Raw genomic sequence first — 136,894 nt, forward strand, 5'->3', positions numbered from 1 at the left:
TCGTATGCATTTTTTAAGCATATTTGCAAACAATTTCCCCAAATGTAATGTTGTTTTGTGCACACTTTTTGGCTAAAGAAATACATCACAAAATCCAGGGAAGTGCAGGTTTCAAAGGATTGCTGTCTTCCGGTTTGCTTATTGGTTAAGGGAATGCAAATTAGATAGGGTTACATTAAAATGGGAATTGAGCAAATTCGACCCCTGCCCCCACCCCTACTCAGTTTGGGCATCTCTATTTTGAGAGCCCAGGAAAATTGTGCTTATTTCACTTATCCTTTTATTTGGCCTGTGGAAGCTGTTTCCTGGGGGAAACATCCCAGGGAACTGGAAGAAACTTGATTTGTTTCAGGAGGAATCTGATGTCCTTGTTTCTGTTGCTTATTGGTTTTTATCTTGTTTTCTGTTTTTGTTTGTTTGTTTGTTGAATGTATATGCTGTTCTGGGCCAGCTGTTCCATATCAGGAACGCCAAGGCTTCATTAGAGGAGCTGAACAAGAGCTCTGGGCCTGGGCTTGACAGCCTGGCAAGAGCCAGCTTCTCTTTTTAGCTGCCTCTCGCAGGCACGCCGTGATGCATGTGGGCGGCAGCAATTAGGAACGCTGACGAGCTCTTTCAGAGAAGACAAAATAATCTCAGGGTTTTGCAGAAGCAAAATGACAATTTTCTCCTACTGAGATGGAGCTGCTAGAGAGCCACCTGTTTGATCCAGAGGGGAAGTCTGGAGATGTGGGCAGCTGCTGACGTTTGCTTTGGGAACTGAGGATTTAAACATGGCTACGGGGAGCCTCATTGATGATATCCCAAGTATCGCCTGCTTCTCCATTAGGAACCTGCCCATGCTTCCATGATTTTCCTTGGTCCTTGGGACAGAGCCAGCCCTACCATTGGCATGGCCACAATGGACTTCATTGATGATAACTCATGTATCATCTGCTTCGGCCGTAAGAACTAGCCCATGCCTCAAAGACCTTTGTGGAGGCCTTGCACTGGGACCTTGAGCCAGCCCTACTGTTAGAGTTAGGCTCCTGCTCCTCAGGCAGCAGGTGCTGGGGAATGGGGAGCAGTGGCAAGGTGCTGAGGGGCACAACTGTGTCTATGCTCCATGCAGCCTCCCCTGAAAAACCATGCTGCCCATACAAAGAGAAATACTTTATTGTCACTTGTACAACTTTCATACAGTGAGATTACACGCGCACCCCCCACTCAGCTCTCTTAGTCTCAAGTCCCCTCGTTTACTGACACACACACACACACCAAACCCGAAAGTCGGTTGCCCTGTTGTTATCTTTTCATTCAGCAGCCTAATAGTCCATGGACAGAAGCTGTTCTTTACCCTGTTGGTGTGACTAGTCATGCTTCTACATCTTCTGCCTGAGGGCAGGAGATCAAGAAAATGCCGGCCAGGGGGTGAATCATCCCTGAGAATTTTCCTCACTCTCCTGAGCCAATGTTCTTCCGTGATGTCATCCAGCAGATTCACAGGACAGCCCATAATATCTTGTGCTGTATTCACCATCCTCTGTAGGCACTTCCTATCAGTTGATGTCAAACCAACTTACCACACTGTGATGCAGTATGAAAGGACACTTTCCATTGTTGACCGGTAGAAGGAGATCATCAAATGTTGATTGACATCGTTCTTCTGCAATACTCTGAGGAGATGGAGTCTCTGTTGGGCTTTCTTAACCACCCGGGTTGTATTTATTTTCCAAGTAAGGTCTTCACTGAGATAAACTCCTAGGAATTTAAATTTAATTTAAATTTAGATTGTGTGGAGGACACTGTCCTGTTGCCAGTCTTGAAGTAAGATCCAGCTGCTATCTGGTCAGTTTCCATCCATGAAATAAGGGTTGCATCTTGTCCATCTCAGGCAACAAATGTCCTTTGCCATCAGGAGTACTGGAACAGAGGCACCCAGACTGTGGAAGTTTCTCCTTTAGTTGTGGGATGGTTTAGCAGTGGTATCAAAGCTGAAGAGATGTCCTCCCTTGGTAGAAGTGTTTGTTCTGTTGCTTCTAGTTTTTAGGCAGTTGACTCCGGTGGTTCTGCTCCTTAAGAGAGATTTCCAATCCCTTGTTTGGGTCCTGCTTTTCTTTCCTTTCATTCCTCTGCTTTGCTGATTTATTGCATTATACCCAGGGCCAGAACCACCACTTGGTAGCCTCAGTCAGGGGCTAAAGTGCCCTGGCAGGAGAAACCACCTGTCCTGGTGAAACCAACTCACTGGGTGGCTGGTTCAATGAGTCACCCACCATTTCCCTTTCCCTCATGCCCCTCAAAGAGCATTGCACCTGAGAATTGCGGGAAAATAAAATGGCATAGTCAAGCTGAACAGCACTCATTTCAGTGCCACTGGGTAATAAAATCCTAGAAGGAATGAAAATGTGCATGGGGATTTAAAAACAAAACTAAAATACCTTGTAAACCCTTTACTCCAAAAGATAGAAGAAAAATAGTACAATAAATAGCGTTTAACAAAAAAGTGCAGTGAAATCTCTTTTTAAAAAATCATGGAGATATTTCTTCCTGATCTTCCTTCTCACATCATCATCTGTTATTTGTGTGCATTTGGGGGAGATTTGCATCTTTGTTATTATTTCTAGTAAATGTGCTTGCAGGATCTATATTTATGTCTTTACAGTGCTATCCTATGCTCCTCTACTCACAAGTCTCCTTGTTTTTAATGGCACTTACTCTAAGGTAAATATGCATAGGATGAAAGCCTTGATTGGTGTTTCCAACAGCAACCAGTGCTTTCAGACACCCAGCCACTTTAACGGGGGTGGTTTATATACACAGCAGTTTCTGGGGAAAGAGGTGTCAGGGCTCAAATCTTCTAGGAAACCTCCTCCCTCTAACTCTGAGCTGTTGGGACAAGGAGTGGGTGAATCTGTCAACTTCAGTTCCCCTCTGTTTCTCATTTTTTTCTAGTCTTAAGTTCAGTCCTCCACATTTCCACACCAGTTTGCATTTTTCTAACAAAAGTTCTCATAAAAATTCATCATGAGGATGTGAACTCACCATTGTCTTCAGTCTCAGAAGGCGGCTTCACCTCCAGCACATTCAACATCTTTTCCTTGCAGAAGCTCACAGGCACAAAATCATGCAGCCCCTCCAGGTAGGCAGGGCCAACTAGAGTACAGACCTTGTCAGCCTATAAAAAGCTTCAGCAGCCTTCAGTTCTCTACTGAAACAACATCCCTTTATAGTCATGGTTGGAGGACAAGCTCAAGTCATCTGGGCTTGCTAGGAGCTGTCTATGGTCCTGACTTCCCTGATCTCAGCTTCAAGAGACTTAACTACAACAGTTGACTTGGCCCACCCAGCCTCAGGAGAGACAGCTTGACCTTGCCCATTTTTTCTGTGATCTTCGAGGCCCGCAGAGCAGGATATATTGTGCTAACAACAGTCTCTGCACCATTTATGGAGGCTGTGGGGGAAGGCAACCATTCTGCCCATTGTTTTACCTTCCATCTGTTTCCTCAATTGTCAGTTCTGCCTCCTTATCCTTTCTCTTTACTCTCTTTACTCAGCCAGGCTGCCCCACAATGAATGCCTTCTAAAAAAAAAGTCCCCATCCAGGAGACCCAGAAGATGTTGTCGTTCCACCCTCTTTGAAGAATGCCCTCTATGGTTAGGGGTCTTGCCTCTCTAGCTTGTTCCATAAAGTGGGAGTCTGGAAATTGTGTCATTAGCAAGGTGACTTGCTGTGTGACTGATGGGGGCCACACACACACACCAGGTGATTGTGGCTGTGAGGCGCATACCATTTTAGTTATGCACAATGCCCTGAAGTGATTATCTGTTGGAGGAATTGTGGGTGATTAATGGTGGCTGAATAACTTGCAGCATCCATAGCAGATTGCTGGACTGCCATCTGCCAACTGTAAGCCAACCTGGTGTCACCAGTGTAGGAAGGAGACTACCAAAGACCACTTGGTTGTCCATAGCCATCCCTACACCTACCAAACTTTCTCATTAATCTGATACAAAACAGTTTGACTTCGGATAACTGTAGTTTGCATGAATGCCTACAACCAAATGCTATGAATGAGCTGTTCGCCATAATTGATTACCTGTGGAAAGGCTTGTGCCATCACCTCAGGGATCATCCCACATTCTCCCTCTCCCTGTCACTTCATAAAGTACATTATTCATCTTGTTAATCATGATTTATCTTGTTAAAAGCATGCCATTAAAAAAACCAACACCACTGCTACAGTATTTCTTTTTCCTATGTCTTTAATTCATCTTTCTCCACAACAAAGGAACAGGCTCAAGGTCATGAGTTGGGTGAAAGATCCCAGTGCTGCAGGGGGTTGGAGCTAGATGATAATCGTGATCCCTTCCAACTCTGTACTATCAGTCAGGTCTTTATTGGGGGAGACAAAGACCCCCCACAAAAGGGACCCTCTTAAATCAAGAAGAAGAGACTTCACCTTTCATCAGACGATGCACAGCGAGATCCTGCTTAGGGTTGGGTTTGAGTGCATGAGAAAGTTCCCTGCAAGTTTGACTTGAGGTGCAGCTATCAAGGAACAAGGAAACCCAGTGAGCTCTCCCTGCGCTCCTGCACTCCTTCGCCAGATCATCTCAGAGTTGCTGCTTCCTGAGAAATCCTCCAGGTGATTTTTTTAGGGCGAGGCAATGTACAAAAGAGTCAGACTGTCTAAAAATGCAAGAAGCGGAGACAGGGCGAGCTCCAACTTGCAGATCAGCAGTTTTGGGGGGGTGGAATTTATATTTGGGACGCAGAAGAAGGCATTGGTGGAGGAAATGCAAATATGAACCTGGCTACTTCTCAGGTAGGCGCTGTGGTCTAAACCATAGAGCCTAGGGCTTGCCAGTCAGAAGGTTGGTGGTTCGAATCCCCACGACGGGGTGAGCTCCTGTTGCTCGGTCCCTGCTCCTGCCAACCTAGCAGTTCGAAAGCACGTCAAAGTGCAAGTAAATAAATAAGTACCACTCTGGCGGGAAGGTAAACGGCGTTTCTGTGTGGTGCTCTGGTTCGCCAGAAGCGGCTTAGTCATGCTGGCCACATGACCCGGAAGCTGTACGCCGGCTCCCTCGGCCAGTAAAGCAAGATGAGCGCCGCAACCCCAGAGTCGTCCGCGACTGGACCTAATGGTCAGAGGTCCCTTTACCTTTACCTTACTTCTCAAGATAGAAAGCAAGGAAGATAAAGAGCAGCACATTGCTCAGCCATGGAATAAAGGGAGGACCAGCACAAACACATTATGAAAGAGTCATTAAAAACTCATGGGAAGATTTCAATTAATTTGAACTACAGACCAAATTGCACCCATCAGAACTTTTCTTAACTGATGATAGCCCAGTCTACTTACTTCTACTTGGCTCCTCCACTGCCAGGATTGAAGAGACCAGCTCAGAGTACCCATTGTACCCACGACAGCCCCTACATAGAGTTACAAACCAGTCACTATCTAGAAACATTGACACATCACCATGGCATGTGATTCTGCAGGGCTGACCCAAGACACTTTGCTGCCTGAGATGAAGGAGAGGATAGTGCCTCCTGCCCACTGATGTACAGAAGTTGACCAGAATGAGAACTGAATCTTACTTCAACTTTGGTGATGTGACAGCATTCCTCACCATAGCACAAGACAGCAGGCTAGCTTAGGGGTGCAGGGCAAGTGCTGTGGCAAACACAGGAGTGTCCTTGCCCCTGCCCCCCACCCACCACCACCTGCCACTTGAGCATCGGCCTCACTCTGGCCAATGGTAAGGGCGGCCCTGTAGCCTGGAGCTTCTAAGTATGTACTGTTTGCAGAGTTATTTATGGCCCACTATATAATTCCCATACCCAGATGTGACACACACACACACCTCAAGGAGGATGAATCATTCAGCTTGGGTTTCTCTGTTTCCCGTTTTTCAAAACTGAAATTCAGTTCACTTTACCACCTCAGTTGTTGTTCTTTTAATCTGCATGAAAAACTATCAGCATTTCTCCTAATATACACATTTTCTGTATGCAACATTGTCTAACGTACATACTTTTTGCAAGCACAATGCATTTTTTAAAAATAGATATGCCTCTTTATGCCCACTTCTGCCTAATATATGCCCTTTTGTACACACAACCCTTTTTGGCATGGCAAACTGCACCACAAAATTGGGGAAAATGTGAATTCTGAAGGACAGCTACAATTCATTTCAAGTGCAATTTTTGTGTATAGGAGAGGGGAGTTTCACCTTAAAAATGCAAACCAAGCTGAATTTGTCCCCGTCATCCCTTCCTTCAGGCCAAATATGTTGCCTGCCCCTTCAGTAAGATGGAAAGGAAAAGGTGACCCATTTTAACTGCCTTCTCCTTTTGGTTTGCTTTCTCCCCTTCTGAATGGAATCCCATTAGTTTGTCTGCTCTCCCCACAAAACAAACCCTGTCATGTTTCCCTTTCCCATTTTCCAGCTCAAAATAGCAGCTCCCGTCTGGCTGCTTTCAAGGCAAGAAGGCAGCATGTGGCATTGTGCAGCGCATGCCAACCGCCAGTGAGTCAAGGAGCTAGCTAGGCTGCAACAGCTAAAATAACAGAAAGGCTGCTTTGCATGGTTTGGGAGTTGGGAACAGCCGGGCAATGCCCACCATGGACCTTAAGAATGCAAGAAGATCCTGCTGGCCATTGGCACATCAAGTCCAACATCCTGTTCCCGCAGTGGCCAACCAGATGCCTATGGGAAGAGCCCATGTGCATGACATGAGCACAACAGCACTTTCCCCTCCTGCAGTTTCCAGCAAATGGTATTCAGAAGCATAAATGGTCTAGGGCAGCCTTTCTCAACCTGTGGGTCCCCAGGTGTTGTTGAACTACAACTCCCATCACCCCTAGCTAGCAAGGCCAGAGCTCAGGGATGATGGGAGTTGTAGTCCAACAATACCTGGTGACCCATAGGTTGAGAACCACTGGTCTAGGGGAAGCACATATCGTGGTGAGCTTGAAAACATGTGTACAACCAGGTCTTTTTTCCCCAGCGGGAACTCACTGGAATTCAGTTCTAGCACCTCTCAGGTGGGCGCCATTGCCATGATAAGAGAACAAGGGAGGTGTTCATGGTGAGTTCTGGCACCTCTTTTTCTAGAAAAACAGCACTGTTTACAATCCTTCCTTTTTCCTGTTGCTGTCTTCAGTGTTTTCAAGAGCTGAAAGCACAACCACAGAGAATTTCTTTCTTTCTTTCTTTCTTTCTTTCTTTCTTTCTTTCTTTCTTTCTTTCTTTCCAGCCAACACTGATGTCTGGGTCTGATTAAAAGCAGAAACCGCAGAAATGTGGCTGATTTTGGTTCTGTTCTCCAGGAATAAATAAAGGTGTGGCTGTTCCAGCTGCACACCTGACCAGAAGGCAAACAGCACGACACCAGAGGGTCACCAGTGGAGAACCACAGGCCCCTTCAGTCAGCACATTCCAAGGAGATGAATCAACATCCAGTGTAAGCTAATGACTGCTCTTCACCCTGGGGCAAAGAATGCAGCAAAGCAAAGGAAAGAGGTGCTGTTTGCTGATAATCTATGAATCTGCAGCTGAACAGAACAATTCTATCCCATACACCCTATATCAGGGGTGAGGAGCTGGAGCTCCAGGAGCAGAATGTGGCCCTCAAAGCCTATCTATTTGGCTCTTGAGATTCTCCCCAAGATGTACCTTCTTCACAGTTGCCACTATGGGATTGAATCCCACCCAACAATAGTGGCAGTCTTGATGATGGCTTGGACGCACTGACTGTGTAATGAAAGCTGCAATCCTAAGGACTAATGAATGTGAGATCCCCACAGACCTCTGCATGCCTTATTTCTGAGCAGACATGCTTAAAACCATAGGAATCCTATACAGATGCATTTGCAAGTTGTACTGAAATAAATGAAACTTTGCTTCCAAGTAAACGTGCTTAGCATAGGGATGCGAACCAAACATGCAATGCAGTAAAGGAAATGTACTTATAAAGAAAGTTACTACGTGTTTGTCTGGCTTTTCAAAGCCCAGCTTGAATTTAAAAGGTCATTGCAATTCTTCTGGAAAACTCTTGGCCTTTCTTGGGCACCACAGTTTCAGGGCAGCCCTGGAGAATGGTGTGCCCTTAGTGTGCAGTCTTAGGGCACAGACAGTGCAGTAACAAGGAAAGTTTTAGGTGGTCTTAAAGGATGGAGTACAACAGACCAAACTGCACATTCCCTTGTGCATCTATTTTCCCCCCATCACAATACGTGATAGGCAAATTGATCCATTTTGGTCTCTCTATTTTTCCACCCTTAAGTTCATTTCTCCACATTTCCAGTTTGCATTTTTTTTTAAAAAAAAAGTCCTCGTGAAAATTCAGCAGTGTTGTAGTGCAAATCTACCTCCACATGAAATTTTGCCTAATACATAGATTTTTACAAAACAATTTTCCCAAATACAATGCATTTTTAAATGCTGCTTTCACGAATATATGATTTTTTTCTGCACAAATTACCGTATTTTTCGCTCTATAAGACGTATCAGACCATAAGACACACCTAGCTTTTGGAGGAGGAAAACAAGAAAAAAAAAAATTCTGAATCCAGAAGCCAGAACAGCAAGAGGGATCGCTGTGCAGCAAAAACAGCAATCCCTCTTGCTGTTCTGGCTTCTGGGATAGCTGCGCAGCCTGCATTCGGGAAAAAGTGGGTTATAGAGAAAAAAATACGGTACCCAAGTTCAGGCATATTTGTACACATTACCTGGCTGGAGAATTGCATGTGCAAATTTTTATGGCTGGCCCTCTTTAGGTTCATATGTTGCTTCAAAAGGTGTGTACTAAGTCAGTTCACTTATGAATGCAAACCAAAACAAATCATAATAGGAGTCACAGGGAAGGGCAGGATAACAATCAGGTCTATGGGGATGTGGATATTAGTGTTTCAACCCTTTCATCCCATGCTGTAGAGTGGGCAATGCTAGGATGGCCAGACAAATAGCTTGACCTGGCAAAAGGCAGCTGCCCGGGAGCTTTATAGATGCAGTCTCAAATACTGGCTTGCACCAGGTTTGCTCTCAGTGCAATGTCTGTCAAAATTCCAGGGGTTACTACAGGTTGCACCGGTTTTGCCATCTTCCAGCATTTCCTTTGCCTTTCGGAGCTTGTGCAGACAACTCCTGGGATTAGTATGCAACACGGTCTTGTGGGGAATATTGTTCTGGATCCGCCCCATCTCCTCCCCTTGTTTTGTGTCTGGCAGAGGGTGCGGCGTAGGAGGGCTTGATGAGTATGTCCTCAAAAGCATCCCGTTCCCCAGTGTGGAAGGCAGAGGCTGCGAGGTTGTGTTTACAGTGCGCTTGTGCTAAAGGCAGACCCAAATGTTTGTGCATGTTGGGAATACTCTTGGCCATTATCCAGAATGTCTTATGAAAAGACAGGCTGCGGTTTCAGCATGACAAGAGCCATGGGTATTATGTAAGCGGAGATGAGAGAGTGTTGATGAGAGGCAGAAAGCAAAGAGGGCAGGAGGAATAGACTGAGAGGGTCTGGCAGAGAGAGATAGAAAGATGATCCCACCCACATTTGGCTCTGGCTCCACCCACATTTGACTTCAGCTCCTCCAGCCAACTATCAGGTCTGGCTCCATCCACGGTTGGCCCTAGGCCCCAAGATTTCTGTTTCCATGGGTCAATGGCCCTCCATGGAGAAAAGATTCCCTGCCCTGATCCTCTGCACGTTTGCTGAAACTGAAAGTCAGCCCTTCTGTGTGTTCTGGATGGGGGGGCGGGGAGATGAAGAAAGAAGGAAAGGCATTTTGCACATGCTCATAGACTTCCTTAATTATTCTTTCGTATGTTCCATGGCTGAGCCCCTCCAGAAACCAATTTCCAGGAATCAAATTCAGGCTCTCCATGGCTCAAATTCAGGAGGTTAGAAGACCCTTCCAGGTCCAGACCAAGGAATGCCCCATCTAGTGGTGCTGTGGGTTAAACCACAGAGCCTAGGGTTTGCCAATCAGAAGGTCGGCAGTTCGAATCCCCGCGGCGGGGTGAGCTCCCGTTGCTCAGTCCCTGCTCCTGCCCACCTAGCAGTTCGAAAGCACATCAAAGTGCAAGTAGATAAATAGGTACCCTTCCGGCGGGAAGGTAAATGGCGTTTCCATGTGGTGTTCTAGTTTGCTAGAAGCGGCTTAGTCATGCTGGCCACATGACCCGGAAGCTGTACGCCGGCTCCCTCAGCCAATAAAGCGAGATGAGGACCGCAACCCCAGAGTCGGCCACGACTGGACCTAATGGTCAGGGGTCCCTTTACCTTTACCTTTACTCACACCAAAGCTAGGCAGAAGCTCTCCTCCTCTACCACTCAGTGATGCAACCAGGGCAGGACTTCAGGACAGAAGCCAACCTAGCAGAATGAACAAGAGGGTTCACAAATGCAGGAATGCTGACCTGTCACATTTTGAAGTAGTACACACCAGGTTGCATCTAAGTAAGTTCTAAACAAAGTAGACTCATTGAAATTAATGAATCTAAATTAGATATGTCCATTAGGGCAGGCATAGGCAAACTCGGCCCTCCAGATGTTTTGAGACTACAATTCCCATCATCCCTGACCACTGGTCCTGTTAGCTAGGGATCATGGGAGTTGTAGTCCCAAAACGTCTGACGGGCAGAGTTTGCCTATGCCTGCATTAGGGTTTACTCTGAGGACAAACACGGATACCACACTTTTCATCCCAAATCTAAGATTACCCCAAACTGCACTTGCATTCAGAGAAAACAGGAAAGTTCTCTCAACATGAAAGTTGTATTTCGTGTTCACAGACAGGCGCCATGAAACTGCCTCATAGAGTCAGGGCATGGGTTCATCCAGGTCCCTATTGTCTACACTGGCTGGCAGAGGCTCGCCAAGATTTCAGGTAAAGCGTTTCTCCCAGTCCTGCCCAGAGACGCAGCAGATCGAACCTGGAACCTTTCTGCACGTAAAGGAGACTCTATATCGCTGAGCCCGGCCCCTTCCCCCAAACATAGGAAGCTGTCTTATCGACAGTCAGATCGCTCGCTCCACCGAGCTCAGCGCTGCCAACACGGCCAGGCAGCGGCTCTAGCTGCCCACTCGACGCCTCCTCTCCTCCTCATTTGCAGAACCCGAAACAAAACCAGCTTGGCGTCTGCCTTCCCCAAATTAAGGCGGAATCTAAAAGAACCATAATCACTCTGATCCTTGAAAGAAAGAAAAATCCACAAGATGACAAGAAACACACCTGCTATAACCTTGAATCGGGGACCCGCTGTACCTCTATAAAGCTTTGTATCACAACCCCCGCTACCCGCACCCCACCTCCCTTTCCCCCACTGAATGCAATGGGGGGGGGGGAGAGATGCGTTGGAGGGAAGGGGAGAGTTTGCAAGGTGGGAGAATGTTGTATTTTAATCTTGTTTTTTAAATTGCATTTTAATCAACTTGTTTTTATTATTGGTTGTTAGCTGCCCTGAGCCCGGTCTTGGCTGGGGAGGGCGGGGTATACATAAAATTTATTATTATTATTACTTGACAAACCTAGACAGCATCTTAAAAAGCAGAGACATCACCTTGCCAACAAAGGTCCGTATAGTAAAAGCTATGGTTTTCCCAGTAGTGATGTATGGAAGTGAGAGCTGGACCATCAAAAAGGCTGATCACTGAAGAATTGATGCTTTGGAATTATGGTACTGGAGGAGACTCTTGAGAGTCCCATGGACTGCAAGAAGATCAAACCGATCCATTCTGAAGGAAATCAGCCCTGAGTGCTCACTGGAAGGACAGATCCTGAAGCTGAGGCTCCAATACTTTGGCCACCTCATGAGAAGAGAAGACTCCCTGGAAAAGACCCTGGTGTTGGGAAAGATGGAGGGCACAAGCAGAAGGGGACGACAGAGGACGAGATGGTGGGACAGTGTTCTCGAAGCTACCAGCATGAGTTTGACCAAACTGCGGGAGGCAGTGGAAGACAGGAGTGCCTGGCGTGCTCTGGTCCATGGGGTCACGAAGAGTCGGACATGACTAAATGACTAAACAACAACAACATCCAGCAGGAGACGTGGTGCGTGCAAAGCTGGCTCAGCCTATCTCCTTCCCCGCCCTCCGTCTCTATCCCACATGGGACCCTATCCCTCCCTCCCTCCCTCCCTCCCTGCCAGCGAGGGCAGCCGGCACGTGCCGCCCCTTGGGGACTCCTCTGCTTGCCGGCCCTTCCTCCTCCCCCGCCCGCCCGCGCGCCCTTCCCCTGCTCTCCGTCACGCGCAGGGCAGCTGCCGGAGGCGCCCGAGGCGCGCCCGTCTCCCCTTCGCCGCGTGCCCAGAGTCGATGGAGCAGCCAATTAGCGCCGCGTATGCAAAAGCCGCACCGCCCTCCTCGCTCTCCCCCGCCCGCGCGCGCGCGGCGCCTCTCCCGCCTGGCCAATTCCGTGCAAGTGGCGGCGCGGCGCGAGAGGAGCAGCCCTGGCCGGGCCCGCGGCGAGAGGAGGAGGAGGAGGCGGCGGCGGCGGCGGCGCGATCGCCCGTGCTGGGCGCTCCGGAGGTGGCAGCAGGCTGCAGCGGAGAGGCAGCTTCAGGTGAGGGCGGCGCGCGGAGAAGCAGGACCCGAGCCCGGGGCGGGAGGAGGCTGGGACGCGGGGCGTGGGGTGGGATTAGCCCGGGCTGGGAAGCGCGTCTCGGTCGCGCATTAGGGACAAAACGGCGGGAGCTGCCTCGTAGGGAGTGCAGAGCATCTTTGCTCGCCAGGGTCCACGGTGTCCACGGCTCTGTTGCGGTCTCTTACCTGGAGACGCGCCGGGGATCGAACCCGGGACGTTTGTGCGCGCAAAAAGCAGGTGCGCTGCTACGCTCGCTCCAATTCGGGTGCTTTTGATTGCTGCTCCGACCGCCGTCTCCTGCGGGGCGGGGAAGGGGTATGTTGTGTAAACAGAAGCAGACAGACAAAACCAGACAGCATCCATCATGTGCCCCGTGCGCGCGCGCGCCACACATCACAGGGGTTTGGGTAGGTAGCAACGGTTTCCCAAGGTGGGTCCAATGAACAACTTAGCGCATGGACAGCTCTTGCAGGAACGAACCCACCCACCCACACCAGACATGGGCTGCCTGTGCCGGCACATTGGTATGCGCAAAAAAACAAGTCTGTGCCCGGTGTGCTGTTCTCACAGTTGGGAGAGCATTGTGTTTCCTGTGCCAGGAATGCAGACTGCTCAGGGCACAGGGGAGAAGTGCATGTCTTCAGAAATAACGCCTGGCGCACAAGTCGCGCCGAGCATCTGATAACGATACTCAGGGCTGTTCTAATAAGGTGGTGCTGGACATAGCCAGCATTTGTTGACGGCACTTGCACACAGTGTGTCTTCAATAGGCGGCATGATTTGGGGAGCATAGCTCAGTGCTGAGGGGGAGGGACCATACCTCAGTGACAGAGCACCTGCTTGGCATGCAGAAGGTCTCAGCTTTTGGTTGGGGTATTTCTAGGTAAAAGGGTTGTATAGCCAGGTGGTAGAGAAAACCCTGGAGAACTCCTGGCAGAGTAGATAAAAGGGATAATAGAGAATCTAGATAATAGGGGTAAGTGATGATAGGTAACATCAATAGGTTAAATTCAGTAGACTAAAAGGGAGAATAGATAATAAATGGACAAATTGTTTGAGCTGGTAGGGCAGCTTTCTTTCTTTATGGCACCAATTCTAGAAGAAGCTGTGTTTGGACCTCTAGACCAGTTGCAAAAGATAAGCTGTTGTGAGCCAGTTGCATGAATAGCTTACAGCAGTGGTTTTCAACCAGTGTGCTGTGGCACCCTGGGGTGCCTTGAATGATGGTCAGGGGTGCCATGTGGAACACTGGCCCCTGTCCTTCTTTTCTTCCCACCCTCCTCTGATGTCCTTGTGTGTCTCTGCCTCCCAAAGGCTTGCAGTTCTGGTTACAAGCTCCCAAGGCTGGCCAGGGGGCGCTTCCCAGCCCCCTGTGGGGCAGTGTGAGGAGGCACCTCTCTTTGGGACAGGGGGGGCAGCTCAGAGACCAGGGGCGGCAGCTGCGGCTGCCCAGAGGACTCCCAAGGAGAGAGGAGAGGAGGCTGAGGGAACACTCCACAAGGGAAGGTGTTCGAAAAAGGGCGAGAGGCTGCCAGGTCTGCAGGCAAGGGGTGATATAACTGAACTCCTGAGCCCCACAGAGGTGCCTCAGAAAGAATGTAGTTGGTCAAGGGAGCCATGGACCCAAAAAGGTTGAAAACCTCTGGCTTACAGTACAGTAAATGTGTTAGTCTTTTTGTCCCGCAAGACTGTGGCTCCTATTCCCTTCCCTATAATTCCCAGAGGGATTCATCAATTGATTGATCAAGCCCTCTTCCCAGGGAGCTCTGGGAATTCCAGTTCTGTGAGGGGACTCTCAGCACCCTTAAAAAACTTCAGTCCCCATAATTCTTTAAAGTGGTATGATACTACTTTAAATGTATAGCGGACATGGAACCTCTGTTGTTCTTGCTGCAACAGACAAACACGTCCGCTCCTCTGGAATTTGTCACCAATGCTGAAAGCAGCTGACCTGGAAGAAAGAGTGGATTTGCTCATGTTGGGAATATGATGAAGACCGTAGTTCTTGTTGATTTCCTCTCTTCCCACCCACAGTGTGCCTGTCCACCCACTCACCCCCATGCATACATAATGAAACTTGTTTGTGGCAGCATGCCAGGAGGTATAGCTCTAGATTGGTTGGTTGGTTTGGTGACATATTTTATGTTAGTGGAAGTGGACCCCTCTTAGATGGAATGCCATGCCTGTGATAAAAATCCCTTTGTGGTGAAATGTACCATGCCTAGGTTGTGATCATCTTGATGTGGTCGGTGCAGATTTGAACTGACTTTAAGACCCGCTGTTCTCTTTTGTTTTCAAGCGGGCTCACTTGCAATTAAGCATTCTTAGAACTGCCATCTGAGAAACTGGTGTGTTTTTGTGCAGAAAATACTCTGGCCATTCACAATGTAATGCCCAGGTCTTAGGAGACAACTGTCTGTGGTGTCCAGCAAAATGCTGCAGCATGCATTGTTCACAAAACAGTGCTCACCGTTAGCGAAGTCTCACCACGGCATTTGCATGTATTTCACCCAGAGTGAACAGATAATGGGCCATTCCAGATGTTCTCTTTTAATTGCAACAACAATCTGCGGGAAGCAGAGCTAACCTTCCCCCCTGCTGCCATCGGACCCCTTGTCATTTATTACAGACAGACAGGAGATCACAACTGCTGCTGCTGAATGTTTCACATCCTTCATGTTCAGAGTCTGAGGCTACTTAAGTTCATGACATGTATATTTATCTGATTTATTTTGTAAACTTGGAGTGGAGAGGGAAAGAGAGAGAGAGAGAGAGAGAGAGATGGTTTTAAAAAAATATTTATACCCCATAGAATTCCCAGTGCTTGAATACTCATCAGCACCATCATATTCTGCAATAAAGCAATTTTTGTTGTCTATCCACTAATTTTCGCATCAGGGAACCAGTGCGGCCATCCTAAGCCCATTTACCAGGGAATAAGCCTCATTAAACTGAATGAGATGTAGGATCATATCCAACCAACTTCTATCTGGAGTAATTCATTGGAATGAATGACTTTAATTTGGTCATGTTTCTTAATATCAGTGGGTCTACTCTGAGTAGGACTAGAATTTGATACAAGCCTGTACAAGGCATGTATGGATTTGCATTGTGAGAAGAAATGCTATACACATTGTAAAAGCAATGGAAGCTCTTTAATGTTAAATTTCGAAGTACAGTGCTGTCAGGGAATCAGGAGCAGGAGCACTGGGGAGAGAGGAATTGGAGAGCGAAGGGGAAGAATCCGAGGGCAGCGTAGGGGAGTATGACAGTGGCCCGAGAGATTCCATGAGCTTCTCCAGCGAATCAGAAGATTCCCAGAAGGGGGCGCCGATGGTCAGGGCAAGGGGGGTCCCAGGGGGGACGCACCAGAAACAAGGAGCCAGAGGGGAACCCCAAAGCAGCAGTGGAGGATCGGGACCAGTTTCCCCACCAGAGCGTAGTGGGGGGGAGGAGTCACATGTGTCAGGGGCAGTGTCTCCTCCAGAGAGGGAGTCAGGGCTGACCACGCCTCCAACGGAGGGGAGGTCAGTTGCAGCTAGCCCCCCCGAAGGGGGAAGCAGTAACAGCAGCAGTGGAACGGTCAGGAGGAAAGCTGCTGGCTGGGCGCGCGCGCCAAGTTCAAGTATGCAGGCGCGCGGAACAGCAGGAGACCCGGATGGGGAACCAGCTCCTAAAGCCCGCCGGAGGGAGGGAGAAGGCTCAGGGGAATCAGCGGGAGAAGAGGCTAGAAAGGGCGGAACCCCGGCGGGCAGGCGGACCCAGAGGAGGAAGGAGCAGCGGAGAAGGTGGAGCAAGGCTAGAATCTTAAATTGGTGTCAAGGGGGAGGAGACTCAGACGGAGCATCAGCGGTCTGACACTTGAGACGTGGAGCTGCGCGCTGCGGCTCTGGAAGTGAAACTGAACTTCAATAAAGACTTTTATACTTAACAACGAAGCAGCGTTGGTCCTTTGTGAGCTGGGACCTAGGGTAGCTCTGACAAGTGCTATGGAGAAAATCTGGTGGTAGTTGTTTTACACCATCTGGATAAGTCCTAAACAGAGAGAAAGTACACCAAGTCTACTTTGGTATTGTCCACACTGGCTGGCAGCAGCTCTCCAAGGCTTCCGTCTGGGAAGACTCCCATCCCATCAATGTGAGGGACTGAGCCTGGGACCTTCAGCATGGAAAGCACATGCTGTCCTACTCCTTTCCTTTTGCCTCTTCTTTGACCACCAAAAACTTTCCCATGGAGGAAATCCAAACTCCCAGCACTGGTGGGGTAAGATCATCATCTGGGAGGTACACTTCCCTTGCAATTGTGAAGTAGTGACTGGTACCCATTGTGATTGGCGGGGTTGGAGGCAGGGAACCCAAACAGTAGGTGGAAGCCAGAGCCAATGACAACAAATTCTAGTTTTGTCCCCATCTTCCTCTGGGCTGATTTCTACAAGGGAACCACTGAGACCTAGCAGGGCTGTAATGGACCAGCCCCCACCAGATGTAGCCCTACTGAGATGACACCCTATTCCTTCCACCTGGTGGCAAGATGGTTGCAGAGCCATAGTTTCTGCTTCATGACACAAGTTTTGCCTTTCGGACCTGAATCCATCCATTCCAGGCCTAGGCAAACTCGGCCCTCCAGATGTTTTGAGACTACAATTCCCATCATCCCTGACCACTGGTCCTGTTAGCTAGGGATGATGGGAGTTGTAGTCCCAAAACATCTGGAGGGCTGAGTTTGCCTATGCCTGATCCATTCCAATTGAGTTTAGACCCTGTAGTGATGGGCTTGGGGATCTGGCAGAGTCCTAGAGCCCTCCCACCTCCTACCCAAAGCTGGGAAAGTGCTAAGTAGGTTTTGGGAAGGAGATAGGAGGACCCTGTCAGACCCTCATGCCCCCTTCCCAAAGTCCAGCGCCTTGCTTATCAGGCTTTGCTCAGCTCAACGGCCAGTGCTTGCGCTGGACACACAGCTCTAAATCCACCCTGGCCCCTGTTGGTCATAGAAAGTTCTCTTTTCCCAGATCACACTATTCAGTCATCTAGCCTGCATTTTCTACCCTGACTGGCAGCAGCTTCCCAGGGTTTCAGCCGAAGAGCCTTTTCCCATCACCAGCTTCTATCTAATCCTTTTAACTTGGATCGGACCTGGAACTGTTTTCATGCAAAACATGCTCTCTTCCGCTGAGCTCCAGTTCTTGTTCACAAACATCAGGCTAGCTCCCATCATTCCTTGTTTTGCCTTGATCCATATTTTTTAAGGAGTGGGGGAAATAAAAGGGAAACTGAAAAGGGTTTTTAAGACTCAACTGCAAGCAGCCTTTGTGACTTAAGGCCTCTCCCTGGAGGTGGAGGGGGTGTGATCAGAGCCAAAGCAAGGACCTTGTGATCATTGTGTTTTTCAAATGCATTAGGAGGAGGGTGCAACATGATAGGTAGGAGTGAGCGCAGATGTGGTTTCCGTGGAGCGCACCACCTGGAACAAAAGTCCTAATGAGGCTGTGCTATCTAGAATTCCTGATAGATAGAACAGTGCCAGATGCGAGCTGAATACCTCACTTCATAATTATTGCTGGAGTGTGGTTTGCCAAGGTTTGCTTCAGGCACAGCAATTGAACCGGCCAGGCATTGTTTGCAAATGGTTTTGATTTTTGGCCGGCATTGGCAAGCAGCTCATGGGATGTCTCTGTGACCTCCTGTGCAAATGTCTCTGGAGCTCTGAGGACACAGTAATACCTTGTTTTGGAAATTGCTGTCTTTTGAAGAACAGCAGTTTTCCCCCCAGCTTCAGCTGGCTGCATAGAAACAGGCAGCAGTCTTCTTTGCATGCTTTTCCTGACATGCAGGGGCTGCGCTGGTTAGCTTTACCCCAGCGCAAACAGCATGAACTTCTGTAATCAGAGGTCCTTTCTGCACACAGCTGCATGCGCAATGCTTGCGCGTTGACTTGGAATCCTGATTGCGCAGGGTTCCAGGTTGCCTGGAGGAAACCTTTGCACATGCAACTGTCCACACAGAGACTTGCTCCCTGCAGGCATTTGTGCATGGATGACAGGGGACGGAGCTGGTTGGTGCAGGATGGCTAATCTCAAACACTGCTGAAATGAATGTATGGTAAAATGATAGATGGTGTGAAATCAGAGATCTGGTGAATTATGGGACAAGGAAAAGAAGTGGGGCATAAGCATGGTTTAAAACATGGATGGGAAACCTCAGGCCCAGGGAGCAAATGTGGCCCTCAGATCTCTCTGTTTGGCCCTTGAAACTCTCTCCAGTGGTCTTCCTAGGACACATTTCTGCTTTGCACCCTCCTTGGCTGCTAATACTGCTTCTTGCTTGCCTAGGTGGAGGTGGACAGAGAGGTGATGTAAGTATTTGCAGAAATGAGCCCATCATGCAATGGTAATGTTCTCATTCATTTTTGCCTCTGGACCCACCCACCACATGCATCCTGTGGCCCCTGGAAGGTTCTCAGGAAGGAATGTGGCCCTCAGGCTGCAAAGGGTTTAACATGAATGGCACGGTGCACCAGATGCAAAATGTTTCCCCTTTCTGTCTGGCGTGTGTGCAAAGCAACACTGGTTTTAGATGGAAGCACAGCTTCTAGCCTCAAAGTGGAAGCAGCTGGATAGCACTTGGTTGAGTGTGTGTGTGTGTAACCAGAACAGCACACTTGCACACTCTGTCCCCCCAAGTCTTGCGCATCCCAGCCGTGCTGTACTGTACCCTTCATCCTGGCAGCTCACTGGCTGCCGAAACCACCCAGTTCTCTGTTTGAGGCAGGCCCAGTCCCTGACAACACATCCTCTTCTTGGCACTGCAAGCTGCTAAAATTGGGTTTAGCTTGCTGTGCCACCACGTTAGTCACTGGCAGGCAGGGCTGAAACATGGTGGGAGGTTGGTGAACAGTAGTCTTCTGCTTGGAAACTAGCAGCTTTAAAGTTACCGGATTCGGGAGGGAAGAGAATGCTGTAAGCTGAACTTGGGCCCCAGCACGAGATGAAGCAAAGAAATTGTTTGACCTTGGTTGAATGTCCAAGCCCTAGTTTGCTTCTTCCACACTAGTCCTTTTTCTCTGACATCCTTTTATTTGCTTCCATTCTGTTGTTGTTTTTCCTGTGTCACTCTTTTGTTTATTTTGAGATCTGATTAGTAGAGTTTGCTTTTGTTGCTTGCAGAAATACAATTTCTGCTTTCCTTGCGCAGATAGGCACTTTGCTCTACCTCTCCATGCCATCAGAGGCTCACTTGACTGGGATATGGTCTTCTTGGTGGCGGCATCCAGGTTAGTGGAACGCAAACCCCAGGAGCAAGGACTGGGGAGAAATGAGATTCAGTTTGCATTTAAAGGCGAATCTACCAAATCCCTGCGTTCCAACACATGCACAAATGGAAATGCAGCCTTCCCTTGAAATTGACACTTCACCAAATTTTGCAATGCAATTCTCCTGCCAAATAATGTGAACTAAAATGCATATACTGAAGGTAAAGTATGCCTCAAAATGCATATATTACAGAAAATAGCATTAAAAAATGCATTAAGCAAGGAAACATTAAAGGGTAAAGGTAAAGGTACCCCTGCCCGTAAGGGCCAGTCGTGTCCGACTCTAGGGTTGGGCGCCCATCCCACTTAAGAGGCCGGGGGCCAGCGCTATCCAGAGACACTTCCGGGTCACGTGGCCAGCGTGACGAAACCGCTTCTGGCGAACCAGCGCAGCACACGGAAACGCCGTTTACCTTCCTGCTATAAAGCGGTACCTATTTATCTACTTGCACTTAAGAGTGCTTTTGAACTGCTAGGTGGGCAGGAGCTGGGACCGAAAGATGGGAGCTCACCCCGCCACGGGGATTCGAACCGCTGACCATACGATCGGCAAGTCCTAGGCACTGAGGTTTTACCCACAGCGCCACCCGCGTCCCTTGGAAGGAAACATTGCATTACAAAAATGTATGTATTAGGCAAAATGGCATAAAATATGTGTGTTTTAGGAGAGATTTGCATTAAACTGCTGGTCAATTTTCATGAGACTACTTAAAAAATGCAGACTGATGTGAAAATGTGTAGAACCGAACTTAAAATTGCAAAAATGATAAACAGAGAGAAACTGAAATTGGTAGATCAGCCCCTGCCCAGCAGGACAACCTCTCCTTATTGGCATTTCAACAGTCTGTGAAAACCATTTTCTATGTTTAAGGGTTTAATCTTCTTCCCCTCTCCCCAGGGTATATGGGGTGGGGGATGTGATTGTTTCAACATATCTTTCTATATCTTGGAAGTCCACCTGGGGAGCCAAAAGGTAAAAAAATAAATATTTAAACAACAAATACATTTTAAGAGCTTATGTGCCTTTAATGAAAACCAGGACCTGGCTTTCCAAATGTTGTTGGACTACAACTCCCATCATACCTGACAATTGGCCAGCTTGGCTGGAACTGAATGGAGTTGGAGTTCAACAGTATCTAGAGGGTCCCTCGGCCCATCATGTAGGCGGGACTTCCCTTTCTGGCAGTTGCTTTTCCAGGAGTGCAGATTTTGGTTGAACATTCAAAGTGCCTTGATGGTAAGAGCAGTTCAACAGCAAAGCCAATTACCCAGAGAGATGGTGAGCTCTTCCTTCCTGGAGATCCTCAGAAAAACACTGGGCAGCCATCTGTTGGGGATGCTAGAGCACTGAATTGCTTTCACTGAGCAGGAGACTGAACGAGGTGCCCTAAAGGCGCCCTCTAGCTCTGTGCTTCTGTGAGCCCCAGGTCTGCTTCTGGACTCGCTCCCGCCTCTCATCCTGTGCTGTTCTCTCTTTCCAAAATGGTAGCAAGCTGTAGTTTGCAGGAAATGATGGTTTGAGGTTGCCCGGAAAAGCATGGCTGCCAGCCATGGTTGAAATCCTGGTTGCAAAACCTTCCTGTGTCATGATGACCCCTGAATCCAGCAGCAGAGTCAGCAGCTGAGAAGCAAGATCAGGTTCAGGACTCTGAGGCAGCTCCTGAAGATCAGGGGACCATTGAGACTGAGGCTGGGGGACAGGATCCACCAGAGGAATCTGGTAGACCACCAAGGCCTTCTCCTGAGCCTCCCATCACACATCACCGGTCCGGTGGCACAAAGGATGCACCAGGAGGGAGGCTATGGAACAGAGGAGGACTGCCCATCTTCAGGCCGGGGGTTAACCCTTTCAGGCCCTGAAGTTCTCCATGTTACAGGTGGAGCTTGGAGGACATAGTTTGATGCCAGAGCCTTAGCTCCCAACCCTTGTTGGAGCAAGTTGGTCACTCAAAGTTGTCTGCAGTCCTGCATCTTCTGAGCAGCCCTACCTCCCCTCCCCTCCAGCCTACTAGCTCCCTTCTCCCTGGAATCTAGCATTGGACCAGGACACAGCATCCTCTCCATAGCCAATGGGAGGCCATCAGTGAGTGCATCTTTAAGGGCAGCCCCACGCAAAGCACATTGCAGCAGTCAATCCAAAATAAAGGATACATTTGCCATCTCTGCCAAGCTAAGCAGTTGGCTCCTTACCTCTCTCGCCCTAACCTAGCCACTGTGATCCACGCGACGGTCACCTCCAGACTTGATTATTGTAACTCACTCTACGTGGGGCTGCCCTTGAGACTGACCCAGAAACTCCAGCGGGTGCAGAATGCCGCGGCGAGACTCCTTACAGGGTCCTCGCTGCGGGATCACATTCACCCGGTGCTATACCAGCTGCACTGGCTCCCAGTGGAGTACAGGATCAGGTTTAAGGTGCTGGTTTTAACCTTTAAAGCCCTATACAGCCTAGGACCCTCATACCTATGGGACCGCCTCTCCTGGTATGGAGGACCTTACGGTCTTCAAACAAAAACATCTTGGAGATCCCGGGCCACAGGGAGGTTAGGCTGGCCTCAACCAGAGTCAGGGCTTTTTCGTCTGTGGCCCTGATCTGGTGGAACGCTCTGTCACAAGAGACTAGGGACCTGCAGGACTTGACATCTTTCCACAGGGCCTGCAAGACAGAGCTGTTCCACCAGGCCTTTGGCCAAGGCACAGTCTGACCCCCTCCTTTGATAATCTTCATAGAACTCTAGCCCAACGGTTGCCATTAATTTGATTCTGAATTGATTTTAGAATGAATTGATTTTAGAATGCTGTGTTACTTTTATTGTTGTTAGCCGCTCTGAGCCCGGCTTCGGCTGGGGAGGGCGGGATAGAAATAAATTATATTATTATTATTATTATTATTATCATCATCATCATCATCTTGACATAGGAGTGCTCAGAGTGAACCATTGGTTAATGGATGTATTATTTAACATGGGTAGCCTTCTCAGGCATTGTTCCATTCCATAGCAACAAGTTTCAAGGACCAGTTACGTGCCAGGCGAAACGTTTCTCCCCACCACCCACCTCCCATTACTTCATTTCTAAATTTGCTGCAGAAGGAATGTGTTCTTATGTGGGCTGGATGCTGCATTTAGGCAGGGAGACGCTGTGCCAGTGACGTGAAAGAGCACCCTGTTCCCTGGAGCAAAGATGGCAGTCTTGCTAGGGGAATGTTATGCTAGCCTGTGTGGAAGGTCAGAAGATAAAAAATAAGGCCGTAAGGCAAGGGAGATGGGACTTTGGGCCCAAGAGCTGAATATGGCCAGTGAGCTTTTCTATCTAGCCCTTGGAAGTCTCCCCAGCCTACAGTCCCTCTCCAGGTCCCTTCCATGGAAAGCTGAGAGTCTAGAAAAAACCTCTAGTATTTGTCTGGCTGGTCACATGCATCTTTCCACCACATTGGCTTCTGGCCTTGCTCACTTTTTGCCTCTGACGGAACCCACCACTGTGATGCAGCCCCCAGAAAATTGCCCATAAGGGATTGTGGCCCAAACAAATTAACCCACCCTTGTCATAAGATGAGCCCTTCTGGACCAAACCAAAGTTCTCTTTCATTCAGCAGTCTGCTTCCCTCAGTGCTGTGTCAGAAGTCTCCAGGAAGCCCCAAAGGCCCCTCTCCCAGCAAGTGGTATTCAGAGATGGATAGCCTCTGAACATGAAGGTTTACGATATCCTAGCCAAAAGCCATTGGCAGGCAAATTTATGGAGAATAGGGCTAGTCCCCTGTAAAGCTATCAGTGCCAGTGACCACCATCATATCTTGCAGCAGTGAAGCATATCAGTCTGCTAAGAGATACTTGTTTTGTCTGCTCTGAATTAACGACCAGTCAATTTCATTGGGTGACTCCAAGTTGTAATATAACTGGCAGGGAGTCAGGAAGTGTGAGGAGGAATTACCCATTATTTCTAAACCGGGGTGGCCAACTCCCAAGAGACTGCGATCTACTCACAGAGTTAAAAACTGGCAGTTGAGCTTTTTTTTTTTTAGGAAGGAAAGCCCTGTTTTTTATGGGTTCAGGTCAGAGTTGTTGAGCTTTTTGAGGGAGGAGAAAAGCCCCCGTTTTTGGGGGTGCAAGGCAAAGATGTTGAGCTCTTTTTAAGGGAGCCAAACTTGTTGAGCTTCATTGGGGGGAGCCAGTGATCTACCACAGATGTCCAGTGATCTACCGGTAGATCACGATTTACCTCTTGGACGTCCCTGTTCTAAACCATGCATACTTTTATTTGCATCAGGAAAGCTGATTTAATCCAGGCTGGGCCATTGCTGTTCTTGTGCTGTTTTTTTAAAAAAATAGTGTTATGAAATTGATACTTTTTAAAATTATATTTAATCAGCCATGTTTTGAGATATGTAGATGGATGGATTATAAGCCACTTTATGAAGACTCTTTCTTTAAAGACCAGTTATGAGTCTGTTAGCGAAACTGAATAAATAAATCTGGGAACAGGCACCGCCTCCTCTTCAGCATAGCAACCATATTTTAATTTATTCTGTGTGGGAAGGGGCATTGGCTACAGACACCTCTGGGTCTTTTTCACAGTCTTAAATATAGGCAGCGATGTAGGAAGACTATGGAGGTGCTTTACTTATCAGGCTCTTTCTCTGCAAGACAAATCTCTGATGAGCCCCTCTTCATCCCCATGAAATACTGCACAGCCCTTTGCCTGCAAGAGAATTTCTGAAAGGGGAATTGATTTGAGGTCTCACACGGATGCGTGATGGATGCGCTTGGCTGGCTGCCATATCTCATACGCAAGGAGATGGTGTTATAGGTCCTCTAATTGGGCGTGAAAATTGCAGAGCACATTTAGATGTTGTAATTGACATTTACAAGACGTTGGTGGTGGCTGCTGCTGCCTGGTCCAATAGACGTGCTTCTCTGCAATAAACCTGCTTGTACGATGTGCTGTGTTCCGTGTTTAACTATAACTACGGCTTACAAGGGTAAGAGTAAAATTAATAACTCTAGCAAATCTTTCAGTGTCAGTTTGCACTTCTGATAAAACTGTTGAACAGCTCTTACTGTCAGGAAGTTCTTCCTAATGTTCATTTACCTGTAATTGAAGAAAAAAGCACACATTCCATAATGGACTCAGCAAAAGAATAAAGTAATTCTTAAATCTAGCCATTGAGAGTGGGATCGACAACCCATGGAAAAATTGTTTTCTACCATCTGAAAATGGGCATTGCATTTGGGGATAATATGGGTTTGCAAGGGGAGACAAAGTTCAAGGGTATGGGAAGCTATTCAGTTAAGCTGCCACTGAGAGAACAGCAGAAATTGCTGGCAAATTTTGGAACCTGGATGCCGGTCTATATGGACTTGTGATCTGAGCCCGCAGGGTTCTTTGTTCAACTTGTTAAGATTGCAATCTTACAGGTTCTTACCAGAGAGTAAGTCCCATTAACACAGTGCTGCAAGACTCAGATTATTTTTAGGAATTGGACTGAACTGTTTCTAGATTTGCAGCTTCCCACCCCACAAAAACTCTTTTCCTTCTTTACAGCAATGCCCTCTCCCAGATTGTCCCTAGAACAATGTAACACCCTTGAGAGCTATGATGCTATCTGGCTCTTCTTCCCTTCCTGCACTTTTCCTCTGCCTCACTTGCCCCATCCTTCCTCTGCATGCATCTTCTTCCATTGCCAACCGTGCCTGTTCAGAAATCCCTGCAGTGGGCGTTAAGTGCCATGAAACAGAAAAGATATCTGCCAAGGAGGCTCAGATGTAGCCAAGAGCTTTCAGTTATGGACGTGTCAGACACTGTACTCCCACCGGGATTTAGGAATATTTCACACATGGCACTTAAGATACTTTTGTGCCTCTCCCAACCTGCTGTCTGTGAGCATGTGTGAAAGATAGAAATGCCATTTAAATACACAAGTATCAGGTTATTCAGCCTATTCATGGCCGTGCAGAAAGGTTCCACTGCAAGCAACCTGCATTTCTCACGTCCCCTGTGAACAGCTGCTAGTCTGCCTTGGGAAGATAATTGTTCTTGAAAAGCAGTTTAAAAATCCATTACACAGTTGAGAGAGAGAATAATTAAATAATGTATTCTCAGATGTGCATTGGAACCACATCTGAGAATCTTTTCCCACCCTGGAGAGTGTCTCTTTAATTACTACTAACAGCCACACACAGCTTTCTTATGAAGTGAGACCAGGGACAGGACCTTTTATGGGGTGGCACCAAATTTTTGGAATTACCTCTCCCAGGAAGTATGCCACTCCCCTTTGCTGGCCAAAGGCTTATTTAATCCAGTCTGCACTTGGTTGATTTTGTCATATTGCGCTTTTATCTGCTGCTGTTCTTATTTTTTCTATTAGTGGCTCAGGTCCTGAATATTGTTGATTGTGAGTTGTAGCCCGTGCTAGTCTTACTCATAATAGACCCTTTGCAATTATTAGGCATGTCTAACTTAGAACTCATTCATTTCAGTGAGTTTACTCTGAGTAGAAGTCAGTTGCATACAGCCCTGCATTTATGGGTTGTTAGTTAGTTAGCTTTTTACTCTTTGTTTTAGAGTACACTGTAATCTGTTTTTTGAAAACCAGGCTTAATAACTCCAATAAATAAATTAGCAACAATAACCATGTGATTCCTTCTTCTTTTCCATGACTGCTCCCCCTGTCTCCCCCCCCCCCCCCATCTTCAGTAGGGCTATTTCCTTCACTGTTCTCCCATCCCTTACCCCCAACCCCAGACATGCAGGTGAACTGTACAGCTCCATTGGCAGAGCTGGCTCAAGACATTTTGCTGCCTGAGAGGCAAGGACAAAGTGGTACCCTCTCCCCATTCCACATACAGAAGCCAACCAGAATGGCAGCTGAATCTTGCTTCAACACTAGTAATGGGTTAGCATCCTTCACTGCATCTTAGTGATGGGACAAGGGCAGGTCACGAGGCATGCAGAGTTCTGTTCTCCAGCAGAGGGGATTGGCTGATTGGCTGATAGGGTCAGCCCTAACCACTGATTCACAAAGGGTGTGTTCAGACGTGATTATGATGCCTGATTAGAATGCTAGTGCCTGTGTCCAATGACCCTTTCACACTGCTATACCTGCAGTATACCAGCTCAGTCGGTAGAGCATGAGACTCTTAATCTTTGGGCAAAAAATTGTGGCATTTCAGGGGGTTGGACTAGATGATCTTCGTGGTCCCTTCCAACCCTACAATTCTATGATTCTCTGTCACACTCTTTTCATTCACACCATGGTGTCTGGTGTGATACAACAACGTACAACATTGGGCAGTGCCACTGCTCCCTTTCTGCACATGCATGCTTCTGTTGCCCCACAATTCCCCCATGGAAACAGCAAGAAAGAACTCTGTGTTGGCGTGCCACCGCAAATTTCATCACTTTACTCCCACAATTTTGTGGATTAATGGGGTTGCAGATGGATTTCCTGGAAGCATTGACACAGAACTCAGCCCTAAACTTCCACTTGATTTCCAGAAGTGGGTTTTGTAGCTCAAATATAATGCAGAAATTAAAAATTAGGGGAACATTGGGGAAATGGAATACAGTGGTACCTCGGGTTACAGACGCTTCAGGTTGCAGACGCTTCACAAACTCCACTAACCCAGAAATAGTACCTTGGGTTAAGAACTTTGCTTCAGGGTGATAACAGAAATCGCGCAGCGGCAGCGGGAGGCCCCATTAGCTAAAGTGGCACCTAGGTTAAGAACAGTTTCAGGTTAAGAATGGACCTCACTGAGAGTGAGAGATGCGTGTTGAGCTGAACGGAGTTGAGAGATGTGCAACTCCTGGCAGATGTTATAAGAAGGGTTCAGTAGAGATTTCACATATGCCACAACCATTAGAACAACCTGGCCACTATAAGGAAATTCTGCCCTTGGTATGTTCATTTTCCACCTCTCCATTTTGATTCTCTGGCCCCATAGCTGCACAAACTTATTATCCCAAAATACAGACGTGCTTTTACACTTGTAAGACTGGATGTTTTGCCATCTGTGGTACTTGAGGGTCGATTCCAAAAGATCCCGCCTGAGAAATGTCTTTGCCCCGTGGAGATGGTAGCACCAAAACAGTGGCACACGTCCTGCTGTCTTGTACTGTCTACAAAGACCTGAGGAACGAGATCATCACCACACTCGTATTAACCATCCCAGGGTGCTCAACCACTGCCACAATGCCCTTTCTTCTATCAGATCAAAATGAGCAGATAACAGCAAAGGTTGCTAGGTTCATAGCTGAGGCAGTCAGAAAAGGGCCACTAACTGACTGCTGATTCAGGACTTTAAATTGTGCTCTTATATCAAATTTCCTTTTCTGCGTATACTGTAATGTTTTACTGTTGCTATGGCTATTAGCAAATGCAAATAAAGTTTTATCTATCTGTCTATGCCACGACCAAAGGAGTACAGGAGGACATGAGTCACTGACTCAAGCTTTCTGGAGTTGTAGGGGAACTTGTGCTTGTGGTTTGGGGTATTTGTGTATCTTCCCTCCAGGACTGATGAAGGAAGGACATTTAAACATGCCACCAGGAAGGCATACCCCAGCGTCTTCTCCTGCACTGTCTGCCAGGGATATCGTGAGTTTATAAAGTGGCAAGCAGCTTACCTTCCGAAAGGTGAAACTGTGTTAACAGAAGATTTCCCACATGATGGTGAAATTGCTCAAATGTGATTTTGAGCTCCAGTCCTATTTTCCCCCTGCGGGGAGGTTCGCTACCTAATTACTTAGAGGTGGGAAGGGAGAAATGGCAACCAATGCCTAGTTTCCATGGCAACCCCCGGGGCTCAGCTACTAACTTCTCCAATCTAAAATTAAACGGCTCTCCCCCCATCCGCCACTGCCACCCCTTCTTAATACTTAAAGCAGGTAATTTGCTGCAATGAGGACCCACGGGAGCACAGTCAGTGTCACCAACCAGATTGTTAGGTGTGAAGCTTAAGACGCTCTAAATGGTCTCGCTGGATGCTCCCTGCCACAAAGAGTCCATGTAAAATGGGGCCCCATGTTCTCCGCTTCTCTGAGAGGAGAGCTGCCCAACGCTTGGGCTACTCTACTTGGTTTCCTTTGGAACTGGAGAGTCGTTTGCATTTGTAATTATTATTTTTTATGAGCAATCGTACAAGCAGGACTTGTGGACAGAAGGCACTCTGATTCCCCCAGAAAGCAACTTCCTGGAGAAGAGAAGGACTCTATAGCTCAGTGGGGGATCACCTGCCTTGCATGCAGGAAGGTCTTGGGTTCAGCTCCCAACATCTCCAGGTAGAGCTGGGGAAATCTGCTGTTGGAAACCCTAAAGGGCTACTGCCTGCTATTGTAGACTGGACCAATGGTATGACTTTCAGTGTGTGGTTGTCTGACTCCAGCTAAAAGTTTCCATATCATCTTGCTAATGCTTTTTTTTTTTTAAAGTCTTCATGAAAATTGATCAGCATTTTAGTGCAAATTCCTCCAAATATGCACACTTTTAGTAAGCAATTTTGCATGAGAACGATGCATTTTTGTATGTTATTTTCACAAATACATGCATTTGTTTTCCCACACTCCCCTAGTGCACCCATTATTTGATTGAAGAACCGTGTCACAAAATTGGGAGAAGTGCAAATTTTGAATGCTAGCAGTGTTTTGGTTCTCTTATCATTTCAGGAAGTGCAAATTACTAAGTTACCAAGATTACAATAAACCAAAATTGAATTTCAACCCCCATCCCTACTGTCACACCCTTCTGGCATCTGACTAAATAAGCTGAATCAAGGGTCATGTCCTGTCTTGGCTAAAGGAGCTGCACTGGGCAATTGGTTGCTGCCCTCAGCAAGATAACCTTAAAGACTCCCTTATTGCCACAGAGGAAACACTTGAACAATGCAGAAACTTGGAATATGAAAGAGGGTGAGGCATGATGCAGACCTGTCAGTATACAAATGGAACCAAGGGGGAGCGGAACTTGATCTTTCCAACAACGAACCATAGTTTGGAACCAGTATGTATCCCCGTTTAGTTTGCCTTTATGTGGCTTGGCTGACTTGCTTTACACCTGGAACTTAGGGAACTGACTTACACCAGGCCAGCCTATTGATCTGTCTAGTTCAGTATAGTCTACTCTGACCTGAAGCAGCTCTTTGGGGTCTCAGAGGCAGAATGCCTTTCCCAATACTGGCTTCCCGGTCTGCTTTACAGGAGAAGCGAGGGATTGAACCTGAGGCATACTGCATGCTATGGAAATAGTTGCGTTTAAACATATTCCATCCAAAAGAGGGAGAAGCTTTACTTTAACTGATGAAAAGTAAAAGGTAAAGGTAAAAGGACCCCTGGGTGGTTAAGTCCAGTCAAAGGCGACTATCGGGTTGTGGTGCTCATCTTGTTTTCAGGCCAAGGGAGCTGGCGTTTGTCCATAGACAGCTTTCTGGGTCATGTGGCCAGCCGGACTAAACCGCTTCTGGCGCAATGGAACATCATGATGGAAACCAGAGTGCATGGAACCGCCGTTCATCTTCCTGCCACAGCGGTACCTATTTATCTGCTTGCACCAGTGTGCTTTTGAACTGCTAGGTTGGCAGAATCTGGGACAGAGCAACGGGAGCTCACCCCTTCACGGGGATTCAAACCGCTGACCTTCTGATCGGCAAGCCCAAGAGGCTCAGTGGTTTAGACCACAGCGCCACCTGCGTCCCATGAAAAGTAGCATTCTCAGGACGCCTGCCACTTCCTGTGAAGTAACCAAACATGGATTCCCAGGCCCCAAAGATCCAGCAAACCCTTAAGAGGAAACAAAAGAGGCACAATTAGCGACAGCTCAATTGCAGTATTAGTTGCACATCAGCTGGGGAAGTGAGAGGCTCCCTGTAATTAAATACACAGAAATCAACATCCTTCCCTGGCATATTTAGCTTATGGGGGTGTTCCCACTGTGCCACAAAGATGAAGGATGTTCCTGATGTGAGTGGGCCTAATGTTCTAGGGCTGAATCATTCTAGGGACTTAGATTTAGCATGCTGCAGTCTTTCTCATCTCTCTGATCGTGATGAAAGTTGTTGCTGCATCAGGGGAAACGGAGAAAATCGGGGTCAGCCAATGCAGTGCCCTGCTAATGTTGTTGGGTCATGACACCAATAACCCCCAACCCCTGCCATGCTAACAGGAGGGCTGGTGGGAGTTGTGGTTCAAAACATCTGGTGAGCAGCACCAGCTTGGGAAAGTCCGATATAAGTTGGCACGGCGCAGGTGGAGAATTGGGCTCAAACTTCAGAAGCAGTTACTGCATTAGTAATCATATCCTAAGGCTGCTCCCTCTAATGTGTTTATTACACATAGAATCATAGAACTGTAGAGTTGGAAGGGACCCCGAGGGTCATCTAGTCCAACCCCCTGCAATGCAAGAATCTCAGCTAAAGCATCCAGGGCAGGTGGCTATCCAACCTCTAGTTAAAAGCCTCCAAGTTCTTCCTGTAGTTGGAATCTTCTTTCTTGTAACTTAAAGCCATTGGTTCAAGTCCTGCCCTCCCAGGCAGGAGAAAACAAGCTTGCTCCATCGTCTATGTGACAGTCGTTGAGATATTTGAAGGTGACTATCATACCTCCTGTCCTAGGCTATGCTAAATGTTTATCACTGATTTATTTTAACATTGATTATTCATGTAGGTTTATATCCCTGCTATTCAAGGCAGAATACCTTCACAAAACAGCTCACGATATAGCAAATTGAGTATAAATACCTTTTAAAAACATTTTTTTAAAAAACAGTACATTTTTTTATTTAACAGAATTTATATATACTGTCCTGTTTAATCGTGAAAACATCTAAGTGGTTGTTTAGAAATAACAACAAATTATCTTCCAGTTCTGTAACTCGGCATGTGAACATATATGTTAGAGAAGTTTAGGTGAAGGGGGATCCTGATTCAGAGCAGATATTTGGACTGGACCGTCTTTAGAGATGTCTTGAAAGAGCTTCCCCATGGTCTGGTTTCGTCCCACTGCAATGGGAATGTGGCATCAGTCGCTGTTCCACAGTTGCAGTGGCCATCGTATGTGGACCAGGAGTTCTTGACAAGCCAGTTAAGCTCTCCTTGGAGAGCCCTGTAACCCATGCCAGGGCTGTGTGACCCAGTTCAGCTTTCTTATTTCTGTACTTGGGCTCCTAGCAGACCCTGTTGGCGTGGAAGGAAAAGGCTGTGGGGAGGAGGATGTCAGTGCTGACAGACACAGGACCAGGCTGGCTTACTCTTCAGTGAAACTGCGAGGATTGTATTCAAAAGCTAGTTTGACTCAGCATAGACCCATTGAAGTAAATAAATAGACATGACTGACTTTGGTTCAGTAATTTCAGTGGGTCTACTCTGAGTTAATCTTTAAGGCGGGGATGGGGAATCTCGGGCCTGGGGGCCAAATGCGACACTCTGGATCATAAGTAGGCAAACTAAGACCCAGGGGCCGGATCTGGCCCAATTGCCTTCTAAATCTGGTTTATTTGTGGGGCCTGTCTGGTGTTTTTACACAAGTAGAATGTGTGCTTTTATTTAAAATGCATCTCTGGGTTATTTGTGGGGCATAGGAATTCTTTCATTACCCCCGCCCCAAAAAATATAGTCCGGCCCCCCAGAAGGTCTGAGGGAAAGTGGACTGGCCCCCTGCTGAAAAAGTTTGCTGACCCCTGTCTAGATCTCTCGACCTTTCCTCAGGCCACATCCCGTACTGATTCTGCCCTAAATATTAGGATCTCGCTCTCAATCTCTCAATCTGTCTCTGTCTCAGCATAGACTGAGCCCTTCATTAAACTGGATGTTGGATGAAGCAGGATGCCGGAGTAAGGAAAACTCTGACTTCGTATTAAAGCCGTAATGTCTGCATTGGTCAGATATCCATGTCTGTTGTATAGTTTTAGGAGGGACATGGCTCTGGGTGCTGTAACTGAGGAGTGCCTGCACTTCATAATTGTTCCACTGAGTTTGTAAACTGTGTGTGCACATTGCCACAGGTGTCGTCTTCAAAACTGCATTCTCTCTTGCATGTGAGAGTGAGGAGGGAAAGTGTTTGCTAAAACGGTGCCTGCCATCTGTAGCCTTCATGAGATGCTTAGCTTGTGTACACACCATCCATTTAAAGCACATTACTCCCCCCCCCCAAAGAATCCTGGGGACTATGGTTACTGCTGCAAAACTACAGTTGCCAACACCTTTAACAAACTATAGTTTCTAGGATTCTTCGGTGGAAGTCATTGCTTTCAATGTTTGGTGTGTGCACAACCTTCTGTTAAAAATAACATACAATCTTTGGGGTGGGGGAATGCTGCCCAGTTAATTGGGGGTGCCTTTTGGTCTTGGATTTATTCTTTTAAACCCCATTTTTGTTTGCATATCCTACTATGAAGTCTTCTCATTGGAAATAAAATGCTGGTACTCTGCAGCAGTTGTGTCAATTCCTAGCTCTGATCCTCAATGTCAGATCCATTCCTTGCTTTGATAATGAGGCCGCCAGTGGGCGTGGATTCTCCCAAATGCTCTTCATTGAACTAACATGAAATACGATGAACTCCCAGCCTCTTTGAGCAGCTGTAAGATGCAATTCAGTCTGAAGTGTTCTCTCTCACTTAATGACAGATCGCGGTGGTGCGTGTGGGTGTTTGTGCGGGTGTGCTTTGTGAATTCTCAACTGAATGCCCTCGCTGCCCACAATCAAAATAATCCCAAGCGAATGTCAGCAAAATGAATGAGGCTGATGAATTAGAGTGAATGAGTGTCTTGTAATGGGGGCTCTTCATCCACTCTGAAAGACAATTAAGCACCCGCTCACTCAATGGGTGCCTGTTTAAATTCATTTCCCACAATACAAATGGAGGGCAGAGGAGAAGGGAGGATCTGCAATTCCCTCTATTGGGATGAGGGTCACTGGCATCTGTGGGATTGCCTGGGGTGCCCAAACTTTTTTCAAAGAGGGCTGGATTTGATGAAGTGAAAGGCGAAAGATTTGTACGATCTGAAGAGAAACCAGAGGGCCGACCAGAGTTGTTTGCCTTTTTTTTAGGATTGAAGTTGTTGAGCTTTTTTTGCGATTTTACCCCAAAGTTATGGAGCTTTTTTAAAGGTTGAAGCTGTTAAGTTTTTTTAGGATTTCCCCCCAGGAGATAGACTGCCACAGGGGCCAGATTAAACCGACCGGTGGGCCGGATTGGGCCCCGAAACAGACTTTGGACATGCCTGGACTCACTGAGACCATATAACACCAGTCTTGAAAGACCTACACTGGCTCCCAGTACGTTTCCGAGCACAATTCAAAATGTTGGTGCTGACCTTTAAAGCCCTAAACAGCCTCAGCCCAGTATAGCTGAAGGAGCGTCTCCACTTCCATCATTCTGCCCAGACACTGAGGTCCAGCTCCGAGGGCCTTCTGGCGGTTCCCTCACTATGAGAAGCCAAGTTACAGGGAACCAGGCAGAGGGCCTTCTCGGTAGTGGCACCCGCCCTGTGGAACGCCCTCCCACCAGATGTCAAAGAGAAAAATAACTACCAAACTTTTAGAAGACATCTGAAGGCAGCCCTGTTTAGGGAAGCTTTTAATGTTTAATAGGTTATTGTATTTTAGTGTTCTGTTGGAAGCCGCCCAGAGTGGCTGGGGAAACACAGCCAAATGGGCGGGGTATAAATAAATTATTATTATTATTATTATTATTATTATTATTATTATTATTATTATATTTCTTCTCCTGGAACAGGCATCTCATGGGTTGTAAACAAATGCAGTCCTAGAACTCAGGGCCGTTCAGTGAAGCTGAATGTTGGAAGATCCTGGGCAGAAAAAACAAAGCACTTCTTCACACAGGACATGGCTAAACTATGGAATTTGCCCCCGCAAGAATTCTTTCTTTAGTTATTTCTGAATGTTAAGAGGATTTACAAGCATATCACAAAACAGCTACAAATCTGTTTTAAAAGCAATGCAAAACAAAACAAAACCAGCTGAAGATAGGTGTTCACTTTGTATCATTTTTAAACCTAAGACATAGATATTATCATCCTGCTGGAAAAGATTGCCAAAACAAAGACATAATCAGTTCTTTCCATGAAGTACGACCACTGGTTGCCTGCTTTATCTCAGCGGAACAGGGGCGGCCATACCGAATAGTACTGTGAAGCAGGCTTCTGATATTTTGGGGACTTGAAGGAGAAACTCCAAGTTGTGTGGTGATACAAAGCAGTTTCCTCTAAAAATGCATTTTGTACATCCATTTCGCTATTTATATGCATTGTTATGCCTGCTTTACCCTAGTATGTCTACTTTAGAGTGTATCGCTTGGCTGTAGAACTGCGCTGCAAAATTCAGAGAAGTGTGAATGTTTCAGTCTGCATATTATTTCAGAGAGTGTGAGTTAGGCACATGCAAACCGAATTGAGTTTCCCCCTCCTCCCTAGAGGCAGCGTTCCGATATTTGTGCTTGAGCACAGAAATGAGCAGTGTGGCTTTCGGTGACCTTCTAACAAGCCCTGCATATGGCCTATTATCCTCCCCCTCCCCCTTTGCATTGATTAATTTCATTAACAGGCTCTTGAATATCCAGTTAAGGGTCATCCAGCTGGAGGCGAGTGCAGCTCCTGCCTCTCAGCATAGAGAATATGTTCCAGGCCCTGCCCCTTTTATTACAACCAGCTCTCTGCTCCCTAATATATATGCAAGGCCAGGTGCTCTTGGCTGCTAGGGACTCCATATGCTCACACCAGCACACTCTGTACCCACCAGGCTGGGCAGATAAAATCTCAGCGGTCTTCAAATCCCATTCTGGCACTTGCACACCGACACGTGTCCACACACCCCAATTTGCATCATAAAGGGTTAGCTCTTCGCGTGCTTCTTTCTCCTTCCCCGGGCCACTGTATCATAATGGGCTGTCAATACGGCAGGGCTGACGGCTGGGCAATCTCTTTGGCAGCTGGGACAAAGGCTTCTGTCATGCCCCAGCTGACAGGGAATAAGGAGAAGATAAGCCCGATCCCATTTTTATTTAATTGTCTTTAACCCTCCAAATCAGGCTAGGCTGGGGCAGACAATGAGACAACTTAGTTCTGCTGTCTTAGAAAAGGCAAGAGGCGGAGAACGATCTCCATCCAGGGCTGGGAAATATTTGATGGAAATAGCACGGTCTGTGGACCATGGGCATTGCTAGGTTTGTTTTCTTTTATTTAAAAGCATTTGCGGACTGCTAAGTATTTTAAAAATCTCTTTAAGAGGTATTGTAAATTTAAAGGGACCCCTGACCATTAGGTCCAGTTGTGGCCGACTCTGGGGTTGCGGCGCTCATCTCGCTTTATTGGCCGAGAGAGCCGGCGTACAGTTTCCGGGTCATGTGGCCAGCATGACTAAGCCGCTTCTGGCGAACCAGAGCAGCGCACGGAAACGCCGTTTACCTTCATGTCGGAGCGGTACCTATTTATCTACTTACACTTTGTCATGCTTTCGAACTGCTAGGTTGGCAGGAGCAGGGACTGGGAAACGGGAGTTCACCCTGTCGCGGGGATTCGAACCGCCGACCTTCTGATCGGCAAGTCCTAGGCTCTGTTGTTTAACCCACAGCGCCACCCATGTCCCTTCAAGCACATAAAAGAGATTGTTAAAAGACATAAGAGCCCTGCTGGAACATGCCAAAGGACCTTTCAGTCCAGGATCCTGTTCGCACAGCCAACCAGATGCTTCTAGGAAGCCCGCAAACTGAATCTGAGTGCAAAAGCATTCTCCCCAGTGTTAGAAATTAGCCAGGTGCTAGGTGCATTTTGCGAATGGCGCACGTCCTGTTGTGACCATGTGGAGATCTCTGGATGCCAGGCTGGTGACCGGCATCTCCACCTGACTGACTCCTCCAGCTTTCTTAAGCAGTAAGCAGAAGAGCTTGTTCACTGCATTTATTTTCCTCCAAGGAGTACGTGGTTCAACCCCACCAGTGGCGTAGCATGGGTTGTCAGCACCCGGGGCAAGGCAAGTAATTTGCGCCCCCTAATCCATGGATTTGCGCCCCCTAACCCTAACCCCCAGATGTTGCGCCCGGTGCGGCCGGCCCCCCCTGCACCCCCCACGCTACGCCACTGAACCCCCCCCCCAGTTAATCCCAACAGTGACCCTGTGAGGTAGGTTAGGAGGCTGCGACTGACTCCAAAGTCACCCAGTGAGCTTCAGGACTGATTGGGGATTTGAACCCTGATCTCCCAGCTCCTATTGTGGCGCTCTAACCACTACAGCATACTGGCTTCCTGGAGTACTTCCTCATGGGACAGCTCTATAAATTAAGTAAGTACTGTAAATACAGGGACGCAGGTGGCACTTTGGTCTAAACCACAGAGTCTTGGGCTTGCCGATTAGAAGGTCGGCAGTTCGAATCTCCATGACGGGGTGAGCTCCCATTGCTCGGTCCCTGCTCCTGCCAACCTAGCAGTTTGAAAGCACGTCAAAGTGGATGTAGATAAATAGGTACCGCTTTGGCGGGAAGATAAACGGCGTTTCCGTGCGCTTCTCTGGTTTGCCAGAAGCGGCTTAGTCATGCTGGCCGCATGACTCGGAAGCTGTACGCCGGCTCCCTCGGCCAATAAAGCGAGATGAGCACCGCAACCCCAGAGTCATTCACGACTGGACCTAATGGTTAGGGGTCCCTTTACCTTTACCTTTACTCTAAATACATATGGGGAATAAATATGGGGAAAGCAAAATGCTACTCAAAGAAGGACATTTTCCTTAAAGCTTGAATTTGTTTTATTCTGGATTGTTTTATTTGATTTAATGTGTTGCAAACCATTTTGAGATTTTTTTCCCATTGAAATATAAAGTGGTCTAGAAATGAATAATAAAAACAACAATGAATGTTACTGCAAAAAAAGGCACCTGGACATTCAGTTTTGACGACCATAACCTGGATTTAAGGTGCCGTTTGGCGATTAGCATAGATACCTGAGTTTCTAATGCAGGTACTCCCTGCCTGTGAGGAGCCAACAGGTATTCAGAGGCAAACATAGCCATTGCATCTAGTAGCCATTGGCAGCCACCACAGGGGGTGCATGTTTTCATGCTTGCATGCCTTGGGCGCAGTGATCCTTGGTGTGAGCGTGTCATCTGTCAAATGCTGGATCCAAAGTAAAGTCTACTAGAGCCAATGTCTTGATTAAGAATGACACATGGGAAATAGGCATCCTTGGGTACCTGCTGAGGCCACCTCCACTGCTGCCCTTGCTGTTGCTACTTTTTCACCTGCCCTCTACAAGGGCCCGTAGTGCCTTCCATCAGCTTCGGTTGGTGGCCCAACTATGCCCCTATGTGGACAGGGATAGCTTATCTTCTGTTGTCTATGCTCTGGTAACCTCAAGGTTAGATTACTGCAATGTGTGATATGTAGGTGTCAGGGAACTGCCATCGGAGCCAAGAGTGGAGGTAAGGCTCCCCAACGATGCAGGAGAAGGGACCAGCAGGGAGAGAGAGAACACTTCCTTTGGGGAAGGAAATCGGCGTGACACCAGGAAGAAAGGGGAGCAGGGAAGGACTTCGGAGACATGGCTCCAAGACTCTTCCACAGAGGCCAGCGGGGAGAGCCCAGGACCTCCGCTGGCCACGCCCACTCTGCGCAGAAGACTTCCACGCAGGGAGGCTAGGCAGAGACTTGGCGTCAAGCAGCTTTTATGTTGGAAGAAGTTCAGGAAACACCCACTGACGGATTCTGCCAGTGACTGACACAGCCACAGAGAAAAGGGCTGTCCAGCCAGGGAAAGGTTTAGCCAGACAACGTTGCCTAGAGCAGCAGCCCCCTTACGCACGAGCAACCCCAATTCCCTTTACAGTAGGGCTGAAGACGGTTCAGAAACTTCAGCTGATGCAGAATTCAGCAACCAGGTTGCTCACTGGAGCATGACAGTTTGAGCATATTACATCGATCCTTATCCAACTGCATTGGCTACCAATTAGTTTCCGGGCCCAATTCAAAGTGCTGGTTTTGACCTATAAAGTCTTAAACAGCTCAGGACCGCAGTACCTCAGGGACCACCTCTTCCCATATGAACCTCCCCAGACCCTGAAATAATCTTCTGAGCCCCCCTTCGTGTGCCTCCTCCTTGAGAGGTCTGGAGGGTGGCAAAACGAGAACGGGCCTTCTCTGCAGTGACTCCCCATCTGTGGAATGCTCTCCCCAGGGAAATTCACCTGGTGCCTTCATTATACATCTTTAGGCGCGAGGCAAAAACATTCCTCTTTAACCAGACCTTTGGTTGATCTGATTTACATCCTATTCCCTTTTAAAATGTGGGTGGTTTTTTTGGGGGGGGGGTTATGGGGTTGTTGTTTTTATTTTGATTATGTATTTTGTGGTTTTATATTTTTATTTTCTTCTGTGAACCACCCTGAGACCTCTGGGTATAGGCAGTATATAATTTCAAATAATAATAATAATGATGATGATGATGATGTAAGCAGCGAACTTCAATGTCTAAAATCCCTGGTAGAGGAGAAGGATTGTGAGATCACGTTAAGGGTAGCCAAATTCTGTGTGATTGCCATAAAACTTAGGGAACAAGCTGTGCTATCATAATGATTAAGGCCTTAAATGATAATGCTAGGTTAATATATTAGTGACTCAGTTTTAATTTATATATATTTTAACTGTTGCTAGGTGGCGCTGTGGGTTAAACCACAGAGCCTAGGACTTGCCGATCAGAAGGTCAGCGGTTCGAATCCCTGTGACGGTGTGAGCTCCCGTTGCATGGTCCCTGCTCCTGCCAACCTAGCAGTTCGAAAGCACATCAAAGTGCAAGTAGATAAATAGGAACCGCTCCGGCGGGAAGGTAAACGGAGTTTCCGTGCGCTGCTCTGGTTCGCCAGAAGCGGCTTAGTCATGCTGGCCACATGACCCGGAAGCTGTCTGCGGACAAATGCCGGCTCCCTCGGCCCATAGAGCGAGATGAGCGCCGCAACCCCAGAGTCGGTCACGACTGGACCTAATGGTCAGGGGTCCCTTTACCTTTATATCTGTATTGTCCCTGTTATACCTAATTGCAAATTCAAATGTATCTCTATCGTGTTTTATGACTTCCTTGATATTGTATGTGGGCTGGAACTAGTCGGTGACCAAAATAAAAATAAAAATAAAAATCAATAATTTAAGCAGTGAGGAGATGGACACCCCATCTTCTACTTTCTTTGTGCTCTGCCTACTTGGGTGGCTTGGACCCAGAGGGAAGAATATGAGTGGTGCCTTGGAGAGCCTTTTGGCACATCCACCAGAGTATTGTGTACACTGGCTGGCCATAGCGTCCCAGGATTTCAGGTAGAGAGCCTCTCCCCTTTCCCTAAAGAGGAAGCCCACCTAGGGACTTCTCAGAACCTGAAGCCATCACTGTCCATTCTAGTGAACGAATGTAGCTTTAAGGAAAGGGCTGCAGATCAGCAGTAGAGCATCTTCTTTTGCATGCAGGAGGTCCCAAGTTATGTCCTTGGCATGTGAAGGTAGCGCCTGCCTGAAATCTTGATGGTTTGTGTTGACCGGGGCCAACCTGCTGATTGCAGGACGAAAGTGCTGGGAAGGGCCACAGTTCAGTGGCAGAGCATCTGTCCCGCAAAGAGGAGGTCCTAGGTTCAATCCCTGCAGGTATCTCCAGCTGGGGTTGGGAAAGGCTCCTGCCTGCAATCCTGGAGAGCCACTGCCAGGCAGTGTAGTCTGACATAATGCAGCTTCCTTGCAGTGGTGGTTGGGCTTGATGGGAGTTTTGGTACATTAGCTACCCCTAGTGTAGAAGAAGAAAACTGAATTGGATGGACTGCCTATCTTGAGGCAGCCTCCCCTATTCCCCTGTGAACATGTTAAGAGACAGCTGTGAGGAGCAGAGAAGTGGGGAGGTGGCGAACAAAAAAATCTACGACCAGAACCAGGTCCAAAAGTGAGCAAGCAGGAGGGGTCTCTGTTCTGCAGTTTCCTCTTCCCGATGATATTTTTCTGCCATCAGTCACAGCTGCCCTTTCCAGCTTCCTCTGCAAACTTTATCCTCCCCACACAGACTTCTGCAGCTGCAACAGGCCTACAAGACCTGTAAATATTTGGGTGGGATGCTGGCAGCAGGGTGAGGGACAGTGGTGGAAGGAAAGGGGGGCGGATTTTCTTTTGTACTGCCATTTTGTCTACATTCCAAAGTTGTGTGTGGGGAGAGAGAAAGCAGAAACAAGGCTGAGTCCCTGCCAGGGTGACGAAGACAGCCTCCCTAACGCCCACAGTATGGAGAGCAGAAAAGCTTTTAGTGGTTTTTAGTGAGCAGCAGCGATTGGAGCAGCTTCCGTTCCATCTCCCTGCTGCAATGAATCAGCCTCCAAAACACACACCCCCTTTCCACCCCCTCCCCTTCTGCAACGCACCTGGATGGAGGTCATTTTGATCCTGTGCTGATTTTGACCCACCTGCAACTCTGCACCACCCTCCTTAACCTTTAGGTGTGACCAGGAAAGCATTTCCTTCTTTCCCTCACCAGCTGATGATCGAAGGCATACTGGGTCGATTGAGGGGCTTTAAAGCCCCAGGGAAAGGGGAAATATATAGGGTACCAGCACTGAGCTGTAATGACGGCAGTGACACACTGTGCCTTTGAGAATGGTATACAAGACATGAGTTGTAATTAAGAACAGCAGCACCATCCATGTTGGAGCAGATCAAAAAGTGCTGAATGTTGTAGGGGAAGCGCAGAGCAAGGGACTTATTTGGGAATAAAGTTGAAACTACTGTGGCTAAGCTTCACTCTAGAGCTTTGTTTATGAAGCTTTGATTCAGGGGGAGGGGAGTGGATCTCTACCAGCACCAGGCTGTTCATTGGAGTTTGTTGCCCAGAACGTGTGATGGGCAAATCTGTCAGTTTTGGTTCCTCTTAGTTTCTCATTTTTCGACTTCCGGGTTAGCGCAATCGCTGAATGGCGGATTTCTCCCGGAGCTCCGGGAGAGATCTGCTTCGCGGGTTCGGGTCTTGTTGCTCACGGCGGAGCAAGGACCCTTAAAAGTCACAGGCGCGTAGCCTGTGAACCGGAGACTCGGCGGGCACCTTTGCCCCCCTCCCGACGTCGTGAAATAGCCTTTTTAAAGGCTACAGATCAGCCGAGGGTGCGGGGAGCGGTGCTGAGAGTCGCTCACACCCAGCCTGCGAAGCGAAGCCGCGTCGCCAACAGCGGAGAGCGCTGACTTCTTCCGAAGATTTTGGATTAAAAAAGAGCAACTTTCCGTGAGTAGGATTGAGTTTGCATTATAAATTGGACGTTAAAATTTACGAATTCGGGCACCGAGACGGATAAGTACTAAAAAGGAAGTCTGCTTACCGTCCTGCAGCAAGATTAAAGCGGAAGACAGTGAAGCTGTAACTTTTGACAGGAGCTTTTTACGAGCTAAGAAACCCAACACCAAGTAAAGAACTCCCCCCCAAAAGGCAGGGGAGGGGGGGAAGAAGACTTTAAAGGGATTTCCTGCCTAAATTAAAGGAGATTGAACTGATTACCGCTGTTTATCTACCTGGGGGTCGGACTGCCAAAAAGAGGAAAGACACCGACTAAGGACGGCTGTTACAAATAAGGTTAAAAAGTAACTGATATATAAACTTTGGTTACTCTCAACTTGAAACATCGTATTTGGTTACATAGTAAGTCATTTGCAGGACATTTTCAATTTGGATCTTTTACAAAGTAAGGGACTTGGAGGGCTTTTGCTTTTTGGAAGTGTGGGAACAATTTAAAGTTCAGAAACTGATTTTGCGCCCTCTAGAGGATTTGGTTGTTTCAGCAACTAAGTGGAAGTTAAAACCTGAGAACTCTTTATTGTTGACAGCTTAAGAGTGTGGGAATGACCTTGAATGAAAGACTTTGTTATGGCAGATGGTAAACAGAGAGAAGATTCACAAGAAACAACTCTGAGATCTGGTAGACAATACAAAGTGGACTCTTCTTTGCAAAGAAGGGCCTCTGTATCAGGGGCCTTAGGAACTGCAGCTGCGACAAAGGCAAGAGTGAAAACAATGTCTTCAGAAGATGCGTTTACAAAGGCCTTGGGAAAAATAAGTGACTCTTTAGAGGAATTAAAGAAGCAAGGTGCGGAAACAAATAAGAAAATTGAAGAAATCTCTGGGAAAATTGATCTGAATACAAAAAGTATAACTGACCTTGGAAATAAAGTGAACTCTAATGCAGAAGCAATTGGGAAACTATTGGAAGACTCATCTACAACGCGAAAGATAGCTGAAGAAGCGAAGGAAATTGCTACGGCTGTGGAAGGGAAACTTCCACCGGTGTACAGGAAACTGGATGAGTATGAACTGACACTCTCGATGCAGGATATGCAACGTAAGGAGAAAAACCTAAGGATTAGACTTGTGCCGGAAAAAGAAGGAGACAACTTGGTGGATTATTTGACAAAAGAGTTTTCTGACTTTTGGAAGCAAGATTTGAAAGAAGAAGAATTTAAAATAGAGAGCGCATTCAGGTTGGGAACAAGGCAGAAGAAGAATAGACCCAGAGATTGCTTGATAACTCTAAGATCCAAAGAAGAGAGGGATAAAATATTGAACCTGCATTATCAAACAACCCTTCGGATTGAGGATTTTTATATTGAGATTTTTAAAGACATCCCTAAAAGCATCTTGGATGCAAGAGGCCCTTACAAGGATTTGGTGACACTACTGAAGAGGAACTACATACTATTCAGGTGGGAGTTTCCCCAAGGCTTGTCTTTTAAGTACAAAGGAAAGAAAAGAAGAATAAAAACAGTGAGTGATAAAGACAAGTTCTTGGGAGAACACGAGGAAGACCTACAGAAAGAGACCCATCCAGGAGAAGGACATCCTTCAAGATTAGATAAAGACACAGAACCATCGACAAAGGACGAACAACAATTGGGAGCTGTAGGAGGAATTAAATAACCCCATCATGGCTTTGCAACTTCTAACTTGGAATTGTAATGGTTTAAATAACCCTCGAAAAAGAAAAAATATATTTCATGCTTTAAAGAAAGATAATTTGGACTTGATTTGTTTACAAGAGACCCATGTGACAAGAGCACATAGAAAATTGCTAATAAACAAGAGACTGGGACAAGAATTTATATCTTCAGACAAAGTAAAAAAGAGAGGAGTGGTGATCTACGTAAAGGAAAATTTGCAGCCGAAACAAATCTTTAAAGATGACCAAGGAAGATATTTGGCAATTGAAATTCAATTTCAAGGAGAAAAATTTTTGATAGTTGGGATATATGCACCAAATGAAGGGAAAACAGAATTTTTTAAGAAGTTGCATGAGACTTTAACGGACTATATGGACTATAAATTGATTATGATGGGAGACATGAATGGAGTAGTTTCAACAAATATGGACAAAGCACAAAGACAGGTAGTCACAAAAGATGGAAGACTACCAAAAACCTTTTTTGAAATGACTGACAATATGGATTTGATTGACATTTGGAGAACAAAACACCCATTAGAGAGAGAGGGAACCTTCTTTTCTGAAGCCAAAATGACATGGACTAGGATTGACCAAATTTGGGTGACTAGCGGTGTGGCGTCGAATATAAAGAAAGTGGAAATCTGCCCAAAAACTCTCTCCGACCATAATGCAGTAAAGATGGTGATGAAGCAAACAACAACTGGCTCTTTTAGATGGAGAATGAATGACACTCTATTTAGAGACGAGGAGATCTGTAAAAAGGCCCAAAGAACTTTGAAAGATTATTTTGAAATTAACCTAAGGTCTAAAGTAGAAAAAAGAATAGTATGGGACGCAAGCAAAGCCGTGATGAGAGGGTTTTTGATACAACAAAATACATTAAAAAGAAGAAAGCAAAATGAGAGGAAAGAGAAAATCTTGGATAAGATAAAAGAAGGGGAAAGGAAATTAAGATTGAAGCCAAAGTCGCAAGAGATTCTAAGAGAAATCAAATTGTACCAAACACAATATACGGAACTGATGAATCAAGAAATAGAATGGAAAATTAAACAAATGAGACAAAAGACTTTTGAATCTGCAGATAAATGTGGCAAGTTATTGGCTTGGCAAATAAAGAAGAGACAAAAACTCAACACGGTAATAAACTTAGAAGTGGATGGAAAGAACATATGTAACCCAGTGGAAATTAGGAATTGTTTCCAGAGCTACTTTAGACAATTGTATACACAAGGGCCGCAGAATGAAACAGATATACAACAATTCCTCGAGAAAAATGGGCTGAAAAAGATTTCGCAGGAAAGCAAGACAATTTTGAATCAGGAGATATCAACACAGGAAATAGAAGATGCCATTCAAAACATGACGTTGGGCAAATCACCTGGACCAGATGGACTGACTTCCAAATATTACAAAGTCTTGAAGGAAGGGCTTATACAACCTTTGAAGGAAGTCTGCAACGAGATTATGAAGGGGAAAAGGGCACCCAATACGTGGAGAGAGGCTTACATTACACTTATACCAAAGACAGAGACTGAAAAGACCCAACTTAAGAACTACCGACCCATCTCCTTACTAAATGTGGATTACAAAATCTTTGCTGATGTTTTAGCAAAGAGACTGAAAAGAGTTTTGATGGAGGAGATTCATGGGGACCAAGCGGGCTTTCTCCCGAAAAGGCATTTGTCGGATAATGTAAGGAATATAATTGACATTTTGGAGAAGTTGGAAGTGAATATAAACACTAAGGCTGTTTTGATATTTGTGGATGCCGAGAAAGCCTTTGACAACATTTCTTGGAGTTTTATGTTGAAGAACCTCCGGGGGATGGGGGTAGGCCAAGGGTTTGAAAATGGTATAGGTGCAATATACTCTGAACAGAAAGCAAAATTAATTGTAAATAATGTGGTAACAGAAGAGTTCAAGATTGAAAAAGGGACACGACAGGGGTGCCCTATTTCCCCCTTACTTTTTATATCGGTCCTGGAGGTTTTGCTTAATATGATCAGGAGGGACCAGTTGGTTAAAGGGATTCAGGTCGGAGTTAAACAATACAAATTGAGAGCATTTGCAGATGACCTGGTACTTACATTACAGGAGCCAGAAGCTAGTACGAAAAGAGTTTTGGAAATAATCCAAGAGTTTGGTCAATTGGCAGGATTTAAATTGAATAAGTTAAAGACTAAGGTATTGGAGAAAAATTTAACACAGACTGAAAAAGAAAGGTTTCAGAATGAGACGGGGTTGACTGTGGTTAAAAAAGTGAAATATTTGGGTGTGAATATGACAGCCAAGAATGTGAATTTATTTAAAGACAATTATGAAAAAACTTGGACAGAAGTGAAAAAAGACCTAGAGACATGGTCAAACTTGAAGCTTTCCTTGTTAGGTCGAATTGCAGTTATAAAAATGAATGTATTGCCAAGAATGTTGTTTTTGTTTCAAGCATTGCAGATAATGGATAAAATGGACTGTTTCAAGAAGTGGCAGAAAGATATATCTAAATTTGTCTGGCAGGGCAAGAAGCCCAGAATAAAATTTAAGATATTAACGGATTCAAAGGAAAGAGGGGGGTTTGCCCTGCCAGACTTTAAATTGTACTATGAAGCGGCAGCTTTCTGCTGGCTTAAAGAATGGCTGCTTCTTGAAAACACAGACATTTTGGATTTGGAAGGATTTAATAACATTTTTGGGTGGCATGCATATTTGTGGTATGACAAGGTTAAAGCGCATAAAAGTTTCAAAAACCATATTGTCAGAAAAGCACTGCTGAATGTCTGGGTTAGATATAAGGACTTGTTGGAAAATAAGACTCCAAGATGGTTATCACCAATGGAAGCTAAGGCAGTGAAAAAGCTAAATATGGAGTCGAAATGGCCAAGATATTGGGAAATCTTGGAAAAGGAAGGGGATAAACTGAGATTGCAGAGTTTCGAAAAACTAAAAGAGAAGGTGAGAGATTGGTTACATTACCATCAAATAAATGAAGTGTTTAAATTAGACAGAAAAATAGGTTTCCAGGTGGAAAAGTCAAAACTAGAGACTGAACTGTTAGAATCCAGCACTAAGAACTTGTCAAAAATGTATAATCTGCTGCTGAAATGGAACACACAAGATGAAACGGTTAAATCAACTATGATTACATGGGCTCAGGACATTGGTCATAACATCATGTTTGTTGACTGGGAAAAGTTGTGGACCACTGGGTTGAAGTTTACGGCGTGTAACGCCTTAAGAGAAAACATAATGAAAATGATTTATAGGTGGTACATAACCCCAGTCAAACTTGCAAAGATCTACCATTTGCCTGATAATAAATGTTGGAAATGTAAGGAAAAGGAGGGCACATTCTTTCACCTCTGGTGGACATGCCCGAAGATTAAGGCATTCTGGGAAATGATTTATAATGAACTGAAAAAGGTATTTAAATATACTTTCCCCAAGAAACCAGAGGCCTTTCTCTTGGGTATTGTCGGCCAGGGGGTGCTAAGGACAGATACAACCTTCTTTATGTATGCTACAACAGCAGCTAGAATACTCATCGCAAAGTACTGGAAGACACAGGATCTACCCACACTGGAAGAATGGCAGATGAAGGTGATGGACTATATGAGCCTGGCAGAGATGACGAGCAGAATCCGAGACCAGGGAAGAGAAGCGGCGGAAGAAGAATGGAAAAAGTTTAAGGACTATTTAAAGAAATATTATAAAATTGGAGACAGTTAGAATGATGTTGGACTAAAATAAATGGTTACTATTAGTAATGATTATGACAAAGAGAATAAGGGTGATTAGCATAAATTTATAACAAAATAAGGTAAGATTTCGCTGAAAAACTGTAAGAATTTGGAATACAGAAACGGGAAGTAAGAGGAGGTCGAGGAAGAAAGGTTTAGAAATTGGGTTATGAAGTGGTACGTGTTTTTTGTTTTATTATTGTTGAATGTTTGTTTATGTATGTCTTGTTTCTGTTATATAAAAAATTGTTTAATAAAAATATCTTAAAAAAAAAAATAGTTTCTCATTTTTCAAGTCTTATGTTTTCGGTCCTAATATCCACTTTTTAATGCACCTTTGCCTAAGATACACACATTTTCAAAGCAATTTCCTCTAAAACCACATTTTTGTATGTTATTTTCACAAATATATGCATTTTTGTGCACATTGCCTGGTTGGAGAACTTTATTACAAAAATCAGAGAAAAATCAGTTTCTAAGGATGGCTGTGCTTTGGTTTGCATAACGCTTTTAAAAAAGGCAATGTTATGCCCTGCAGGTGCTGATGGACATTTCCCATCACCCCTGACTATCAAATATGTTGGCTAGAGGGCAAAAAAATTGGTTACTCCTTATATATCTTGACTTTACACAGTTTGTTTCAAATTCTGGCTGGCCTTTTCAGGACCATGGAGAGCTCCCAGTAAGTTGGCTGTTGCTCCCTGCGCATTCTAAATCACAAAGGGATGTTGCTTCAGCCAAGATCTCAAGTTATCAAAAGCAACGCCTGTTCTGCGATTGACAGCACCATACTGACAGAGCTGATGGTGGTCTTTGCCCAGTTCCACAACCACTGGCTTCGGTGTGGCAGGGAAGACACCACTGGGTATTCATACTCAGAGTCTGAGGAAGGCAAAGGGACCATGTTCCTGAGGTTGGGAGGAGACATTAAAGATTCCCTACTTTGTGGGGCACCCTGTATCTCTTCCTCATTGGCGTCTTTCCAACAGGAAGTGGGGTTCTGGGGTTTGCCACTCTCATTTATCAGTTGGGATGCCAAGTCTGAGATATGGTGACTTACCCAACACCATATGATGTGTCAATGACAGAGGTGGGACTTGGATTTAAGTTTCCTCCATATCCATTGTGACTGTTTTCTGAGCGGACTTATGTTAGGCATCTTGACCCATTCTCACCAATCCTCATTTCTTTCTCACCTTTTCTCAGGTTTATTGCTCCTTGGCACAGCAAGGCTTCTGCTATGACCACAACACCAGCCTTCTCTCCCGACAGTGAGGACATTCTCTTAGAAGACCCACCCAGGGTGCCCTCCCTTCTGTGCATGCCCTTCACCCAGGACCATCATGGGAAGTGTCAGTAGCCTCATCTCAGGCCACAGCTTCCATAGCAAGCACTGCCGGGCATCCCAGTACAAACTGCGGAAGTCTTCCCACCTGAAGAAGCTGAATAGATACTCAGACGGACTGTTGAAATTTGGCTTCTCTCAGGAAACTGTTCACAATAAGTCCAGCTCCAAGGGCAACAAGAATGAGGACTTTTTTTACATCAAGGTCAACCAGAAGGCTCACCGGACGGACTACACCCCGCTGTCTGGGGGGGAGCTGGGAGGCCAGGCTGGGAGGAGCAGCGTGGACTATGGCACCCCGACGCCACCCAAACTGAAGCCAGTCTCCAACCAGATAGAACTAGTGAGTTGCATGAAACCTGGCCAGTGTATACCAAAAGATCTCACTTGTGCTAACTGAAGAAGAATGCTGGTGGATCAGGCCAAAGGCCTGTTCCGCCCAGCATCGTGTTTTCCACAGTAGCCAACTAGATGTCTTGGGGAAGCCCACAAGTAGGACACAAGGGCAGTCGCTGTCTCCCACAGTTCTCCCCCAAGAACTGGTCATTTAGAGGGGCCCTGCCTCTGAACCAAGGCTCTGACACAGAGAAAGAAAAGATGTCCGTTACCCTGATGTCTTTCTTAGGGGCTTCTGGTTGGCTACTGTGGCAAAAGAGGAAGCTGGACTAAGTGAATTATTGGAGAGATCCGGCCAACCTTTTCTTACATCCTTGTGTAAAGATGTGGTCTGGTTGAGTCGTAGTACAATTTGTGCTTGCAAACATGCACAATCAACCTTCAGATAAGTAGGCCTCAATATGTTCAGATCCAGGACCCATCTTTAATTGCAAGATGCATTTTGGGGGGTGGGGAGTTACCCTATATTTATATGGTGGTGCTGCTGCTGCTGTTGGGACCCATGACCCAGTGCATTGGGGGCTGACCCACCCAGCTGACCCACCCAGCTGATCAGTGAATTAAGTTAACTAATGGTTGACGACAACACATGGTTGGTTTTATTTATTGATTCATCCTTACCTTTATGTACAGTGGTACCTCGGGTTACAGACACTTCAGGTTACAGACGCTTCAGGTTACAGACTCTGCTAACCCAGAAATAGTATCTTGGGTTAAGAACTTTGCTTCAGGATGAGAACAGAAATGATGTGCCAGCGGCGCAGTGGCAGTGGGAGGCCCCATTAGCTAAAGTGGTACCTCAGGTTAAGAACAGTTTCAGGTTAAGAACGGACCTCCAGAACGAATTAAGTTCTTAACCTCAGGTTCCACTGTCTTTCTTCTATTGTGGAATGCAAGGTAGCATAAATGTTCTTTCTAGGCTGCCACCCATCCTGCCATTGACCAGACCCAGACCTGCTTAGTTTCAGGAAAGTGTTGACCTTGTGGGCCTTAAATCTGTTTTTAGAAACAACCATCACCAAACGGAAGATTTAATCAACTGACATGGTGTCCCGCCATGCCTGCTGGTTTCTGTGCCAGGGCTAATGCCTGCAGTCAGCAACAAATGGCTATGTTCTGCCTCTTCTCTTAGAGACAGAATGCTAGGAATTGGTGGAAACAGCAAGTTAGTAGAGCCCTGTTGCCCTCAGGTCCTGCTTTGGGTTTTCCCAAAGGCAACTGGTTGGCCGCTGTAAGAACAAGGTGTTGGACTAGGTGGGCCTTTGGCCAGATCCAGCAGGACTCAAAACTATGTTCTTTTGTTCTTCTCTCTTAAAACACCACCCCCTCCGATCCCCATGCCTGCACTCTTTCCTTCCTCTGTACTGCCCTCTCTCCTTTGTATTGCGTCTTTGAGGCTTTCCATATTGGCTCATTCCTTACCACACTGTTGTAAGAACTTAGGCCAGTGGCTTATCTGGTCCAGTATCCTGTTCTCACAGCGGCCGACCAGATGCCTGTAGGAAATGTGCAAGCAGGATCTGAGCCCTCTCTCCTCCTGTAGCTTCCATCAACTGATATTCAAAAGCATTTCTGCCTCAAACAGCACCCCTTGCTCCCCCCCCCACCCTCCATTCTGCCTTTTGCTTAGGGGCTACCTCTCTCACCCCTTCTAGAACACTCCACATCTCTTCTCTCTTTTTTTTAAAAGATATTTATTGAAGTTTTACAGAAACATAAGTTTACAAAATGAAAAAAGGTCATACAAAAAGAAAAAGATACAAAAAAAAGAACATAGAAAAATACATGAAAAAGAATAAAAATACAAAATACAAAAGACTTTGAACTTTGTAACTTTGAACTCATTAGCTTATTTCCTTGGCTTCCTCATACCTCCCCTTTTTGTATTCCCATTTAAATAATCAAATCAGCAAATCCTTACCCTCTTTCGTTTATCTTAACTCTGTATCTTAACATATTATAACTCTATATTTTCATCCATTATCAATTCATTTTTGCATATTCTTATTAACTTTGTTGCTAATGCCACTTATTTTCAGTCCAACATCATTTTAACATTCATTAATTTTACAGTATTTCTGAAGATAGTCTTTAAATTTCTTCCAGTCTTCTTCCACCAACTCTTCTCCCAGGTCTCGGATTCTGCCAGTCATTTCCGCTCCACATCTCTTCTCTTAGTCCTCTCCTGTTCCTCTTCCTTTTTATTGGCTGCTCTTTTGTAGCTCCCCCTCTCCTTGCCCCTCCACTGTCTTTCATCCTGCAACTGAGGACTGGATCCACTCGCAGATCCCTGGTGCCCACAACAACACCAGCAGCAGGCAGGGCAGCTCACAGCCATTCCTTGCCAGCCTTGCAACTCCCTTCCGGGGAGAAGACAGCCAGACTGAGCCCCTCCTCCAGCTAACCCTGTGCCTTTAAAAGGTAAAGGGGACCCCTGACCATTAGGTCCAGTCGTGGCCGACTCTGAGGTTGTGGCGCTCATCTCGCTTTATTGGCCGAGGGAGCCGGCGTACAGCTTCCGGGTCATGTGGCTAGCATGACTAAGCCGCTTCTGGCGTACCAGAGCAGCGCACGGAAATGCCGTTTACCTTCCCGCCGGAGCCTAGGACTTATTTATCTACTTGCACTTTGACATGCTTTCAAACTGCTAGGTTGGCAGGAGCAGGGACCGAGCAATGGGAGCTCACCCCGCCGCGGGGATTCGAACCGCTGACCTTCTGATCGGCAAGTCCTAGGCTCTGTGGTTTAACCCACAGCGCCACCTGCATCCGTCCTGTGCCTTTAGTGTTTCCCTTAAGATCTGTACAGTGGAAGGGAACTGCAGGCTGTGGGGCTGTCATGCCTTTACAGTCATACCTCATGTTACGTCCGCTTCATGTTACGTTCTTTCACGTTACGTCCTGCGGCGACCCGGAAGTACTGGAAAGGGTTACTTCTGGGTTTCGCCGCTCGCACAGAAGCACAAAATGACGTCACACTCATGTTCACAAGTGGTGAATCTCAATCTGCGCGTGCGCATACGTGCCGCTGCGAGTTGCGCTCTTTTAATGTTGCAAACGGGCCTCCGGAACGGATCCAGATGTACCACTGTATTTATTTACAAGAATTCAGATCATTAGAGTTCCTAAGTAGAGCCTTGCAGTTGTTTGAATGTAGCATGTAGCATTCAAACAGGGCTGAGAAACCACAGGTCCAGGGGCCCTTCCACGCCTTTGGAATTCTTCTCAGGTCATGCACCTCAATGGGCCTGGTTTAACACCCCCCCCCAATGTTTTGGCCTATGTGGGATGTGCTCTTGAACTCTGATAATGCCTCTAGCTTGACTTGATGGAGAACAGAGAACAGAGAGGTGGGTGCGAGTGCCTGTAGAGACTAGTCTAGTACACAAAGGCAAAATTTCACCCACTACTGGCATGTGGCCCTTGGATCATTGCCCAGAAAGGAATGTGGACCTTGATCTGAAAACTATTTTCCACTCCTGATTAAAAGCAATCAAGCAATCCGTCGTGTCATACTGTGCACATTTTATCGAATTCTCCACTACTAAATATTTCGGTTTAACTTCTTTGAGCTATTAGAAAAATATTTCCTTTCCTCTTAATTCTCATATTTCATTGGAAATGTTTCAGTTAAACAAAATAAAGTGGAAAAAATAAAAAGGAAACAAGAAATGCACAAAAAAGAAGGAAAATATTTCAGATACACAGCAGAGAGAGAAAACCAACACACACAGTATATTCTTTTGAAAAGTTTCCCTTGCTAAATATGTCAAATAAACATGCCAAATCAGACCTCCATTGAGCAAATAGTTTTAAGGTGGTTGTCCCATCCCCGTCCCCCCGTGATGCCTTTTCTCTGGCATAGGTGAAAAAGGACCAAGTGTTGGAAACTCCTGTACCCCCTGTAAAAAAAATTTAATATGCTTTTTATTAGTTTTCTTACACACACACACACACACACACACACACACAATAAATTAACAAAAATGATAAAATAATAAAAACATACATCCATAAATCCATACGTTCTTTCAAAAGAACTTATGCCACATTATTCTTAATTCCCAATTCCTTATCTTCCCCAATAGGCTTTTGTCTTCCTCAAAGCAGGTCTGTCTTATCTGTTTAATAAACTGCTTCTTTAATCATTTTGCCCTTTCTTCTGTTATCTGAATACTATGCTTATAATCCATATTGTGGTTTGTGAAAATTAATCAAAGCATGTCCAGGTTTTAACTTGAGGGCACTTTATAAATTTCTCACTCCTTTTTTGAACTTTTGGTTTGGCTGTCTCTGTCACCTTTGCCAGTCCCAGTAATTACCCAGTTTCTTTTTCCCCGCAGGCCACTGACAAGAGTGCTACGAGGCCCACAGCCTTCAAGCCTGTTCTCCCTCGCTCCAGCACAGTCCTCCACTCTTCTCCAGAGCACGGCAACCATGTTCCCCAGAAGCTCCAATCGCAGGAGAAAGCCAAGGATCCGGAGGCTAAGCCTGCTCTGTGCTCCGGAGGACTGTCAGACTCAGGACGAAACTCCATGTCTAGCCTCCCCACGCACAGTACAGCCAGCAGCTACCAGTTGGACCCCCTTGTCGCTCCCGTGGGACCCATCAGCCGATTTGGGGGCTCTGCCCTGAACATCACTCAGTGTGCCATCCTGCAGGACAGTAACATGATGAGCCTGAAGGCCTTGTCCTTCTCGGATGGGGGCACCAAGATCCTGAACCCTGGCAAAATGTCTGCTGCTCCCCACCCGGGCGAGAAGAACTCCTGCGTCCGCTCGCCCATCTCCACGGAGGAGTCGGCCATCCAGGAGTTGGAGCAAAAGCTTCTGGAGAGGGAGGGGGAGCTTCAGGAGCTGCAGTGCAGCTTTGAGGAGAAGGAGATCACCTCCTGCCAAAGCTACGAGGAAAAGCAGAGGCGCTGCAGGGACGAGATGGAAGGGCTGAAGCAGAAATGCAACAGCAGGCTCAAGCAGGCGTCGCAGAAGAGCCACAGGGCCCAGCAGCTGCTGCAGCTGCAAGTGTTCCAGTTGCAGCAGGAGAAGCAGCAGCTCCGGGAGGAACTGGCCAACCTGATGAAGGAGCAGGACCTCCTGGAGGCCAAGCTGAGGTCCTATGAGAAGGAAAAGACCAACTTTGCCCCAGCGCTGGAGGAAACTCAGTGGGAGGTGAGGCCCAGCTCCATCCTAATAGGGAAAAGCTTGCGCCGCGATGGGGTGGGAATGTGTTGTACATGGGTACACAGAGGGAGTAAAGGATGTGTTGCCACCACAAGTCAGGCAAGCGTACTGTCAGATGTCAGTGGCGGTTGCTCGTGAGTAACCAGGCAGGACTCTGACCTGTCTTTAACAGGTTTTATTTTGGTGCAAAAACTATTTACAGTGCAGAACCATCAGTTCATGTCTGCCTCAATCGCTAGCAGAATCCGGGAGTGGCTCTTTCCAGGTCCTCCCTCAACATAAGAACTTAGTCACCCCCAGCCACTTCCTTCCTTCTTTGTGTTTTACTCCTCTGCGCAAGGTGGGCGATGGAAGAGGCGTGTTTCCCTCCTGGCTGGCTTGACCAGGAGTGGTGCTGAGGCTCCCCGCAGCATCCTCTAGCCCCTTCCCCTCCTTTACCCTGGAGGTGTGGCTTTCCCCATTGCAGGAAGAGGCTTCGCAAGATTTTCAGAAGCTCCCTGTATCCCAACGGCCCTTCTGCCTCCCTTCCCTGTTCCGATGGCAGTCCCCTGACACGTACGTACCAAAATGGTGCTCGCATAAGTTTCATCTAAATGGGCTGGCCTGAGCCAATGAAAGGACCTCTTCCTGTTATGCAGCTACACCCTTTGGTATGTTACAGTCATAAAAAGAATTGTAGGAAACATTGTCAGTTCTTTTGTTGATGTAATATTCATTATCATCATCACCATCACTTTCATTGGGTTGAAACCAACAGGAGTCATGGTTGACTCACTGAAATTTATGGACATGACTAACTTGGGTCCATTAACTTCAGTGGGTGTGCTGAAAGTTTGCTGGTTACTTTTTTGGAATGAAATATTTCTGTGTTTATACAGTCATTTAATTGCATTGGAACAAAAATCAGGAGAGCACTAGAGGTTCATAATTCAACGAAGAGCTAGTTGTTTAGCACTATCTCAATGCACAGTGCTTTACAGAGTTCAAGAGGGAAGGTCCCTGCCCCCAGGAGCTTACAAACTTCAACCTAGAAGAGGAGAGAAACAGAGGCAGAGGTTAACAGAGAAGCAACATGTGGCAGTGCCCCTTACACATGCTTACGCTGAGTTATAGCAAGACAGAGAACTAGGCAGTTGTGCTAAAGGTTTCACCAAAAAAGGTTGATTTTAAGGAGGGGTTGAATTAATTAATGTAGCTTCATGCTCTACAAATCCATGACATACCTCAAGAAGTCATATTCAGGCCATGTTGAAATGAACAAAGCAACTGCATTTTGCCTTCATGTTATAATGCATGAACATGAAACATATGCAGGATTAACTGTCTTTGCTTTCTGAAAAAGAACCGGAGAACTGCCTGCTATTCCCACATAATGAAACCGAACACATCATATCATAGTTTAGGAGGCCTTTTCCTTAAAGATCACTTTGTTCTTGAGCAGTCCTACTTGAGGTTAATGTTAGGATTGCTGCATCCAAGTTAAGTTACCCAAATACATTTTGTGCACTCATGCAAATTTCCCAAGGTGAGAGCTGTAAATGGCAAAGATCTGAAATGGGCGAGGGACCTCAGGCCTGGGGCTGCAGCCTTCCAGCCTTCCCTCTATTTGGCCCTCAGGCTTTTGCCTGGCTGGAATATGCCCCTGTATTGGGATAATATCTCTGCCTTGCCTGGAAGACAGATGGAGAGCTGTTGTCCGTGGGTGCGCACACTTCTAAAAGCACACTTTTCTTTAGAAACCTCCAACTTTTGATTCACTGTACAATAATTTGTCTATGCTCCATCTACTTTTCGCACAGTTGCTATGCAGCCCTCCAAGAAGGGAATATGGCCCTCGGGCTGAAAAACACCCAGTCTGAAGTTAAATTTCAGATCTCTTAAGATGCTTTTGTTGAATTGAGAATGCCGTGGTTGGAGGACTGAAAATGCAATGCTTTTAGAGGGTTAGGCTTCAGCTGGGAGGGTGGCCTTGGGTCAGTAGTTTTGTGAGGATAAAGGGAAAGGCACTGCAAATGCAGTCCTGAATTCTCTGACAGAAGGGTGGCATCAAAATGTAATAAACAAATGCTGTAGCATTTTGACAATTCCACACACCCCACGTCACCATCTTAAAAGGTCTAGACAGGACAGCATTCTGTATTGGCTATTCCAGTTATTGACTGCCTTTTACCAGGAGAGTTTAAAATCCAAAGAATATTTGAGTTTTATTTGGAAACGGAATAAACAGCTAATAGAATTAAAATGTGGTTTTTCTGCGTCGGTGTGATTTTACTTGTATTGTTTGTATCCTTCTACCCCAATTTTACTGATTCTGTTGGCTGAATCATCTCCAGATGATATTCCCAGAATAAAAAGGGGATTTCAAAAAACAAAAAACCATACCACAGAAAGCTACTGTGCAGCACTGTTGAAATTTTAACCATAGAAAGAACTATGCAGCACTGACTTCAGCTGCCACTTTAGGGGGGGGTGTGTTAAGTAGACTGGGAAAGTGCCTCATTTATCCATTTTCCGCTGCTCGAAATCGTATTAAAAAGCTTGGTGCTTTTTCGAAACGGAGTCTGTCAGCCTAACCTGCCTCACAGCATCGAGTTCAGTTAGATACACACTGGTGAGGGCCGGCCCTACCATTAGGTAGTTAGGTGCTAAGTCAGGGCAGGAAGCCTTACTCAACTGCAAGGGTCACATTTCCTTCTGGGCAACCTCCCAGCAGGGTGATGGTGGGCGGAGCCTCAGGCAAAAGTAGGCGGAGCAACATATGTAAATTTTACCTGTGTACAGGAGACTAGTTTCTACACCCATTCACACAAACTTCTCTCCTTCCCTCATCCAGGGTTGCAAGCAGCATTAGAAACTCAGGTACATAAGGCAATCGCCAAATGGCACCTTAAACCTTGGTTACGGTCACCACAAGAGTGTGTCTAGACACCTTTTTTCTCCAGTGAAATTTGCTCTTCTTCATTTCATTTCTACAACGCTTTATATACGTTTCCGAGCACAATTCAAAGAGTTGATCCTGACCTTTAAAGCCCTAAACGGCCTTGGCCCAGTATACCTGAAGGAGCGTCTCCACCCCCATTGTTCAGTCTGGACACTGAGGTCCAGCTCTGAGGGCCTTCTGGCGGTTCCCTCACTGCGAGAAATGAGGTTATGGAGAAACAGGCAGAGGGCCTTCTCGGTAGTGGTGCCCATCCTGTGGAACGCCCTCCCATCAGATGCCAAGGAAATAAACAACTATATGACATTTAGAAGACATCTGAAGGCAGCCGTGTTTAGGGAAGTTTTTAATGACTGATGTTTTAATGTATTTTTAATCTTTTGTTAGAAGCCGCCCAGAGTGGCTGGGGAAACCCAGCCAGATGGGCAGGGTATAAATTATTATTATTATTATTATTATTATTATTATATTTTAAAGAAAGAATTTCAAAGCTGTTCACAATACATTAAAATGTCAGATAAAACAATCCAGAATAAAACAAATCCAAGCTTCCAGGAAAATAATTCAGATCCCTCTCTAAGTGACATTTCACTTTCCCCATATTTGTTTACCTGCTTAGTTTCTATAGCTGCCCCATAGCAGAAAGACTCTAGGAGGCTAGTGTGGTGTAGAGGTTAGCGTGTCAGGCTAGGATCTGGGAGTTCAGGGTTCAAATCCCCACTCAGCCATCAAGTCACAGCCTCTTACCCAACCTCACGGGGTCATTATAGGGATTAACTAGGGAGTGGGGTGAACCATGCACCCCTTGGAGAAAAAAGGTGGGATGTGAATGAGCCTAAAACAATCAATCAGAAACTCAACAGTCAAAAAGAAATAAAAACACTGGAGGCTTCAGGAAACCATGCAATAGTTCAGAAAGCAGGTAGCCATGATGAAATGTCTGCCAAACCAGTGTTTCTCAACCTGTGGGTCCCCAGATATTGTTGGACTACAACTCCCATCATTCCTAGCCAGCATGACCAGTGGTCAAGGATGATGGAAATTGTAGTCCAACAACATCTGGGGACCCACAGGCTGAGAACCGCTGGCCTAAACAAATAGGCTGGCAGCAAACACTTGACTCGGTGGGTGCTAAATGGATTTCGTCTCCCAGGAGGCTCTACAGACCTTCTCCCATGATTACAACCCAACTTTCCAGGGGCCACAGGAGGCAAAATTGGGGAGAACAACTAGAATTTACCCTTTTTCAGTAGGATCATTTATACACATACTCTTCTCTATCCTCCAGCCAAGCAAGCAAAAGGTGTTATCTGAATTCAAGGATATATTTCAGACAGGCAAAAACACTCTGGATGTGAAGCAAGGCCAGGAAGGGGCGAGGTCTGGGGAGAGGGGATGTGGCTTGAGAGAGATCTTATAGCCAGCTGGAGAGGCCAGGAGGGCTGCCTTTGGCCTCTGGACCTGAAGTTCCCCACCCTGGTCTAATCTATTCTCATGTATACCATAATCACTGCTTGTCCACACTAAACTTAGTTGTACCATAGCTTTGGCCTCAGGAAGGCTGATTCCTGGATGACACCCTGGCTGTTGTTATCGTATTTCCCTCCAGGTGTGCCAGAAGTCTGGTGAAATCTCTCTCCTGAAGCAGCAGCTGAAGGAATCCCAGACAGAGCTCAACAGCAAGACCAACGAGGTCCTCAACCTGAAAGCTCAGCTGAAGGACGTCCGAGCAAAGATGGAATTGCTAGATATGAAAATCCAGGACCTGGAAGATTCCCTGCGCGCCAAGGCTATGGAGCTGGAGGTGTGTGAGAATGAGCTCCAGCGCAAGAAGAACGAGTCGGAGCTCCTGAGGGAGAAGGTGAACCTGCTGGAGCAGGAGATCGCAGAGCTGCGGACGGAACTCACCATCCTCAGGGAGCAGATGAAGTGTGGGGCGGCCTCCGCGGGCCTGGAGGGGAGCATGACGGAGGAAGCGCAAGCCCTATGGCGGGAAGTGGAGAAGCTGAAGGCCGAGCTGGGAGAGGCTCAGGATAGCAACCAGCAGATGACGGCCGGCTTCCAACAGGAGCGGCAGACCTGGAAGGAGGAGAAAGAGAAAGTCATCCACTACCAGAAGCAGCTGCAGCAGAGCTACCTGCACATGTACAAACGGAACCAGAACCTGGAGAAGATGCTCCAGCAGCTGGCTGCAGGGGAGGATGGCAAAGAGCCTTTAGACCTTGACCTCCATGGAACCGATGTCCCTTATGAGGACATCATTGCCACTGAAATCTGAAGGGTTCTGCGTCATCTTGCCCGCTCTGGAGAGGAGATGCGTCTTTCAACTGGGGGGGGGGAGGAGATTGTGTGTGTACAGTCCAGGAGAACCACCTGTTTTCTTGGTTGAGGTCCTTTGCCTGGCCAAAATGGATCGCCAGCTGTTGTCCTGCCACATGTTAATGGTGTGAGACACCAACCCCAACCCTGTCATGCCCAATGCATCCTTCTGGGAGCGCTATCCCGACTAGAGCATCCCAGTGAGAAATATAAAGGGAAGTGGGGGGGGGGGCTTACCAGTTGATCATTCTGTCAGGATAGAATCAAAGCAGCAGCTGCTTTCAGTGGAGAATATGCAATAATCTCCATGCCAATTACCACAGGCGGCTGCTTCTTGCCCATGACCCAGATATCAGTTCCCAAGGGCTACTGGAGTGCCAGCCATAGCAAATGCCATTATAGCTCTCCTGCAGCCACTAAACTATGGGGTGAGGCCTGTTCATGCTCCGCGAGCCTCTCTGTTGCCATGTGAGAAGACATTTTTAGGGGGGAAGTGCAGGATTTGGCCACTTGTTCCTTTGTTAGAGTCTGTCATCACAGGTTGTCAAGAATATCCTGCAAATCCTTATTGACCAGGGATACGTAAGTGGTCAGGGCCGGCCCTACTGTTAGGCAATGTGAGGGATCTGCCTCAGGTTGCAGATGCTGGGGGGCCAGGAGTGGTGGAGAGCTGTGTGTGCCAGGCAGCCTGCCCTGCAGCTCCTAAGGTGCCCTGTTGCCCTCAGGTGTGGAAGACACCATAGTTGAAGCAAAATTCAGTTGCCTGCCCAGTCAGCTTCTATACATGGAATACAGAGACAAGAATATATCTTGTCCTTTTCCTCAGAGAAGATAGCAATAGGATTCTGAGATACTTGGGGATCAGATGGAATGTAAGGCATTTATGTGTTTTCTCATCTGGGAGAGAACAACCCTGTTCCACTGGTTGCCTGTGGAGAACCCTTTTTCTCCAGCATACTTCTCCTGTCCAAAGTAATGGGCTAGTGTTCTAGGCTACTAGAAGCCATAAACTGGCAAATCAGCCACCAGATCTTCCTTGTCATTGCTTGGCATTGCCTCTTCCATGAGCAGGTAAAAGCTGGGAAAGAGGTCTATTTTTATTTAATGTAGGAGTGGGAACTGAAATGGTGTGTGTGTTGAATGGGAATGTTTATATTCAGTTATCGAAAATGTGAATATTTTAATGGAGTTTTTGGGAAGGCTTGTTTTTGACAAATATCTCGTGTTTACTGTCCACATTACCTGTCCTCTGTTTTGCCAATCAATCTGCACTATTTCAAACAGTATTACGCCTTTTAAACAGTCATAGTTCTCCCCAAAGAATCTTGGATGCTGAGAGTTACTAAGAGACTCCTATTCCCCCTGCAGAGCTACCATTCTCAGAGTGATTTAACAATCAACCCTTCTTCCTGGTGAACTCCCGTAATTATAACTCTTTGAGGGGAATAGGGCGTCTCCTAACAACTCTGATCACCCATAACATATTAAAGTTTCCATGATTCTTTGGAGGAAGCTATGCTTGCTTAAAATGGGATAATGCAGCTTTAAATGAAGGGTGCAGGTGTGACCTTCAAAGGGTATTTTGAACCCACAGGAAATCACCCCCTTCCTTTATTGAGACACCCCAGGAGCTGTGAAATGCAGATGGAATAGGACGGAGGAAGGACTAGGCCAGAGTGGTACAGCAAAGTGGAGTTCTTAAAGTAGTAATTCTGGAACACAAACAGTTGGATCAAAAGGTTTAAAACTCTCTTCTTCTCAGGGGCAAAAGAATTGATCAGTTAACAATCCAAAGCAGCACTTGTTCCAGACAGGCGCTTGTAAGTTCTCTGCCTTTGTATGGAGCTCATCGTCCCAAGAGAGCCCCAAATCAACCAACTACAAGCTAGCAGAGAACCTGCTTCTGCCTCATTGGCTGTGGAAAGAGCCTGCTGGTTGCCAGGGCGACACAGGGCAGGCTGTATCTCAGTTCACCTATTCTTTTATAAAAGCGCAAACTAGGTAGGTTACCTTTGAAATGTGAACTAAATTGAACTCCACCTCCATCCCTAGTTGCTGCTGTGAAATGTACAGCAAACTTCTTGCAGGTGGCATGGTATGTTCCACCTTGTTCGACTTTCTGGGGGAATAGAAAGGATGGGGAAAACCTCCGCAGATTACTCCCAGCTTGCAGTGGTGATTAAAAGCATCACTCTTGGGCTTGTGAACACGAAGCCCTGACAGTGTTACCGTCCCCTCTTCTCTGCCTGCCTCCCAGCCAGCTAATTGGGTTTATGCCCATATGTTTCTGATTAGCAGAATTTGCATTGTTAATTGCAGTCTCAAAACCAGCCTGCTCCCTGGTGAACCGCCAGTGACCCCATGGGGTTAATTACCTCTGAGTGGGAGGGGCTTGGTGTAGCCTGCTTGCCATATCTTGCTGATCCGATCAACTTTCCCCAGTGCCCGCCTGCTGTCTTTCTCCTCCCCTCCATCTACCTCACCTAAGGGCAGGGGACCAGCTGTTGGCAGACATCATTAAACTGGCAGCCTGTTTTCCTACTTAAGCCTCAAAGGCATCTTTTGTAAGAGGGCAGAACACCTCCGGTACAATTTTGCATTTGCCCCAAAGGCTTAGCTCAGCTCCTCCAGATGACCTGTTTATTGAGCATCCCATCATGACTTGTGCCTAAACAGAGGTTAGGCTATGTCTGGTCTTCATTCGAACATTCATTCTGATTTCTTTGCCAGGAGATTATACAACGATTAGCATTGGTCCTTAATTCATCCTGATTTGGTGGTAATAATTGTTTGTTCATCCCACATTTGGCAGTGCATCTCCCCATCACTTTCCCAACTACAAAAAGTCAGTTTGGGGAGGTGGGTGGGTGTTTAAGTAGATGTGTTACACTCGGGCGACTGAGTGCTTTAATCAACTTTAATTGTGCAATCCTAAATTTCAGTTGTGCTCCTGCAGAATACTGACAGTGTGGAGGTGGCCTGTGTTTGGATCACCTGGTGCAATTTTATTTTTTTTCTAAAAGTGTAGTGCCTGTAGTATTTTCCTTCCATAAGTAATGGAACGAGGGATTAACTATAAAAGAGGCAGCGGGTGCTCCCTTCACATATTTCCCGTTACCCCTTGCTCCCCTAGCTTTTGGTCACAGCACATTAAGATCTTTAGCCCGCACCAACAGTTTAGGAAACTTAACAGGTGGCTTAAAGAAGCCTTGTTTGTCTGCTTCCATGCTCCACCGCATCTACAGCAGATCCTTCCAAAAGAGAGCAATAATTTGTCATGTAAAAGAATTGGATCTTACCAGTTCCCTTTCTGGTCTCCCATCCACACCAGTGGTTTGAGCTGATTGTGTACAAATATTTTGAAGTCTTCTTGAGAACACATTCATTCCCACAGTCTCACTGCCAATGGGGAAGATGAGCATTTCAAATCTGAGTGGTGATTATGTGTTTTTAATATTGAAAGCAGCAATGACAGCAACTCTACTAGTGCTTTAAAATAAACACATGACCCTAACTGTGCGGCCCGGTAAATTAGTCGTTGTGGTCTTCGTATCGGAGAACACAAAAAACAATGACAGGAGTTTGCAGCAGGTTATTATTATAATATATTTTTACCCTTCTTTCTTTGATCATGATTTCCATTTTCTTTTGAGACATTGGGCTCCCTTCCCTGACCTTGAGTTTTTACAAGTTGACATTGTTTGTGTTTGGGTGCCACAGTAAACTATGGTTTATTGTGGTGGGAATGAGGCACACTGAGTCTTAGAAAGGAGATCGGAAGGCTTTTTTGCTTCTGTTTTTAATTGACTGCAACTTGGTGCATTATCCGAACCTGAGAACCCATTGTTAATCTCAACAATGATTTGTTTTGAACAGGTCAACTTAAAGCCATGATTTATTAAAATGCCCTGCTCCAAACATGCCCTCAGCTGCTCCCTAACCATGTTGACTTTTAACAAGCATGTATTTGGAACTCTGCAGAGGGAAAGAGGTTGCAGAAATTTTTAATAGCGAATCAACTTGAATGCACTCTTTTCTGCCACTTCTCCATTCAAATGGAAATAACTTCTCAGTAGACATGTGTAGGGTTGTACTGTTTATCTTCTTCCTCTACCACCCTGGCTGCTTTTTCTTGTTGTAAGGAAAACCACCCATCAGGTTTTAGTTATACACATCTTCAAATAATGCTTATTTAGAACTTCAGCTGGTCACTATAGCATTCTTTGTAGGATCTGTAACTAGCAGAAACAGCCTTGCAAAGCCGGTGGTGGTTTCTAGCTGCCTTGAAGATCATTCGCAGGAAAACATCCTGACTGGGAACAAGTCCACAGCTATGCCATCTCCCCAGTTCTTCCCACTTCCTTGTTATTAAAGGACGAGGCCGCAGTCTGTTGTATTCCTTCTGTTCCTATTTGCTTTCCAAAATCAGGATTCATGCCATTAAGAATTGCAAGGAGTCCATAGGAAATTACTTTTCTCCTGTCTATAAAAAATTGTTGGACTCCAGTTTACCTCTGATCATTTTCAAATCCCCCTCAATATGGATTAGAGACTTCTGGTTTTAAAACTAGCACCTAAGAGCTTCATGTAATTTTAAGAATGAGAGGTGGGGAGAGATGCCAGAAAGCTGTCATTGGCCACATATATGGTACAAAATAGATGTGGATAGTCAATTTGAGCATGGTGTCCCTCCACACTCATGTTGCATATGTGCTTAACCTGTAATGTGTGAAGCAGACCTTAATTTGCAAGTGATTTCTAGAGCTCTGTATTTTAGCAGTGTACGAGGCCTTGAATCAGAAGGTTGAACACAATGGCATTCCTCCCACAACTGATAAACACACAGGTATTTGTTGAGAAAATACTGTAGTGACCCAAATATAGCCACACACACTCCCCCTCCCCCAAAAAACTCCACCCTGGATTGTATGAAGGCTGTATTTGGGTAAATATGCTACGTCACCCAGCCCTAAGTTGAAAATAAGCCCTTATACATTCCTGCTGAAGAACCCAGATTGCACGCAATCTCTCTCCACAGGGCTAAATTTATATCTGAATCCACTGGGTGGTTTACTACTGAAATCAGGGCCGTCTTTAGCAGATGCAGCGCTGGGGTGCAAATATCCGCCCAGCGCCACCCAAATTACCACAGATAGTGTTGGGGTGGCCGTAGCTGCGCACTGCCAGCCATCCGAGGGGGGCGCAACTCTCCCCCATGCCGCTGCAGGAGAGTGATCCCCGCAGAGGTTTGGGAGTGAAGTAGCACCCCTCCCAAGCCGCCTCGGGAGGAGAGGCTTGGGAGGGAAGCTGCTTGCCTGCCAGCCTTATGGTTGGCGGGGTGCAGCTGGCTGGTGTGCAGGGAAAGGGGAGGCCGCCAGCAAAGCCGCGCAGCTCCCCCACTCGCTGGGGCGCCCATGAGAGGCCGGCGCCCTGGCACAACACACCACTAAGCCCTATGGGAAAGACTGCTCTGACTGAAATGCTAGCCAACATGCAGCCCATCCATGTACAGTATTTCTGCACCACAGGATAGGCCATCTGGGCATTGTCTTTCTGCCGCTGTGCAGCTGAGCTCTGGGATCTGTCCAGCAAACTGGCCCTATTGCTACTACAAGTGTTGCTCTAGCACATGTGTGAGTCCAAAGCCATCCCCACTTAATAAAGAGCCGATCTGTACCTGGAGCACACGTTCCCAGCTGTAAAGCACAGCCTTAAGTCTTGTGTGCAAGTTCTCACCCTGGGTGTGAACCTAGAACCACCATCACTAGTATTTTCATAGCATTTTTCATTCGGAGGATGCATTGTTATCTTGCTCTGCTTGTCCTCCTAACAAATTTGAGAGGCTGCCATGATTAGTCCCGTTTTACCAATGAAGGTAAGGAGCAGTACTTTCTAGGCAAATGAGACTATAGCACTGGGTGCTATAGTCACATGTGGTGGCATTGCTTTTGTATAGGCACTATTTCCTACTCTCATCTCTAAAATGGGAATAAATGTGTGACGTACCTCTCAAATAGAAGTTGGGAACTTGAGGGCCCCGGGGCCAAATGTGGTCCTCCAAGCCTCACTTTCAAGCAAAGGCATCAAGTTCCACCTAACTTGGGGAGGGGGGAGGTTTGTCACATGCATGTGACTTCACATGTGCGACGCACGTGTGTGATGTCACGTGCATTGGGAAGAAGCTGCAGGACCGGCCCCAAGGAGGCCCGGCCCCTCAGGAGTGAGGGGGGAGCTCATCCCCATCCCCACATACTTTCCTGAGGTGTCATCAGCCCCGTAGAATTGATGTCTATGCTTTCAAGTCAGCTTCCGTGCAACCAGCTAGCCCAGTGAGTGGTTTTCCTGGGTGGGCGGCAGCCATTTTGTCCTTCACCAGCTCTGATATGCATTACAAGCCAGACACAACTGTCCTGTGATACATAAGAATGATGTCCGTGCCACTTCTAATATGGACTAGAATTCCCCCGTGCCAATATTTCATAAGCCTAGATTAAAAGTATGCTGTGATGGGGAATCTGTGCCCTTTTCTTATTTTGAGGGGCCCTTGGGCTGGGTGCTCAAGCCTATATTTTTTTCACCCCTCTTTCCTCCTCGCTGTTTCTGCCGCTCATTTTATGCGCCTCTCCTCCTCCGTCATATATGCACCAACTCTGAGAGGAGGCGAGAGGAGTCAAGTTTGTGGAAGGTACTGGTCCACCTTGCTCATTTTGCCCCTTGCTCTTGTGGAGAGGGCAGGTGAACAGGAAGAAACAGGTAGGAGGAAAAAAGGAGGAGGAGGATTGCAAGGAAGCTCTGAGGATTAGCAATGGAGCCCTAACAGTTGTGGAGCCCAACAGTGCCAAAGCTTGCCACCAGTCCTTCCTGTTGCTGTTCAAATTGCTTTGATTGTGACTTAGGGATGGATGAATCTATCTTTTTCAGTTGCAGCTTCTCATTATCCCAGTCATACCCTCAGTTCTCCACATGTCCACAGAGGTTTGCGAATACTGGTCCTTTCTAAAATTCATCTGTATTTTAGTGTGCATGTCACCTAACTATACATGCACATTTTTTGCAAGCCATTTCCCCTGGTATGATGCATTTTTATATGTTATTTTCACCAATGTATGCATTTCACTCCACACTTTCCAATAATGTATGCATTTTTGTACACATTTTGGGCTTGTGGTTTTTGCAGGCGGGGAGATTAGAGATGTGTGAACTTGAAAGTTAGCTGTGTTTTTGTTTGTATCTTGTTTCAGGAACTGGGAATAAGGTGGGTTTACATTCGAATTATTATTTTTATTGTTCTTATTTGTCAAATTGGTATACCGCCCTTCATCCAAAGATCACAGGGCAGTTCACAACATGAAAATACAAAATGAGAACACAAAATACATCATACAACAAAAACAAACCAATAGCTCCCTTCCACAAATACATTTATCAGACCATAGAGTGTTTAATCAGTCAGAGGCCTGGGTTATAGAGAAACATTTTCTCCTGGCATCTGAAAATATGTCATGAAGGTGGGGAGCCACCACAAAAAAGGCCTATTCCTGTGTTGCCACTATCTGGGGCCCCCATGAAGCGAGCACACAAAGAAGGATCACACAAAGAAGGATCTCAGACAATCACAGGGTCTGGCTTTGTTCATATGGGAAGTTATTTTGGTCCTGAGCTATTTAAGGCTTTAGAGGTCAAAACCAGCACTTTGAACTGATCCCAGAAATTCATTGGCAGCCAGTGCAGTCGGGCCAGGATCGGTGTAAAATGCTCAAACTGTCTTGCCCCAGTGAGCAGCCTGCACCAGCCGAAGTTTCCATCCCGTCTTCAGAGGGCAGCCCCTAGTATAACACAAACTGAAACAGATTTCTCCCTCATCTCCCTTTTGCCTACAGCCATGTTGACATGTCTTTAAAATGGTTTCCTTGCCACTTCAAACAGTCGTGGATCCTGCCAAACAATTATGGGAAGTGTTGTTTGTTAAAGAGCGCTCAGACTTATTAGGAGACCCCTTTTCTCCTCACAGATCTCCAATTCCCATTGTTCCCTGTGAAGAGGGATTGGTTGTTAAACCACTCTGGGAATTGTAGTTCTGGGAGGGGAATATGGGCCTCCAAACAACTCTCAGCACCCTTAACAAACTACAGCTCCCAGAATTCTTTGGGGGAAGCCATGCCTGTTTAAAGTAGTATCATAGAGCTTTAAATGTATGGTGTGGATGTGGATGTGGCCTATATCAGCGCGCTACAAGAAAAGTAAATAATTTACATTAGCGATCCTGGAAATGTAAGACTTTGTATCAATCCCATGAAGCATTAAGTGGGTACAGAGAACCCCCCAGTCTCACCAGCCATGCACACACACATGCACCCAGTCTAATGTGACAATGGGCTTGTTCCCATGTTACGCTGAACACAGGTACCGGCTGCCCCTACACTTGTACAAGTGTTTGTGTGAAAGAGTGTGCACGTGTTTATTTGTACAGCTCAGCTACTGGTGTGCACAGGCTGTTCACGTATTCAGAGGTGTAACGTGGGGGGGGGGGCAGCAGGAGCCATCACCCTGGGTGCACATTCAGGAGGGCACAACTGGGCCGCAGCAGTCCTGAAGATGACTGGCAGGGAGGTGGCTCCCTTTTCTGGCCCGGTAATGTGCAGTGTGCATGTTGCCTGGGCAGCTGGACGGGCTGCGAGTGGAGAGCGGGCAGCCGGGCAGGCCTTCCCCTGCTGGGGCAAAGCCCCCTCTCGCTGCCCGTCCCTTTCGGCGCCTCGGGATGGCATGACACACTTTTCTTGCACCATGGCTCCTGCCGCTGCTGGTCACGCTGGCTTGCTGCTGCGCCAGGCAGCCCCCTCAGCTCCCTCTTGTCCCGGGGCCACCGCAGAGCCCCCAGACAAGGCCCCCCTACAGGAGCAGGCAGCTGTAGGCACAGCAGGGTGCCACTGGAGCGCCCAGTGTGGATACAGAAGCAGCCACGCAAGCTTTGGCCGGAAGCATGCTGGCTCCTGGGCCAGACCTGTGGAGGTTCCTGTGGGCATGCTACGGGTAAACTGCAGCACAACACCCTTTTGCACCTTGCCCCGGGCACTAGCAACCAACGCTACGCCACTGCATTCATTGATTGTTACATGTGAATAACCGTATGAGTGTACAGCCCAGCTGCTTCTGTACACAGGTGCCCAGACGACAAACCCACTGAATGTGATATGTGAACACCCCCTAATGACTGATGCCTTTGCACCAATGCCGTGTTTGAAACTGATAGTCCGCATTGCCAGCATGTTGCCTCCCTGGTGCATCCCAGGCTCACCTGGGTGAAGCCAGAATTCAGGCTGTACATATTAATATTATCACTGTCTTTTCTCCCCCCCCCCTTCCATTGAGCTCTTGATGGTTATTTATTTATTTATTTTTACACGTTATTTCTGGTGACCAATGTAGACTTGATTTTATGTTTTTATGTATAAATAAATTTGTAAAAACCAGAGTCACACTGTCTTGAATATTCCTTTATTTTCTTTTATTTTCTTTGAGTTTCCTGAACGGGGAGAACTGCTATGAAAATGAGCCGGCGGGCCAGCCTGCTCCAAGCCGGTGGGTGCTTTCCAGAGTTGGGATTGTTGGAGTACAACAACTTCTGAAGGGCACCAGACTGGCGGAAGCTACTATAGGCAATGATAATTTAGAGCACTGGCTTTTTTTGTCTAGCTACCTATGTTATCCACAGCTGCAATCGAAATTATTCAAGCCCCATTGCAAATCGGTTTTATTATCAAAAATTTTCAGACTTTCAGCTGTTTGCAATGAGCAAATCAAACAAGTCAGTATAAGTTGCATTTTCAGCCGAATTTGGGGAAGCCACTTGAAGCATCCATTGGGTCGAGCTATTTCAATTGCTTTTGTTTGATTTGCTCATTGCAAACCGCGAAAGTCTGTAAATTTTGATAATAAACCTGATTTGCAACGGGGGTTGAATAATTTTGATTGCAACTGTATGTTCTCTCTCTTTCTGAGTTTCTGTTTTGTGGTTCCTAAACCGCTTTACATTCAGAGAATATCCAAATAGTGCGCAAATATAGGCTATAAAACAGGGCAGATATAAGAAAGTATTTTTTTAAAAAGTCCAATAAGACCTTCAAAACTGTGGAAATAAAATGGAGCACTAATGTGAAGAGTCTTGAGAGAAGAAAGAAGCTTTTGACATATGTCACAAACATAGAAAGGCTGGGTCTTGCTTGGTTTCAGAGGCAAAAAAATCCTGGAGAATTTGGGCCACAAAAGACGTCTTTGAGTCACAAGACGCTTTGTCACAGGGACTAATTGCAACATCAACTGATATTCACTGTGTTATAAGAATTTTAAGGTCTTAGATAAATGTTCATAAATGTACCAAGCAAACACGTACCAGCCCCACATGTCTGAAGCAGCACAGGAAGACAGTCCTGAAACCATTTTGACTCCCAGGCTGACCAAATGTTTCTCAGCAAGGAGGGAGGAAGTGGAAAAACCTTCCCTGTTACAGGAATTGGGTAATCACCATTTCAAAGCAATGGGCAGACTACCAGGAAAGGCAATCAGATAAGGCATTATCAGATAACCTGGCAAACAGGAAAAACAACAACATTCAAATTTCTGTTGTAGACCACCTTTTCTGTGATGTAGGTATGATGTTTGTGGGGGGTGGTCTTGGGCTACACCCCTTCTGTGATGTATGTATGATGTATGGGGGGGGGTGATCTTCAGCTCTAGGGCAGGGAATTTAAAATGTCTACAGTATATAAGGGCAGGCACACCTTGGTTCTGGGTCCTCCTCCTTTCCTGTATGTGAGGGGAACACCCTGTTGCAACAGATCAATAAAGATCAGGCTTACTAGCTGCTTTGCTTCTCAATATTCTCTGGCTGGCCTCTGTTATTTTCTCCTACCAATAGGGAACCCATGTAAGGACTCTATGCTGGCTCTTGGATACCCCATAAGGGAAAAGGGGCAGATTTTGTTTACAACAACTGGCAAATCTTAAGTGACTGCCATGGGGTGCAGATGGAGCTTGGTATCATCTACGCTGACTTTCCAGGGTTTCAGGCAGGGGTCCTATCCTGCCCTAGCTGGAGATGCTGGGATGTGAGACATGCTTGTTCCACATGCACAGCCAAGGCTCTATGACTGAGCTACAGTGCTTCCCATCTAGTAGCCTCAAGCGTCCAGCAAAGCACACAATTGAGAGAGGAGCCGGTGAAATAATAGGGAATTCACCAGGACCAGGGAGTTTGCACACCGATGTGACCTCGCTGAGGAATGGACATGTGTGAAGTGACCCCTGGCAGGAGACCCCTGACTTTGGCAAGTGGAACGATGAGGCTGTGACTGCAGCTCTTAATTAGGATGAAAGTGACAAGCCCAAAGGATGGCAAAACAAAATTAAATTCCTCCCTTGTTCCAGGTTCCTGGCTGTGACAAGCAGATTGGACTATTTGCTCGTGGCAGATGCTGCGCATAATGTGCGCTCACGCGTGTGCTCACCTCCTTGCATGCATTCTTTCTGCCATACAGGAGCCACTAGGAAGCAGGAGCTGTGACTTCATTATGAGGAAAGCACACCTGCTACCTGCAAAAAAAAAAAAAAGGAAAAAGGAAAAACCCACCTTCTGCAAGAAATAAGAAAGGGCTTCATTTTGATTACCCATGAAACGGTTTCAGCATAGCAGATGTGCTCCTGGCTTAAAACCTGGCGTGTTCAGGCAGTGATCACCTCAGTGAGAAAAATGTAGATCTTGCAGTTTTCTAGGTATCATCCTGGTTTGTCTCCTTCCCACTTAACATGTTTGTGTAAGTGACTTCTGCACCTTATGTGTTGTTGCTCCTGCATTGCAGGAGGTTGGACTAGATGATCCAGCCTTTGCCAACTTCCGGGGCCCTCCATAAGTTTTGAACTACAGCTCCCATCAACCCCAGGCAATACAGCTGTGTACTCTCTGGGGGCCTGCAGCTAATGAGTATAATTGTCCAAAAACAGGCTGGCCAAGGCTGAAATCCTTGGCAACCCCAGAGTCCATTCCCTATCACTTTGTCTGCTGCTTGTGCTAAAGAGTGGAGAAGCAGTTGCCTTAAAACACCCGGACCCCAGCTGAAGCCATAATCTTATCATCCATCATTGCTCAAACCTGCCTCGGGTTTCTTTGATCTCACGTGTGTCTGTAACTAGATCATAAAACTGAACAGTTGTGGTGTAAGTCACATTTTAATTACAGAAGCCATGGAAACAGAAGCTTCTGAGTGAGACATAATGACTGCTGGAATTGGCAAAGAATCCTGTCTGATTTCAGCATGCAGTGTGCACACCTCTCATTTTGTTCACCTCCATTTCTGTTTTGGGATGTTCTGCATGCACATGCATGCATGCACACAGAGCAAACAGGCCACTGTGTCCCATTTCCCTGCCCTATTCCTTCATGGGGCCCCATTTCCTCACCCTATGCCTTCACAGCATTCTCCAACCCTCACCAACCTCAGTTATGGGCAATCAGACATTTAGCATCCTTCATATCAGTGACAGGTGAGGCAAATTATACCAATGGCACCGAAATTAACCAGCCAGCTTTCCTGCAATCTCCTCTGCATCACATGGGGTTAGAGTGATGGATCCTGGGACACATCCCAACATATCTCAGGTAAAAAGGTAAAGGTAAATGACCCCTGGATGGTTAAGTCCAGTCAAAGGCGACTATGGGATATGGCACTCATCTTGCTTCAGGCCAAGGGAGCTGGTGTTTGTCCACAGACAGCTTTCCGGGTCATGTGGCACAACGGAACACCGTGACGGAAATGGAGAGCAGAAGATGGAAGCAAGATGGCAGTGAGGTAGGCTTCCGTTCTTTTCCTCAAGGTTATGGTGGAGGACAAGGGGAGTGGGCCAGCCTCAAACCAAACCAGGCCAATGATTGCAGTTCTGTGATGAATCCATATCAGAAGCCACGGTCGACATCCCATCATCAACAGCCAGAAATAAGCCCTTAAAAAGATCATGAAAATTTGCTCTCAGTTTGGGCTGCCACAATCCACAAGTTTATCTGAGGGCCGGAATAGAAATCACACAAATACAGTACAGTATACAGTAGTATTTGCTGTTGTTCTAGCCTGCAAACATTACATAAATAATGTCATTGCTTTCTGCATTGTTTTTGATGCTCCCCTTCCATTGACATACACTGAAATTAACTATGTGTATTTTGGCCATAGTGAACAGTGAGATAAATAGCGTATGTTTTAGCAGAAACCGAATTGCAGTGGAATGGAAATAGTGCTGTTTGCAATGAACACGGGATGGAATAATAATAATAATAATATTATAATAATTTATTATTTATACCCCGCCCATCTGGCTGGGTTTCCCCAGCCACTCTGGGCGGCTTCCAACAAAACACTAAAATACAATAACCGATTGAACATTAAAAGCTTCCCTAAACAGGGCTGCCTTCAGATGTCTTCTAAAAGTTTGGTAGTTATTTTTCTCTTTGACATCTGGTGGGAGGGCGTTCCACAGGGCGGGTGCCACTACCAAGAAGGCCCTCTGCCTAGTTCCCTGTAACTTGGCTTCTCGCAGCGAGGGACCCGCCAGAAGGCCCTCGGCGCTGGACCTCAGTGTCCGGGCAGAATGATGGAAGTGGAGACGCTCCTTCAGGTATACAAATTGTTGCCTTCTCACATCCCTGGCTGTAATTCAGCTGCGTGGTTTTCCTCTCTTCCCCAAGGACTTGTGCTTCTCTTCCACCACCGGTTTGCAAAAACTGACTGGATCACCACTGCAAATCCCAACAAGGTCTTGGGAAGTGAACCACAAAAGAAAGAAAGCCACGCTGATCACAGGAGAGGATCTAGGAGAGACCTTCCCGTCCCCACAGCCCCTCTTTGAGATGCAAATGCACTGTGGCTAATTTCGTCAGCTCTGCTGCCCTTCCTTTCTGCCTGTTCCCTGCTTTGCATCTGCCAGCCCAGCCCAGCAAACCCCTTGGGGGGAAGGTGAATGTTTGTTCTCTGGTGAGGCAGCTGCTCCTTGCTTCTCCGAGGGGCTGAAATCAGATGGCAGCAGGGCAGGCCCTGTGGGCAGTCCTCATTAATTGGTACTCCAACAAAAATTAAGACTTAAAAGGGGTAAGTGCATTGGGGCAGCAGCTGGGGAGAATCAGCATGCCCCACTGTGTGTGCTGTCTACCTGCTGCCTGCCGGACCCACCATGAAAGGCCAGGCTGTTTGTTTAGCTTCCAGCTAAGAGCCTTGCATGTCTTGCGGAGAGTCAAGGAGGCAATCAAAACATCACAAGACGGACTCCCAGCTCCTGTGCCGGGTTTCACGCAGAGGAGAGGCTAGATTCCATTTTCACTGGGACCTGCTGTGTCTATCACATATGCCCTGGCTTTTAACATGAAGGTGTAGGAAGGGGAGGGAGGCTGCATTGTATATAGTGGATGCTAACAGTGGTGTCTGTCACCTGGATAAATTGCTTCCATTTGGAGAGTGGGGCTGGCCGCACCTGGTCATTGATCTGTCACCTTCCAGCATGGAGAAAATTGGATCTTTTCCCCAGTCACTGTTGCCTAGGGGAATGCACAGGGTTCTGTGGCTGCATTTAGAGCCCATTTAAATTATAACTGTTATTTCTACATTTCCATCTATACATATAAATTTGCAAGTGCAAATTTTATGCAAACGAGTATCCTCTCTGTTGTCTTTTTTTCCTTTTCCTTTTCTTTCTTTTCTTTTTTTTCTCTTTGACAGTGCCTAGCTCACCATCCAAGTCAAGCAGTGCAGAGTATGGAATGATCACTTGGCTCTATGGGATAGCTCGGGCAGAGGCCACTGTCGTGTAGTGCTTATGCCATTAAACGCTTTCATTTTTATCTTAACCACAAACTAAACTGGATCTAGCAGCCCATGTCTTTGTTTGACATAGCTATCCGAATTCGTGTTCTTGCTCTTTGAAAAGGTATGTGCAGAGCCCTGTTCCCATAGTAACCAAGCACCCAACATCTCGGAAACAACTGCTGGTAGCCCCATTATCAGTCTCTGGGGGTGGGAGGTTAGCAATAAAAGGGAAGAGAAAGGTATGTGAGCTCTGGGCCGTTCCAAATCTCCTCCATCAATAACAGCACGGCACCTTGCCTCACTGACTACCTTCTCATGAAACAAGAATCAAGCAGCTTTTCCATTTCGGCTGCATCAGAAGGGCAGAACAATCTTACCAGGGTTTACTTTAACTCAGGGGTCCCTAAACTAAGGCCCAAGGGACTAGTTTATCCGGCCCGCAGCGCCCCCCACTCCCCGCCCTTACCGGCACTGCGCTGCGCAGCTGCCCACTTCCGGGTCGGAGGAGCACCAGAAATAGCTTGTGTGCATGTGCAAGCGTTTTTTCCAGTGCACATCTGGATCAGAGGAGGCCCATGCACATGCACACAAGCTATTTCCAGTGCTCCTCCAACCCAGAAGTGCGCCGGAAATAGCATGTGCGCACGCGTATGGGCACGCTCTCCCCCGCCCTCCAGCCTGCCACACTATCAGTGCTGGAGACACCGGCCCGAGGCATGGTAAGTTTGCTGACCCCTGCTTTAATTCCTCCAGCACCAAACCCTAACAGGAAACAAGGGCTGAGGGTCAAATATATTTGCATTCACTACTATATACCAGAATAGTCCCTTGTATACCCTGCAACAGGAATAGCCAATGTGGTTTGTTGACTACAACTCACAGCCAGCCCCAGCCGGCACAGCCAATGATCAGGAATGATGGGAGTTGCAGTCCTTTAGCATTTTGGGTCATCTAGTGCAACCCCCTGCAATGCAGACATCTGAACTAAAGCATCCATGACACGTGGCCATCCAACCTCTGCTTAAAAACCCGCAAGCAGTGCTTTTTTTCTATAAAAAATGTTTAGGGATACACTCATACCTTGGGTTACAGACGCTGCAGGTTGTGTTTTTCAGGTTGCGGACTGCCAGAACCTGGAAGTACCGGAACGGGTTACTTCCAGGTTTTGGCGGTTGCACATGCACAGAAACGCTGAATTGCAACCCGTGCATGTGCAGACGCGCCACTGCGGGTTGAGAACGTGCCTCCCGCACGGATCACGTTCGCAACCCAAGCATCTAATGTACTCTCATTTTCCTACTCATATTGAAATGCTGCCCCTCAACGAGGCCAAACTTAGATTCCCAAAATGTTTAGGGGTATGCGTACCCCTGCGTACCCCCCAGAAAAAAAGCACTGCCTGCAAGGAAGGAGAGTCCACCACCTCCCGAGGGAGTCTTGACGTCACCGTGTTGGCCCCCCTTGTCCCTCGACATTTCACTGGTGCAAACAGGGACACTCCTACGCCCTTATCAGGAACAGCATGAAAATGTCAATGCTTTACGACTGGGCATTCAGTTTACCTCTAGTTTTGTTGATATTGCTTTGTGGAAGTGGTGGGGAAGCTTTTTGAGCCTGAGAGCCACTTCCCCTTCTGGGGGACCTTCCTGGGGCAGGTACATGCCACTGCTGGGTGGAGCAAGAAGTTCCCATTTTGCCTTTGCACAGTTGGCTAGTTTCTGCACACACTCAGAAACCCCTCTGTATTCACAGTCAGTCAAGAGTTCAAGGACATATTCTAGCCAGACAAAAACACTCAAGGAGGTTGTGAGGCTGGGCAGACCTTTTTTTTCTTTTTTAAAAAAGTGCACCTGGTTTTGACATTTCCACCCGGCAATCTTATATAGCTGCATCATTATATTTTCGCTTAGTCTCACAGATGGCACATACAATTAGAAATTCATTAATATCATGGAATTGCAAAGCTTTTACTTATAGCTTCACAATTACTTTAGACATTTAAGAAACCCCATATGGTGTTTTCACATTCGAACAGTACCAAAGAACACAAAGAAAGCATCAATTGCAAAAGCTTGTTTTGATTATTTAATATAATGCGCTGCGGAAGCCATCACTCCTTCGTACTGTTGACCCAGCTGGTGAGCTCTGACAGGATTGTAGCTGAAGCAGGGCAACTGCGAAACAATAGGGAGGTATTAAAATGTTCAACTGAACCCCAAGGTTTGCAGAAGTACAAAAAATATATGGGGGTATGGGGGAAGTGCAACAGCAAGGATCATTCAGTGTGCAACTTAAGGGTTAATTCTGTTAGGAGTTAAAGTCAACTAGTCAAGAAGGGGACTGGGTGGAAGTGTTGCTTAGCAATTAGTCAAAAGGTGTGGTCTCTACACTGTTCTGATTGGCTGTGTACTTCTGAGGGAGCTTCCCACTGTATGTTTGGTGGGAACCCTGCTATGGAAAGGACGTGGACTAAGAAAGACAAAACCACTCTGTGTGTTTCTTCTCATATTATGCACTGGGTTTATTCAATAAAGGATTATCCATTTCTTTTGTCTCTGTGCTCTATCTGCATTAAGTGACTTTCCTAACAAGTTATTGGCCCAGAAACACTACAAAAACTCTAAATCAGGGATGGGGAACCTCAGGCTCAGGGGCCGAATAATAATAATAAAATTTTATTTATATCCCGCCCTCCCCAACCGAACCCAGGCTCAGAGCCTTTTGCTTGCCTGGATGGAAAGGGGTGTGTGAACCAATTGTTCAAAGGCAAAATTCACCTTTATTGCTGCTCTGCCTACTTCTTCTTCTGGCCCAGCCCACCACTGGCATGTGGGCCTTGAAAGGTTGTATAGAAGGGCCCATGGCTCTCAGGCTGAAAGAGTTTTCCCTGCCCTGCCCTAAGAGGAGGCCAAAAAAAAATCATCCCAAAACTGTCACTGAGGATTGAAGCTTAGCGGCCATAGAATTATAGGTGTCTGTTCAGGGCTGAGGCAGACAGTGAAAACACCACCCACCAGCTCCAAATTGCCCCCTGCAAGAGGTCGATATGTCCAATCGATGATGAGCTTTTCTGTGACTGGGAAGGAGGACTTGAACCAGCACTTCAGGAACACGGGCTCACCCACAAAGGCCTAGATGTCTGAGTCAGCCTGGATCTCCAGGGAGTGGACTCTGGCAAGGGCTGCTGCAAAATATAACCCCAAGAGATGTTCTAGTCACCTGAGCAGGAGCACAGAGGTGTTAACAGGACGGGTTCCTACTGCTTCCTCTTCTGCCAAAAGGAATGGAGTGGAGACCCTGGGAGACAGGCTGGCCGGCTGGCTGGCCGGAACACTGAATGGGAGTGCTCCACATTGCAATGTTTTTTTGCAAGTCCTGTGTGCATTCTTAAACCCATCAGAGTTGTGTAGGTGTAAATAACATGAGGCATCTCAACATCACCCCTTCCCCTTCCAGCTGAATCCGGCTCTTCTGTACTGTGGGATGCTTAGAGGTCTGGTTTCCTTTGAAATTACAAGTTTAGGGATTCTTAAGGAAGCTTAGCAGCAACTTGGTTATATGTGATGTCTGGCTTTAGGAGCATTGTGGCGCTGTGGTCTAAACCACTGAGCCTCTTGGGCTTGCCGATCAGAAGGTCAGCAGTTCAAATTCATGCAACGAAGTGAGCTCCCATTGCTCTCTCCCAGCTTCTGCCAACCTAGCAGTTCAAAAGTGTGCCAGTGTGGCAGGAAGGTAAACGGCGTTTCCATGTGCTCTGGCACTTGTCACGGTGTTCCGTTGCACCAGAAGCGGTTTAGTCATGCTGGCCACATGACCTGGAAAGCTGTCTGTGGACAAACACTGGCTTCCTTGGCCTGAAAGCAAGATGAGCACCACAACCCCATAGTCGCCTTTGACTGGACTTAGCCATCCAGGGGTCCAGTCTTTTTAGGAGCATTGTGCATGTTAGTTTCTCTTATCTGCACATCAGCCTCTACTTATGCTGGCACATTTGCCCTTCGCATGCAGACTGGAGCCATTGTTTTTTGAAAGGGAGACCAATGCCGGACCAGAAGGGCCACTTCATTAGAGACCCTCTTTGGTGTGATTTCAAGGAGCACTTGTTCAGCTACAGCAAGATGGGCATTAATGAGCCTCTCTCCATAAGTACTTTCTTAGGCTGTGTACACATCGCCATTTACTCTGGTTCCAGTGCGCTCCCACCACTGGCTTTCAGAGACATGTACACAAAACATCATGCATGATGCAGAGCTATCCTGCACTTCCTTGGGAAATACTGCTGTCTGATGAATTTCCCCTCAAACTGACCTCAATCTGAAAGGAAAACATTCACCGTTAAACGGAAGTGTGTATCTTTGAGACAGTTGTTTTGCATGCATGGGTGACTGGGCATGAGCAGATGACAGCTTCATGAATAGGAGTTGGGGGATTGCGGGGACAAGGAAACAAAACAGGCCACGCACATGAAGTGTGTGTGTGTGTGTGTGTGTGTGTGTGTGTGTGTGTGAAACAGCATGTAAATGTGACTTGAAATGCAATGGGGAAAACAGACTTGATGCATCTTAATCTGCAAAATTTCACTGGGCAGCTTCCCCAAGGATTATTGGGTACCCCACTATACTCATAGATTAAATTGAAGGGTTCACGTTTGCATGAAAAAGTGAACTCAAAATATATTCAGAAGTTTTGAAACTGGTATGAAGATGCTACAGGGCCAGCAACAAATGTGTTCGAGAGTCATCAACAAGAGATAGTGATGGCCACCAACTTGGATGGCTTTAAAAGAGCAAATTCCTGGATGATAAAGCTATCCCTGGCTGCTAGCTGTGGTGGCTGTCTTCCAGGGCTGCTTTTTTCAGCTGGAACTCAGTTCCAGCACCACTCAGGCAGGTGCCATTGGCATTATAAGAGAACAAAGAAAGCATTCATGGTGAGTGCTGGCACCTATTTTTCTAGAAAAATAGCACTGTTTACTTCCATTGTCTACTTACACTGTCAAAGGCTGCATGCCTTTAGAGACAAATTGTGGGGAATCGCAGGTGAAGAGAGTGTGGTTGCAGTTAGGTTCTGCTTCTGGGTTTCCCATGGGAATCTGGTTGGCCACTGTGAAAAGGGGTTGTTAAAGATTGCTGGGAACTGTGAGGGATAAACTACAGTGCCCATGAGGGGCAGGGGTCTGTGGGGGGTTAACTACGGTGCCCATAATTCTTTGTGGGGAAAGAATGTGCTTTGAGGTATGATGTGTCACGTGCACAGTTTGGGTCTAAAGGTGGACCTCGTGGCTACAATATCAGCCTTCTGCATTTTTTTTAACCCACTCACTCCCCCATCGCGCCGGCTTTGCATAGAGTTTTAGCCACAATGAGGAATCCTGGAGAACTTGGAAGCTTGCCATTGTTATGGAACATTGTGGCTGATCCTAACACAGGTAATGCCCAACCATGAATTTACAGTAGACAAAGTCAAGCACCTCTTTTGTTCCCCTTCAAAAGCACTCAGGTGCATGAAAACATCTGCAAATATGGGGTGAGCCTGGGTAAACAGAATGGCAGACATGTCTAGAATTGATGGTAGGAATTAATGAGACAGTGATTAACCACAGAATCTGCAGCAGGGGTCAGCAAGCTTTTTCATCAGGGGGCCGGTCCACTGTCCCTCAGACCTTGTGGGGGGGGGGGCAGACTATACTTTGAAGGGGGGAGGGAGAACAAATTCCTATGCCCCACATATAACCCAGAGATGCATTTTAAATAAAAGCACACATTCTATTCGTGTAAAAACACGCTCATTCCTGAACCGTCCATGGGCTGGATTTAGAAAGCGATTGGGCCTGATCTGGTCCCTGGGCCTTAGTTTGCCTACCCAGGGTATACAGAGCAGGTAGAAACAACAGAGGAGAAGGGTAGAGGACATAGCATCTAGATGTCACCTTTTTTACTTTAAAACAGACTTAGGAGAAGGATAGGGACATAGCTTAGTCGTAGAGTAGCAGACTTACATGGATAAATTTTCAGGTTCAATCCCCAGTCAGTGAAGGGCTTTGGGCCCTGTGCAATGCCCTGCTCCCCACACTCTGTTCTGCAGCATTGTTTTGGCACCCTCTGCAACGTGGCACCCACTGCAACCACACCAACTGGGCCACTCTAAAACCACCTCTGCTCTGGTAGCTCCATGTAGGTCTGGGACAGCATCCAGACTGAAACCCTACAGAGCCACAGTGTACAGCAGTGCTTCTCAAGCTATCCAGTGTGTTGGATTAGCATTCCCACCCACCCGGACCACAATGTGCCAGGGACCAGTAGCATGCTTGGTCCCTGAAGCATCCCACCCAACCTGGGCTGTAGTGGAGTCATTGGAGACTGGCAGCTGATGACTCTGATCCGTGAACCACCCCTTTGAGTAGCACTGGTGTAGGAAATACTGAGTTAGATGCATCAGTGCATCTGACTGGGAATAAGGCAGCTTCCTATGTTTTTGGGACAGTCACGTTCTGGACTGCAGGGCATGGGGTTTTATGGGAGGGAAAGCTCACTCTTTCCCCCTCGCTCTGAGGGCCCGGTGAAATTCTAATCTCAGAATCTGCTATTTGCCTAGGGAGGGAAGCTGCTGTTGGTGCCAGAAGCCTAATGGGCCATGTAAAGGAATATGGTGCTTGTTTTCTCTTCCCTTCTCTCCTCCCCCTGACTGCAAGAAGGTTAACCTGCCCGATTAAATTGGTTATTTTCTGTGGGGGGCCTGGGAGACCTCTTCTAAATCAGCTTCCACTGGGGATGTGTTTATTCATTATAGTGGCTCATTAGACAAAGGGAGGGAAAGGAAGAGAATCGGCTGCCACCTAGTGATTTAACTTCTCGTCTCCCACAAAGTTGCAGCCACCTGCCAATACGCCCTGCTGAAATTTGTGTTCCCAGCTCTGCCCGGCACCTCCCCTCCTCCAAGTCATGTCAGACAGCGCAGCAGGGAGGTGGGTGTAACTGAGCAGCAATAATCACAGTGTGGTGCCGGGTGGAGAGTATTGGGTTTGTTTGACACACGGAAAGCATCACATTTAAATCTTTGTTCAGTCTTAAAGTTCATTAGGGGGTTGAGGGCCTTTGTTGTCTCACTTGGCTTACCTAACTGCAGGGATGGGGAACCTCTGGCCCCCCAGGTACTGGTAGAAGAGCTCCCTAAACACATGAGAGCCCCATGGGGTGGTGATTAGTACATCATACTAGGCCAGAAGTGGCTGACCTGTGGCTCTCCAGATGTTGCTGGACTATAACTCCCATAATCCTTGGTCATGCTGGCTGATGTTGTCATTGTGGCCATCTGCAAATTGCTGAACTGTGGGTTAGCCACCCCTGTCCTAGGCCTAGAGAGACCCAGGTTCAAATTCCCACTTTGCCATCAAGGCAAATGGGATGACTTTGGGCCAGTAAAGGCGAAAGATATGGTGGTAGAAGATTGGTAAAACCATACATGCTACCAAGGAGAGGCAGGACTTAGATTTGGAGATATGCTTCAGAGCTCCAGACTATAGGGAGTCCCGAAAAATCAACAATTATAATTTGGTCTCTTTCATTTTATTTTTTTATTTTAATTGTATTATGATTGGATATGTTAATTGGATGTTTTTTATTGGAAAATTAATAAAAATGATTTAAAAAAACCAAAACCATACATGCTACCATGAGTTCCTTGAAGGCAAGGTGGGATGTAATTAAAATAAATGGCAGGTCACACACACACCCACACACACCCCTTCATAAGCCCAGAGCCTCCAGTTTGGATTGCCTGTATGTGAATCTGGCCCTGAAGTAAGCTGTGTTTCTCTGCATATTATAGACTCACAGAACTGTAGAGTTGGAAGAGACCATGGGGTGCCATCTAGTCCAGCCCCCTGCAATGCAGGGATTTTTTAGCCCAGTGTGTGGCTCAAACCCACGATCCTGAGATTAAGAGTCCCACACTCTACTGACTGAGCTATCTGTGTTCCTTCAATTGCTCTGGAACACAAGTGGGGTGTTGCACCAAGGACCTACTCTCAGGTTACCCATAGGCACCTGGTTGGCCACTGTGAGAAGAGGACACTGGACTAGACGGGCCTTTGGTCTGACTCTTATGTTCAGCATTGCCAGCAGTGGAGGACTTTGGGCTCTCAACTTTCAGCGGCGACCTGTGTTACTTTAAAATTAGGTGCCCCTCCCCAGCACCTCCATTCTACATCATTGTTGCAGCGCCCCTTGTGGTGCTGGCACTCAGTGTGACCAAATCTAAAACTGCTTCTGTGGCCAATGGTCAGGGGTGATGGGAGTTGGGAGATATAATATGAGACAGTGTCAAATTATAAGCAATCCTTGATGTGTAAGAAATCTAAGACACCAAACAGATGCAGGGAGGAGAGTTTCATCCCAGGTTACCATTAGCACTTTATATGTCACATTCCTGCCAGAAGGCTTGCTTCTTCTAGGCTGCGATATGAGACAGAACATGCTGGCTTAGTGGTCAGTAACAGCTAACCAGTGGCATAGCATTGGGGGGGGCAGTGGCCCTGGGTGCAAAATTCTGATAGGGGTGCAACAAGGTGGAACACCTGCATGCTCCACCCCTGGGCTGGCTGGGCCAGAAGGTGGTGGAGCCGCCAAGGACACTGAGGTCCAGTGCCAAGGGCCTTCTGGTGGTTCCCTCACTGTAAGAATTGAAGTTACAGGGAATCAGACAGAGGGCCTTCTTGGTAGTGGCACCCGCCCTGTGGAACACCCTCCCACGAGATGTCAAAGAGAAGAACAACTACCAGATTTTTAGAAGATATCTGAAGGCAGCTCTGTTTAGGGAAGCTTTTAATGTTTAACAGACCACTGTATTTTAATATTCTGCTGGAAGCCACCTAGAGTGGCTGGGGAAACCCAGGCATATGGGCAGGGTATAAATAAGTTGTTGTTGTAAGGTGTGCAGCCACCAGCAGTGGCAGCACCAGCAGTCATGTGCTTCATGGGCTCCATGTGCCCCCCCGGGACATGCCTCCACCGCAGCTGCCCAGTTCACTAGGGAGGTGCAACACTTGCCCTGCGCCAGCAACCCATGCTACACCACTGCGGCTAACTACAAGGATCAGTCTAGATCCACCGTGCCATATTTAAAATAGAAACAAAACAAAAAGCAGTACCCAGATGCTCTTCTTCATTCTGAACAATTCATTTCACTGTAGCGCTGGACTCACTCTTCATCTCCTTAGTTTGCAGACCCGGAAAGCACAGAATTTCTGCCAAGGTCCCCTTCCTTTCCTCCTCTTTCAGATCCCCAGATACTGCCAACTCTTCCCTCCTCTCCTCCACTGCTACATTTGCCCAGGTTCATTTATCTCGGGGCAGAGCAATATGAATTCTATTGTGACGAAGGCCTCTATGATTACTGCAATAAAAAGGAGAGATTTGCAGCCTCTTGTGTTTCTGAGCTAATACTGCCACCCATTTATTTCATCAATCGTGCATTGCACCAATGGTTAGTGGCATGCTGCTCTCAGGAATGAAGAGGGTGGGGGTGTGGGGTGTGTGAATGGAAATGTTTCCAATTTAAAAAGGAAGTTGCTTCAGTTTCATCTTCCCTTGTCACTTTTAAAGATGTGTGAAAAGAACAAATTCCTTTTTTGAGTGGCCAGGGGACAACCGCGAGATATGCAAGGGAAAACACAAGGACGTTACCAAAGATGGTTGTGCAACAGATTTTGCAGCAAGAACCTGCTGTTGTGCAACAAGCTTCCACTAGCACAGTTGTTGCATTGGATTCCTTTGAACTCTGCCATCCACTAGTACATGGGCTCTTGTAATGGGAAACAGAAGATACTGCATACGGACCATTTCACAGGGGTTGAGATATGTCCCTTGATGTCTAAAACTATGACGCCTACAATGATGAAAATCAGGAGCAGTGTTTGTGTTCTGGAAGAATGAAAACTTCCATTCCGGTATGAATACCTATTTTACAAGCTATAAATTTGGGAGAGCCAGGGTGGTTATCTTAGAATCATAGAATTGTAGAGTTGGGAGGGACTTTAAGGCATAGCTGTCAACTTTTCCCTTTTCTTGCGAGGAATCCTATCCGGAATAAGGGAATTTTCCTTTTAAAAAAGAGAGACATTGACAGCTATGCTTTCAGGGTCTTCTAATCCAAGCCCCTGCAATGCAGTAATCTTTTGTCCAATGTGGGGCTCATATTATGATAAGGTCACATGCCCCATAGGAGTCTCTAAGCATCTTACAAAAATTTTAGAGCATAAATTTTTATATGACTAGTATTGGGGAGAATCGGTTGAAAAACTCCTTTGCTGATTTTAATACCTGTTTTACAAGTTGTAAACTTGGAGAGTCAGTGTGATAGGAGGTTCAAATACAGTCATACCTTGGTTCTCGAATGTTATGCATTCCGGAAATCCATTCAACTTCCAAAATGTTTGAAAACCAAGGCACGGCTTCCGATTGGCTGCAGGAGCTTCCTGCACTCAATCGGAAGCCACGGAAGCTGCGCTGGACATTTGGCTTCCAAAAAACGTTTGCAAACCGGAACACTCACTTCCGAGTTTGTGGAATTGGCAGCCAAAACGTTCACGTCACAAGGCATTCAAGAACCAAGGTACGACTGTACCTGTTTGGCCATAAAGTTGGCTGGCTGCCCTTTGGCTAGTCAGTAACTATTTCCCAGTCTCGCTTGTTTCATAGGGTTGTTGTAAGTAAGGATGGCAGACAAATTCAATCCAATCCAGTTTAATGATTTATTAAATGTGTATACCATCCTTTATCTGTAGATCTCAGGGTGGTTCACAACATAAAAATACAGGATAAAAACACAAAATACATGATTAAAAAAAAGAACCAAAAACCACAAATCAATAGCCCCCTTCTTCCTTCCACAAGTACATTTAAAAGGGGTATAAGATAATTTTATTTCACATAAATAATTCACTCTTTCGGAAACAATGCATAAATTGAAACACTGTCATCCTTCCAAATTTGCCTTTCTGAATTTTGCAGGCAGTTTCCCCAACCAAGTCATATGTACAAAAAGGCACATGCTAGAGTTAAAGTGTGCAGAAAATTGCATATGCTAGTGAAAAATGACACAGAAAATGCCATGTATTGAGGGGGAAATACTTTGCAAAAAAATATGCAAAGTAGCATTAAATGTGTACAGCAGGAGAAAATTGCATTAAAATACTAATGAATTTTCAGTAGGACTTCAAAAAAATGTATAGCAGGCATGGAAATGTGGGGTATTGAACTTAAGGCTGGAAAAATTATATCTGTGGGACTTCATTCTACCACACCCTATACAGGGTCTATAGAATGGCAGCAGCACCTCCTGCCCCTTTATTTGTTTTTTCCATGAAAAATTCAGTGATCTCAGCACCTCCTTGCTGGCTCAAACCAATAGGCTTGTTTGGCTCCGGTGAACTGCTAAGAAACCATCCTGGGAATGCTACAGATTCAAAGCTGCCAGTCTCCTTGCCGCTGGCAGTCTTGCAGAGGAAACTGAAGTTCTTGGATTCCTGTTTTTTATTATATAGATCCATAATTTTTTCTCCCTTAAAAAAAAAAAAACATTTTCACAACCATCGGCAAAATAATTTATTTAAATTCATCCAACAAAACAAGAGACCCTCTGTTGCCTCATAAAATCCTCTGCAGGGTTAGGGAGGCATGGCGGTACTGAGCAATCCTAAGTATTGGAAGCCAGTAGAACTCACACAAGCCAGCCTAAGTTACCTCTGCTCCCAATTCCATTATGTTGGTGGCAAGGAAATAAATATAGGTATTAGAAGAGAATTCCTGGATGCCAGGGTGCAGGTTTGGGGCAAGTACTCTTTGGTGAGAGAACCCCAGCAGAAATTTAAAATCACAAAATATGTAGCAAAGCAAAGGATGGAAATATAGGCTGTTAGACCTTCAAAATGTACCTTTCTAAGTTCCTTCAAAGTTTGTCTCTTCCCCCAAAGGCCACACATTTAATAAGTTAAAAATTGGTTTACTTACAAACACTTCAAAGACCAGGTTCATGTGCTTTCCCATGCATCAGTCAGAAGACACAGGCAGTAAAAATTGGCTTAGTTACAGTGGTGAAAGTTCCTAAATTACTGGTACAGGAACTCAAGGGAGGCTTGTTAGAGCCATGTGGTCTGAGTTTGGAGCAGCCAGCTCAGACCTCATATGCTGAGCTTCTCATATAGACTAGGGGTGACAAATATGGAATCAAAAGAGACATTGAAGCACAAATGATACTCACCACTAACTTTAGCCGAGGTTGACCACCAACTTCCACACAGGACAAAGTACGTTGCCCATCTTCCTTACCCATAAAGATGGCGGATGTTCTGTCATCTTTTTCCCCAATAATTTTATCTGGGACCACAGCAATTAACCCCTCTGGAGGTGAGCAGCTCAGAAACAGGATCAGTGGAGGGAAAGAGAGAGGAAGAGCGGGAGGAAGGGAGAGAGAAAGTATTATTGGTACAGGAGTCTTAGGTGACTGGAAGGCCATCAATCAGATTGAAAGCTGTTGAAGTGACCCATAAGAACAAGTCTCTAGAAAGGAGCTCAACCCCTATACTAGAAGTATGTCCAGTGTTCATATCATGAGAGGTCCACTGCATAGCACAGGAGCTTGCACAACGCACAAGCAATTTTGTATCTTGAAGTGACCTTCAGTCCTCTTACACATTGTTTTTACAAAAAAAATATTGAAACCTCCTAAAATGGGTGCTAAGCTCATAGGTAGCACACATTGTTCTGCAGGCATGTGCTCTACCAGTGAATTACAGACCTTCCCTGTCAACCATTATAACAGGTGAGGGTAAAGCAACAGCTCTCAACACCCTTGGCTACTGGCCATGCCTCTTAGGGCAACTGGAGGGTCAAACTTCCCCTGCACCTGCATTAGAGGCTTGTTTCGTAACATTGTTCTTTGTTGCTTCTGTGCAGTGCCTGCTGCTTGCATCTTGTCCATGGTGTCTCATTTTAGTCCATACCGGCCTTTCCCTCTGCAATCTCAGAGTTATTTGTTCCATTTGGGGAGCTGTTCTCAAACTGGATGGGTTTTTCCAATTGAAACACCCTGCCAGCTGTATCTTCCTGCTATGGCTTGCTAACTATCCAAATGTGTAGATCTGAAAGAAGGGAGCCACAGAAAGATATTTCAATATAAGGCTGTGGTGAATCTACTATGGTGGCCACTCACCACAGTTGCAACACACATGCAACATCTTTTCCTGTAGCATGAAGATGGCATTTTCTAGGCTGATGAGAAGCAAGGCTTGCACAATGCTGATTGACTGGCTCCATCTGTCATCTCTACTGAAGCAGGAATGGAGGACCTGTGCCTCCCTCTCATGGTTGTTCTTAGACGTCAACTTCCAGCCAACATGGCCAATGGTCCATGCAATATCTGGAGGGGCACAGGCTCCCCATCTCCAAGTTAAAAAGTTCATGTGGCAGGTGGTATGACAGATCATTCTCTGACTGATACCCTTGGAGAACCACTGCCAATTGGAATAAGTGAGACAAGATGGACTAGCCTTGGAATAAGAGAGATGGACCAGTGATCTGGGCATGATGGAGCAATGGTTTGACTAGGTCTAAGGCACCTGCCTATGCAACTAGTGACTAAAGGCATTGCATTAGAACAGACTCAGCCCAGAACTCTCCTCTTCCCCATTTCACAGTGGCTCTCATGAACCCCATGGATAAGTCCCACAAGAGGATTGCTGAGCCTTGTTTAAGAAGATGCTGCCGAGTCACTGGGTTGGCCTTGCAACTAGGCAAAGTGGGACACTCACTTCAGGCAGCACATCCCTGTGTACCTAAGCTAGTCCATTTCCCCTGGGTGTGGTCAAGGATGTTGTCCCATTACTAGTGTTGAAGTAAGATTCAACTGCCACTGCCAGGCAGATTCTAGCATATGTGGAATGGGAAGACACTATCTTGTCCTTCACCCAAGACAACAGGGCCGGCCCTACCATTAGGAAGAGTGAACCTATCTTGTTCCTAGCATTAAAAAAATATTCAACTACCAATCCAGTTAGCTTCCATGCCTGGAATGAAGGATGGGCATTAGCTTGTCCTTTGCCTCAGGCAGAAAAATGTCTTGGACCAGCCCTGCTGAATCAGACACCTCCCTGAAACTAGGTTACCTAGTTCCACTTGAAAACAGCCAGCCACCTGGGGTGGAGGAACTGAGAAACATGGTAGGAGCTGTTACCTGGTGAGTTGGAATTTCTGGGAGCTGAGAGCAGCTGGTCACCCACTAACAAGAGGTACTTCTGGTTAATATCCCAAATTTTGAAGTACCAGGGATCTGGTAATGACTGGATCACAATCGTACCTGGATGGTTAAAAAGGCAAAAATTAAAAAATCTAAACTATTGACATAATGATGATTGGCATAGTTTGGAAACTTAGCTTGAGCTATGAATAGAAAAGTAAAGAATCATTTTTCACCTGGAGGTGGCTTCTTAAAATGATTGAATAAATCTTTCATTTCCTGTTGCACAGTTTTGTGGGGCTTCCTCATTTCAGCCTCCCCCATTTTCTCCATTTCTTCTTGATGAGTGGTTGAGGTTCAGACTGTATGAAGTTCAGATTTCTGTAGGGGGAGCTTTTAAAAAAGAGTGACGTCTTACGCTGCGGTCCCCGATGAGCTTCCGGTTTGGTTTATTTCATCTATAGATCATAGAATGACAAACAGACAGTAGCAATATATGAAACTACACAATTCTTATAACTAACATCCTTTGTACTCCCAATGATGTGAACTATTGTAAAACCTTTGTCAATTTATAGTTTGTTTATTTGATTGTATGTTTGTTTGTTTGTTGGTTGGTTGGTTTGCTTTCTTGGCATAAATGTATCTATTTTAAAGCAATAAAGATATACACATAGATCGTAGAATGGTAGAGTTGAAAGGGACTATTCAGGTCAACTAATCCAATCCCTTGAAATATAGGAATCTCTTTTGAAAATGGTATAAGTGCAATATACTCTGAACAAAAGGCTAAACTAATTGTAAATAATGTGGTTATGGAACAATTTAAGATTGAAAAAGGGACACGACAAGGGTGCCCAATCTCCCCTTTACTTTTTATATCGGTCCTGGAGGTTTTGCTGAATATGATTAGAAGGGACCGGTTGGTTAAAGGTATACAGGTCGGAGCTAAACAGTATAAATTGAGAGCATTTGCAGATGATCTAGTCTTGACGTTACAGGAGCCAGAATCTAGTACCAAAAGAGTTTTAGAATTAATTCAAGAATTTGGTCAGGTGGCAGGATTTAAACTGAATAAGACCAAAACTAAGGTTTTAGAGAAAAATATGACATTGTTTGAAAAAGAGAAATTTCAGAATGAAACAGGTCTGTCTGTGGTGAAGAAGGTGAAATATCTGGGGATCAACATGACTTCTAAAAATGGGAACTTATTTAAAAATAATTATGAGAAATGCTGGTCAGAAGTGAAAAAAGATCTCGAAATATGGTCAAATTTGAAGCTTTCCTTGATGGGTCGAATAGCAGCTATAAAGATGAATGTATTGCCTAAAATGTTATTTTTGTTTCAAACATTACAAATTGTGGACAAGATGGACTGTTTTAAGAAGTGGCAGAAAGATATTTCTAAATTTGTCTGGCAGGGCAAGAAGCCCAGGATAAAATATAAGATTTTAACTGACGCAAAAGAAAGGGGTGGCTTTGCCCTGCCAGACTTCAGACTGTACTATGAATCAGCAGCATTCTGCTGGTTGAAAGACTGGCTGCTTCTTGAAAACACGGACATTTTGGATTTAGAAGGTTTTAACAATGTTTTTGGATGGCATGCATATTTGTGGTATGATAAGGTTAAAGCTCACAAAGCATTTAAAAATCATATTGTTAGGAGATCTCTGTTTAATGTTTGGATCAGATATAAGGATTTACTGGAAAATAAGACCCCAAGGTGGTTGTCACCAATGGAAGCGAAAGCTCAGAAAAAGCTCAATATGGAGGCCAATTGGCCAAAATATTGGGAAATTTTGGAACAAGAAGGAGATAGACTGAAACTGCAGAGCTTTGAGAAACTAAAAAATAAAGTCCGAGACTGGCTTCATTATTTTCAGATAATGGAGGCTTACAATTTGGACAGGAAAATTGGCTTCCAGGTGGAAAAATCTAAATTAGAAACAGAAGTGCTAGAACCTAAAACTAAAATTATGTCAAAAATGTATAACTTGCTGCTGAAATGGAACACACAGGATGAAACGGTTAAGTCAGCTATGATTAAATGGGCACAAGATCTTGGACACAACATCATGTTTGCTGACTGGGAACAGTTATGGACCACAGGTATGAAATTTACGGCATGTAATGCCTTAAGAGAGAATATTATGAAAATGATATACAGGTGGTACATGACCCCAGTCAAGCTTGCAAAAATATATCATTTGCCCGATAATAAATGCTGGAAATGTAAGGAGGTTGAAGGTACATTCTTTCACCTTTGGTGGACGTGCCCAAAGATTAAGGCTTTCTGGGAAATGATTTATAATGAAATGAAAAAGGTATTTAAGTATACCTTCTTGAAAAAACCAGAGGCTTTTCTCTTGGGCATAGTCGGCCATTTGGTGCCAAAGAAGGACAGAACTTTTTTTATGTATGCTACAACGGCAGCAAGAATACTTATAGCAAAGCACTGGAAGACTCAAGATCTACCCACTCTGGAAGAATGGCAGATGAAGTTGATTGACTGTATGGGACTGGCAGAAATGACCGGCAGAATCCGCGACCAGGGAGAAGAGTCAGCAGAAGAAGATTGGAAGAAATTTAAGGACTATTTACAGAAATACTACAAAATTAATGAACTCTGAAAAGATGTTGGATTGAACTTTTGTGGTCTCTAGCTGTTATGATAAAGATAATAGGGATTAAAATTGTTTAAGTCATTAAATTTAAAAAAGTTGAGTGGAAAATAAGGTGTTATTTTAAAAGGAATGTTAAGAGATTAGGATTTGCTGGATTAACAAGTTGAACTAGAAAACAAGAAGGGGAGGTATGAGGAAGTCAAAGAAACATGTTATTGAAAAATTGTTATTGAAATTGACTTGTTTTTAATATTTTTCTTTTTCTTTTTGTGTTTATATAAAATTGGAAAATCTAATAAATATTCATATATAAAAAAAATGAAATATAGGAATCTCAACTAAAGCGTGCAGGACAGTGTCTTCCCAAAGGCAAGGTGGTTCTTTTAAAATGAGATTCAGAAGCAATACAAAATACACAAGTGAGTGAGAAGATTAAAGATTTTATTCTGAAACAGCAAACAATGTATACATACCAAGCAAACACTTCAATCTGCCACTTGGAAGCCCTCAAGAAGTGGCAAAGTGACTCATCCAGGTAGCCTCAGTTTGCACAGCCCTGCAGCCGATCAGTCCATGCATGGGCTTCAGAGAAACTCTGCCCAAACTGTCAGATTTTATAGATAACCTGTGTAGCCTTCAAGACTGGCTACGTGCAGATCATCCATTAGCTACTCCCTCCCAGTGCCTCACTTTCTCAAACCACAACAAACATGAAAGAAGGTACCCAGCACTATCCTCCACAACTGATAAGGCAGCTTCACCTCCTGCCAACATTCCCAAACATTGAGGACTGTTCTCAAAAACATTCATATTGAAAAATAGCAATGAGAAGCCAAAATACATTCCATCAGAAAACTTAACAAGAGAGAGGGAAGGGGAAAGAACAGAGGCAGGAAGGGCTCCTTGTCAGACCACTAGCTCCTGGATACATTCTGTCTTCCAGATGCATTTCTCATACAGTCAAACCTTGGTTCCCAAACGGCTTAGTTGCCGAACAAATTGGTTCCTGAACACCGCAAACCCAGAAGTAAGTGTTCCGGTTTGCGAATGTTTTTTGGAAGCCTACCATCCAATGCTGCTTCCGCATGAGTGCAGGAAGCTCCTGCAGCCAATCGGAAGCCACTCCTTGGTTTTCGAACGGTTTCAGGAGTCGAATGGACTCCTGGAACAGATTAAGTTCGAGAACCAAGGTACCACTGTACAGACAAATAGCCATCTAAGCTCTGCTTAAAAACCTCTAAGGAAGGAGAGTCCACCATCTCCCAAGGAAATCCGTTCCACTGTCCAACACAGCCCATAGTTTGAAGCTGACTTGTTTCCAAAGATATATCTTGCACAAAAAGAAACATGATAGATGGGGAACATTGGCAAGAGGAAAGGCCAGATACAATTCCATTGCTTCACAGATGATTTGGCAGTGGAAGCAGACAATCTAGCAGACTGTTCCTTAACCTGGTGCCTTCCAAATGTTGTGGACTCCAACCCGGCTTAGGCAACGTTCATAGAAGATGGGAATAGCAGTCCAATGATATCTGGAAAGCAGCAGGTTGTAGACGACTAACATTTCAACACAGAGACAGGCAATTCAGATAAGTAATTAAGGAAGTGGTACCTGTGCTGGTGTGATAAAGTCCTGTGCCTTGGGAGAGATCCTTCTCTCTCTGCTCTCCCCTGGGATTTGCACAGCATTATATTGCTGCTCAGTGAGGCTGGTAGGTGTGGTTTGCATGCTTCATGCTTATTTACATGTCAGGTTCGTGGCACTTGAAATACTAATTTAACCAGTTTTTCAGGTCTAGCATCTGCACAAAACTTCACAGGCTCTTTGGGAAAAGCCTAGTTGGATTTCCATCTGGTTGTTGGTTTGTTTTTTAAGTTCAGTGATAGAAGTACTTCTGAACAAGGATGGATTCACTTGACCATTTGTATTATAAAACATTTGAGAGAAAAGAGAAGACAGATCATTCTGCAATGCTGCTTGCGTAAGTCTATTGCATACAGGATGTGCTACCAAGTTTCACACTTGCGTTGCTAAAAGAACTAACTACGAAGACTCAGCTGCTGAGTGTATTAATTGATTGAGATTGACCAACAAGCCTCATCCCCCATCTCAATTAAATGCTGTTGCTTCCTCATTCCTCTGGCAGCTTTGATCTCCAGCATTAATTGCTAGCAGCCTGGCGCCAACTTTTACAAAGTAAGGAATCCAAAATTCCAGAGACAAAGGCTTGAAGCTTCTTTATTCCATCAACTCCCTGAAGGAATACTTCATTCCACTCTTCTCCAAACACTTCTCCCCACCTTTTCCTCTCTTCCAGATCTGCTCTGGTCAAGAGTTAATGTGCTGGGGGTGAGGCTGACGTTTGCTGGGCTCATAGTCTGCACCAACCACAAGAACAACCTGGAAGGCTCTTGTGCTCAGCTTAACAAATGGTAGCACATTGGGCATTATGCATCTTGTGTCCAAGCAAGTGCATCTTGCACACTCAAAAATGACATTAAAACTAACTGCCTTGAAAGAACTTCTTGAAAAGGTTGGCTCCGATCCTACTTAGAATGCTAAGAATGAAACCACTCCCTGAACATTATGAAGAGTCCTTTGATTACAACACAATCATTCCTTTGCTTCCTCAGTACCTGAATAACATTTGCTGGGGACTAGGCACCTGAGATATGCAGATGACACAACATTGATGGCAGAAAGTGAGGAGGAATTAAGGAACCTTTTAATGAGGGTGAAAGAGGAGAGCGCAAACTATGGTCTGAAGCTCAACATCAAAAAAACGAAGATCATGGCCCCTGGGCCCATCACCTCCTGGCAAATAGACGGGGAAGAAATGGAGGCAGTGAGAGATTTTACTTTCTTGGGCTCCATGATCACTGCAGATGGTGACAGCAGTCACAGAATTAAAAGACACCTGCTCCTTGGGAGAAAAGCAATGACAAACCTAGACAACATCATCTTGCCAACAAAGGTCTGTATAGTTAAAGCTATGGTTTTCCCAGTAGTGATGTATGGAAGTGAGAGCTGGACCATAAAGAAGGCTGACTGCTGAAGAATTGATGCTTTTGAACTATGGTGCTGGAGGAGACTCTTGAGAGTCCCATGGACTGCAAGAAGATCAAACCCATCCATTCTGAAGGAAATCAGCCCTGAGTGCTCACTGGAAGGACAGATCCTGAAGCTGAGGCTCCAATACTTTGGCCACCTCATGAGAAGAGAAGACTCCCTGGAAAAGACCCTGATATTGGGAAAGATGGAGGGCACAAGGAGAAGGGGACAACAAAGGACGAGATGGTTGGACAGTGTTCTTGAATCTACTGACATGAGTTTGACCAAACTGTGGAAGGCAGTGGAAGACAGAAGTGCCTGGTGTGCTCTGGTCCATGGGGTCACGAAGAGTCGGACACGACTAAACAATTAAACCACAACAACAACAGGGAGATCATTAATGTGCTTAGGTCCCTGGCTAGCAGTTGTGGGAACACAATGCTGGGCTAGATCACCTACTAGCTTCATCCAGTGGCCTCGTCTTACATTCTATTTTTTCTGGGGGTGGGGTTTTAATAAATGAGGAACAGTCATTTATTGCCAAATCCTTGGGTAACCTGAAACCTAATTAGCAGAGACTAATTCAGTATGCAGCCTCCATTTGGGGATTAACTCTAAACACCGGTTCATCCCTATAATATCCGCCTAATATCTGTAGCTTCTGTTGTTGTTTCCTCATCTGCCCCCTGCTTTTTGTAACATGGATGGAGAACCTCCACACTATTTTGTTACATTTGGGACATAATAAAGGCTTCTGGCCACCACTGTAGATTTTGACCCTACATATTTGTGGTTATCAACACCAAAACCTGCCAACACCAAATATTAAAATGACCGGGGGCTCACACTATTGTGAAATTGCACAACATATTTCCCATTTCCTCACTCAGTAGCTGGTAACTTTCCAGCTCTTGTGCCTTGGCTGTGTGAGAGTGATTTTATCTTTGCTTTCGTGGTTGAAATGGAAACAGAGTATTTGGGCAATACTCCGGTAGAAGGGACAGAAGCAAGTTTTTACTTTCACCTGGATTCACCAAGGCTCCAACCTGGCATGAAGCTGCCTTTAAGCAAGTCCAGAGTGCTTCTCTTTCACCACTAACTTTGGAAAACCTTCACACAAGAGAAATTAGGGGAAGGGTCTCCAAGCTGTGTAGAGCTGTAATGTCATGCTTTAACAATCTAACTGTAAGGCACCATCCCATCTAGATATTTCTTTTTTTAAAAGCCTGCAACCATTGTCTGAGGCTTCACCTTATACCACCTAAGGATTTTTGAACCTTGATTATGGTGTTCAGAATCATCACATGTGAGTAACCTAACAAGTTTACTAGCAGGGTTTTAGAGAGCTTCCTGGGAGAGTTTTTAATCCAAGCCCGGTGGTCAATTGGCAGACCAACTCTGCGTTATGAAGATGACTGCAAACGTGACCTGAAGGCTGACAACGTCAACACTGCATTGCAGACAACCACCGTGCCTGGAGACAGACAGTCAAGTTGTGTATCCATAGCAGTGAGCAGAGAAGAAATGACGGCTGTGAGGAGCACAGACAGAAGAAACGCCATGGTGCATCCGCAGCAGTACAACCGGACGCCTTCATCTGCCCTAGCTGCAACAAAACATGTCTCTCTTGCATTGGTCTCCACAGCACCAGCAAGCACTGTAATTCTCCAACAGTTTGTCCTCACCCCCTAAGGTACACTGACCCATTGTCTCTCAAGACAGACAGGTGCCAAGCATGGATAGCAGCAACATTCTGATTCCCCCCCCTAATACCAGTGAATTTGATCTATTAAAAATGGTTGTTGTTTTCAAAATGAAATGAAATGATTTCAGCAACTGACTCTGAGCAAGTGGCTTGTTTGGCTCAAAAAGGGCGCTCATGAACCAACCCAGAAACATCATGGATTTAAAAGAGAAAATCCCTTAGCTCTCTCCAGATCTACTGTAAATAGTGAACCTCTTTCGGGGTTTTTGTTTTTTTTTTTGGTTTTTTTGTTTTGTTTTAAAAATAAAGCTCTGTAATGCATGTTTCCTAAGAAATTATGAATGCTTAATAAAAATGAAAGGCTTGTTGTATCAATAAGACAGTGTGGCTGTTGGATTAGCAATATCTCCACCCCCGGGAACTTTAATTACCTGTTTACTTTATTCTTTTTCTTTTCTCAGTTTTACAGCAAAGAAAAGACAAGACAAAAAATAACTGAAACCAGTAAAAGCAAACTCACAAAGCTTTCAATTAAAAGGACAGTAACCCTTAAAAGTCTGCATAGTGCTTTACATCTCCAGACTGGGCAGGCTTCCACTGCAATGATGTCCTCTTGCAAAAAGACTACCAACCTATGAGGTCTGAAAAATCATGAAAGGGTGGTGCAAGACCCTATATTGTGATATAGACAAAGCGATTTGGAATGCTTACTGAGGAAATAGGATCCTGGGTTTTGCCTCCATCCAATGTGCTTCTAAAGTTTGATTCCTCCTCCTACATTATTTCCACCACCACCATCATCAACAACAACAACACTGGCTAACTGGTGTGAACTAGGACTAACTGGTGTGAATTGGCTAACTCAGATATGTGGAGGGAGATTTATTTCGTGGTAGGATACTAACTGCTAGTATATTTCCCACACAACACTGCTAAGCTCCTGAACAGAATTTGGATCAATATCTCCACTTTGTGGAATAAAGGAGGAACAGCACTTCCATAATTCTGTGTTTTATTCTGCTTTTCTCTTGTACATGGCTTTATGCTCTGAAGCAGTCTATAAATTTGTAGAATACTAATACTGCAGTCCAGGGGCAAGGAACCCATGACACTCCAGATGTTGGTGGACTATAATTACTGTCAGCCCAAGCCAGCCAGGAATGATGGTGACTATAGAGTCCATCACATACAGTAACATTTGTGCAAACAAATCAGGAAGGACATTCACTGTTATATAACCACCCCACAAGCAAATCAGAGCAAATGCTCAATGAAGAGCAGATATTGTATAACCTCTGCACAAGCAAATCAGGAAGAGTGCTAAATGAACAGATCGTCTAGGGGAGCCCTTAGACTAAAGAAGCCACTTTCCCTCCATCTATATGAGTTTGAATATTTCTGTGCAGCTGCACCTCCAACTTCACCCCCAATGAACTATAGACCCCACCTTGATAGAATAAGTTGTCAAAACCAGGCGAAGGGTCTGCAAAATTCAAGCAGGCAGATGCAAGGGAGGTTTGATTGCTTTCTCACTGAAGCTAGTGCAGCATATAGCTTGAAATCAAAGAGTTACCAGAACCAGTTACTGTATGTAGAAAGACCTTTGCCTAAGAAATCTGCTGCGGTTTATTCTTAATGCTTGTTGCTAATTTTAGAAGTATTTTTATTCCCCTTGCACCATTTAAATACCAGGTGGACTCTGACCACCATAAATGCATGTACAGTGGTACCTCGGGCTAAGAACTTAATTCGTTCTGGAGGTCCGTTCTTACCCTGAAACTGTTCTTAATCTGAAGCACCACTTTAGCTAATGGGGCCTCCTGCTGCCGCTGCGCCACTGCTGCACAATTTCTGTTCTCATCCTGAAGCAAAGTTCTTAACCTGAGGTACTATTTCTGGGTTCGCGGAGTCTGTAACCTGAAGCGTATGTAACCTGAAGCATCTGTAGCCCGAGGTACCACTGTAGTTTTATGTTTTGATTACATAGAAATCCTGTTTGGGTGTTGCCTTCCATGGGATCTAGTCCATATCACACCCACAGAGCATCATGCTTACACAGCTCAGTAGATGGTATAGAAAGCTGTCTAGAAAGCAGAAGGTTGGGGAAAGCTAACATTCTAACCAGTGCCAGATTTAGGGCAGTGTGGAAGGAAGGAAGGAAGGAAGGAAGGAAGGAAGGAAGGAAGGAAGGAAGGCAGGAAGGCAGGAAGGCTCTATTTATGCAGGTACCTTCTGAGAAGATTCATAAAAAGCAACTGCACCAAAATGAAGTTATGTGAAAATAAGAAATATTTAAGGGGCAGTGCCAAATTATAGCTTCGCTCAGGGTGACATATTACCAAAGTCTGCCCCTGTTCTAACACACGGGTAGAAAGTCCAGAGCAATAATTGAAGGCACTGATGTGAGAAAGTACTGTGCCTTAGTGTGAAAGATCCCTCTCTGAAGTCTCTCCTGGGATTTAAACATTTCATAGCTGCTTAAGGAGACTGGTGGGTGTGATTTGCATGCTCCTGTGTTTCAGGATCCTTGAGTAAGGCTTGTGGCATCCTATTGTTCCCAGAAGATGACATTTGGAAAAGTGAAGTAAAGCAACAAGCTTTTATAGGCAAGAGTCTCCTCCCTCACCTGCTTCAGCATCTCTCAGGCCCTTTTGAGAATGCCCAGGTGGATTTTACCTCTTGTATTCAAAAGGTGTTCAGGATTAGAAACACCTCTGAATCCATACAACCAAATTTATTTATTTTTAGTCTTTGGGAGAGAGGGGTGGAGACAGAGCCTTGTATAAGTTGATTGCATATGGGATGTGCAAATGATTTTCACTTTTGCATTGGTAAAGGACCTAACTAGGCCCATCCGAACACTGAGTTTTTTAACTGATTGGAAATCCAACAAGCCTTATCCCTTCTGCTGCAGTGACCCCCTACATTCATGGAAATGACCTTGGCATTATCAGCACCACACTCTAACCAACTGAATCGAGTTTTTGTATTTCCTTGGGAGGCATGTATTATGGAGCTTTATTTTAAGGAGGTGATGAAATCATTTCTCTTCTTTGGAACGAAAGGGCCATTTTTCGTAGATCAGAAGTAGTGTTCTTTTAGCAAGAAGTGTTTCCTGGGCTTCAACTCTCACCAGCCTCAACAAGCAATGACCAGAGCTAATTAGTGCCTAGCTAGAGAAGTAAAGGGATGGGTTGTCCCATGGAGGATGAGGATACTTGGCTCTTGTCTTTTTCTCTTTGTATAGCCAGTGTAAAAACCAGCGCACACACACACACACAAACCAGTCACCTTTGGGGACAACTCTGTCAGTTTACATTTCTTAGTGCAGAAAGTATTGATCTGATGTGTAGAGATCTTTCCTATCCTAATTAATTCAAGAGGATTCATGAAGCTTCTCTGTGTGAAAGAAACAAGCAGAAGGTTTTTGGTGTTTGGGTTATTCCTTCAGAGAAGCTGAGTACAGCTGGATTAAACTAGTTCTGTTCTCTCTTCTGTCAAGGTCATGCTGACTATAATAATAAGCCAGAAGGAGCCTGGGTTTCACTTTCTCTTTCTATCTCTTTTCCTTCTGGTGTGTTGTTCTATACATTGTATGCTTAGTGTTAAGGTCTGGACTTATTATAAGTTACTGTAAGTTACTTATGTGACCATGGGGTCACGAAGAGTCGGACACGACTAAACGACTAAACAACAACAACAACAACTGTAAGTTTAAATTAAGTCTGCTGCAACTGGATTTCTTATGGACAGGGGCAATCCTGAATGTATTGGAATTGCCTCCCCTTATCCTGGCAGGGGCTGGTCACCTTTCCATCTGCAGGCATTTGCCAGAGATTTTCTTATTTAGCGGTTCTGTTTATGTTTGAATTTCACAAAGTGACCAATAGGTCAACCCAGACATGGGAGTCAGTGTTTTATTTCAGCTATCAGCTGCAATCAGTCTTGGAATTTGCTTTAAAACTTATGTTTACAAGGGTATATAAAGATCCAAGTTTCTTGGCACAAATTATTCCACTCTTGCTGTGTCACTTAGCCAGGCTATAACCTGGGTTCTGACCCTTGTATCCTTCCTGGCTTTTCCTTCCTGACTTTTCCTTTACTGCCTCTACTCTCTTGCCTCCCTGGATCCCTGCTGAAGCAGAGATCCTTATTCCAGTTCCAGATCTTCACAGCTTCAGAGTTGGTGACTGGACCAAGGGAGCGAATGATCAAAAGCAATTATGTGTAAAGTTATCTGCTGTTGAGTCAATAAATGCCAATTGTGTTGTGCAATTGCCCAATAGTGAGAGGACCTCCCTCAACAGTATTCTTTGCTGTTGGCTATCTTTGGTATTAAAGATACAAAACCCACAGTTGGGGGATACCTTTATTAGGAGCAAAATGTCACAAAACAGAGATCAAGTGTGTCAAGAACTCTGGACTCTTCATCAAGCACAATGATTCACCAGCATCCCTGACTATTGGCCATGCTTGATGGGACTTATGGTGCTGGCTGGAGCTGACATGGAACCCTACAGATGTGGTTAGACTCCCAACATTCATCAGCCTGTGCATGAATGGCCAATTGTTTTCTTTTCTCGGTAATGGACTGGATGAGAGCCAACAAACTGAAGGTCAACCCAGATATGACTGAGGGTTCCCTGTACCAGATGGGTGGGAGGTTGCCTGCTCTCGGTGGAGTTACACTCCCTCTGAAGGAGCGGGTATGCCGCTTGGAGGCACTTCTGGACCCTTTACTCCCTCTGGAGGAGCAGCTTCGTAGCTTGGATCCTTTGCTGTCACTCGAGGCTCAGGTGGCCTCAATGGCCCAGAGTGCCTTCCATCAGCTTCAGCTAGTGGCTCAGCAGCCGCCCTATCTGGACAGGGAAAGCCTAACTACTGTTGTCTATGCTTGGGTAACCTCTAGGTTAGATTATTGCACTGCATTATACATAGGGCTGCCTCTGATTGCCAATGGAGTTTCAGTAGGACTTTTTTAAAAAATTGTAAAACAGGCGTGGAAATGTGGGGTATTGAACTTAAGGCTGGAAAAATAATAAACTGAGAGGGACCAAAACTGATAGATTCTCCCTTATATATCTCTCCAGGACTTCATTCTACCGCACACCTATACAGAATATATAGAATGGCAACAGCACCTCCCTCCCCTTTAATAATAGTTTTCCATGTAAAATTCAGTGATCTCAGCACCTCCTTGGTGGCTCAGTCCAACAGGCTTGTTTGGCTCCGGCGAAGTGCTGAGGAACCATCCGGGGAATGCTAAAGATTCAAAGCTGCCAGTTTCCTTGCCACTGGAAGTCTTGCAGAGGAAAGTGAAGTTCTTGGATTCCTGTTTTTTATTATATAGATCCATAATTTGTTCTCCCTTAAAAGAAAAGAAATGTTTTCACAACAATCAAAAAAAATATTTAACAGTGGTACCTCTGTTTTCAAACATCTCAGAAGTCGAACGTTTGGGTTTTTGAACGCCTTTTAGAAGCCGAACGTTCCACGCAGCTTCCAGATTGAATTTTCTGCAAGCAAATGCTTCCAGAAGCAAATGCTTCGGTTTCTGAAAATTTCGGAAGTCGAACGGTCTTCCTCAATGGATTATGTTCAGAAACCAAGGTACCACTGTATTAAAACTCATTCATCAAAACAAGAGACCCTCTGTTACTTAATAAAACCCTCTGCAGGGTTAAGGAGGCATGGCAGTACTGAGCAATCCTAAGTATAGGAAGCCAGTAGAACTCACACAAGCCAGCCTAAGTTACCCCTGCTCCCAACTCCATTATATTGGTGGCAAGGGAAAAAATATAGGTATTCAAAGAGAATTCCTGGATGACAAGATGCAGGTTTGGGGCAAGCACTCTTTGGTGAGAGAACCCCATCAGAAATTTAAAATCACAAAATATGCAGCAAAGTAAAGGGTGGAAATATAGACTGTTAGACCTTTAAAATGTGCCTTTCTAAGTTCCTTCAAAGTTTGTCTCTTTCCCTAAAGGCCACACGTTTAGTAAGTTAAAAATTGGTTTACTTACAAACACTTCAAAGGCCAGTTCATGTGCTTTTCCATACGTCAGTCAGAAGACACAGGCAGTAAAACTTGGCTTGGTTACAGTAGTGAAAACTCCTAAATTATTGGTACAGGAACTCAAGGGAGGCTTGTTAGAGCAGCCAGCTCAGACCTCAAATGTTGAGCTTCTTATATAGGGTAGGAGTGACCAATATACTTGATTAACTTCCTCTCAACAAAAGGAGGAGTGACCTAGCTAAGTCTAGCAGAACAGCTTAATTAGGGTGTTAACCTCTTCATGCATTGATTAAATTTAAGCATGTTGGTCACATGAGGCTGGTTATCCCACACATTCAGGAGTGGGTTTATTGCCAGCTGAGCCAGCCCAAGCCTGGCAGAATCAAAACAACCTTTTAAATAGACATCAAGGTAAAAGTTCCACTGGGCTGCCATGTGATACGACTGAATTGAAAGAGGGGTGGAATTGGTTGGGTCTTTCTGTGCCCCATCCTTCCAACCCCCATGCCCCCTTTTAATGAAAGAGTTGGGGCTATGCTGCTTTTATTGTAATGATTTGTATGGTTTTTAGTCCATAATGGGACAGGGAGAAGGAGGTGGTGGCAAGGCTGGTGTTGTGCAAAGGCACTAGAAAGAGCACCAGATTGGGCCTTTTTATTAGCCAAAATGAGTATCAAAAGAAAATTAGAGCTCAGAAGAAAAAAGAAATTCTGAATGAAATAGTAAAAAAGAAAAAGAGCTAAAAAAGGAAACCATTAAACAGACAGTCAAAATACTACAATCACAGTATTCAATGATAATTAACCAAGAAGTGGAATGGAAAATTAAAATATTAAAACAAAAGAATTTTGAGTATGCGAATAAGCCAGGTAAATTATTATCATGGCAATTAAATAAAATGAAAACTAATAATTTGATTAATATGTTAAAAGTAAATGATAAAATAATAGGCAACTTGAAAGAGATTAGGAATCAATTTGTTAAATATTTTACAGATTTACATCGTAAGGGCCCAGGAAACAAAATAGACATTGAAAGATATTTACAACAAAACAGGTTGCCAAAAATTCCAAACAAATAGCTAAATATATTAAATGCTCCAATTAGCAATTTAGAAATTTTAAAAGTTATCAAACAAACTAAAACAAGTGAAGCCCCAAGCTCGGACAGGTTGATGGCAAAATATTATTAAAAATTACAAAAATGATTAGCCCAACCATTACAAGATGTAATGAATTAAATATTAACAACAGGGAAGATACCAAAGATCTGAGAAGAGGCATATATCACTTTAATTCCAAAACAAGAGGCAGATAGAATGGAAGTTAAAAATTATAGACCAATCTCATGATTAAATTGTGATTATAAAATATTTGCTAATATCTTAGGAAAGAGAATGAAAGGCCTGTTGTTAGAAATAATTCACCAAGACCAATCAGGATTTCTCCCAGGCCGTCAAATGAAATAAAATATTAGAAATATATATAAAAAAATGAATATTTGAAAGTGAGAAATGATAAACAGGCAGCAATGATGTTCATTTATGCTGAAAAAGCTTTTGATAATGTCTCATGGACCTTTATGTTGAAGGTCCTAGAGAAGATGAATTTTGGAATGACATTTGTAAGAGGAATATAAACTATCTATTCCAGGCAAAAGGCAAGGTTGATAATTAATAATACTATCAATGAAGAATGTAAAATTATGAAGGGTACAAGGCAAGGTTGTCCTCTCTCCCCACTATTGTTTATTTTAGTTTTAGAAGTCCTGATGCATAATATTAGAGCAGATGAAAAAATTAGAGGAATTAACGTAGGAATTAAGGAATTCAAACTGAAAGCATTTGCTGACGATTTAGTATTTACAGTAGGAGATCCAATAATCTCACTTGAACAGGTTATACAGAAGATACAAGAGTTTGGACAAATTGCTGGTTTCAAACTCAATAAAAACAAGACGAAATTATTAGTTAAAAACATACTGAAACATGACAAAGAAAAAATTCAACAAGAAATAGGCATAAATATTCATAACAAAGTGAAATACTTAGGGATCTGGTTAACACCAAGGAATATTAATATATATAAGGATAATTATGAAAAAAACCTGGAAATTTAAAAAAAGGAAATTGGAAATGTGGAATAGAATGAACTTATCTTTGTTAGGAAGTATATCAGTTATTAAGATGAATGTATTGCCAAAGATAGGGATGCGGGTGGCGCTGTGGGTTAAACCACAGAGCCTAGGGCTTGCCGATCAGAAGGTCGGCAGTTCGAATCCCTGTGACGGGGTGAGCTCCCGTTGTTCGGTCCCTGCTCCTGCCAACCTAGTAGTTTGAAAGCACATCAAAGTGCAAGTAGATAAATAGGTACCGCTCTAGCGGGAAGGTAAATGGTGTTTTTGTGCTGCTCTGGTTCGCCAGAAGCGGCTTAGTCATGGTGGCCACATGACCCGGAAGCTGTACACCGGCTCCCTCGGCCAATAAAGCGAGATGAGCACCGCAACCCCAGAGTCGGCCACGACTGGACCTAATGGTCAGGGGTCCCTTTACCTTTTTATTGCCAAAGATGCTGTTTTTATTCCAATCAATCCTGGTAACAGGTAATATGGCATGCTTCAAAGATTGGCAAAGGATATTTCAAAATTTATATGGCAGGCTAAGATGCCAAGAATAAAATACAAATTTTTAACAGACATTAAAGAGACAGGAGGCTTCTCACTGCCGGTTTTGAAATTATATTATGAAGCCTCATTCATTTGTTGGATTCGGGAAGGGATAAAATTAAAAAATACAGAGTTATTAGATTTGGAAGGGCATGATAATAGATTCGGTTGGCACGCATACTGGTGGCATGAAAAGGCAAGAATACATCAAAGCTTTCGAAACCATATTATCAGGAAGGCAATATTTAAAGTCTGGGGAAAGTATAAAGAATTATTGGAACAAAAAACACCATGGTGACTCTCTCCGTTAGAGGCAATATCGGGGGGAAATTAAATATGGACACTGAATGGGCTACGTACAGAGAGTTGTTAATTGAATCAGAAAACCACTTAAAATTGAAAGAATTTAAGGAAGTTAGAGAGAAAGTAACAGATTGGCTGCAATATTTTCAGTTAGATGAAATATTTAAGAATGATAAAAAGATATGATATCAGTATGAAATTTCAACTTTTCAGAGAGAAATAAGAGAAAACAATATGAAATTAATATGGAAAATGTACAATCTGTTGCTTGAATGGAAAACAAAAGATGAAGAGGCAAAATCAGTTATGATTAAATGGACACAAGTTGTGGGACACAATATCCAGATAGAGGAATGGGAAAAATTATGGAAGACAGATAAAATTTACAGCATGTGTGGCGATTGAAGAAAATTATATGAAAATGATGTATAGATGGTATCTAACTCCAGTCAAATTAGCTAAAATGTAAAAAAACTAAAGAAAGTAAGTGTTGGAAATGTAAAACATCAGAAGAGACATTTTTTCACATGTGATGGGATTGTAAAATTGAAAAGAATTATTGGGAATTAATTTATAATGAAATGAAGAAGATGTTTAAAATAGCTTTTGTTAAAAAACCAGAAGCTTTCCTACTAAGTATTACAGGAGTGGATATATCAGCATTACAAAGGAACTTATTTATGTATGCAACAACAGCCGCACGAATACTGTTGGCACAACATTGGAAAGAACTAGGTGTACCAGCCAAAGAAGTTTAATTAATTCATCAAATTAATGGAATATGCTGAAATGGCAAAATTGACAATGAAACTAAGAGGAAGAGACAATGAATTTAAGGAAGATTGGAAGGACTTTATTGCATATATACAAAAGCAATGTATACAGGTTAATACATTAGTAGGATTATAGAACTCCTTGTAATTATATTATGAATGAACAATAAGTAATTTTAATGGTTTTTAAATTTATAATGGACATGTGGTATAATGATAAATAATGGAACTAAGGAAGGGGCTAGAGGGAAGTCAATTTTTTTTGTTCAGTTATGAATTTGTATTCTTGTTGTTTTATTTTTGTTATTTTTGGAAAATTAATAAAATATTATTATAAAAAAACAGAAGAAGCACCAGATTGGCATGATGTACACATACTGGCAGAGCCAATCTTGCCACCAAGGGAGGTCAGGTAAGCGGTGCGGGTGATTGTTTAGCATAGAATACGTCCAGTCTTAATCATACTGGTTGAAAGAAGAACAAACAGATAATTCTTATGGAATCAAAAGGGACGTTGAAGCGCAAATGAAACTCACCACTAACATTAGGCGAGGTTGACCACCAACTTCCACACAGGACAAAGTACGTTGCCCATCTTCATTACCCATAAAGATGGGGGATATTCTTTCGACTTTTCTCCCAATAGCGTCATTAGGGGTCACAGTGACTAACCCCCCTAGAGGTGAGCAACTCAGTAACAGGATCAGCAGAGGGAGAGAGGGAGGAAGGGGGGGGAGAGAGAGCATTATTGTTACAGGAGTCTTAGGTGAATGGAAGGCCGCCATTCAGATTGAAAGCTGTTGAAGTGACCCATAAGAACAAGTACAAGTAGAGTTCAACCCCTATACTAGAAGTATGTCCAATGTTCATATCATGAAAGGTCCACTGCATAGCACAGGAGCTTGCACAGAGCACAGACAATTCTATATCTTGAAGTGACCTTCAGTCCTCTTACAATTTTTACCAAAAGAAATATTGATACCTCCTAAAATGGGTACTAAGCTCAGAGGTAGCACACATTGTTCTGCAGGCATGTGCTCTGCCAATGAACTACAGCCCTTGCCTGCCAACCATTATAACAGGTGTGGGGAACCTTTATCCCTCCCAACGTGGCTGAACTACAGCTCCCAACACCCTTGGCTATTGGCCATGCCTCTAGGGGCAACTGGAGGGTCAAACTTTCCCTGCACCTGCGTTAGAGGCTTGTTTCCTAACATTGTTCTTTGTTGCTTCTGTGCAGTGCCTGCTGCATGCATCTTGTCCATGGTGCCTCATTTTAGTCCATACTGGCTTTTCCCTCTGCAATCTCAGAGTTATTTGTTCCATTTGGGGAGCTGCTCTCAAACTGGATGGGTTTTTCCAATTGAAACACCCTGCCAGCTGTATCTTCCTGCTACGGCTTGCTAACTATCCAAATGTGTAGATCTGAAAGAAGGGAGCCACAGAAAGATATTTCAATATAAGGCTGTGGTGAATCTACTATGGTGGCCACTCACCACAGTTGCAACACACATGCAACATCTTTTCCTGTAGCATGAAGACGGCATTTTCTAGGCTGATGAGAAGCAAGGCTTGCACAATGCTGATTGACTGGCTCCATCTGTCATCTCTAGCTGAAGCAGGAATGGAGGACCTGTGCCTCCCTCTCATGGTTGTTCTTAGACGTCAACTTCCAGCCAACATGGCCAATGGTCCATGCAATATCTGGAGGGGCACAGGCTCCCCATCTCCAAGTTTAAAAGTTCATGTGGCAGGTGGTATGACAGATCATTCTCTGACTGATACCCTTGGAGAACCACTGCCAATTGGAATAAGTGAGACAAGATGGACTAGCCTTGGAATAAGAGAGATGGACCAGTGATCTGGGCATGATGGAGCAATGGTTTGACTAGGTCTAAGGCACCTGCCTATGCAACTGGTGACTAAAGGCATTGCATTAGAACAGACTCAGCCCAGAACTCTCCTCTTCCCCATTTCACAGTGGCTCTCATGAACCCCATGGATAAGTCCTGCAACAGCATTGCTGAGCCTTATTTAAGAAGATGCTGTTGGCCCTGCCACTAGGCAAAGTGGGGCACTCACTTCAGGCAGCACACACACACACACACACACACACACACACACACACACGGTCTGGCCCACAGAGGGATCTCTGCTGGAGTGAACTGGCCCAGGTGAGGTAAACCTTGCCAACCCCTGCATCCTTTGCCTCAGGCAGAAAAATGTCTTGGACCAGCCCTGCCAAATCAGACACCTCCCTGAAACTAGGTTACCTAGTTCCACTTGAAAACAGCCAGCCACCTGGAGTGGAGGAGCTGAGAAGCATGGTAGGAGCCGTTACCTGGTGAGTTGGAATTTCTAGGAGCTGAGATCAGCCGGTCACCCACTGACAAGAGGAACTTCTGGTTAATATCCCAAATTTTGAAGTACCAGGGACTTGGTAATGTATGGATCACACCCATTCCTAGATGGTTAAAAAGACCCCAAGAAATCTATTGTCATAATGCTTTTGGCATAGTTTGAAAACTTAGCTTGAGCGATGTAAAGAATTCTTTTTCACCTGGACGTGGCATATTGAAATGATTGAATAAATTGTTCATTTCCTGTTGTACGGTTTTCTGGGGTTTCATCATTTCAGCCTCCCCCATTTCTTCTTGAGGAGGGGTTGAGGTTCAGATTTCTGCAGGGGGAGCTTTTAAAAGAGAGAGATTTCAGAGGCTGCAATCCCTGACGAGCTTCCGGTTTGGTTTATTTAGTCTCTAGATCATAGAATGGTGGAGTTGAAAAAGACCATGAGGGTCATCTAATCCAATCCCTTGCAATATAGGAATCTCAACTAAAGCACCCAAGACAGATGGCCATCCAAGCTCCACTTAAAAACCTCCAAGGAAGGAGAGTCTACCATCTCCCAAGGGAATCCCTTCCACTGTCCAACACAGCCCATAGTTTGAAGCTGCCTTGTTTCGAAAGATATATCTTGCACAAAAAGAAGCATGATAGATGGGGAACATTAGCAAGAGGAAAAGCCAGATACAACTCCATTGCTTCACAGATGATTTGGCAGTGGAAGCAGACAATCTAGCAGACTGGTCCTTAACCTGGTGCCTTCCGAATGTTGTGGACTCCAACCCGGCTTAGGCAACGTTCATAGAAGATGGGAATAGCAGTCCAATGACATCTGGAAGGCAGCAGGTTGTAGACGACAAACATTTCAACACAGAGACAGGCAATTCAGATAAGTAATTAAGGAAGTGGTACCTGCGCTGGTGCGATAAAGTCCCGTGCCTTGGGAGAGATCCTTCTCTCTCTGCTCTCCCCTGGGATTTGCACAGCATTATATTGCTGCTCAGTGAGGCTGGTAGGTGTGGTTTGCATGCTTCATGCTTATTTACATGTCAGATTCTTGGCACTTGAAATACTAATTTAACCAGTTTTTCAGGTCTATCATCTGCACAAAACTTCACAGGCTCTTTGGGAAAAGCCTAGTTGGATTTCCATCTGGTTGTTGGTTTGTTTTTTAAGTTCAGTGATAGAAGTACTTCTGAGCAAGGATGGATTCACTTGACCATTTGTATTATAAAACATTTGAGAGAAAAGAGAAGACAGATCATTCTGCAATGCTGCTTGCATAAGTCTATTGCATACAGGATGTGCTACCAAGTTTCACACTTGCGTTGCTAAAAGAACTAACTACGAAGACTCAGCTGCTGAGTGTATTAATTGATTGAGATTGACCAACAAGCCTCATCCCCCATCTCAATTAAATGCTGTTGCTTCCTCATTCCTTTGGCTGCTTTGATCTCCAGCATTAATTGCTAGCAGCCTGGCGCCAACTTTTACACAGTAAGGAATCCAAAATTCCAGAGACAAAGGCTTGAAGCTTCTTTAGTCCATCAACGCCCTGAAGGAATACTCCATTCCACTCTTCTCCAAACACTTATCCCCACCTTTTCCTGTCTTCCAGATCTGCTCTGGTCAAGAGTTAATGTGCTGGGGGTGAGGCTGACGTTTGCTGGGCTCATAGTCTGCACCAACCACAAGAACAACCTGGAAGGCTCTTGTGCTCAGCTTAACAAATGGTAGCACATTGGGCATTATGCATCTTGTGTCCAAGCAAGTGCATCTTGCACACTCAAAAATGACATTAAAACTAACTGCCTTGAAAGAACTTCTTGAAAAGGTTGGCTCCGATCCTACTTAGAATGCTAAGAATGAAACCACTCCCTGAACATTATGAAGAGTCCTTTGATTACAACACATTCATTCCTTTGCTTCCTCAGTACCTGAATAACATTTTCTGGGGACTAGGCACCTCAGATATGCAGATGACACAACATTGATGGCAGAAAGTGAGGAGGAATTAAAGAACCTTTTATTGAGGGTGAAAGAGGAGAGCGCAAACTATGGTCTGAAGCTAAACATCAAAAAAACGAAGATCATGGCCACTGGGCCCATCACCTCCTGGCAAATAGAAGGGGAAGAATTGGAGGCAGTGAGAGATTTTACTTTCTTGGGCTCCATGATCACTGCAGATGGTGACAGCAGCCACGAAATTAAAAGACGCCTGCTTCTTGGGAGAAAAGCAATGACAAACCTAGGCAACATCTTAAAAAGCAGAGACATCACCTTGCCAACAAAGGTCTGTATAGTTAAAGCTATGGTTTTCCCAGTAATGATGTATGGAAGTGAGAGCTGAACCATAAAGAAGGCTGATCACTGAAGAATTGATGCTTTTGAATTATGGTGTTGGAGGAGACTCTTAAGAGTCCCATGGACTGCAAGAAGAACAAACCTATCAATTCTGAAGGAAATCAGCCCTGAGTGCTCACTGGAAGGACAGATCATGAAGCTGAGGCTCCAATACTTTGGCCACCTCATGAGAAGAGAAGACTCCCTGGAAAAGACCCTGATGTTGGGAAAGATGGAGGGCACAAGGAGAAGGGGATGACAGAAGACGAGATGGTTGGACAGTGTTCTCGAAGCTACTAACGTGAGTTTGACCAAACTGCGGGAGGCAGTGGAAGACAGGAGTGCCTGGTGTGCTCTGGTCCATGGGGTCACGAAGAGTCGGACACAACTAAACAACTAAAAAACAACAGGGAGATCATTAATGTGCTTAGGTCCCTGGCTAGCAGTTGTGGGAACACAATGCTTGGCTAGATCACCTACTAGCTTCATCCAGTGGCCTCTTCTTACATTCTGTTGTTTCTGGAGGTGGGGTTTTAATAAATGAGGAACAGTCATTTATTGCCAAATCCTTAGGGTAACCAGAGACCTAATTAGCAGAGACTAATTCAGTATGCAGCCTCCATTCTGGGATTAACTCTAAACACCGGTTCATCCCTATAATATCTGCCTAATATCTGTAGCTTCCGTTGTTGTTTCCTCATCCGTCCCCTGCTTTTTGTAACATGGGTGGAGGACCTTCACACTATTTTGTTACATTTGGGACCTAATAAAGATTTCTGGCCAACACCGTAGATTTTGACCCTACATATTTGTGGTTATCAACACTAAAACCCGCCAACACCAAATATTAAAATGACTGGGGACTCACACTATTGTGAAATTGCAAAATGCATTTCCCATTTCCTCACTCAGTAGCTGGTAACTTTCCAGCTCTTGTGCCTTGGCTGTGTGAGAGTGATTTTATCTTTGCCTTCGTGGCTGAAATGGAAACAGAGTATTTTGGCAATACTCCAGGAGAAGGGACAGAAGCAAGTTTTTACTTTCATCTAGATTCACCAAGGCTCCAACCTGGCATCTCTGTATTTGTATTTTGTTGTTGTTGTTTTTTAGTCGTTTAGTCGTGTCCGACTCTTCGTGACCCCCTGGACCAGAGCACGCCAGGCACTCCTGTCTTCCACCGCCTCCCGCAGTTTGGTCAAACTCACGTTCGTAGCTACAAGAACACTATCCAACCATCTCGTCCTCTGTCGTCCCCTTCTCCTTGTGCCCTCCATCTTTCCCAACATCAGGGTCTTTTCCAGGGAGTCTTCTCTTCTCATGAGGTGGCTCGAGATTCTACAAAACTCTTTTGCACGAAAGTTACTGGGTCTCCCCAAGGGCTCGGTTGCTGCACAGTTAAGAACGGAACTGGGCCTCCCCTCTATTGTTGCGAGAGCCCACATTAGAATTATTAGCTTTTATTGTAAATTAATTAAAGCCCCAGGCTCCCTATTAGCCAGCCAAGCCTTTTCAACTTGTTCTCATAACAACAAATGGTCCAAGGCCATGGAGACTATTACTGCACGCTATCCCTCCCAGATCTTGACACGCTGTCATCTTGGGACCAACATAAAATCCGGGCCTGGATTCTTACAAGAGACGAGGCCATGGACCGGGCACAGTCCACCACAGCTCGCCTCTCCATGTGGCTCCCTAAAGTGAAAGTGGTAAGATCACTTGCCAACTACTTGATAGACCTGACGGAGCCCAATTTGAGAAGAGCGTTTACCATGGCCCGTTTCCATACTATACCCACGGCCTTCTTGCAGGGGATTTACTCTAAGACCCCTATTACTCACCGTCTATGTCCATGCACAATGAATGAAGTAGAGGACTTCATACATTTCCTTTTCTTCTGCCCTATTTATGAGCTAATAAGAACTAAGCTCCTCCTCTTGATCCCGCCCACCATCACATCTAAGGAAGATTGTTTGAAATCGCTTCTTGTGGACGCAAATCCCCAAATTTCACGTGGGGTGCCAATCTTTATAGTGCAGGCTTTGAAACTCAGGGCTACTCTGACTGGGTAGTGTGTCCTAGACCTGGACCTGTTTTAATTCTTTTATTACCTTTTTAACCTAATGTCCCGAGCCTATTTTGGGGCGCTGGCAACTAAAATTTTTACATTATTGTTTTAGGGTAATTTAAATGTCATAATGCCAGTAATATCGTTTCGAATATTGTTTGGTTGCTTCTCTCTAGCATTTTTGTCTTATCCTGCTATGGCTGTATGCTAATGCAATAAAGGTTTGATTGATTGATGAGGTGGCCAAAGTATTGGAGCCTCAGCTTCAGGAGCTGTCCTTCCAGTGAGCACTCAGGGCTGATTTCCTTAAGAATGGATAGGTTTGATCTTCTTGCAGTCCATAGGACTCTCAAGAGTCTCCTCCAGCACCATAGTTCAAAAGCATCAATGCTTCGGTGATCAGCCTTCTTTATGGTCCAGCTCTCACTTCAATACATCACTACTGGGAAAACCATAGCTTTTACTATATTTGTATTATTAATGCATATTAAGAATAGATGAAGCTGCCTTTAAGCAAGTCCAGAGTGCTTCTCTTTCACCACTAACTTTGGAAAACCTTCACACTAAAGAAATTAGGGGAAGGGTCTCCAAGCTGTGTAGAGCTGTAATGTCATGCTTTAACAATCTAACTGTAAGGCACCATCCCATCTAGATATTTCTTTTTTTAAAAGCCTGCAACCATTGTCTGAGGCTTCACCTTATACCACCTAAGGATTTTTGAACCTTTGTTATGGTGTTCAAAATCATCACATGTGAGTAACCTAACAAGTTTACTAGCAGGGTTTTAGAGAGCTTTCTGGGAGAGTTTTTAATCCAAGCCCGGTGGTCAATTGGCAGACCAACTCTGCGTTATGAAGATGACTGCAAACGTGACCTGAAGGCTGACAACGTCAACACTGCATTGCAGACAACCACCGTGCCTGGAGACAGACAGTCAAGTTGTGTATCCATAGCAGTGAGCAGAGAAGAAATGACGGCTGTGAGGAGCACAGACAGAAGAAACGCCATGGTGCATCCGCAGCAGTACAACCGGACGCCTTCATCTGCCCTAGCTGCAACAAAACATGTCTCTCTTGCATTGGTCTCCACAGCACCAGCAAGCACTGTAATTCTCCAACAGTTTGTCCTCACCCCCTAAGGTACACTGACCCATTGTCTCTCAAGACAGACAGGTGCCAAGCATGGATAGCAGCAACATTCTGATTTCCCCCCCTAATACCAGTGAATTTGATCTATTAAAAATGGTTGTTGTTTTCAAAATGAAATGAAATGATTTCAGCAACTGACTCTGAGCAAGTGGCTTGTTTGGCTCAAAAAGGGCGCTCATGAACCAACCCAGAAACATCATGGATTTAAAAGAGAAAATCCCTTAGCTCTCTCCAGATCTACTGTAAATAGTGAACCTCTTTCGGGGGTTTTTTTTTTTTTTGGTTTTTTTGTTTTGTTTTAAAAATAAAGCTCTGTAATGCATGTTTCCTAAGAAATTATGAATGCTTAATAAAAATGAAAGGCTTGTTGTATCAATAAGACAGTGTGGCTGTTGGATTAGCAATATCTCCACCCCCGGGAACTTTAATTACCTGTTTACTTTATTCTTTTTCTTTTCTCAGTTTTACAGCAAAGAAAAGACAAGACAAAAAATAACTGAAACCAGTAAAAGCAAACTCACAAAGCTTTCAATTAAAAGGACAGTAGCCCTTAAAAGTCTGCATAGTGCTTTACCTCTCCAGACTGGGCAGGCTTCCACTGCAATGATGTCCTCTTGCAAAAAGACTACCAACCTATGAGGTCTGAAAAATCATGAAAGGGTGGTGCAAGAGCCTATTTTGTGATATAGACAAAGCGATTTGGAACGCTTGCTGAGGAAATAGGATCCTGGGTTTTGCCTCCATCCAATGTGCTTCTAAAGTTTGATTCCTCCTCCTCCATTATTTCCACCACCACCATCATCAACAACAACACTGGCTAACTGGTGTGAACTAGGGCTAACTGGTGTGAATTGGCTAACTCAGATATGTGGAGGGAGATTTATTTGGTGGTAGGATACTAACTGCCAGAATATTTCCCACACGACACTGCTAAGCTCCTGAACAGAATTTGGATCAATATCTCCACTTTGTGGAATAAAGGAGGAACAGCACTTCCATAATTCCGTGTTTTATTCTGCTTTTCTCTTGTACATGGCTTTATGCTCTATAAATTTGTATAATACTAATATTGCAGTCCAGGGGTGAGGAACCCATGACACTCCAGATGTTGATTCAGGTGGATAGCCTTGTTGATCTGTCATAGTCATAATAAATAACAAGATGAAAGATGAAACAAAGATGAAAGATTCCAGATCAACTAAATATAAGCTTTCAAGATATGAGCTTTCGTGTGTAATACACACTTCTGTCAGATACTCTGAAGCGGAGGTCACTTCAACCTTATAACTGTTGATGACTGTTATCGCAGTTGGTTCCACAGGGAAGGGCAAGGGATTTTTAAAGAGATATAGGACCGAAATTAGCTTTAGTATGTATAATGAGACATGAATCCAATATCTCTATTCAGACCAGGTCTCTCCATAGTTTTTAGTTTGGTAATGAGTTGTAATTCAGCAACTTCTCTTTCAAGTGTATTTCTAAAATTCTTTTGCAATAAGACAGCCACTCTAAGATCCTGCACAGAATGGACTGGGAGATTGAAGGGCTCTCCTATTGGTTTCCCTGTTTTATGATTCCTGATGTCAGATTTATGCCCATTTATCCTTTGGTGTAAAGTTTTCCTTTTTGTCCAATATAAAGAGCTGAAGGGCACTGTTGGCATTTGATAGCATATATAATGTTGGAAGATGAACAACTAAATAGGCCTGAGATGATATGTGTCCGGGAACTGCCATCGGCTCAGGAGCGAGGGGGGGAAGGCGGATGGATTACAGAGAGCCCCCAAAGATCGTGGGAAGCAGCACTTCCTCAGCGGAGAAAGGAAGCCACGCCTCTAGTGGGGAGGAGATGTAGGGCTCGGAGGAGGCAAGGCGGTGCCAGGACACCTTGCCTGAGCAAAGCGGGGAGGAGAGAGGTCCCCCTTTACCCAAGACTTCCTTGTGCAGTAGGCTTTCACGCAGAGAGGGGAGGCGTAGGCTGGGGGTCAAGAGACTACTCTACTGGGGATGATTTAAGGACCGCCCACTCTCAGATTCTGCTAGTGAATGAGCAAGACATGGAATAGAGGCACTCCGCATTGTAAAGGTTTTTTAGCACCAGTAATAAAGCTTTAGAACAGACCAGTGAGGCATCTTGCCTGATTGCTCTCGAGCAACCACCCGATAGCCATTACAGTATGTTTGATGTTATTGGGGCCAATAATGATGCTGTCCGGGTGTACATGGCAACAAAGTTGGCATCTAGATTTATTGCAGGCTCTTGTGCCAGTGTCCATGTTCATTCTGGTTGTTGTATTATTGTATGTGAGGAGCTGTTTAAGATTGGGTGGCTTTCTGTAGGCAATGAAAGGTTTTCCTCCCAGAGCTCCAGATGTTGGTGGACTCTAACTACTGTCAGCCCAAGCCAGCCAGGGATGATGGTGATGGAGTCCATCACATACAGTAACCTTTGTGCAAACAAATAAGGATGTGCACTGTTATACAGCCACCCTACAAGCAAATCAGAACAAATGTTCAATGAAGAGCGGACATTTTATAACCTCTGCACAAGCAAATCAAAGAGTACTAAATGAACAGATCATCTAGGGGAGCCCTTAGACTAAAGAAGCCACTTTCCCTCCATCTATATGAATTTGAAAATTTCTGTGCAGCTGCACCTCCAACTTCACCCCCAATGAACTATGGACCCCACCCTGAAAGAATAAGTTGTCAAAACCAGGTGAAGGGTCTGCAAAATTCAAGCAGGCAGATGCAAGGGAGGTTTGATTGCTTTCTCACTGAAGCTAGTGCAGCATATAGCTTGAAATCAAAGAGTTACCAGAACCATTTACTGTATGTAGAAAGACCTTTGCCTAAGAAATCTCCTGCAGTTTATTCTTAATGCTTGTTGCTAGTTTTAGAAGTATTTTTATTCCCCTTGCACCATTTAAATACCAGGTGGACTCCGACCACCATAAATGCATGTAGTCTTATGTTTTGATTACATAGAAATCCTGTTTGGGTGTTGTCTTCCATGGGATCTAGTCCATATCACACCCACAGAGCATCATGCTTACACAGCTCAGTAGATGGTATAGAAAGCTGTTTAGAAAGCAGAAGGTTGGGGAAAGCTAATATTCTAAGCAGTGCCAGATTTAGGGCAGTGTGGGTGTGGAAGGACTGAAGGAAGGCTATATTTATGCAGGTACCTACTTAGAAGATTCATAAAAAGCAACTGCACCAAAAGGAAGTTTTGTGAAAATAAAAAATATTTAAGGGGAGGTGCCAAATTATAGCTTCGCTCAGGGCGACATATTACCAAAGTCTGCCCCTGTTTTAACACACGGGTAGAAAGTCCAGAGCAATAATTGAAGGCGCTGATGTCAGAAAGTACTGTGCCTTAGTGTGAAAGATCCCTCTCTGAAGTCTCTCCTGGGCTTTACACAACATTTCATAGCTGCTTAATAGCACTGGTGGGTGTGATTTGCATCCTCAAGGAAACTTTATGTACCAGGATGCTTGAGTAAGGCTTGTGGCATCCTATTGTTCCCAGAAGCTGCCACTTGGAAAACTGAAGTAAAGCTACAAGCTTTTACAGGCAAGAGTCTCCTCCCTCACCTTCTTCAGCATCTCTCAGGCCCTTTTGAGAATGCCCAGGTGGATTTTACCTCTTGTATTCAAAAGGTGTTCAGGATTAGAAACACCTCTGAATCCATATAACTAATTTTTTTAGTCTTTAAGAGAGAGAGGTGGAGACAGGGCCTTCTGCAATGCTGGTTGTATAAGTTGGTTGCGGTTAGAAATGAAATAATGGCCCCCAAGACTTAATGCTTTGAGAGTCTTAAAAATAAAATTATCTTGGACAATACTGGTAAATTAGGAAGGCTTTATTAGTTCATTTGCACAGATGGGTGCGTGCTGTAGCATGGGATGCCAACCAGCAGCACACCGATCAAGAATTATACACGGGTTTTTTAAGTCTGTAGTCACTCTCTCTCTCTCTGCTCCCTCACAGAGAAGATGTGGAAAACCCCAATTGGTCAAAGACCAGCTGTATATGACATAGGAACAATTTCAAGCTAAGATTCTGGCATAATTTATAGCATAGGATTTGCAGCGAGTCAAGGAACCTGTCTGATGTATGCATTTGGCAATCGTACAATACCGGAGACCTTGATCCTCAAAGCATGCCCCTTAGATAAGGGTGCTTCCCTTCAGTTAGCCAGCTTCCCAGCTTCCTTGCTTCCTACAGCAGTTCAGCTGGTCAGGTCAGGTCAGGTTGGCTTAGTTCACTCACAGTTCACTCTTTACAAGTACCGTATTTTTCGCCCCATAGGACGCACCAGCCTATAGGACGCACCAAGTTTTTTGGGGGGGAAATAAAGAAAAAAAATTATTCCCCCCCCAGGCGCTTGCGGGGCAGGCAGCGGGGAGAAGCGCTCTTCTCCCCGCCGCCTGCCTGCAGACCAGGTCCGGGGACAGCGGGAAGACGCGCTGCGCTTCCCAGCTGTCCCCGGAGCTTGCGGGGCTGGTGGCGGGGAGAAGCACGCGTCTCCCCGCCGTCAGCCTCCAAACCGCATCGGGAGACAGCGGGATGGTGCCGTTCCGCCTCCCCGCTGTCCCCCAACCTTGTGGGGCTAGCGCTGCGGCTCTCCTGAAGCCTGGAGAGCGAGAGGGGTCGGTGCGCACCGACCCCTCTCGCTCTCCAGGCTTCAGCGAAAGCCTGCATTCGCCCCATAGGACGCACATACATTTCCCCTTCATTTTTGGAGGGGGAAAAGTGCGTCCTATAGGGCGAAAAATACGGTATTTAGCCTGGGAGACTAACTTTCTGGTGTTACTTTCAGTGTTGGGGTGTCCCTATTAGCATACCCTAGTTTTAGCTTTTGAGGTATATTCTGTCTTTGGTCCCTTAAGAGCAATCTTACAAACTTACATTTTTCAAAGCATTATTCTCTATTGCTCAAAAGTGTCTCTGCTCTGGGCTATTTTGAGACGTGCAGGGTAACCCGTCCCCAAGGTAACTGTCTGTCTCTTATCTTCAAGTTCATAAATCCAGTTGTCTTGTCCTTTCTAAAGCAGTTTTCAGAGTTTCCCTATTATCATAGTATTAAGAATTCTTAGCTGTCTTCTGTTCAGACAAACTCTCTCTACTCAGCTTTTAGGGTGCCTTTTTATGTCCCCGCATAAATAGTACTATCTGAGGACAGACAAAAATCTGTGTGTATCTGACGAAGTGTGCATGCACACGAAAGCTCATACCAAGAACTAACTTAGTTGGTCTTTAAGGTGCTACTGGAAAGAAAATTTTTTTTTTGTTTTGACTATGGCAGACCAACACGGCTACCTATCTGTAACTGAGGACAGACAGTCTTTTATGGATTTTGATTGCCTTTAAAATCATTATCTATAAAGCACCTTTAAATTCCATTGTATACAATAAGCAGCTCTGTACATTTTTTAGTCACTAGGGGTCTCTCTTGGACATGTTTAACTCCTTGCCTTTCCTGGAAACACAGCTGCAATGTGCTGATCAGAAGGTCGGCTGTTCAAATCCCCGCAATGAGGTGAGCTCCCATTGCTCGGTCCCAGCTCCTGCCAACCTAGCAGTTTGAAAGCACACCAAAAAAAGTGCAAGTAGATAAATAGGTACCGCTCCGGTGGGAAAGTAAACAGCGTTTCCGTGCGCTGCTCTGGTTTCGCCAGAAGCGGCTTAGTCATGCTGGCCACATGACCCAGAAAAACTGTCTGCAGACAAACATCGGCTTCTTCAGCCAGTAAAGCGAGGGACCCCACAACCCCAGAATCGTTCACAACTGGACTTAACTGTCAGGGGTCCTTTACCTTTTAGCTTCAAAAGAAGTCTGCTTCCTTTGCCAAGTCTGACTGTTCAGCGGTCAGAGTGAACCTTTTACCTTTCCATAAAAATGATAACTGCAATTTCCTTGTGTTTTTGTAGCTTGAGTGAATACTGGAAGTTCTGAACATGTTAGAACTGAAAGGCATTTTGTTACTTGATTAGGATATACATACATTGGCATTAAAACCTTCCTCCTCTTTCAGAAGTTCTAATCACCTTTTACTTTTTCAAAATAAAACTGAGTGATCTCAGCACCTCCTTGATGACTCAAACGAATAGGCTGATTTGGCTCGGTCAACGTGCTTAGGAACCAACCGGGGAATGCTGCAGATTCAAAGCTGCCAGTCTCGATTCTGATGCCACTTTTAGAAAAAAAAGTGAAGTTCTTGTGTTCCTTGCCATCGTTGTAGAGATCCATAATGGCTTTACCCTATTTAAGATAAAAAAAGCATACAAAAGGTTTAGTAGAAAGAAAGGTTGTACTGCATCACAAATGAATGCCATCTTTTGCCTGGGAGAAAGCGAGACTTGGGGCTAAATCCCAATGATTGTAACCAAAGCATATAAAAATTCAAAGTTTACTGGAAGCCTCAAGTTTAAATCTGGATTGTGTCATGAATACACCAAGCATTCAGCCATGAGATAAGCCTTACATTCAAAGGATGAGAGGACCTGTGGCCCTCTAGAGGTTGTTGGACTACAATTCCTATCATCTCTGACCATTGGCTGTCCTGGATGGGGCTGATGGGAGTTAAAGTCCAACAAGTTCTGACCCACCACTGGTTCTTCAGCTTCAATTCCTGTCTGCCTTTCATAAGTTTGAATCTTTGTTTATATACCAAAACAGGAATTGTTTCACTACTGGATTTAAAAACAAAACAGGAAATAGAAACAGAAGCTGGATAATTAAGGAGAAATTCATAACTAATGAAGAAGAGTGCAGAACCTACAATCAGGAAATGTTTGCTTTCACTAAAAGGACAGAAGCAACCCGTAAAAACCTCAGTAGATCTTTGCCTCTCCCCAGTAGTCAGGCTAAGAAGACAAAGGAGAGGGAAGAAGCCCAGAAGGGTAACAGAGAGAAGAATGGAATGCAGTGATTAAGGAAAAAAAGAATGAGCAAACAGCAGAGAATATCTAAAGTCTTTGTCATGGTGGATGCATCTAAACAAGCAGAAGAATTCTGAAACAATCGAATGTGACTTTGAACCAGAAGTGAAACCCACCTCTAAGGTCAGCTGAGGTTGACCACCAGATTCACCACAGGAGAGGGTTTGTGCTCCATCTTGGGTGCCCAAAAAGATGGAGAATTTGTTTTTATCCATCTCTCTGTTGGGGGTCATAGCCAACAAGTAATCTGGAAGCAAAAAACAGGCAAAGATCAGTGTGATAAGAGTGGGGTGTGACCATGAAAAAGTTATGGAGCACCATTTCTGACCCTAGTTGAAGACAGTGCTGCTGTATCAGACACTTCCTGACACCTGGTTACCCAGTCCCAGAATTTGCACAAGTGTTCAATCAGTAACAATGTAGGTCGCAGCTGTGAGATGTCAAGGGATCATAACCATTGTTACCGGGTGAGTTGCCATCTTTGGGGGCTGCTACCAGCATGTTGTTCTTCAGGAACAGGAACTTCTGGTTAATATCCCAAACCCTGAAGAGCCATGGCGTTTCTTTGGGCCTTAAATGATCTGTGAAGAAAAGAAGTAACCCAAATTTATCAACACACAAGAAAAAATGGAATATTCTAAAGAAGGAAGAAGCAACTTTTCAGACATATCATTTTTCTTCTGTGTTGGAGCTGCAATTCTTTTCTCCCCCTTTTGTGTGAAGTGGTGATAGCCATGGTTGGCACAACAGATTTTCCATGGTGGCAACATTGTGGAGTTTCTGATGTGAGTCTAGGACTTCCTCTATCCTTAAGATATTGCACATGCAAGTCATTAAATGTGTTCCTAGTGTATCTTTTTTCATTTGGTATTAAGAATACAGGTTTATATATTGCCAAAGAGACAGCCTAGTTGCAAGCTTTATTGTCTGGCTGTTTTCAGCTTTAATCCAATGGAATCCAACCTGGCTGAAACCCAAGGACACTAGTTTGACTGGTTTCTCCAGGTGAAATCCATCAACTCCCCCTGCTGGTGTGTGTATCAGTTTGCTTTTGACTAAAGGCCCCTGCTTTTTAAAGGAGTTTTGCTTCTGACCATGTTCTTGCCCTCCTGAACCATGGGAGAAAGAGATAAGCAGAATAACTTAGGGCACAGAGCACGCATGCACGTATGAATGAATGAATGAATGAATGAATGAATGAATGAATGAGGTTAGGTAATGAAGCAGTGTATCTGTTTGGTTATCTGCAATTATATTTGAACACAATATCATCCATGAAATATGTACTTTAAAAAAAACAGTCCTGATTGTTTACCAACCCCCATCCCACCCCCGAAAATTACCCAATAATTCAGGATAATAATTCATGCATCTGGTAAAATGAGCTGTAGTTCATGAAAGCTTATATTGTTAGGAAAATCGTCCAACAGGTACCACTCGTTCTTTGCTGAAACAGACTAACACGGCTAGATTTTTGGGAACAAGTCCTCCTTGCTTTTATGTTAAACCACCAACATGGAAAATATCCCCATGGGAAATGTCATTTCACTCAGCAGGTGTACATGCATATGGTGACGTAGCATGGTTTGCTGGCTTCCGGGGCAGGTGGGAGCCAGGTGGACGCACGCACACTAGGGCATGGGATGCAGAAAATGAAGGGAGCCTGACACAGAAGGCCAGTCCTCACTGTTGATGCCACACTGCAATGCCTGCCTGCCCACGCAGGGTGGAACCCAGCTAGCAAATTGTGGCCCTTGGCAGGTGAATCCCCCTGATGCCCTTGGAGAGGAGTGCCAGGGTGTGCTCGGGTTGCCCCTTGCCTGCCTCCCTCAATCCGTGCAACTCACCATACTGAGCAAGCAGTGAGTGAGCACTGCGTTGGTTGGGCTGCCATTCAGAGAGAGGGTCTGGGATGTAGTGGCAATGCCAGGTCAGACTCTGGGGCCCAGATAGCCCTGCAGGAGGCAGGGAAGGATGAGGAGCTGAGGACAGGGCCCACCAGGACGTGCCTGGACAGGAATCCCCGCAGAAGCCAACACCTGCATAGGGGTGCCTGGTTTGCACCCCCTCAAAATTATGCCCCCAGGGGACTCAGCCTCCCTGCCCCCCCCAGTATGTTATGCCCCTGTGAGCCTATATGGATAATGGAAATTCTAATTTAAGTTAAGGTTCATTGCAGGTTTTCAGAACTTGTCTTGGCCGGGAAATATAAAAGCAAAGCATTGTTTCCACCTGGCTTAGGAAAGTGATGGAATAAATCTCTCATTTTCTGGTCCGCAGTCATCTTGTGGGGCTTCTCCCTTAAAGTCTCTGTGTCTACTTTCTCCATTGCTTCCCAAGGATTGGTTGAGATTCAGGCTACAAGCTCACTCTTCTGCAGTTGTAGCTATTAAAAGAGAGGGATGTAAAATGTTATGGGCTGCAAAAATACAAAGTTCCGTTGATTGCCCTTCTGCGTAATATCCCAGGATCAATATAGAAACATACACACACACACACACACACACACACACACACACACACACATATATATATATATATATATATATATATATATATATATATAAAACTTTATTTGTAAGCCACCTTTACATAGTTCACACCATGCTCGAGGCGGCTAACAACATTGAAAAACTACATAATTACAACATAACAACCAAACTGAACAAGTTCCACATAAATCATAATAAGATATAAAATATCAGTATCAATAAAAAAATTCAGTGTCAATAATAGCACCAACCCATTGCGTAAACAATACCCCAGGACAAGCCTCAGCTTTTGTAGTTGGAGTCCGTCCTGGCCCCACCCTCCCAGGCCAGGTGGAAAAGGCCTGCAAGGAAGGAAGCAAGTCTTCCACGACTCACAGCCAATATAAATTAGGCATGGTGAAGCAAGGCTAATTACGCAACCAATGTCCAGGAATAAGAATACAACAACAGAGAATCAGATGTTATGCCACTGGTATGAACTGATGCAATATAGCAGATCACTAAATCAGATCTTCCACCTTCTTGAAATTTAAAACAGATACACAGGCTTCCAGTTTCTATTAGGATAGAGGCTCTGGAGCTGAATTTTTAATCCTTTCCCTTGTGCTGAATCAAGCTTAATCCTCCATCTCCAAACATTTGTATTACCCTCTTTAAGGGGAGAGGGAATGAAGGACAGATCTGCTGGGCTGGGCTGGACTAGGGAGGCGATATATTTCTTTAAAAACATATATCCTGCACAAAAGAACATTACAAAAGAAACAAATGTCTCTGCCTTTGTATTACAAGAAATTCTCAAAATAGCTTACAATAAATTCATTTAACAAAATAGCGATGCCACTTACAGCCAAAGTAAAACGAGAATAAAGTAAACAGCAGTCCAGAATGCTTAGAAAGGGGAAACAAAAAGTACACCTGAATTAGTATTGTTAATTACAATTAATTGACATTAAAATCAAGGAAATGTGTCTCCCTCAGCTTCACTGCCCACCAAATGACTATAATGATAGGTGGGGGAAATGGGTCTGAGGAAAGGCAAAACAGAGATTTCCTGCCTCTGAGATAATTTGGCATTTGAAGCAGACAATTTAGCATAGTCTTCCCTAATCTGAGGTCCTCCACATGTTGTGGACCACAGCTCCCATCAGTCTCAAGCAGGATACCCAATGATCATGGATGATGGAAGCTGTAATACAACAATATCAGGAAGGAAACTAGTTGGGAAAGGCTATGATCTCAACTAGCTGCCTTCCAGATATTGCTGGATATCTGGATAGAAGGTTCAGAGAAATAATTGAGGAGATGCTACCTGTCCTGGTGTGAGGAAGTCCTGTGCCTTGCTATGAATTGTCTTCTGAGATTTACACAGCATCTTATAGCTTAGTCAGACCAGTGGGTGTGGTTTATATGCTCTATGGCACCTTATATGCCACAACCACTAATCCAAGTCTTGCAGCAGCAGCCAGCTGTTCCGGGAAGCTACAAATGCTGTGATAGTTCAAAAGCTGAGGGCTCCTCCAAACATGCTTTTTATTCTGCATTCGTGATCATTTATGCTCATGATGGTACTGAGGTGGTCATATGCAACCCCAGTTTCAATACTGTTTGTGACTAGGGATAGAGGAGAAATTTGATTCAGTGCTCATATAAACCTGAATCTTATTAGATTTGCACATTCCAAACAATATGCGAACTGAAACAAAGCTATCCTACGTTTGTGGTTCTCCAGATTTCACAATGCAGTTCTCCATCCAATCAAATAATGTTTGTGGAATTGCATATATTACAGGAAAGTGTCAGAATAATGGACACATTAGTAAAAATGGCCTTGGGGAGCCTTTTTTCACCTACTTCATACTGTTGGGAGTTTTGTGTTGGAGTGGCATTTTTTTTAAAAAATATATATTTTATTGATTTTTCCATACATTCGTTAACAGTTTACAATAAATTTTTCAATTTTTTTGACTTCCTTCAGCTTCTCTGCCAATCATTCAAATTCTAATTTTTTAAATGCACATTTCCAAATTTTAATATTACCTTTATGCTTACCCCCCTCTTATATTTTGCTTTTTTGCAATATTTCTTATTCTGTTACAGAGCTTCTTTAAATGCCACTAACGTGTTGGAGTGGCATTTTTGGTTGGTTTTACTGGCTTTTAGACTGAGCATGTAAGCGAAAAGGGTGCATACCTGAGGTATTAATGGGTTAAGGGGTTTATGGGGTGTTATGCTGAGGGGCAGTACCAGCGGTGGTGGATCCATCGTGCTCCTTTTGGGGTAGTTTGTCCACCTTTGGTCCCCACTCCATTCAGCTGTCACCTGTGACTCCCAGAAGCTGTCAGCATGCAACAGCAACCACACCCTGGGAACAGTTTCGACTAGCCAGTTAAACCAGGTGAGGGTAACTGATAGACCTCAAACCCACAGTGAGTGCATGTGAAGACAGACTCTGGCAGATGAGACCAATAGTGGGTCTATGTGCTGCATGCGCTGTAGAGAGAAATAAGGGGCAGTTGGGACTCGTCAGTCTGGGAAGGTAGCCCATCTAGGAGAAGGAAAACACTGATCCTAAACGTAACACCCTTGCAAAATATTTTTGGGAGAGGAAAAGCCTCAGGAGGTTTGACGGTGCCTTGTATGCCTCCTTCTGGCCACTCCTGCAGCCAAGCTGGTTCCAAATGTACTACTCTGTTTCCCTTTGGGTCACATCTGTGTCTTGTCATCTGGGCAGCCCAGGACCTCCATACACATCCTGGGGAGGTCACTTCTGTGCTGATAACACTGACTTTAGCCCCAGAGACAAACTCCATTGTTTCTCGAAACAGATGAATGCCACAATTGGGTTTAGGGCACCCTTAGGTTACCCAATACCAGTTTAGGTTTGAAACTGGGGTTGCATATGACCACCTCAGTACCATCATGAGCATAAATGATCACGAATGCAGAATAAAAAGCATGTTTGGAGGAGCCCTCAGCTTTTGAACTATCACAGCATTTGTAGCTTCCCGGAACAGCTGGCTGCTGCTGCAAGACTTGGATTAGTGGTTGTGGCATATAAGGTGCCATAGAGCATATAAACCACACCCACTGGTCTGACTAAGCTATAAGATGCTGTGTAAATCTCAGAAGACAATTCATAGCAAGGCACAGGACTTCCTCACACCAGGACAGGTAGCATCTCCTCAATTATTTCTCTGAACCTTCTATCCAGATATCCAGCAATATCTGGAAGGCAGCTAGTTGAGATCATAGCCTTTCCCAACTAGTTTCCTTCCTGATATTGTTGTATTACAGCTTCCATCATCCATGATCATTGGGTATCCTGCTTGAGACTGATGGGAGCTGTGGTCCACAACATGTGGAGGACCTCAGATTAGGGAAGACTATGCTAAATTGTCTGCTTCAAATGCCAAATTATCTCAGAGGCAGGAAATCTCTGTTTTGCCTTTCCTCAGACCCATTTCCCCCACCTATCATTATAGTCATTTGGTGGGCAGTGAAGCTGAGGGAGACACATTTCCTTGATTTTAATGTCAATTAATTGTAATTAACAATACTAATTCAGGTGTACTTTTTGTTTCCCCTTTCTAAGCATTCTGGACTGCTGTTTACTTTATTCTTGTTTTACTTTGGCTGTAAGTGGCATCGCTATTTTTTAAAATGAATTTATTGTAAGCTATTTTGAGATATTTTTGTAATCTGTAATGTTCTTTTGTTCAGGATATATGTTTTTAGAAGAAATATATCACCTCCCCAGCCCAGCAGGTCTGTACCAAGGGGGAAAAATTGATGCCCTTCATTCCCTCTCCCCTTAAAGAGGGTACAAATGTTTGGAGATGGAGGGTTAAGCTTGATTCAGCACAAGGGAAAGGATTAAAAATTCACCTCCAGAGCCCGTGTCCTGATAGAAACTGGTAGCCTGTGTATCTGTTTTAAATTTCAAGAAGGTGGAAGCTCTGATTTAATGATCTGCTATATTGCATCAATTCATACAAGTGGCATATCGTCTGATTCTCTGTTGCTGTATTCTTATTCCTGGACATTGGTTGCGTAATTAGCCTTGCTTCACCATGCCTAATTTATATTGGCTGTGAGTCCTGGAAGACTTGCTTCCTGCCTTGCAAGCCTGTTCCACCTGGCCTGGGAGGGTGGGGCCAGGACGGACTCCAACTACAAAAGCTGAGGCTGCTGAATGACCTTTTCCTGGGGTATTGTTTAGGCAGTGGGTTGTTGCTATTTTTGATACTGATTTTTTGATTGATACTGGTATTTTATTTTAGATCTTATTATGATTTATGTGGAACTTGTTCAGTTTATGTTGTAATTATGTAGTTTTTCAATGTTATTAGCCGCCTTGAGCATGGTATGAACTATGTAAAGGTGGCTTAGAAATAAAGTTATATATATATGTATCTGTGTTGATCCGGGGATATTGTGCAGAAGGGCAATCAATGGAACTTTGGATTTTTGCAGCCTCTCCTCTAACATTTTACATCCCTCTCTTTTAGTAGCTACAACTGCAGAAGAGTGAGCTTGTAGCCTGAATCTCAACCAATCCTTGGGAAGCAATGGAGAAAGTAGACACAGAGACTTTAAGGGAGAAGCCCCACAAGATGACTGTGGACCAGAAAATGAGAGATTTATTCCATCACTTTCCTAAGCCAGGTGAAATCAATGCTTTGCTTTTATATTTCCTGCCCAAGAGAAACCTCTGAAAACCTGCAGTGAGCCTTAAATTAAATTAGAATTTCCATTATCCATATAGGCTCACAGGGGCATAACATACTGGGGGGGGGGAGGCAGGGAGGCCGAGTCCCCTGGGGGCATAATTTTGAGGGGGCGCAAACCAGGCACCCCCATGCAGGTGTTGGCTTCTGCGGGGATTCCTGTCCAGGCACATACTGGTGGGCCCTGTCCTCAGCTCCTCATCCTTCCCTGCCTCCTGCAGGGCTATCTGGGCCCCAGAGTCTGACCTGGCATTGCCACTACATCCCAGACCCTCTCTCTGAATGGCAGCCCAACCAACGTACTGCTCACTCACTCCTCGCTCAGTATGCTCTCCCAATGGTGAGTGGGCATGGATGGAGGGAAGCAGACAAGGGGCAACCCAAGCACACCCTGGCACTCCTCTCCAAGGGCATCAGGGGGATTCACCTGCCAAGGGCCACAATTTGCTAGCTGGGTTCCACCCTGCATGGCAGGCAGGCATTGCAGTGTGGCATCAACAGTGAAGGCTGGCCTTCTGTGTCAGGCTCCCTTCATCTTCTGCATCCAATCCCCGTGTGCACGTGCATCCACCTGGCTCCCACCTGCTCCGGAAGCCAGCAAACCATGCTACGTCACCGTAAGCATGTACACCAGCTGAGTGAAATGACATTCCCCATGGGGATATTTTCCATGTTGGTGGTTTAACATAAAAGCAAGGAGGACTTGTTCCCAAAAATCTAGCCGTGTTAGTCTGTTTCAGCAAAGAACGAGTGGTACCTGTTGGACGATTTTCCTAACAATATAAGCTTTCATGAACTACAGCTCATTTTACCAGATGCATGAAGTATTATCCTGAATTATTGGGTAATTTTGGGGGGTGGGATGGGGGTGGAAAACCATTAGGACTGTTTTTTTAAAGTACATGTTTCATGGATGATATTTTGTGCAAATATACTTGCAGATAACCAAATAGATATACGGCTTCATTAGCTAACCTGATTCAGTCATTCAGTCATTCAGTCATTCGTATGTGCATACATCCATGCTCTGTGCCGTAAGTTATTTTGCTTATGCCTTTCTCCCATTGTACAGGAGGGCAAGAACATGGTCAGAATCAAAACTCCTTTAAAAAGCAGGGGTCTTTAGTCAAAAGGAAACTGATACACACATCAGTAGAGGGAGTCGATGGATTTCACCTGGAGAAACCAGTCAAACTAGTGTCCTTGGGTTTCAGCCAGGTTGGATCCCATTGAATTAAAGCTGAAAACAGCCAGTCAATAGTGCTTGCAACTAGGCTGTCTCTTTGGCAATATATAAACCTGTATTCTTAGTACCAGATGAAAAAAGATACACTAGGAACACATTTAATGACTTGCATGCTCAATATCTTAAGGATAGAGGAAGTCCTAGACTCACATCAGAAACTCCACAATGTTGCCACCATGGAAAATGTGTTGTGCCAAGCATGGCTATCACCACTTCACACAAAAGGGGGAGAAAAGAATTGCAGCTCCAACACAGAAGAAAAAAGATATGTCTGAAAAGTTGCTTGTTCCTTCTTTAGAATATTCCATTTTTTCTTCTGTATTGATAAATTTGTACTCCTTCTTTTTATCACAGATCACTCAAAGTTTCCACCCATAAGCCTAGATAAGCCATGGCTCTACAGGATTTGGGATATTAACCAGAAGTTCCTGTTCCTGAAGAACAACATGCTGGTAGCAGCCCCCAAAGATGGCAACTCACCCGGTAACAATGATTATGAACCCTTCTCATCTCACAGCTGCAGTCTACACTGTTACCGATTGAACACTTGTGCAAATTGTGGGACTGGGTAACCAGGTGTCAGGAAGTGTCTGATACAGCAGCACTGTCTTCAACTAGGGTCAGAAATGGTGCTCCATAACTTTTCCATGGTCACACCCCACTCTTATCACACTGATCTTTGCCTGTTTTTTGCTTCCAGATTACTTGGTGGCTATGACCCCCAACAGAGAGATGGATGAAAACAAATTCCCCATCTTTTTGGGCACCCAAGATGGAGCACAAACCCTCTCCTGTGGTGAATCTGGTGGTCAACCTCAGCTGACCTTAGAGGTGGGTTTCACTTCTGGTTCAAAGCCCCATTCGATTGTTTCAAATTTCTTCTGCTTGTTTAGATGCATCCACCATGACAAAGACTTTAGATATTCTCTGCTGTTTGCTCATTCTTTTTTTCCTTAATCACTGCATTCCATTCTTCTCTCTGTTATCCTTCTGTGCTTCTTCCCTCTCCTTTGTCTTCCTAGCCTGTCTACTGGGAGAGGCAAAGATCTACTGAGGTTTTTACGGGTTGCTTCTGTCCTTTTAGTGAAAGCAAACATTTCCTGATTGTAGGTTCTACACTCTTCTTCATTAGTTATGAATTTCTCCTTAATTATCCAGCTTCTGGTTCTATTTCCTGTTTTGTTTTTTAAATTCAGGAGTGAAACAATTCCTGTTTTGGTATATAAGCAAAGATTCAAACTTATGAAAGGCAGACAGGAATTGAAGCTGAAGAACCAGTGGTGGGTCAGATCTTGTTGGACTTTAACTTCCATCAGCCCCATCCAGGACAGCCAAAGGTCAGAGATGATAGGAATTGTAGTCCAACAACCTCTAGAGGGCCACAGGTCCTCTCATCCTTTGAATGAAAGGCTTATCTCATGGCTGTAGTAGTAGTAGTGATAATAATAATAATAATAATAATAATAATAATTATTATTATTATTATTATTATTATTATTATTATTATTATTATTATTTATCACTTATACCCCTCCCACCCTCCCATCTGGCTGGGCTTCCCCAGCTACTCTGGGCGGCTTACAGCAGGAGATTAAAAATTCATGGTGTATTCATGGCATAATCCAGATTTTAACTTGGGGCTTCCAGTAAACTTTGAATTTGTATATGCTTTGGTTACAATCATTGGGATTTAGCCCCAAGTCTCGCTTTCTACCAGGCAACTGATGGCATTCATTTGTGATGTAGCACAAACTTTCTTTCTACTAAACCTTTTGTATGCTTTTTTATCTAAAATAGGGTAAAGGCATTATGGATCTCTACAATGATGGCAAGGAACACAAGAACTTCACTTTCTTTTGTAAGAGTGGCAGCAGCACAGAGACTGGCAGCTTTGAATCTGCAGCATTCCCCGGTTGGTTCCTAAGCACGTTGACTGAGCCAAACCAGCCTATTCGTTTGAGTCATCAAGGAGGTGCTGAGATCACTCAGTTTTATTTTGATAAAGTAAAAGGTGATTAGCACTTCTGAAAGAGGAGGGAGGTTTTAATGCCAGTGTATGTATATCCTCATCAAGTAACAAAATGCCTTTCAGTTCTAACATGTTCAGAACTTCCAGTATTCACTCAAGCTACAAAAACACAAGGAAATTGCATCTATCAAGAGTAGGGATGGCTGGATAGGTCAATTTTGGTTGCTCTCGGTTTCTCATTTTTCCAGTCTTGTTCAGTTCTCCTCATTTCCATATTAGTTTGCATTTTGTTTTAAAAAGAGTCCTTGTGTTTAATCTTGTATTTTATTCAGATGTTTTATCCTATGCTTGTTTCTTTGTCCTTATCTGCTCCAACATTTATCAGTTTAAAAAATCCTAACTGCTATTTTATTTATATCTGTTTGTTTGTTTTTTTTATCCTGTTCTGTGACCGTAATAAAGTTCATTCATTTTGTTTTAAAAAGAGTCCTCAGGAATACTCATCAGCATTCTGGTGCCAATTTCTCATTAACGTTCACATTTCTGCATGCAATTGTACCTAGAGTCCTAGTGTCCTGTCTAGTCAAGTTGCATGGGATTACTTCCCATCTGTCACCTCTGAAGATGTGGACAGGCTGCTTGGATGAGTGAAACCAACCACCTGTCTCCTTGATCCTTGCCCATCCTGGCTCATAAAAGCGAGCCAGGAAGGGCTGGGCGATGGGCTCCGTGGGGTGGTGAATGCTTCCCTCTGTGTGGGAGCCTTCCCAGACCCACTGAAAGAGGCAGTTATTAAACCGCTTCTTAAAAAACCATCTTTGGACCTGGCCAATATGGCCAACAACCCCCCTGTCTCAAATCTTCTATTCTTGGGCAAAGTGATTGAGCGGATGGTTGCTGAACAATTCCAGGCACGCCTGGAGGATGTAGACCATTTGGATCCCTTCCAATCAGGGTTCAGGCCTCATCATGGACTGAAAGTGCCTTGGTCTTGCTGGTCTGATCTCCGGTGGGCTAGGGACAAAGGTGAAAGCTGTTTCCTAGTTCTGCTGGATCTCTTAGTGGCCTTTGATACCATCGACCATGGCATCGTTCTGAACCGTCTAGAACCGTGGTTCCCAACATGGGGCACAGGCCCCACAGGGGGGAATTTGATTTTTAAGGTGCAATTCGAGAATGAGTTATTAACAATGACTTTTTGCATTTCTTATGGTTCTAGAGGCTTCATATACAGTTATCTAAACATAAAAAACACTGGGTGCATTCAGGGGGAAGTAGCGCTTCAAGAGCGCTCAGTCAACAGTTGTGGAATTTCCCCCTGAATGCGACCACTCCACAGCTGCTAAGTTGGAGCGGTCGCCATTTTTCGGAGCATTGTTTTGGACCTCTACCTGCTCTGAGCACTGGTGATCGGTGGGAATTCAGATACCTCAGGAAATTCGTGATTTATCAATGAGGGAAAGTAGGACACTTTCTTGTGGGTCTCATGCTTTATATGTGAGGCAAATATAATAATAACTGCTATAGAACTCTAAATACAAATAGTAAGTATGAAATAAACTTCAATCACAATTCCATGATAGTTAATGCTACTATTTAACTTCACTAAAAACTGTGTTCCCAGGGCTTTTTGTTAGCAATTCAGTGGCACGTTTGGTATTCTTTTGTCGTAAAGAGACATAGGCAGTGAAGCTAGGTCCAAAACTTTAACTTGTGGGTTTTCTGACATTACGGTCGACGTCATTTGTTCAATATAAAAGGAGTGATGGCATGGCTTTGTGATGAGACAGAAACTAAACACAGTGGTACCTTGAGTTAAGAACTTAATTCGTTCTGGAGGTCTGTTCTTAACCTGAAACTGTTCTTAACCTGAAGCTAATGGGGCCTCCCGCTGCCGCTGCGTGATTTCTGTTCTCATCCTGAAGCAAAGTTCTTAACCTGAGGTACTATTTCTGGGTTAGCGGAGTCTGTAACCTGAAGCGTATGTAACCTGAAGCGTATGTAACCCAAGGTACCACTGTACCCAAATTCAAGCGACTTTGCAAGAAAACTGTTGTTACCGTTCCTATCTTCATATTTAGCTGAATGTGGCTTTAGAGTTGTAAATGATTTGCTACTGAAGAAAAGAAATCAATTGGATATCACTAAATGAGGAGACTTGAGACTGAAGCTGACTAAATTGGTGCCTAATATAAGATCTCTCTGCAGCAGGCATGAAGCACAAGTATCTCACTAACTTTAGTCTACTTATCTTGAGACGAGCTCAAATTGTATTTTGAATTTGCTAAGTACCTTTATTTTATTGTATAGTAATTAAAATGATCAAAGTATTACAGAAAAAGCTTCCATTAAAAATAATTTATATTTATGCATCTCAGTTCTCTATTATATTTTGAAACATTCTTTGCTATTTTTTCATATCACTTCATATTATTATTATTTTTGTAACAATTTCTTAGCGATTTCTTCCTCGGTCCTTCAACTGTCCTTTCGTTCTTTTATTTTTCTCTTTCATGGATGCCATGTTCTTTGGAAGCTTGTTTAGACCACGTTAATGGCCTTTTAGGCTTCCTCCACATGAATAGGAGCTCACTTTTTGAATAATAAGAATGATATGTCACGGGGGGAGCATCAGGATTTTAGAGATGCTTAGGTGGGGCATGGTCAAAAAAAGGTTGGGAACCACTGGTCTAGAGGAGCTGGAAACAGGGGGCACTGTCATACAGTGGTTCCGCTCCTTTATCCTGGACTGTGTTCAGAAAGTGGTGTTAGGGGATGAGTGTGGGTGCCTTGGGGTTCCGTCCTCTCCCCCATGCTTTTCAACATTAAAAGGCACTGGGAGAGATCATCAGGGGGTTTGGGCTGGGTATTCATCAGTATGCAGATGATACTCAGCTCTACCTCTCTTTTAAATTGGAACCAGTGAAGGCGGTGAAGGTCCTTTATGAGTGCTTTGAGGCGGTTGGAGGATGGATGGTGGCTAACAGATTGAGGTTGAATCCTGACAAGACAGAAGTACTGTTTTTTTGGGGGACAGGGGTCAGGCAGGTATGGAGGACTCCCTGGTCCTGAATGGCATAAATGTGCCCCTGAAGGACCAGGTGTGCAGTCTGGGAGTCATTTTGGACTCACAGCTGTCCATGGAGGTGCAGGTCAATTCTGTGTCCAGGGCAGCTGTCTACCAGCTCTATCTGGTACGCAGGCTGAGACCCTAACTGCCTGCAGACTGTCTCGCCAGAGTGGTACATGCTCTGGTTATCTCCCGCTTAGACTACTGCAATGCGCTCTACATGGGGCTACCTTTGAAGGTGACCCGGAAGCTACAACTAATCCAGAATGCAGCAGCTAGACTGGTGACTGGGAGTGGCCACCAAGACCATATAACACCAGTCCTGAAAGACCTACAATGGCTCCTGGTATGTTTCCGAGAACAATTCAAAGTGCTGGTGCTGAACTTTAAAGCCCTAAACAGCCTCAGCCAGGTATACCTGAAGGAGTGTCTCCACCCCATCATTCAGCCTGGACACTGAGGTCCAGCTTCGGGGCCCTTCACTGTGAGAAGTGAAGTTACAGAGAACCAGGCAGAGGGCCTTCTCAGTAGTGGCACCTGCCCTGTGAAACACCCTCCCATCAGATGTCAAGGAAATAAACAACTACCTGACTTTTAGAGGACTTCTGAAGGCAACCCTGTATCAGGAATTTTTTAATGTCTAATGCTTTACCATTTTTTAATGTGCTGTAAGCCACCTAGAGTGGCTGGAGAAACCCGACCAGATGGATGGCGTATAAATAATAAAAATATTGTTATTGTTATTGATAATGATATTGATATTAATTTACCTCAGTTCCCTTACAGCTGCTGTTTGTCTTTTTAATTGTTCTCCAGCCAAGGTTGCTTCAGTCTCTCCATCACTCACCCAAACACATTCCTTCTGACATTCCCAGCACACACGACCTTCTTCTTTCTCCTTCTACTTTCTCACCCACTCCATTTCTCCTCCATTCTTGCCACAGGCACTGTGTTTCCCACTTTCTGTCACTCGTCTTTCATCTCCAGTCACTCAGTGTTGCTCACTCTGCCCTTGCTTGCTTTCTCTCTCTCTCTGCTTCCCATGATAACCTAGTAGGCTTGGTGTGTTCTGGGACACATTTTAATGCATATGGTGGCAGTGCTTTCATCTGTGTCTGACTCAAGCACACCTGTGGCTCCATTGTCTTTCCCCACTTGCCCTATTTCTGTCCCACCCACCTTTGGTGCATATGGACAGGTACAAAAGCTTTAGCACTAACAGAACAAGCTTAAGAAACCTCAATAGCTATATGTCATAGACACAACAGCCCAAAACTGGGAAGGGCAGTCTGAGCTAGAAAGCAGGCAGGCAGAAGAACAAAGAGACTGGCAGATTTCTCAGACAGCTAGAGACAGTGGGCGAACGCCTCCCCTCTCTGAAGCTGGCAGGAATGCAGCTTATCAACAGAGTGAAGGCGGGCTGGATGAGAGCTAGCTCTCTGAGGAATCTCAGCCTCTCATGGCACAAGGGAGGGGGAGAATTTCCTCACTGGAAGAGGAGGTTGCTAAAACCGTCAGTCCTAGAACTAGGCCAATGGAAAGGGTCCAAGACAGATGAAGAACCAATAATTGTAAGGGGATAAGTTCAGGATATTCTGCAGGAGCCGGAAGCACTCTTCAGAAGATTCAACTTGATCATGCTATATGGACGCTCGGAGAGAGCAGTCAGAGGCTAATTGCTTGTATGCAATAAATCTTCTGTAAATTACCTCTTGTGTGCCATTTTCTCAAGCCGGCAACCGGCCAGCTTCTGACAGAATACATGAAGATCAGGGGCGCCAACTCTAGGGGCCCCGAGCACCCACCAAATCTAGGGAGTGTTTCCTGCCTGCAGCTGTGTGGGGAGAGAAGCTCAACAACTTTGGGCAATCTCCCCTCATTTTCTTAAAACGGAGTCCCCCAAAATAGTCTTATACATGGGGGCGCCTTATAGATGAAAAATATGGTAGTTTCTGGAGCCTAGTGCTGGTTTTGACCTATAAAGCTTTAAATGGCTCAGGGCTACAATATTTCATTCGTGTGTGTGAGTGTTTTCTGAATTTTAATAAATTGATCCAAATTATTTAAATTTAATACAATTTTTAAAAATAATAATAATAATAAAAAGGTTTCCCGCTCCTGTTACAAACATGTCCAATGCTTCCTGATGTTGCCATTTCTTCTTCTTTAATCACATTCTCAACCTTCTATTAGTTTTAATCCATTTTCGTGGCTAGCCTTCTTGTTTCCTTGCAATCAGCACCATTCTTATTTTCCAAACATATATATAAAAAAATAATTCACGTGTTCATTCCTTCTAGCAGGCTGTTCCCAGACCTGGTGTGAAGAGAGATTAATTGCCATTGTTCTTGGTCCATTCCACTCCTTTGAAAACATTCCTTCCGTTGTTCAAGGACTTGCTGAGCTATAAACAACTCCCCAAGTTGATGTCCACTCTGCCATTAAAATTCTGGGGATTATTTTCCACAGCTCGCAGTTAAAGATCAAAGTCACATATATAAACTCCTGCCATGTGTTCTTAGCAAATTGTTCTCTTCTCCACTTCTGATCCAATCCAAAGAAAATTTATATAAGATCAATTCAACCTCGGTCAAGAGTGT

General features: G+C 45.0%; 4 protein-coding genes across 6 annotated transcripts; 2 read left to right on the forward strand and 2 right to left on the reverse strand.

Moving 5' to 3' along the window:
• The first annotated feature begins 12,483 nt into the window (after window positions 1-12,483).
• On the forward strand, window positions 12,484-69,200 carry LZTS1 (leucine zipper tumor suppressor 1). Of its 2 annotated transcripts, none has more exons than XM_083588663.1 (4): window positions 12,484-12,554; window positions 48,758-49,239; window positions 53,635-54,459; window positions 59,019-69,200. In XM_083588663.1, exons 2-4 carry the CDS (start codon window positions 48,895-48,897, stop codon window positions 59,685-59,687), a joined length of 1,839 nt encoding a protein of 612 aa, XP_083444789.1. In that variant the 5' UTR covers window positions 12,484-12,554; window positions 48,758-48,894; the 3' UTR covers window positions 59,688-69,200. The 2 variants fall into 2 exon arrangements, with proteins under 2 accessions (XP_083444789.1, XP_083444790.1); XM_083588664.1 differs by lacking the exon at window positions 12,484-12,554 and adding an exon at window positions 28,394-28,479.
• Window positions 69,201-85,297: 16,097 nt separating this feature from the next.
• Window positions 85,298-109,304, reverse strand: LOC310750661 (interleukin-36 alpha-like). Of its 2 annotated transcripts, none has more exons than XM_083589138.1 (5): window positions 109,199-109,304; window positions 89,040-89,261; window positions 88,801-88,923; window positions 86,830-86,969; window positions 85,298-86,131 (listed from the first exon to the last, which is right to left on the reverse strand). In XM_083589138.1, exons 2-5 carry the CDS (start codon window positions 89,134-89,136, stop codon window positions 85,886-85,888), a joined length of 606 nt encoding a protein of 201 aa, XP_083445264.1. In that variant the 5' UTR covers window positions 89,137-89,261; window positions 109,199-109,304; the 3' UTR covers window positions 85,298-85,885. The 2 variants fall into 2 exon arrangements, with proteins under 2 accessions (XP_083445264.1, XP_083445265.1); XM_083589139.1 differs by lacking the exon at window positions 109,199-109,304 and adding an exon at window positions 93,040-93,190.
• Window positions 100,538-123,163, reverse strand: LOC310750606 (uncharacterized protein). Its single transcript, XM_083589040.1, has 6 exons — window positions 123,023-123,163; window positions 121,255-121,371; window positions 120,907-121,037; window positions 119,897-120,110; window positions 106,477-106,616; window positions 100,538-101,552 (listed from the first exon to the last, which is right to left on the reverse strand). The coding sequence occupies exons 1-6, from the start codon at window positions 123,117-123,119 to the stop codon at window positions 101,337-101,339; spliced, it is 915 nt and encodes a 304-aa protein (XP_083445166.1). The 5' UTR covers window positions 123,120-123,163; the 3' UTR covers window positions 100,538-101,336.
• A 3,241-nt stretch (window positions 123,164-126,404) lies between these two features.
• LOC310750666 (interleukin-36 receptor antagonist protein-like) lies at window positions 126,405-131,677 on the forward strand. Its single transcript, XM_083589149.1, has 6 exons — window positions 126,405-126,453; window positions 126,875-126,917; window positions 127,791-127,947; window positions 129,610-129,738; window positions 129,956-130,086; window positions 131,053-131,677. The coding sequence occupies exons 3-6, from the start codon at window positions 127,851-127,853 to the stop codon at window positions 131,272-131,274; spliced, it is 579 nt and encodes a 192-aa protein (XP_083445275.1). The 5' UTR covers window positions 126,405-126,453; window positions 126,875-126,917; window positions 127,791-127,850; the 3' UTR covers window positions 131,275-131,677.
• The last annotated feature ends 5,217 nt before the right edge of the window (window positions 131,678-136,894 follow it).

This window comes from Podarcis filfolensis, assembly GCF_964270895.1.
Source record: "Podarcis filfolensis genome assembly, chromosome: 15".
NCBI classification, from domain to species: Eukaryota; Metazoa; Chordata; class Lepidosauria; order Squamata; family Lacertidae; genus Podarcis; species Podarcis filfolensis.

Coding starts and splice junctions, on each gene's coding strand:
- LOC310750666 (XM_083589149.1), top strand. CDS start 127,851: ATGGAGAAAGTAGACACAGAGACTTTAAGGGAGAAGCCCCACAAGATG. Junction 127,948..129,609: donor CCATCACTTTCCTAAGCCAG/GTGAAATCAATG, acceptor TTTTTATCACAG/ATCACTCAAAGTTTCCACCC. Junction 130,087..131,052: donor AACCTCAGCTGACCTTAGAG/GTGGGTTTCACT, acceptor TATCTAAAATAG/GGTAAAGGCATTATGGATCT.
- LZTS1 (XM_083588663.1), top strand. CDS start 48,895: ATGGGAAGTGTCAGTAGCCTCATCTCAGGCCACAGCTTCCATAGCAAG. Junction 49,240..53,634: donor TCTCCAACCAGATAGAACTA/GTGAGTTGCATG, acceptor TTTTCCCCGCAG/GCCACTGACAAGAGTGCTAC. Junction 54,460..59,018: donor TGGAGGAAACTCAGTGGGAG/GTGAGGCCCAGC, acceptor ATTTCCCTCCAG/GTGTGCCAGAAGTCTGGTGA.
- LOC310750606 (XM_083589040.1), bottom strand. CDS start 123,119: ATGGAGAAAGTAGACACAGAGACTTTAAGGGAGAAGCCCCACAAGATG. Junction 106,617..119,896: donor TTATTTTGAAAAAGTAAAAG/GTGATTAGAACT, acceptor GCTCACCTCTAG/GGGGGTTAGTCACTGTGACC. Junction 101,553..106,476: donor AACCTCGCCTAATGTTAGTG/GTGAGTTTCATT, acceptor TTTTCTTTTAAG/GGAGAACAAATTATGGATCT.
- LOC310750661 (XM_083589138.1), bottom strand. CDS start 89,136: ATGGAGAAAATGGGGGAGGCTGAAATGAGGAAGCCCCACAAAACTGTG. Junction 88,924..89,039: donor TTTTAAGAAGCCACCTCCAG/GTGAAAAATGAT, acceptor TTAACCATCCAG/GTACGATTGTGATCCAGTCA. Junction 86,970..88,800: donor CAGAAATTCCAACTCACCAG/GTAACAGCTCCT, acceptor GCTCACCTCCAG/AGGGGTTAATTGCTGTGGTC.